Genomic DNA, 129698 nt, shown 5'->3' with positions numbered 1-129698 from the left:
AGGCTGCTTAATACAATCAATCCTAGTATTTTATACCCTTAACCAAACAAGTCTGACGTCAGGGCAAGAAATCAAAGAGAACTTCAAAGAGGAATTATTATCAGCATAGAAAGAAACAGGTTAAAAGGGAGTTCGAGCTTCAGCTCAAAATAGTTCATTAACACATTCCAACAGCGCATCCTTCTGGTCTCTCCCCACCTCGGTGAAGGCCAGTTCACTCCCTCGTGCAGACACAAGAAACTGAAATGGCTTTTTGTTATACAGAATGGCTTTTAGCTAAATATGAAATAGCTTCTACATCTTCAAGCTTGCTAGTGGTAGCAGAGCTTGGGATACCCCTCTGAAGAAGTTCCCAGGAGCCAGCATCCCACACCGGCAGCTCCTCATAGTTGTGCCATCCTCAGCTGTGGCATCTCCTGTCTGGGATCGGATATCTCTGCTTGGGAAGAGGGAGGACGTGGCTTTGGAGGTCACTGGGGGGCCTGGTGCTGTGCAGAGGCAGCAGTCGGGCCCCACACACACTCCCCACATCAGTAGGAGCCATGGGGAAGCAGAGCACAACAGAGCAAGTGCATTTGTCCAGTGCTGTCTGACTCCGCCATGGCTCCTGCCACACAGAGAATAGAGGGGGCATGACTGCTGCCTCCATGTGGTGCCAGCCCCCCAGTGATCCCCAAAGCTGCATCCTAGGGTACAAGATGCCACGCAGGGAGAGGGCGGGGTGATGGTGGGAAAGAGCAGGGCATGGGGCAGTAATGGACAGGAAGTCCCAGGCCAGATTGTGCAATTGCTCCAGCTGAGGATGGCCCATGGGCTGGGGACAGTGCTGCTGAACACGATCTGGGGGTTATCCAAGATCACAAATGGGCATATGAGTCAACAAGGTAATACAGCTGCAAAAAAGGGTTTGTCTAAACAGGGCTCTGGCTTGTCAGACCTGGGCGGTGCCTGTCCTCCTCCACCAGTCTCAGCTGACGGACTCTGTTGGGTTCTGGCTGCCACACTGTAGGGAAGATGTGGGCCAGGTGGAGCGAGTCCAGGGGAGAGTCACAAAAATGATAAAAGGTGTAAAATACCTGACCCATGAGAACGCCATAGACAGTCTTGAGAAAAGAAAAGGTAGGGAGGGCCGATAACAGGCCTTCCCGTGTGTTACGGGCTCTTCTAAAGGGGCTGATGATCACTTGTCTCTATGTCCACTGAAGTTGGACAATGTGTGAGGGACTTTACCTGCACCGAGGGAGATTTAGGGGAACTTTCTGTCCCTAAGGGCAGTTAAGCTCTGGAAGAGGCTCCCAAAGGAGGCTGTGGAATCGCTGTCGCTGGAGGCGTTTAAAAAGAGGCTGGGCAGACACCTGTGAGGAATGGTCCAGGGTGACGTGCTCCCCTCACAGCTCAGACTTGAAGATTTCAGGGGGGTTCTTGACTCCCTGCCCCTCCAGGGCTCTGTGCTTTCTGCCTCGCTGCTCTGCACGAACTCCCCGAAAACATCCATTGAGCTGCCTCATCATCCCTTCCCTCCGTAGCACTCCCCGTCTCCATGACGCCTGCAAAGCCAGGAGAACCCTGGGGCTGATGGTGTGATGAGACCACTGCCTCTCCTGGAGACGATGACTCCTTGTGCTGCCCTCCCAGGCAGTCTGGGCGCTGAACTTCTCTTCACTGATCAGGTGCCCAGCACAGGGCGGTTCTCCTCACGGCGCAGCAAACGGCTTGGCTGGGGCTGTGACAGACCGGACTGTGTCTGGGCACAGCTGAGGGCTTCCGCTCAGGGCAAATTGCTCAACTTCGGGGCTCCTTACAGTCCCCAGACTGGTTACCTCTCCAAACAGGCCACAAACCAGTCTCACAGAGTGCTTCAGCTGCCTGCCTGAAGCCTCACGAGCAAAACCCCTCCGAAACCCCAGCAATATCCGTGCCCCAGATGGCCCCGGGCCTCATACACCGGTGGGGGGGTCTTAGCACCCAATCCCACCTACCCCGAACAAGTACTGTCCGGTTCCAAGAAACCAGCCACAGATCCCTGGTCAATTTACCCTCTGGACCTTACCCACAAATCATGCTGAGCCAATCCTTTAGCATCTAACATCTAAAGGTTTATTATTACAATAAAGAAAAGCATGAGAGTAAGGTTGTTAAAGGATAGTACATTACATGCATCAAATTTCCCGGTTCTCGATGCAGCCTCTAGCAGAGATGTTACAGCTGCTGGCTTACAAGTCCTTGTTGCGCATCCTAGGGTCAGGATGGGCACACAGTTCTTCCTGGCTCTTCGATCCCTGCACTGCTGCCTCTGGGATGAAGTGCTGAGCTGAGTACCAAGATGGAGTCGACCACATGGCCTATTTATCCCTCCTTCCTGGTCTCTTCTTGGCTACAGCAGGTCACCTGGCCCATGGCTTATCCCTGTGTTCCCTGCTGGTAGCCACTAGGTATGAGTCACCACTCTTGAGGTGTGTCCTTGGCCTAAAGAGGGCTATTGTTCCAGAGCTTTACTCGTTAGCATATCCATAGGCTGAGCTGCTTTGCCCATAGTTCAACCTCATACAGAGAAACATTTGGTATCCACACAACATACATGCTTATAACTTCACATACCAACATTATACAATCACATGAATAGCATATATGGAATCAGAAGAAAGTAGGCTTCTACTGGACACCTCACGTGGCCCCCCTTTGTGCCACTTTTGGGGCCAACACCCCCACATGGGTGCAGCAGTGATCTGGCTGCTCCCCTCAACATCCAGTAACATGACTGGGGGCAGGGAGGAAAAGTTGCTTTCCTCTCCCCCACATTGTTTCCTAAAAATCCCCCCTCACTTTCTGTGTCTAGCGTCAGGAGTGAAAGCAACTTAAAATTCTTACAGGTACTGTGGTACCACACCTCCCTTTGTGGAGGTCAAGGCAAGAGCTTGAATCACAGAATCATAGAATAATAGGACTGGAAGGGACCTCAAGAGGTCATCGAGTCCAGCCTCCCGCCCTCAAGGCAGGACCAAGCTCAGTCTACACCATCCCTGACAGATGTCTATCTAACCTGTTCTTAAATAACTCCAGAGAGGGAGATTCCACCACCTCCCTTGGCAATTTATTGCAATATTTGACCACCCTGACAGTTAGGAATTTTTTCCTAATGTCCAATCTAAACCTCCCCTGCTGCACTTTAAGCCCATTATTCCTTGTCCTGTCCTCAGAAACCAAGAGGAACAAATTTTCTCCTTCCTCCTTGTGACACCCTTTTAGATATTTGAAAACCGCTATCATGTCCCCCCTTAATCTTCTTTTTTCCAAACTAAACAAGCCCAGTTCATGAAGCCTGGCTTCATAGGTCATGTTCTCTAAACCTTTAATCATTCTTGTCGCTCTTCTCTGTACCCTTTCCAATTTCTCCACCTCTTTCTTGAAATGTGGCGCCCAGAACTGGACACAGTACTCCAGCTGAGGCCTAACTAGTGCAGAGTAGAGCGGCAGAATGACTTCACGAGTTTTGCTTACAACACACCTGTTGATACAACCTAGAATCATATTTGCTTTTTTTGCAACAGCATCACACTGTTGACTCATATTCAACTTGTGGTCCACTATGACCCCTAGATCTCTTTCCACCATGCTCCTTCCTAGACAGTCGGTGCCAATGTAGACACAGCCCTGGACTACCGGCACCTTTTTTTAACAAGAAAATCAACAGGAGGGCCTTTTGCAGTAGAGTTATTCCTCTCCCAGCAGGAATAACTCTGTTTTGCGCTACAGCTCTTGCGCAAAAAGGCAAATGTGGATGCTCTGCAGGGGTTTTTGCACAAAAACTGGCCTCTAGGGAAAAACACAAGTGACCACTTGGATGCTCCATAACAGTCAATCACAACTCTCTTGTTCCTCTCCGCTTGGCCTCTCTTAAAGGTGCAGGCACCCTGCACAGCCCATTTGGCAGGAAGCCTGCCCACAGCCAGGTGCCTTGCCACATGGCTCTCTGTCAATGAAAATGGCAAAGGAAGCAGGTGTCCAAGACCCCCCTGGCCCTGCCCGGTAGCAGCCACAGGGCTCCCAGGAGCACCCCCATGGGAAGCAAAGGCTGTGCACCAGCATGGTCAGGCACAGAAATCATGACCCTCCTCCAATTGTGGTGAGAGGAGGAGTCACTTCAGGAACTGTGGACAAAAAGGAGAAATGCTGAGATCTTCACCTGCATAGCCATGTCCCTGACGGAGCGAGGTCACCCTGCCCAGACCATGGAACAGGTCTTGGCAAAGGTGAAGGAGCTCCTGTTCCATGGTCTGGGCAGGATGACCTCGCTCCATCAGGGATATGTGAGGGCGATGGAGCAGAGGGGGAGCTCAGGAGTAAGACCACACACCTGCCCCTACTACAAGGAGTTTCACCACATGTTTGGGGGGGGACCCTCTTCCTCCTCCATAGTGGTGGACTCTGGCTTGGAGCAGCTCGTACTCCAGCACCCAGAGCCTGTCCCCAACCTGGAGGAGACAGAGGGACAGGTCCAACCCTCGACAGAGGAAGGGGACAACAACCAGGACAGTGGGACTGTCACCTTGTCCCTGGACCCAGTCCCTTCCAGCCTGAACATCTCCCAGGCCTCTGAGGAGGCTTAGAAGGGATCTTCAGGTACATTGGCGCATGTACACACACACATAGACACAGAAGGAGAGGTGGGCGCATGGGGGGCAGGAGGCACACTGTCGCACAGGCTGCTAGGTCAGCACATGCTGCTGCAGTCTGGGCATGTGCAGCCATGTGCAGCAGGAAGGTACAGCATGAGGCCACAGCAGCCAGTCTCTCAACATGCCCAGGAGCCTGCTGCCAGCCTCATGCATGGCCACACGAGTCCTGCCCCCAAAGGGGAGGGCGTGCACCCAGCTGCAAGCAGGCTAGCTGCAAGGGCACAGGCACGACCCCCACACATGCCCTGGAGCACTGCACACAACACACAAGCATGCCTGCACATGAGAAGAAGCAGTTGCTCACACACACAGCAGAGTGAGCCACAGCTGTGTGCACACACCCCAGAGAGGGCCAGGCTGCTCCTGGCTCCTCAGCCACCCACGAGGGGATCCCACTGTGCCCGCACACTTCCCTTGCCTACCTGGCCATAGCTTGTGTGTGGAGATATGGAAGGGGGCACCATGGTCCTCTGGCTACATTGGGGCCCCTGTGACACAGGGAGTGCTGTGTAGGCCACACATGGCCTTGCATATGGGACATCCCCCTCCTGTGGACTGCAGACTGGTGTGGTCGCCACTCACAGAGGAGGACACGGTTTCGGGGAACATGTGTGCAGGGAGGACTGACCACCCCTTCCTCTTGAGTCTTCTCCACAGCCAGTCCAACCAGGACAGAGAGCCATGCCACACCACTGCAGCCACCTGCTACAGTACAGGAGAACCACAGACAAGCCAGGCCTAGGGAGAAGCTGATGCACCACCACATAGGGGTGATACGCGACATCCATGCCACCCTGTCGTGCCAGCTGAACGTCAACCTTGAGTGGTGGCAGCAGGCCTGGAGTGATCTCATAGCGTGCTGTGATACTATGTGCGGCATCCTGTCCTACACAGGAGAACAGCTGCTGGGAGCCTCCCTGATCTGGCACCCTCTGGACCTGACTGGTCCCAGATGAAGAATTTTTGGTCCAGGGGAGGTCATTTCAGGGCTCCTGGTTTTCCCCGCCCCCCTTCTCCCATCCCCACTAGGCTTCCTATCCCTTGCAACCCAACTGAGCTGCCCACCCCTGCTGGTTCCCTGCACCTCCCCCAAAACCATCCCCCACAATCCAAGGGAGCGCAGCACCAGTTCCCTGCAGCCCCTCACAGCCCAGCTGAGCTACCCGTCTGTTCTGTATGGCCTCCCCCATCCACCTCAGCCCAGCTGAGCCCTGCACTGGTTCCCTGCATGCCTCCCCCACAGCACAGCTGAGCCCTGTTTCCCTGCACTTCCTCCAAGCCCTGCAAAACTGCTGAGCCAAGAGCCAATTCCCTGTCCCTCCTTCCCCTTGAGTCTAGCCCCGGTTTCCAGCACCTCCTTCCTCCTGCAGCCAACTGAGCTCTGAGCTCCACATGCAGACACCCCACACTCCACTGTCCAGCCCAACCCAGCCCAGCTCCCCGGACCTCCTCACTCTGCAACCCAGCTGAGCTTAATTTTCCTGCACCTTCCCCCAAACCATGCAGACATGTGATAGAAATGTAGCCGTGTTAGTCTGGGGTAGCTGAAGCAAAATGCAGGACAATGTAGCACTTTAAAGACTAACAAGATGGTTTATTAGATGATGAGCTTTCGTGGGCCAGACCCACTTCCTCAGATCAAATAGTGGAAGAAAATAGTCACAACCATATATACCAAAGGATACAATTAAAAAAAATGAACAAATATGAAAAGGACAAATCACATTGCAGAAAAGGAGGGGGATGCAGGGGGGGGGAGGAAGGAAGGAAGGAAGGCATGCAGACATGTTGAGCCAGTGCTGATTCCTTGCCTCCGCCTTCCTCCTTCCCTTTGGCTGTGTCTACACTGGCACGATCTTGCGCCAAAGCGGCCGCTCTTGTGCAAAAATTTGCTGCCTGTCTACACTGGCTGCGTGTTCTTGTGCAAGTAAACTGTCGGTCTCCTGTATGAAATCAGGGCTTCTTGCGCAAGAACTACGATGCTCCCAGTGGATGAATTGAGCAAGGTGCACATCCAACAGTTTGTGGCCCCAGCAGCGGAGGCGATGGCTTGAATGGCACCTTTGAGCGGATGTTCTGGTGTAGCAGCAACAGTTGAGATGAGGATGGAAACCATGGCAAGTCGGAGTACCACGTCTTGCTTCAGCTTAGGGTTTCTCACAAAGTTCAGTCTATGGCTAGCAACAGCAGTCGCAAGTGTCACAGCAAGGAGTGATGTATATACAACAAGTTCATAGCAGCTTCCTGGATTCAAGTCAGCATTGGGAAGGGTCCATTCTGCTGGAGCACTGTCCGGGATCATTGCCTCAGTTTCCTGGAATAAAACATAAGGTCAGCCAGTCTTGGATACGATCCAAGCCTCAGTAATGGTTATTGGTGTTAGTTCAGCATCGGCAGTGGTCCAGACTCCTTTTCCCTTGTAGGAGTGTAGTACACGTGTTTGTGTCCCCAAGCTGGGGTGCTTGATTACCACAGTGTCTCCAGGTGCATATTTAGGATCCTTGAGTGGTACAGTGGGGCTAGGAGGGGTTCTCCCTGTAGGGAAGAATCCCTTGTGGAGTGGACTGCCCGTAGGGGTCTGCCGGTTGTTTAATATCTGCACCACAGTATCCAGTCTGTTTCCCCATTTGCCATCCGTAGGCCTCAGGTGGGATATTAACAGTCCATTCCAGCGTTCGACTATGCCATTAGACTGGGTTCGATACGGGAGGTGGAAAGTCCACTGGACTCCATTGCGGAGGGCCCACTCATTTACCAGCTTGTTTTTAAAATGTGAGCCGTTGTCGGACTGGATTTCTTGGGGCGTTGGGACAAGGGCTATTAAGCGGTTTAGTCCCATGACTGTAGATAATCCTGTTGCCACTTGAGTTGGGTAAGCAAACCCAATTCCTGAAATAACTTCTACTCCAGTTAAAACGTACTTCCACCCTTGCTTACTGGTGGGTAGTGGACCAATATAATCTACTTGCCAGGTTGCCCATAGTACCTTTCCATCTCTTAGTCTGGCAAACCATTGTCCTTCTGTTATATGTTTCCTGAGCTCAGCACACAGGGTGCAAGCTTGGACCAAATCTCTGGCTTGTTTGTGGGTGATAGACCACCCCCTGGCATGTGCCTGCCGTACTAGTTCATCGCTTCCTGTGTGTCCCAAGGTTTCATGTAGCCAAATGTACAGGCGGTTCCAATCCACCTGAACAGCAGAGATCTGTGCTACTGCATCTGCCAGGTTATTCAGCCGTGCAGTCGGGGTGTTATTCTTTTGGTGAGCTGCCACATGGCCTATGCTCAGTGCATGTTGGGTTGCATGCTGGTATATCCATTTCCAATATTCTACTCCCCAAACAGGCTTTCCTCCTATTTCCCAGTTATTATTTTTCCAGTTAGTTACCCACTGGGTGGCTCCAGCCCATACAGCATAGGAATCAGTATAGATGGTTCTAGCGCCTGCCGCACAAGCCAGTTTAATTGCTGCCAGCTCTGCAAGCTGGGCTGATCCCTCTATGTTTGTGGTCAGGGGTATAGCAGATGTGTCTGCTGATACAGCAGCGGCCTTCCCTGTCCACTTTCCTTTCACTAGTTTGGCACTGCCATCTGTGAACCATACTCCCTCGGGTTGTGACGGGTTAAATGGGGCTGCATCCTTAATAGGAGATTGCTGTGGGGACTGATGGTATTCCTCAGGCATTCCTACCCTCCACAGGGACTCCTTAATCATGGTGGGGTTTTGTGCAGTATCTGCCCCACCTACCCTGTGGTGCAAATAAAGTGCCCATCTCTGTACAGTCATTTTCTGGGCTACGCCTGGTGGCAACTCCTTTCCCTCTAGTATGGGCTTAATGATTGGAAGAGGAGTGTGTAGGGTTATGGTTTGAGCTTGGGTTAGCTCCTCTGTTTCCCTTAGGGCTGTGTAGGCTGCCAGAAGCACCTTTTCATAAGGCAAGTAATTTGACTGTGACCCCTGCCATGACTTTGAGCCAAACTGTATAGGACGACGGGGTACAGTTTCACCTTCCTGCCATAAGGCATGGGACATTCCTGTATTTCCCACGGTAAGGTACAAATGGAATGGGGCATTAGGGTGTATGGGGCCCATGGACTGATAAGTGTGTATTTCGTTTATGAGCTGTTTCATAGCTTCCTCATGGTTAGGGCCCCACTCCCACTTAGCATGTTTTCTAAGCAAATTGTACAATGGTCGAGCTATGACCGCAAAGCCAGGTACGTTTCCTCCAAAACCCCAAAATTCCTAGCAATTGTCTCAACTGTGTTTTATCCTCAGGGGATGGTGCTTGGCTAAGTTCCTGTACTGTCTCATTCGGGACCATCCTCCTGCCTCCCATCCAGACAGTGCCTAGGAATTTTACCTCATGAGAGGGGCCTTGGCATTTGTCCGGCGGTAAATCTAAACCAAGACTTTCTAATGTTGTTCTTATTTGATTCATGGCGTCTTGGACCTCATCGGAGGAATCTCCTCCTATTAAGATGTCATCTATGTACTGCAATATTTGGACACTCGGTGGCAGGGTCAGACCGTCTAGGACCCTTGCCAGTGCCCCATGGCAGATTGTTGGGGAATGTTTATAGCCTTGGGGCATACGGGTAAAAGTATATTGAACCCCTTTCCAGGTAAAAGCAAATTTTTCCCGATCTGCAGGTTGCAGGGGAACCATGAAAAACATATCCTTCACATCTAGTACAGCCAACCACTGCTTGTTCCAAGTCTGTATACTGTTTACAATGTCGACTATGCTAGGAACTGCAGCCATTAAAGGTCCCCTGCTGCTATTTAGTTTTCGATAGTCTATAGTGAGTCTCCATTTCCCATTTGGCTTCTTTACTGGCCATACTGGTGAGTTATATGGGGAGTAAGTGCGAACTAGGATTCCCCGTTTTTCCAAGTCTTTGATTAGTTCAGAGACTGGAGCTATAGCTTCGGCTGGAATACTGTACTGTTTCATTGTTGTTACTGTGGAAGGCGGGAGAGCGGGGGCTTGAGTCAGCAAACTAATCTTGTAGCGAGGGGTGTCTGTATCACCCAGGACAGTCACGTGTGACTTAAGGCCTGCTCCAAAAGCCCATCTTTCTCCATTAATCACTCAGGGTACGTCTACACTACAGCGCTAGTTCGAACTAACTTAGTTCGAATTAGTTAATTCGAACTAAGCTAATTCGAACTAACGCGTCTAGAACTAAAAACTAGTTCGAATTAGCGTTTTGCTAATTCGAACTAGCAAGTCCACATTGAGTGGACTCTGAACAGGGCTTAAGGATGGCCGGAAGCAGTGCCGGCAGGGCATAAAAGGAGGACTTAGAGCATGGAGATGCTGTCTCAGGCTAGCCGAGGGCTGCGCTTAAAGGGTCCCGACCCCCACCCCGGACACACAGTTCTAAGGGGTGCCCCGCTTGCAAAGAAGTTCTGGCTTGGAGTGCCCGGAGTACCCACACTGGGCACATCACACCACTCGGCCATCAGCCCGGCTGCACTTGCCGCAGGCTGCCATCTGGGGAGAGCGGGTAATTGGGGGGCTGCAGGAGAGCTTCCACCCCCAGAAGCCCGCAGAGCCAGTCCTCCCCATCGGGGGCTCGTACCCCATTCCTCCCTCACCTCCTTCCACTTACCCTTCCCTAGCCCCCCTTCTTATTGATGTACAAAATAAAGATAACGTTTCTTCCAACATTGACTCTGTCTTTATTGAAAAAAACTGGGGGAGACTGGGAAAAGGAGGTGGGAGAGGGGAAGAGAAAGGCTGGGAGAAGGGAGGGCAACTAACATGATCAGGGGTTGGGAACAGGTCCCAGATGAAGAAAGGCTACAGAGACTGGGACTGTTCAGCTTAGAAAAGAGGAGATGGAGGGGGGACAGGATAGAGGTCTCTAAAAGCAGGGGTTGGGTGGAGAGGGTGCATTCAGAAAAGTTCTTCCTGAGTTCCCATAAAGAAGGACTAGAGGACACCAAAGGAAAGGAATGGGTAGCAGGCTTGAAACTAGTAAGAGAAAGTTGTTGTTCTTGACAAAGCAAATAGTTAACCTGTGGAACTCCTTGCTGCAGGAGGCTGTGAAGGCTACAACTAGAACAGAGTTGAAAGGGAAGTGAGATCAAGTCATGGAGGTTGGGTCCATGGAGTAGTCTTAGCCAGGGGGTAGGAGTGGTGTCCCTGCCCAAAGTTTGTGGAAGGCTGGAGAGGGATGGCACGAGACAAATGGCTTGGTCATTGTCTTCGGTCCATCCCCTCCAGGGTCCCTAGGGTTGGCCGCTGTTGGCAGACAGGCTACTGGGCTAGATGGACCTTTGGTCTGACCCAGTACGGCCATTGTAAGCTCAGGGCTCAGTGTCGGGGGTCTCAGTGGACCCCCTTGATTTTCATGCACACCTGGTCCTGGGTGGCCAGGCTGGCAGCTCTCCTGCCCTAGACGGCCACTTTCCTGTGCCTAGTGCGGAGATCGTGGACGAGGTCCACGATGTCCGCACTAGCCCACGAAGGTGCCCGCCTCTTGCGGTCCAGGGCAAGCTCCCGGGAGCCGCCAGCCTGGTCCCGGCAAGAGGGGGTGGGCTGGGGGGCATCGGGTGGGTGGCTCTGTGCCGTGCCAGGTGCAGGGTCTGCTAGCTGGGTGCTGGCAGGCTTGCACCTGGCACAGGCACCGTAGCCAGCCCGTGCCCCTTTAAGGGGTCCGGGGCCGGGAGGGGGGCATAGAGTTTCCCTGGTGTTGGCCAGAGTGGCCACCAGGGAAACCTGGGGAGGGCTAGCCTCCCACTAGTTCGAACTAAAGGGCTACACAGCCCTTAGTTCGAACTAGCTAGTTCGAACTAGGCGTTAGTCCTCGTAAAATGAGGTTTACCTAGTTCGAACTAAGCGCTCCGCTAGTTCGATTCAAATTCGAACTAGCGGAGCGCTAGTGTAGCACCTATTAAAGTTAGTTCGAACTAACGTCCGTTAGTTCGAACTAACTTTGTAGTGTAGACATACCCTCAGCCTCTCCTCATAGGTCATATGCTTCACCCCCTAATCATTTTGGTTGCCCTCCGCTGGACCCTCTCCAATGCATCCACATCCTTTTTGTAGTGGGGGGGCCCAGAACTGGACACAATACTCTAGATATGGCCTCACCAGAGCCAAATAAAGGGGAATAATGACATCTCTGGATCTGCTGGCAATGCTCCTCTTAATGCAAGCTAATATGCCATTAGCCTTCTTGGCTACAAGGGCACACTGTTGACTCATATGCAGCTTCTCATCCACTGTAACCCCCAGGTCCTTTTCTGCAGAATTACTACTTAGCTGGTTGGTCCCCAGCCTGTAACAATGCTTGGGATTCTTCTGTCACAGTCCTCCAATTTGTCTAAGTCACTCTGGACCCTGTGTCTGTCCTCAAGCGTATCTACCTCTCCCCCAAGCTTAGTGTCATCTGAAAACTTGGGGGGAGGGAGAGAGAGAGAGAGAGAGAGAGAAAAGATAAAAGATTAAAAAAAGAAGGATAAAGATTAGCCGAGGGGGAACGACACATGCTCCCGCTTATCAACTATTAACAGCAGGGAGCTAATTATAGCCTTCAGCTGCCTCACTGGCCAAGCAGCTTCTTCTATCTCCTCAGCACGACACCTTTTAAGAAGTGTCAATAATGTAATGAGTCCATGCCTACTTCAGACAGGCATAGTTCCTATATATGCTGCCTAGGCGAGTCACACTCACCTCAGAAATATGACCACTGCTGCAGCCTATCAGCCAGAGCCAAAAAGGATCAGAAGCTGCAGCTCTGGATGATACTCTTTGAAAAGGCACTGCAGCCTTAAGAGAAAGCTCAGTCTACTCACTCTGCAGGAGATCTTGAGACAGAGGTGCCTGTTAGTCCCATTAAAAGACGGGGCAGGAAGCCTTCCCCCTCTAGGTCATTGCCTCCTACTCTGTCCCCCAGTGGGACCAGCGGAGATGTGCCAAGCACCTCTACAACTGCGGTACCAGCACCCACAATAGGCACAGTGACTGTGACCCCCAGAACAGAAGTTGGGCCAGCACGCTCGCTGTTGGTGCTGGAAAAACCGCACCACCACACATCGGCATCACCGCCAACAGCGCTTATAAGCACAATGGTGAGAAGGAGCAGGGAGCCACCTAGCAAGCAGTCCCGTAAGACTCTGGCACTGCCCGATGATAGGCCATCACCCTCACAAGGCTCTCGTGCCTCAGGATGCTGTCAAAGGGGAGGCCATCTGAGTGCCTGCACCATACTGACCTACCACCAGTAACCCAATTTACCAATATGGGAGACCAATGATGTATCTTTATGCTTCTTTCCCCCTTCGAGGGAGCCTTCCCTGGTGCCCAGTTCCCCCCATTTATGCAGAGGCTATGCCAGGTCTCCATCACCGCACAAGGGGCTTCATTATTATTTCTCTTCACAACACTCCCCCAACTGCATCTCAACAGTACTATCACTACAATGACAGACCATACCATACACCTTGGTATCCCAAATGGTACTACCCCCCTCCCCACACTACCCTTCCCGTTGAGCTCCATGGGAGCAGCGTGGGCACCCCGTAGATGTCGCGCCATAGAACTGGCAACTTCTTCAAAAGGGCTCCCTCCAGCCTCACCGTCTCACTCTATTCCCACCATGTTTGACTCTGAGGAGGAGAAAAGTCAGATCCTGGGGGATAACATTGATATGCAGGTGCCTCATCACTCTCCAGGCAACAATTCATCCTTGGCCCCAAAGGATGTTGTAATTCCAGAGGACAGGCATGTCTCCGATGATTTTAAAAATTCCAAGAACTTTCAAAAGGGTGGCCACCTCTCAGAAGGTCCAGCTCCAAGAATTACAGGAGAAGCAACATTGCCTTTTAAAAAACATACACCCAGCTGTCGAGGGGTGAATAGCATTGCCATCTGACGAAGTGATTATTTTGGTGTCTGATGACATCTGGCAGACACCAGCTTCCATCCAACCAACCTGCAAAAAGGTGGATCACAAATACTTTGTTCTCACTAAGGGTCTAGAATTTCTTTTCTCTCATCCACAACTGAACTTCCTGTCTGTGGACACAGCTAATTAACGCTCTAAAGCCCCTCAGATAAAGGGCACACTTAATGATAAAGAGCACAAGAAAGTAGACCTGTATGGCAAAAAGATCTACTCTTCAGCCACATTACAGATTTACAAAGCAAACTATTCGGTCTTGCTAGCGAACCACGATTTTGATAATTACTTCAAGCTGGCTGAGCTGATTTAACACCTGCCAGACTCCAAAAGGGCAGTGATTCAAGAGGGCCACACTACTGCAAACACAGCCTTATTATCCAACATTGATGTGGCAGACACAGCCGCTAGAGCCACAGCCATGGCTGTAGTCATGAGGAGAGCCTCCTGGTTACATGCTGCTGGGGTGCCTTGAGAGCTTCACGCTAGAGTTCAGGATCTCCTGTTTGACAAGTCAAAACTTTTTGTGGCAGATACAGATGAGATCCATCATAACAGTAAGGACTCCTAAACAACCCTTTGCACATTAGGCATGGGCATCACTCCATATCGTTGTAGATGCTACTTCCCTTACAACAAGAACAGAGACAGATTCTAGAGCCATCACCAGCATAAACCTTATGACCATCCCAGACAGAGATGTCTGACCATCCCAGACAGAGATCCCAGACTGTCCACCTCGGTCATGTTCCTCGGGTTCACAGCAATTTTGAAGCCTTGGTTGGGGGTCTGCCTGATCCCCCCTATCATCCAGTACCAACAAGCCAGAATCCTATATTCGACCACATGCCACCCTTTCTACATAGTATCTATGAACCCAGTCACTACTGTTCACACCTGTCTCCAAATATTGGGCCACATGGCTGCCATGACATATGCTGTCCAGTTTACACATCTCCATTTTCACGTCCCGCAACACTGGCTGACCTCAGTTTACAAGCCATCTCGTCACCTACTCCACGAGTCAATTACCATTCCAGGTCATATGCTCAGTTGCTAACCATTCTAGGGGTACATCCATCTCCTCCCAATGCATCTCCAAACTGATACCATCTTGTATCATCCACTGTCATGATCTTCGTAATAACCCCTTGACAACTCCACCTAGAGCACATTCCACCCGTGCCATGGCAACAACTACTGCTTTCTTGAGCAGTGTCCCTTTGAGCGACATCTATCAGGCAGCCATCTGGCCATCTGAACATAACTTCACCAGACAATATGCCATCATGCCTCAACTAGCAGGAGATACAGCAGTGGCTACAGCAGTCTTATCTTCCGCCGTTCGGCAGTAACTCCGATTACCACCATCCATAGTGGACACTGCTTTGTAGTCACCAGCAGTGGAGCACCCACAGGGACATCACTCAAAGAAGAAAAGGAAGTTACTCACTTTGTGCAGTAATCACTGTTCTTCGAGGTGTGTGTACCCATGGTGCTTCACAATCCTCTTTTCCTCCCCACTGCCTGAAGTTACGTATACTCAGGCACAATCAAGGAACTGAAGGGGAGGGGTTGGGCAGCTGTCAAATTGCCAGTGGTGCAAGATGCCTCCTGCACATGCATGGCCCGACAGTAAACTGCTAGAGAAAAGGCTCTAAACTGTGGTTCTGGGGATGACCTGTCACCAATAGTGGAGCACCCATGGGGATACACACCTCAAAGAACAGTTGTTCCTGCAGGAAGTGAGTAACTTCCTTTTTCTGTCATCTCTTACTTTTGTCTTATTTTTTTCCTACTGTGTAAAATATACAGTCAGGGAGTAACTTTTCCTCATCTAAAATTTAGATACAGGCTCAGCCCAAACTGTGGCAATGTTCCAGTGACCACCTGCAGTTCACCAGTCCTAAGTGATTTATGCAGCAATGGCTGCAGCTCAGATGGCCCCCCAAAAGTCAACAGGAAAAAAGTCCTAATAACAGCATCTCTTCAGTCACTGATTCTACGTACATGATGGATAGAAATAAACTATTTAAAAAAAACCAGATCAGACTTTTTTATTTAAATCTGATTTGATTTGTTAAAATCATTAATACAATACTACATTTCTAATTTAAAAATAAGTTACAATTAAATTTCATCATAAACATGCTACACATACACTTAGGCTACGTCTACACTGGCCCCTTTTCCGGAAGGGGCATGTAAATTTCATGAGTCGTCGTAGGGAAATCCGCGGGGGATTTAAATATCCCCCGCGGCATTTAAATAAAAATGTCCGCCGCTTTTTTCCGGCTTTTAAAAAAGCCGGAAAAGAGCGTCTACACTGGCCCCGATCCTCCGGAAAAGCGCCCTTTTCCGGAGGCTCTTATTCCTACTTGAAGTAGGAATAAGACCCTCCGGAAAAGGGCGCTTTTTCCGGAGGATCGGGGCCAGTGTAGACGCTCTTTTCCGGCTTTTTTAAAAGCCGGAAAAAAGCGGCGGACATTTTTATTTAAATGCCGCGGGGGATATTTAAATCCCCCGCGGATTTCCCTACGACGACTCATGAAATTTACATGCCCCTTCCGGAAAAGGGGCCAGTGTAGACGAGCCCTTAGTCTCATAAAAATGAATTGTTGACTCTAGTCTTTCCAGCCTAATTACCAGCTTTTGCTTCTTGAAATTCTGGGCTTTCAATTTCTGTTTCTGAGCAGACTAAAGTAACATGGTCAAAGAAGGAAACAAACTGTATAGGATTGGGTTTTTTTCTGTGCTTATGTGATGATGGGCCTTGGTTAGGCACAGTAGAGGAGTTATTTAAGACATTGTCTTAAATACAAAGAGACAATGTATAGGAAAGGATAGAGGCAGCTTAGAAAAGAACAATGGAGTGAATCGGAAAGAAAAAGGGGAGACATTATTCAGCACACACAGAATTTCCTGTTAGGGTTGCCAAGTGTCTGGTTTTGAACCGGACAGTCCAGTATTTGAGCTTTCTGTTCGGGAAACAAATTGAGAAAAAATAAATGAGAAAATGTAAATGTCTGGTATTTTCTAAATAAGATGTAATGTCTATTGTGGTGTAATGTCAAGCGTGTCCAGTATTTTTGTTGAAACCATCTAGCAACCATATTTCCTGTATTCCCATATACTTCTGCCACAGAAAATCTATTTTGGCTTCTGGGCTTGAAAGACCCTATCTGGGAATATTTTGAAGAAATGTGTTCCTTGGGTATAAAAGGAAAACATGTCAGCTGTGTCTAGACTGGCCAGTTTTTCCAGAAAATCAGCCACTTTTCCGGAAAAACTTGCCAGCTGTCTACACTGGCTGCTTGAATTTCCGCAAAAGCACTGACTTCCTAGTGTAAGAAATCAGTGCTTTTTGCGGAAATACTATGCTGCTCCCGTTCGGGCAAAAGTCCCTTTTGCGCAAAACTTTTGCGCAAAAGGGTCAGTGTAGACAGCTGAGATTTGTTTTCTGCAAAAAAGCCCCGATCGCGAAAATGGCGATCGGGGCTTTTTTGCGGAAAAGTGTGTTTAGATTGGCCACGGACGCTTTTCCGCAAAAAGTGCTTTTGCGGAAAAGCATCCGTGCCAATCTAAACGCTCTGTTCCGACAATGCTTTTAATAGAAAACTTTTCCGTTAAAAGCATTTCCGGAAAATCATGGCAGTCTAGATGTAGCCGTCAAGTGTAAGCAGTGCAAGAAGATGATGCAGGGACTAGTTGCAAGAATCAAACATCATAAGAGAGCTAGTTGTACAAGTTTTACAGACACCGTATATTTAGTATTCTGAAGACTTGGCTGTTAGAATTAATAAAATTTGAAAATAATAATAAAAACAAGACAGCCATTATCTGCAACTCAGGAAACACGAGAGGAGGGAATAGGAGTCCCCAGAGGAGGCATGCGCCCGGACATCCTTCCCCTGCGGGAGGGAGGAGGTAGAAGTTCCCTGAGAAGGTGCAAGCGGACTTCCCTCCCCTGCGGTGGGGGAGGGAGGAGGAGTCCTGGGAGGAGGCGCGTGCCAGGGACTCCCTGTTTCCTGCCCCCACCAACACTGTTCCCTGCCCCAGCACCTGCTGGCACCCTGTTCCCACCCCAGCACCCTGTCCCGGATGATGAAACACGGGTTTCATAAGATGATGAGTAGTTGCGCAGTGTGGCAAATAAACAAAATTAGATTTAAGTTTTAGTGTTTTGTTTAAGTCTTTTTTTAGTGTTTAAGTGAATAATTTACAGACTGTATTAGTGTTGAAGTGTATAATTTTTGTGTTTAAGTGAATAAAGTGCTGTATTAAGTGTTTTAAGTTACTGTATTAATAGTTTAAGTGAGTAATAGTTTAAGTGATTAGCCAGTGCTGCACACTACTGTATATAGTATCCTCTGCTTTCTGTATTCAAAGGCTTCGCAACAATAATGGTGAGTACTGTACTGTACATTTATTCTTTCATTCTATGACTAAATTTATGTATTATAGTATGTACAATAAAAAGGGTAAAAAAGGGTTAAAAAACTTAAACATTACAGTATACTGTATACAGTATGTACAATCCAAAGGGTTAAAAACACTTTATATACAAAAGCGGCAAGGAGTCCTGTGGCACCTTATAGAATACACTAACCAAAGTGTTGGAGCATAAACTTTCGTGGGCAAAGACCCACTTTGTCAGATGCATGTAGTGGAAATTTCCAGAGGCAGGTATAAATATTCAGGACAGAATCAGGCTAGAGATGATAAGGTGGATCCAGTCAGGGAGGATGAGGCCCACTTCTAGTAGCTGGAGGTGTGAATACCAAGAGAGGAGAAGCTGCTTTTGTAGTTAGCTAGCCATTCACAGTCTTTGTTTAATCCTGAGTTGATTGTGTTAAACTTGAAGATGAACTGTAGCTCAGCAGTTTCTCTTTGAAGGATGGTCCTTGTGACGGGGCAGCCCCGCTTGCGGCGGAGAGCCCCGTCCCTACCACATTGTACAGCGGGAGGCCGTGCGCTGCCCGCCGCGTTCAGCGGCAGCGCGGAGCGCGTCGGCCTTAGGCGCCCCGGGTGACGTCATCCGGGCGCCCCGGAGACCAGGCCCCCATCGCCCCGGCAACGGGAGTACGCCCCGGCGCGAGGGGCGGGACCGCCGCAGGACGCCGGGGCCGCGACCCCAGTGCCAACTTTAAAATGGCCCCGCAGCACTAAGGAAGGGGGGAGAGCGAGGGAGCCGAGCGGAGCGCCCCGCCAACGGGAGGAGCGGCCAGCGACCCAGCGGCAGCAGCACTCAGCCCGGTGAGCGGTTGGACCAGAGAGCGGGGTGTCAAGGAGCACGGGAGCTGGAGGGGAAGGAAGCAGCCCAGGGCAGAGTCAGGAGCGACTGGTGGGCTGACGAGTTAAGGGATCGCACCCCGTCAGCCGGGTTCGGGTCTACTGGACCAGAACCCTTAGGGCCCTGGGCTGGGGCCCGTGAGAGTGGGCGGGCCTGGGCCCCCCTTCCCCTCCCGCCTTGTTAGGGAGTGGGAAAATGAAGATAAATGCACGCATAGGAGAAACTGTGGACCGCGGGACTCTAGGACAGTAGTGAGCCCTCGGGACTAACGCCGCAGGGCGGCGTGGGGGCGTCACAGTCCTGAAGTTTTTTTGCTGCAGGATGGCTACATGATAGTCCGGCATATCCGATAATCCAGCACCACCTAGGTCCCAAAGGTTCTGGATTATCAGAAGTCTACTGTAATGGTAATGGACAGGTAAAAGGTTTATTAAAAGTAACTGCATTGTGCTAACAGAAGATTGCCATCCTTCTGTACTGAAGCAATGAATGACTCAACTACAGTGACAAAGGTAATCAACATGCTCATCACTGTGAAGGCTACTATATCTGGAGCAATATCAAACCGCAAGATCTTCTTTTTCTTAGAATTATATTTTACTTGTGGAGTGATGCACTAAAGGGAACATATAACAATGAAAGCTACTGACTTTTTGTGTTAGCTCTAACTGAACAGCTGTCATGTTAACTGTATGGAAAAAATGCAAATTGTAAATTTTTAGATAAACCTTTAGCACTGTAGGAATTCACTGAACACTGACATACTGACTAAACTGAATGTAAGCTGAATAAAGTTGCCTTTTTATATAAATTGCCTTCTTTCTGTCTTGTTTTTTGTGCATGTCTCATGTTCCCATGTGGTGTGGGGTAAGATTCACCCCCTGACCTCTGTGGACACCCCCAAGATACAGCTTGGCTCTCCCTGTTTTTGATGCCTATGGAGGGTGGATAGGGAATCTGAACAGCAAGCCCTCAGAGACTTTCTGAACCACTCTACACTGAACTCTATGCTGAGGGGATTCTCTCCCTGTCTGCTCTCTGTGCTGTGTCCCTGCTCTCCCCCTGCACTCACACTGAGCGGATGAAAAAAACTTTAAAAAACCCAAAAGTTCTGCAGCATCTTAAAGATTAAAAAAAAAATAGTAATGTTTCATGACCTTTTGTGAACACAATGCACTTCTTCAGATGATTGGAATAAAGGGTCCAGGATACATATAAATAGCACAGAACGGAGAGAAAAGCTGCAGAACTTGGTTTAATTTTTTAATTTACAGTTTTACACCTGTAATCAAGGTTTGAACAAAGACCTGACCTGGATGGGCCACTTTCATTCCACACCCTAATAAAAAGCTAAGCACTGGATACCTACAGGCCACTCTATTAGCTTCATTAGCACAGGCACTCTCCCTGACTATTTTTCCTTCTCTTTCCCTCCCCATCCCCTCTTTCTATTTATGTGTACCCTGGATTCCTTACTCCATTCACCTGAAGAAATGAATGATACCAGCTACATTTTGCGTTAGTCTCTCAGGCGCTGTAAAAAAATTTGTCATTTAAAATTTGTTTTCTGTTACAGGCTAACATGGCTTCCCCCTGAGTCTGAGTAGATGGCGCGAAGAGCAAGGATGAGCCTCCCTCACCGTCCTCCCGAGCGTGCCAAAGGACACGGATATGAATCCCTAGCTGCTAGCACTAGGAATGCGGACGCTGCTGAACTGAAGTGTTTCCATTACAGAACGGATTTACAGTTCAACGGCTCGCAGCGCCCCTGTAGGAGTCCCGCCCCCTGCTCCCTACCGCAAGCGTTCAGTGAGTTTTGAGCATGCGCAGTGAGGGAGACGAGGCCCAGGAACTGAGCGCGATTTGTCTCCAAGCAGTTCCCGTAGCGGATGTTTCTCTCACTCCTCCCCCACTCCTGACGATCTCTAGCTTCCTGTGAGGAGAAAATGGAAAGTGCGGCCCCCGTTACTGGGGTAAGTGGGTCCCCGCCGGGTGCCCAAGCGGGGAAGGCCGCGCTCTCCTCTGCCCAGCTTTGTCCGCAGAGCCGTGCATGCCTGGGGCTTGGCTCCGGGGCACTCGTCCCGTCCGTGGCAGGCAGCTGCGGAGTGGGGCCTTCGTCTCCGCGCTGCGCGGGAGGCCGCCTCTCGGTGGGGGTTGGGCGGGTTCATTCCCATGGCCGTTAGGAAGGGTAAAGGAAAATTCTCCCTCACCCCATGGCTCCAGTTTCCCATCTCCCCACCGAGCATCATCCTCCCACTGGGCACCGGCTGCAAGCGGAGCGTGTATGACGCGCCGCGGGGTCTGCTACAGCCTGGGCCGATCCGTGCAGGCGGGGTTTTTTTTGGGGGGGGGGGGACGCATTAAACTTGTTAACGTTAGGCGTTCGGCCACATTGCGGTTCTCTCTCCTGAAGTAATTCCTGTGATAGAAACGCCTCGCTCGTTCACTTAGTTTAGTGGGTAATCGCCCTTCCCGCATTTCAATGAGCAGGTTAAGAGTGGGGTGTGCTGCTGCTGAGATCTCATGATCAGGAGTTTATTATGCGTTTTCACTTATTTGCAGATTGCCATACATGGGTTTGCATTTGACAAAGTAATATAGCAGGTCCTTGTTCCTGGGAGTTTAGACTTAAGATAGCCAGCAACCATGTGAAGCAGTGGAAGAGCAAAGAGGAATGGCATATTGTAGATACACTGCATACAAACATGTGCATTAGAAATGAAACTGCAATTTTCTAAGTACACTAGTAAGGTCTGTCTTGCAAAATATTAGCTTTTTAAAAATTCTCTTAGTGATTTGGCCAGGCTTTGGAAAGTGTTTTTCCTGGCAGAGTACTTTGGTGAGCTTGTACTATATTAGAATGAGAAATAATTTGAAAACCCAGAACATTTTTCACTTTTAGATAATTTTGTTCAATAAATAGCATTTTTCATTAAATTAATTTGGAGTTGATTTTTGTCTTTTTAAGGCTTTGGAGTTGTGAAGGAAGGAGAAGAAGCATTAAATATCAGGTAAAATATTTTTCCAAACTTTGAGTCACTTGGGAGTAAAATATCAGCTAATTGACTAGTTGATTAACCTCATGAATTTTTATCTGTTACTCAATTATTCTATAGCACCCAGGGATGAGGCTGGCAGCCAGTGTACTCCCACCCCATTCCCGAGGAGCCCCCTGCCACTCTGTGCTTCTGCCTCTGAAGTAGCGGAAGGTACCAGGTGGGAGCTGGTCCACAAAGGGAGTAAGTTTCAAAAACCAGTTCCCCTTGTGGACCAGCTGCCTTACTCAAGTTATTATTGAAGCTTCAGAAATAAACTAAATAGATTTAGATGTTTAAAAATGGAGCCTTATGCATATTCCACAGCAAATGGAAGAGCAAAGCAATCTTTGGAACTCTTTCAGTTCAGCTTGACTGGTCAAAAGAAGAACATATCACTTGTAATACTAGACGCTGTGGGTTATTCCAGAATATCTTCGTTTACTAGAGACATGTCTAGGAGATTTAGATAGTAAAATTATTTGTCGTGTTTGTGTTTTAGGACATCTGTCTTTGAATAGTTGCATGAAGGTTATTGTTATAATCTACAACGTGTTTGTGAGCGAGTGTGTCTGTCTGTCTGTCCAAGAACTCCTCCTGAGCAGTTACAGCTAGGACCACCATATCTGATATGGAATTTCCTCTTATGATAACTTAAAGCAATAGTAAGGGTTTGGTTGGACAGGGTAGGGTATGCCCTCTGGAGTTGCAGCAGCCATTGATAGGTTCTTCTCACCTGTATGCAAGCTGCTAGGAAACCCTTTGTCCCTAATCCCACCCCAGATCAATTATTTGAATTAAGATAAACAACAATTAATTGAGTTAAGGACCTGAGCAATGCTAGGTACATCTTCTAGTTAACTATAAAGGCAGAATGTGTTCCTAATGCACATATTCTAACAGTTACAAAAAAAAATCTTTGCTAAATTTCTGTTTTTCTTTATTTCTTTAAATTTACTTTAAAATTAAAAAAAAGGTGAAAATGCACCATGGCAACGGTCCTCAGAATGCTCAGCGTCAGCTCCAGAGGTCCAGATCTTTCACAGGAAGTGAGGGAGAAGAGCAGCAAACAAACTTACCACAGTCCCCTGCAGCTTCATTTGCTCCTTCTGCAAGTCCTTCTGCACCACAGTCCCCCAGCTACCAAATACAGCAATTTATAATGAGTAGAAGTCCAGTAGCTGGGCAGAATGTGAACATCACACTGCAGAATGTTGGACCAGTAGCATCAGGAAATCAACAAATAACACTTACCCCATTGCCAATATCAAATCCAACGTCACCAAATTTTCAGTTTAGCCCTCAGCAAAGGAGGTTTGAACATGGATCTCCGTCGTATATTCAAGTTACTTCACCATTGCCCCAGCAGGTTCAGTCTCAAAGCCCTACACAACCCAGTCCTGTACCAGTCCAGTCATTACCAAATGTTCGGGCAGGCACTCCAGGCTCTGGCTTAGGTATGTGTAGCCAGAGCCCTACTAGAGGATTTGTTGATGCTAGTGTGCTTGTGCGACAGATCAGTCTGAGCCCTTCAAATGGTGGACACTTCGTATATCAAGAAGGATCTGGAATTGCACAAATTGCTCAAGGAGCTACAGCACAGGTACAACTTCCATCTTCTGGGGCACCTGCAACTATACGAGAACGCAGGCTTTCACAACCTCATTCACAGACTGGTGGCACCATTCATCATCTTGGACCTCAAAGTCCTGTGGCTAGTGGAGCAAATATACAACCTTTGACTAGCCCAGGTCATATTACAACTTCTAACTTGCCACCACAAATCAGTAATATTATTCAAGGGCAACTCATGCAGCAACAGCAGCAAGTGCTTCAAGGACAGCAATTGAACAGACCCATAGGATATGATAGGGCTTCTGGTGGATTAATAACTGGAGTTGGAGGGCCTCCTGCTTTTGGAATGACGTCGCCACCCCCTCCTACAAGCCCTTCACGAGTCAATGTACCGCAGGGCTTGTCTAATCTTCCTCTTACTCCTACAGTAAGTACAGGAGTGAAAAAACAACCTAAAAAATTGGAGGAGATTCCACCTGCTACCCAAGAAACAGCTCACATGAGAAAGCAGTGCTTGGATCATCATCACAAACAGATGGAGATTCTTAGGGAGACTTTTAAGGAATATTTAATTGAACTATTTTTCTTACAACATCTTCAAGGGAATATGATGGACTTCTTAGCTTTTAAGAAGAAACACTGTGTTCCATTACAAGCATATCTTAGGCAAAATGACTTGGACCTTGAGGAGGAAGAAGAGGAGGAACAATCTGAAGTTATCAATGATGAGGTAGGAAATCTACTATTTCATAATTTGGAGTTAAACACTGAATGAAATTGTGGCAATTGGATACCAAAGTATGAGATGCCTTAGAAATAATTTAAATTTTATTTTTGACTAAAGTAATAGAGCAGACTTTTTAATGAAGATTTTCAGAGAATTGTAATTTTGTTAATGTGAAGTTTGGAATAGAAGGCTGATTTGAGCATGCCATTGAAAGCATATATTTTAAGAATAGAGGTAATATAATAGGGAAAGAATTAGGGCTGTGAAGAATAATAGTTATCTTGTCACTGACCAAGTTCATGTCCATATTCAGGTCCCCAGTGCAAATTAGTTAAGTTCTATTCTAAACCTACCAAAGCTTGGAATTGTTGCAGGAAGGATGTTAGCTTATCAAAAATGATTTTGTATCCTAGAGTAATTTTCATTTATAAATTGTCATTATGTAATATCTATATTAGTAGGGCTCGACAAATCAGTGTATCTACTTGCCCATGGAGAGTAGATTTCAGCCAGTCGCCCAGTTCACCGGCGGCGTGCACATGCGCAATGTGGGTCCGGCGCATGCACAGTGCAAGGCTGGCGAGTGGATTTCGCTGTGGTTTGTCGAGCCCTGTATATTTGTTTTTCATGTCATTCTTTTTACTATCTTAACTTGGAACTTGTGTTTGTCCAAAGAATGTATTTGTGCATCAAAAAAACCCCAAAACATGGTGTGTCAGCTTTGAAATGTATGAGAGTCCCCATAGGGGGGCTCTTGTGTGTTTCAAAACAGCAGCGCCACATGGAGCATGGGGGTTAGCTGGGGACTCCCTAGCTAACCCCAGACTCCCTGTGCCATTTCTGCAGAACCCAGAGTCAGCTGGGCTGGGCTCTGTGCAATGCTGCCACTTTGAAATGCTGAGTGGAGCCTGGGATCAGCTGGGTAGTCCCCAGCTGATCCTGGGTTCCATGAAAATGCTGCCCAGGGTCAGCTAAGGAGTCCCCAGCTGACCGCAGGGCTGCATGCAGTGCTGCTGCTTTGAAACACTACTGTAGTGTTTCAAAGGAGTAGCTGCATGGTGCCCAGATATGGGCTGCGTGTGGCGCTGCCACTTTGAAGTATGCCTTCTTCCCCTCCCCTTTGCTGCCTCTATCTGATAGAGGCATCATGGGAAGGGAGGGAATTGACTAGTCCTTAACATCCTTAGTGTACACTATATGTTGTTCAGGTGATATGCAATTTTTCTTGAATGGTTGTATTAATTCTGTCAAGTGGTATCCTCTTTATTCCATTTTTGATGACTTAAGCAAAACCTGTCTTGAGCAGTTTGACAGTTGTGTAACAAGCAATAGTAATGTCATACTTGGCACAATGAGTGAATTGACTTCACTTGAAATGCTTAAATATCCCTTTAAAAAGTATGTATCCAAAACAGAGAAGGATATGTATTTGCCAGTTTGCAAAAAGATTCCATCAGATACTGAACATTTTGAAGAAATTTGTTTCTGTGCATAAGTCATTTAAATTGTAGTAATAATGTCTTTTTTTATTTAAAAGTTTCAGAGAGTAGCCAAGTTAGTTTGTACAGGATAAACTTTAACAACAAATGGTCTGGTAGCACTTTATAGACTAACAAAACATAATACCATCTACATGTTTTGTTAGTCTATAAAGTGCTACCAGACCATTTATTGTTTTATTTAAATCAGCAATGGGTGTCCATAAATTCATTGTTGTTTGAATTTTGTCAAAACGTGTGCCTGTCCTTGTTCTATTTATTTGGCACTAGCTGAAATGGTAAGGTATTTTGAGCTCTTTTGCTCAAATTCAGGGACAGATCTTCAGATGATAAATTGGCATAGGTTGATTGAAGTCACTAAAGCTTTGACAGTGTACACCGGCATAGGATCTGCCTCTCTGTCTTTTGGGTTTCAAGTTTGCTCACTCTGTAGCTCTAAAACACTGTTTAACTTGCACAGATAATTTTATTTATGCTGGAGCTTCAGAGGATAGCTGAATTAGTCTGTTACAGGGAAAAAAACAAATGGTCTGGGAGCACTTTATAGATTAACAAAACATGTAGATGGTATCATGAGCTTTTGTGGGCACAGCCACTTCTTCAGATGACCAGAGTTATGAGTGGGGGGATATGAAACTCTGGTCATCTGAAGAAGTGGGCTGTGCCCACGAAAGCTCATGATACCATCTACAGTAGATGTCCGATAATCCGGCACCTTTGGGACCTAGGTGGTGCTGGATTATCGGATATACCGGAGTATCGGGAGGTACTCTCCCGGGGGGGCTATGATGGGTCTGCTGGGACCCGCACTGTGTCTGGGGAGTGGGCGGGGAATGGTGCGGTGAGGGGCAAACCCTCCGCTGTTTTGCAGGAAGGCGGGGGAAGCCCCGCACTGCCACCGAGAGTTTCCGGGAGGGGAGCGGGCTCCCCACCTTCAAGACTGCAATAGTTATCGACGAGCAGAGGGGTCAGGGGCGGCACTGCGGGATCAACCCGGCAGCACCCAGCTGCTCTACTCCGCCGCTTGTCTGCCGCTTTCCCAAGTCCGCTGCTGCTGCTGCTGAAACTGATGAGCAGCGGACAAGCGGCGGAGTAGAGCAGCTGGGGTGCTGCCGGTTTGGTCCCTCAGTGCCGCCCCTCATCCCTCTGCTCGTCGATAACTACTGCAGTCTCGAGGGTGGGGAGCCCGCTTCCCTCCTGGAAACTCTTGGTGGCGGTGTGGGGCTTCTCCTGCCTTTCTGCAAAATGGTGGAGGTTTGCCCCTCACCACGCCGTTCCCCGCCAGCAGCTCCAATTGTCCGGCTGGGTGGAGCACTTCTGGGTTCCAGTTGGTGCCGGACTACCGGGAGTGCCGGACCACTGGATGCTGGACAATTGGAGTTTTACTGTACATGTATTGTTAGTCTATAAAGTGCTACCAGACCATATGTGATTTATCTAATTCCTCGTGAAAGTTGTAATCATTTTAACTGTGGTGGATTTTGCAAATTGCCAGTAAACTGGTTTGACTGTCCTAACACATTAAGGTAGCTTTTGCAAAACAAGACACCTTTTGAGTATGTTCTTTCTTTGTATTTTTGGTCTTCCTTTCTTTTATTTCCCCCCTCTTTATCACCTTTTGCTAAAGCAGTGCACCTCATCCCTTGCCTGGGAGGGCTGACCACTTGGGAAATTAATGCGGGAGAGAGAATGGTGGCTATGCTCATTGCTTAAATAAATGTTGGGGCTCTCTTGAGTTTAGACTGTCTGTCATGCTAATATTTTGTCTAACAAGGAACTGAGAATTAAATTTAACCCACACTGTTACTTAATCTGGATTTAAGACAGTATTGCAGTGGTGACAGTCTATCTTTCAGGCTGTTCTGCTATTAAAAGTGAAACAGAACTCTTAAAATAGTCTATGTTCCAACCAAACTGCACTGATGGTCATTTAATTATTATCCCCTCTTCAGTGAGGTGCCATCAGTACAGTGTAAAACAGGTGTGTTGATCAGTTTTAAAAACAAAATGATTCTCCCTTTTTTTTTTTCCCAAAATATTTTCTCTCAGGTAAAGATTGTGACAGGAAAGGATGGGCAGACTGGTACTCCTGTTGCTATAGCAACCCAGCTTCCTCCAAATGTTTCTGCTGCTTTTTCATCACAGCAGCAACCGTTTCAGGTACTTTTCAATGGTTCTAAAATGTAGTCTCATCCCAGATTTTTTTTTCTTCATTCAGATTTGGTATTTCCTAGCAGAATTCAAATTTTCCCAAGAGCCCATCCGTTCTCATTTAAAACAAACAAAAATAACTTCAGATCTTGAAACGCATGAATATTTATTGAGTGTCGAGGAAGTTAAATTTTTCTTGTCTCAAAGTCGCTGGCTTATTTCATTAACTTTCAGCTTGAATGTTTTTCACTTTGGTTTGTTTGTCATTTCCCTTATGCATTTGGTTCATTTGTGCCGTCTGCTTAGTAGCAGTTGGATTCCTCTGTCTGTGGCACTGTAACTGTGAATTTCTTTCTCAATTTCTTTTCTTTTTTCTTGGTTGATTAAGGGTTTTTGAACATGCCTGCACAAGATACTAAATTTTCTTTTCTTGCTATAATTTGTATGATGTGTTTTTCCTCCCAAAAACACCCCTTTAAAATGAGTGATCGTAAGTACTACAACTTCTATAAGAACGTACCTCACTTTCACTAGATTTATTATGGACAGGGCTCGACAAATTATAGAAAACCCTACCTGCCAGACAAAAAAGGGACTCGCCACCCCCACCATGCAGGTGCACGCTACCCGGAAAATGGGACGACCAGGATGGCATGTTTGCTTCTGTGATGGGGTGGGGCTGCTCCGCAGCGGCGAGGACGACCCACCCCGCACTTCAACGGCGCCGACCCCCATGCTGCACAGGGAGCGCAGTGTTCTGACAGCAGTCTGCGCCGCTTGTTCCCGTGCGACTGCTCTGCTGAGCGACATGCAGGGGGCCCGAGTCCTGGGACGGGAGCCAGAAGGAGGGGCTGGGCTGCACGCGGGCTTAGGGCAGGGCCAGAATGCGTGGGCATCCCGGACATTGGGGAGAGGTGCCAGCGCAAAAGAGCGCTGCATTCAAAAAGGGATCAGAGGAGAGCGGAAGAGAGGAGGGAGGCAATGAAGAGTAACGGAGGGAGAGAGGAGAACAGAGGAGTGAGCTAGAAGATGTCGGTGGGTGGAGGAGTGAAGGGTGAGAGTGGAGGGGGATGGGAGTCGGAGGAGGTCAGAGAAGGCAGGAGGGAGACGGGGAGTGGAGCAGAGTGAAGGGGCAGAGGATGTGAAAGGAGAAGTGCAGGTAGGAAGCAGTCCAGAGCAGAGACACTAAGGAGCCACATCCTGGGCTGCTTCCTACCTCTGCTTCTCCTTTCTCGTCCTCTGCCCTCATGCTCTGCTCTCTGCTCCACTCCTCATCTCCCTCCTGCCTTCTCTGACCTCCTCCATCTCCCGTTTCCCTTCCCCCTGCGCTCTAACCCTTCACTCCTCTGCCCACCGCCGTCTTCTAGCTCACTCCTCTGTTCTCCCCTCTCCCTCCATTACTTTCCTTTGTCTCCTCTCCCCTCTAACTTCTTCTGCTGCTCTCCTTTTGAATGTGGCGCTCTCTTGCGCCAGTGCCTCTTCCCCTGATGTCAGGGACACACGCGCACTCTGGCCCTGCCCTAAGCCCGCGTGTGGCCCCACCCTTGCTTCAGGCTTCCATCCAGGACTTAGCCCCCCTGCATGGCGCTCAGCTGGGTGGCTGCATGGGAGCAAGCTGCACAGACCACTGTCAGAACGCCGCGCTGACCATGAAGCACGGGGTTCGACACCATTGAAGTGCGGGGTGGGTCGCCTTCGCCACTGCGGGGCGGCTCCACCCCATCACAGCTCGCCAGTTGCCAAAATCTACTCGCTATGGGCGATCTGATTTGTCGAGCCCTGATTATGGATATTAAGCAGAAGATATATAAGTGTTACAGAGGGTCTTCTTTTGGACTGAACTTTGTTTGGGAGTATATTGGAGCATGTATTTTGAGAGGGATGACACCTATAAAGCGAACAAATTATTTGAATCAATGCAGATGCACTTTTAACACCTAGCTTGCTTGTGTGTACGTCACTGCCATTTACTGGGCATTTCAGACCTACTTCAGTGTACTTGGCTATTGCCTTATTGCTCACAAAGGATAAACTCTAAATCTGTGGTTGAAATATTCTCTTTCAATTCAGATGCTATACACCTTTATTTTGATGAAGATATTTAATAGCAAACTGTATTTGATGGGCTTTATATCCTGCCAACTTATAGCTTGTGCAACCCTTTATTCATATTGCCCTGGGACTTTAAATGGAGACGTTACTATTATTGACCATATTCACAAATATAATTAATTCTGTATACATAAATATTTTGTATAAATTTTAAATTGTTTAACGAAGTTGTGTTTCCAGTGCTTTTTAGTGTAGCCAGTAATTACATATGTTTTACAAATTTTGAAAGTCTGTCAATCCATTTAAAATATATGAAGGCCAGTGTTCCCGCTAATGTTTTCTATCTTCAGGTGGATTGAATTTTCTTTTGGGCGGATTGAAATTTCTTATGTGCAGCATCAATATTGAGGGTGTATGTGGATACGTACCACCAATACAAACAAATAAAACAGTCCATAGATGGGGATGGGCCCCAGCTGGGGACTTGGCCAGGCTTTATTTTTAAATAAAGTAAAATATTACATCCAACAAAAAAAGGTTTCAGCATGGCAGGAGTGGGGGACCTTTTTTTGGTTTGGGGGGGCCACTGAGTTTATATGAAGGAGGCAGTTATGACTCGAGGCATGGGATTGGGGTACAGGATTTTGGATTGTGACCTAGGGCAGGGGATTACAATGCAGGTGTTTTATTGTGACTTAGGGCAGGAGGGGGTTGTGACCATAGTTCCCACTAAGGTACGTACACACAAATTTTTTTGCTTGCCTACCTTGCAGAGTGTTGCTGCAGGCAGTTGCTCTGGACTGGGGGCCACTCGGGGGTCTAGTTGAGGCAGTGTGGGAGATAGATAGAGATGTAAGGGACTAGTTGACTATTAAGCATAGGATTAACAGATAATCGACTAGTCACACAACGAGTTACTTCCCCTCGTTGCTGCCTCTCTCAGTCCTGGGGGAGCCACCGAGCACTGTCTCCGCGGAAGTCAGGGGAAGCAGAGACGTCCTTATTGCTGCATCTCTCTGTTTGAAATGTACAGGAGCCTCCTGCAGCTATTGTACATTTCAAAGGGAGAAGTGCATCAGTTGGGACCTCACTTCAAAGGAGTACACTGATGGGATAGTCCATAAGGGGGAGCACTAGCTAATTGAGTAGTTGATGGAAATTTCAACTACTTGATTACTTGATTAATGGAAATTTAACATCCTGAGAGGGGTGGCTGAGGCTGCATAGCTGCTGGAGCCTGGGGTCTGGGGCCGGGGCCTGCTCTGGTGGCTGGGGCCTGTCCTGAGGTGAGCTCGGGGACAGGGGTTAGGTGCCGCGGCCTGCGGTCCACTGCGGGGTGGGGCTAGGTTGGGGAGCTGGCTCCGGTGGACAGGGGCTACTTGGGGAGGGGAAGGGAGAGGGCTGGGACCTGCACAGAGGGCCCACTTGGGAGGCTGGGGCCAGTCAGAGAGCAGCTTAGGGGGCCATGGCCACTCCGGCAGCTGGGGCTGTGTGGGCGGTGGGTTGTGGCTTCTCGACTACTCCCTGGACTGGCTTCATGGCAGCTGTTGAAAGCTGGAGCCAGGCTGTGGTTCAGCTGTTCCAGGGGCTAGGGTCCCCTACTCCTCCGTTTTGCCCATCCTGCACCTCTCTTTTGCTCCTTAGAGCCCCCTGGTGACCACCCCTCTTCCCCACCCCCAGTACCTCACTCCCTGCAAACCCTGGGTGCTGGCAGCAGCTTCCCTCTGCCCGATGTGGAGACTTACAGCCAGCCCCATGAGGAGCAGCCTGGGGCAGTCCCTGCCCTGTACACAGGCTGCCTAGGGATCAGTGCTCTGGCCGGGGCATGTCTCACCTTCTCCCCAAGAGGTTGGGAGGAGCACTACCTGGGAGTTTCTTGGGGAGCAGCACCACTGGTGGGTGCCACAGTGGCACACATGTGAACAAGAACATTGTTGGTACTCAAAGACAAAATTCATTTCGCTCATGAATGGAAAATCTTAGAGGGAACACTGGTTGTGACCTAGGGCAGGGACTGGGATGTAGGAAGGGATACAGGAGTTTGGATTGCGACCAACGGCAGGATGGGGTGTCATCTGGTTCAGAGGATTGGGATGCAGAATCTGGGATGGAGTATGAGCTCTGGAGAGAAGCAGAGGATTTGGCTTAAGTGGGATAGGAAGTGGGAGTCGGGGGTGGGGGACAGAGGGTGGGAGACAGAGGGTGGGAGGGAGAGGATGGGGTGCCAGAGGCAAGCTCTGGCTGGGAGACTTATCAGTGAGACTCCAGAGCAGCAGTGCAGCACACTTCTCAGGAGTATGCTCCACCCTCCACACAGAGCCATGTGCTTTGTGTATTAGAGCCTGAGGCAGAGCTTCACTTGCCAATGGGATTGTGCTGGGGGTGGGAGCAGCTGTGAAGCAACACTCCCCGCACCTCTTTGGGGTCACAGGTTGTGGAAAAACAAATGGCCCTACAGCCACTTTTCTAAATGGCATGCATGAATGTGGCAAGCAGGGGAATCTGCCTACAGACTCCCTGCTGTGTCTGTGGGCTGGATTTTTTTTCCAAGGCCTGATGTAGCATCAGCACAGACTCTGCTGCAGTGGGAATGGGGGGAGGGAGGAGGAGAAGGGCTAGGCTCGAGCTTCAAAAGAGCCATATCTGGCTCCTTAGTGAGCCTTATTTGGCTTGCAAGCCATAGATTGCTAAGCCCTGGTATAGTTTCTCTGGGGAATGTTTAGGATCTATGCTATACAAGAACAGAAAGAAATAGAGACATACTGAATCAGTGCTCCTAGTTTGGAACTTTCACCTTGTGTCTGTCACCAAATCAAAGAGTAGAAGCCCCAGAACAAATTAATAGGGTGTTCAGGGTATATAGGCAGATGCATGTTTTGAAGAGCTTGCAAATAAGTTTCATACTACTAGTCTCACACCTTGTACTTGCTACTTCTGACTCCATTAAGAGCCAGAATTCTATCACATAGCAAAGTTCTGGCCTTAATGCAATGCAGTATACCATTTATTAATTAGTAACGATTTTTTAAAAAATCCTGTTAAGACCAGAATTTTAGATAGTGGCAACACTCCTCTACATCTTTGTCTCTCTCTTGCACAGGCAGCAATCCCAATCTCCCCTCACCTTTGACTCCCTCTCCCCCCAGCCAATTACTCACTCCTTCCTCCGCTCCCCAAAACCCTACAACTCTTCTTGCAGCCACTTATGCCGTCCTTCCCGCCTCTTCATTTCCCCTCCTTACTAGGGATGTAATAGTATAGTCGATGGACCGATAAGCAAAAGCGAGGACTACACGCATAATTTCCCCCTCTCTCCCCTGCTGCCAGTAAATTTTTTAGGAGGCTGGCCAGCAGCTCAGCTCAGTCCTGGCTTGCACTGGGTCCTGGATCTACCCCCGCTGTAGCTCTGCATTTAAAGAGTATTAGGCACAGGGTGGGCAGGCAGCCAGGCTCAGTTCTGAGTCGGTCCAGGAGCTCAGACCCTTCTCCTCCCGACAGGGGCTTCCTGGGGACTATAGAATAGTCAACTGCCCGATAAGAATTCATGAGGCTAATTGACTATTCAGTTAACCGATATTTAACATTCTTACACCCTACCTGCTCTCTGAGCTCCTCCTTTGGAAACAGGCAGCTGGATTTCAAGCTACTCAGATGGCCCCTACCCCCACCAGTCAGCTGAGCTCCCTGCCTGAGCGGGAACTTTGAGCCTCTGAGTGGGACACATTAAAGGGCTGCGTGTGGATGCATGTATTCAATTAATGTGTTATAACATACTTTATATACAAATACAGAAATTCACAGAATGATTTAACATATCTAACTCAGACTCTATTTGTGCCAAAAGTCTGAGTAACAACTTAATTAACCCTCCTCTGCCAAAACCCACTCTAAAACCCATTTATTACCTTCTATTACTAACTGAATGTTCAAAGCTTCAGTTTCTCTATCTGTTTGTTTTAGGTATCTGGACTGGCACTTCGTATCTGAATGCCATCAACTTATTTGCATTATTTTTACTTAATTTAGAATGTAAGCTCTTGAGCTTAAGACTAGTATTTCATATTGAACATAAGCATTTCATATTAAAATAATAAAAAGTTCTGAGTACTACATGGCTACAAAGTAGGATATAATCTTAACTTACTGTATTACTATATTTAAAATTCAGTATTTTAACTGAATTGATCTAGATACCTACTGTGTTTTATAAAAAGCAATAGAGAGAAAGATGTAGGTATGTGAAATGTAACATAGTTTTTCTGCTAAATGTTTGAGAATTACCGTATTTCCCATATTACTGACAGCACTTTGTATATTTTTTATGTGTTTTCATTTTCAAGTAACAGAGTTTCTGTGGACATTAGTCTGATGTCATTAGCAGGGCTCGACAATCTATTGAATCTACTTGCCCGTGGCGAGTAGATTTCAGCCCGGTGCCCCATTTATCGGCGGCGCGCGCATGCACAATGCAGCTCTTCCGCATGTGCGGGGCTGGTGAGTGGCTTTTGCTGCGGTTCGTCAAGCCCTGGTCATAAGTATGGGCAGAACTTGCTTAATTCTCTACAAAGTACATCGTACATTTGTACTGGCTCCCTCCTTCCTCATCCCCTGTGCTGCCGCCTCTGTGGGAGGTAATGGGAAGGAACCGGCAGCTCCATGGGAGTGTACTGATTGTTTCTGTCTCTCCCATTCCCTATGCATTGCTGCCTCTAATATAGCAGTATGGGGAGGAGGGAGGGGGAAGTACTGCATGTAACTCAGAGGGTTAACCAATGAGCACAGGCTCATTGGTTAACTGTGTATTTGGGTACATGTTCACATCCCTAGTTTATACTGTACAATAGGGCACTGAAGACTTTTGGACACCTACAATTTATTTCATTATAGTTCTATATTCACTCACTTTGTTTAAATTGGTATGACTTTCTATAAAAATGGAGGAGGGAGGATTAAGGAATCCTTGAGAACGCTGGAGTTGTAAATAGACAAAATATACCAGTTGAGAAATTACCGTCTTTGATATAGATGCATCAGAGACAGCTGTGGGCGTGTGTGCAAGTGGGAGCAGGTGCTTCCGGGAAGCCACCTGACCCCTGTGCTGCTGCCTTTGATACAAAGGCAGCAGTGTAGGGGGCAGGCAGAAAGTGGGCAGGCTCCCCGGGGTATACTATGTCCTGCCTGCCTCCCACACTGCTGCCTTTGAAAATAATCTTTTACAAATAAATTGTCTTTATTATATTTTACCATATTTGCTGCTTACTGGCACTAGTAGTATATAAGGGCTATTTCTCCCAATCTAACTAATTTGCCAGTCTTATTAATTTAATTCTGTAGTGAAATAAAAATGTTCAATTTTTGACATGACTGTTTAACGAATCAACAGTGTGATGATATATGCATTTGGCTGTGACTTCCTTGCAGCATTAATCATGTGACAGGAAGAGAGCTCTTACATAAATATAAATCTTTAATAGCAAAAGGAGCCCAGAAAAATAATGGCCAAGTGTATTCCTTCTTCCACCCTATGTCCTGGTTTTAATAGCCCCCCCCTTTTTTTTTTAAATCAAAATGTGCAATACAATTGATTTCTTCTTAGTTAACATCATTATACTTGAAAGCTGAATGAACAACTCTGTTAGGGTCACTTTATTGTTACAGGAGTATTACAAATTCCCAGAAGACACTGAACAAACCTTAATTTTTAGAGTATGCAATTATTTTCAAGTGCTGATAGTACAAGAAGGCATTCTTTGGATTCACTAACTTTGTGTTGTAAGGGAAATTGAGGAGGAAGCTGAACTTTATGATTTTTGGTTTTTTAATAGCAAACACATACAGTGACACCAGTTACGGGGACTGTGAATGCCATAGAAATTGAAGCTTTTAAGAGACAGCAAGCACTTACTCCATCAGGTATGTTCTTTTTACATAATATAATTTTATTTCAAAGGAAAACAGAAGTCCCACTATTGCATAATTATTGAAATGTAGCTTTGCCTCACTTTGGCAATTGTCGGAACTTTTGTCTGAACTTTTGGCAATTGTCAGCCCTTATATATTTGTTGTGAGTGCTGTGGGGCAGTGTGTTTCGCTCACAACAAATGGGGCCTGGATTTGACAAGTGTAGAAATATTAACAAGTCTGTTATTTGGCTGAAGATAGTGAAGGTGGTCAGATTGAAATATAAAGGAGCTCTGCTCTAAGAGCAAATTCCTCATGAATGATACACGTGTAGGAGAGTTGTAGCTTTCTAAGCTGATGTTGAAATTGTATGGTAGTTTTGCTTTGTAAACTGAACCCATTCCATTGTACCATATCATAAATGGAATTTGACTATCACAGATTCGTCTAAAAGACCACGAATTGAAGTGAGCCGTCATGGGATGGTTTTTCAGCATCCAGGTGTGGCTTCAGGAGTTCCTCTACAACAACTAATGCCAACGGCACAAGGTACTATTGCCACATGCCAATAGCAAATTAAATTAACAGAAGATGTAGGTGATGGGACTAGAAACTTAGGCTCCTAATCTTCTAAGGTTCTAATTCCACCACAGACTTCTCTCTGTAAATTAATTCTTGGTATACAATGCCTGGTTTGTTTAAAGAGCTGAGTAGTGGACTCCAGTGATGCATGTGGGCATAGGAGTAAGTCACAGGTGCTGATGCAAAATGCTTAGCTTCGGTGCTCTGTATCTAAACCAAAGGTTTGTGAAAAAAGGTAGCTCCTACTTTGCAACGTATGTGACAAATGTTATTTTCACTGATAGTTATTTTTGATTTAAGTGTATTAATGTACAGCATCCTCAGTGTATAACATTCAGTGAGTTTTGACCCCTTTCTAACTCATTAATAGTTGAAACACAAATTAGGAAATCCAGCAGACAGCATAATAAAGGTAATGCTTTTTATTATAACTGATTCTTATTACAAAATTGCTAGCTGCGTTCCTTTGCATGATAGGTTGTTTATTGTAATGGTGATTTATTCTTCTCATTGTGATGTGGTATTTTCTAAGTGATCGTATCATATCACCAAGTAAGTAGTCAACACATTTTGACTTATCTGACTATGTGTTGGTTAAAATAATCAAGAACATTGACCCTTAACATTCATCTGTGCTTCATTTCCTCTTGCTTTGCAGGTGGCATGCCTCCAACTCCTCAAGCAGTACAGCTCACTGGACAGAAACAAAGCCAGCAACAGTACGACCCCTCCAAAGGTCCTCCTGTGCAGAATGCAGCAAGTTTACACACTCCTCCACCTCAGCTGCCGGGCAGGTTGCAACCTGCCAATGTTCCCATAACATCTCTCCCAGCTGCATTGCAGCTTTCACAGCAACAGCCACAAATAGTAGAGTCTTCAGCACAGCCCCAGATTCAGGTGAAGACCCCACCCCAAAGTGTACCCATCACTTCTGCTCCACATAGTCAGCTCCCGACATCACTTCAACAGCAGGTGCAGCCAGCACTCCACATACAAGGGCAGACACCAGCACAAGTGTCCCAGCCGCAAGCTGCAATTCAGCAACAGGTATATAGATAGAAATGTTTGTGTGTAAAGTTCGTCTAATGTGAAAAGCCCACTCTAAAACAACATTGTCATAATTACTGGGAGTAAGAGAGAAGTCTGTTTTTATAGATATGTGAAAGGTGTTAAATGGCTGAAATTCTGAAACACGGTGGAGTAAAACAGCAAATTCCTGCCTGGTAAAGCTTTTTAAGTGTAATACTTTTGGTGGATTAAAGTTAGCTCAGTATTTGGCCAATGTATTCTACTGTAATCAGCATTAGGTAGTATTGAATTGTAAAATTCCTTATCTCTCCATCTAACAAGTCTGTTTCCTGGGCAGACTGTGACGCTGACGCGACCATCTGCAGATGCAGCCCAGACTTCTCAGCGTCTTACAGCGAATTCATTACCACCTACATCCTCTGCTCCACCAGCAACTCTCTCAGGCTCAGCACCTCTTCCTTCGTATCCATTACAGACAAATCGAACCTCTCCAGTAACTAAATCACTGTCTCCTATTGCATCAAAACCCCCAGGCTTAGCTGTAACTACAACTCCTAAAACAGAAAGTCCAGCTCAGAATGCAGCAGTGTTACCACAGGATAGCTCTCAAGACAAGCTTGCTGAGCAAGTAAAATTGGTAAGATGTATTTTCTTTCAGAACCTAAAGACCACTAACATGCAGAAGGGTACATCGCTGAGCTGTTAATACACACAAAAGAGCTCTAATTTTTATTTCTTCCATTGTTTGGTTTTTATAATTTGTGCTCTTTCAAAGAAGCTAAAGATAAAACTGCTAACGAAGGCAGTTTCCTTTGCTAAATGTAATTTTCTTTGTATTTCTATCATATTGATCACATCTGATCACTCTAGATGTACTGCTGTGGTAAGAACATTTCCAGGTCATTTTGTGTCTTTAACAGGTTCACTGTAGACTCCTACTAGCTAAGGAACTTCTGTGGTGGAGGAGTCTTATCCTTTATTATATTTTCTTTAGTAGCTCTTATTTCAGGGGGGAAAAAAAAGATAGTTCAGTGTCTTTTCCGTATGTCCATATAAAAGCCTGGCAATCAATTTGTCTTTTTCGTTATAGAAAGCATTGAGAATAGAACTTGAAATCTATTGTTTCAATTGAATCATATTTAGTCTGTTAATTTTGCCACTTTGATACAATTTTGTTTCCTATAGTATAGCATTAGGTTTAAATTTCAAATTAGTTTATGATGGTGGGTCACAGCTGTGAGCAAACAGACATCTGTCATTGAAATGTATTTGTTCATGACATATTTATGGAGGGTTTTTTTTGTTTGTTTGTTTTTTGTTTTTTGTAGGAAAATCAAATCCATCAACGAATAGCAGAATTGAGGAAGGAAGGCTTGTGGTCTCTGAGGCGATTGCCCAAACTTCAGGAGGCCCCAAGATCCAAATCTCACTGGGATTATCTGCTAGAAGAAATGCAATGGATGGCAACTGATTTTGCTCAAGAGAGAAGGTGGAAGATGGCTACTGCTAAAAAGGTATTTTGGAAATACATTTTTGAAGAGAAATAACTGGTCTTGCGGTCAGCCATCTTTCTAACAAGGGTTTTGGCACAGGTATTTTGTCTACATATAGTAAAATCCTTATATTTTTAGATGGAAGGGAGCAACAGGAGTGCAAAGTACAAGTTGGATCTCTCTGGTCCAGCACCCTTGTGTCCCCTGCCATTGGACTCTAGGGATACTGCCTCTCCCCGTGGCTGGCTCCGCTCCAACGCCATTGCCACTGAGATCCAGCCCATAGGCTACAGGCTGGGCTCGGCATGCTGCTGCTAGCTGGCGGGAGCTCTCTGGTGCCTGAGCTCCACAGCTGTTGCTGCCCCTCTTCTGCTCTGCCTGTCTGAGGCTTCTTGGGAACAGAGCTCTGCAGCTACTCTGCTTCTGTCCCACCCAAGGCTTCCCAGAGACTAGGCTCTGTGGCTGCATCCTGCCAGGGCTCTGTGGCTGCCCCGCTGCCACCGAACTGGGATGGGGTTCCACGGGGACAGCGCTTACTGGTCCCACTACTGTCCCACCTGGACAGAGTTTCCTGAGACCAGGCTCCACAGTTTCCCCACTGCTGCTATGCCAGGATGGGGCTCTGCAGGAACGGGCCTCACTGGTCCCACTTCTGCCCTGCCTGGCCAGCGCTCTGTGGGGACGGGGCTAACTGGTCTGATGGGGCTGTCTCCACAGAACTCCCTGACTGGCTTGCATTCCTGGCTGTTGGGGCTCCCTGGTCCAGCAACATCTGTGATTATGCTGGATCACGGATGTTTCTGGACCAGAGTGTCCCAGATTTAAGAGATTCAAACTGTATTGGCATTTCCTCATAATCAGTGGTCTCCAACCTTTTTAACCTCAAGATCACTTTTTCAGTGTAAGTGCAAATATCCTTGCCCGTCTTCCTTCCCCCACCTTCTGAGAGGCCTTGCCCCTGCTCCACCTCTTCTCCAAGGCCTCACCTTGCTAAACAACATCCTGCTTACTCCCCAAATCTCATTCACCAGGCTGGGATATGGGTTGGGGTGCAGGTTCTGATCTTTAGCCAAGGGGTTTGGAGTGTGGGAGGGGACACCCTGAATGTAGGAAGGCGGGGTGGTTCTGGAGTGGCCATGGGGATAGGGCATTTGCCTGGGGAGCGTAGGGTTGGGGGCGTGAGTCCCTCTTCCCCTCTCCCACCCCCACACTCTGGGTGTGGCTGGGCAGCCAACACATGCTGCCCCAGGGCTGGAGCTGGCTCCCGCATTAGGAAAGCATGATAAGACCTGCTGAAGTTAGGGAGGTGGTGTGGGTTCTGGACTGGCCTTGGGCAGTGTTTCTCAGCTAGTGGTATGAGTACCCTCAGGGGTACCTGAGAGAAGTGTAGCGGGTACGTTAACACAGCTGAAAATTGGAGGAAACTGAATTTTTGTTTTGAGTTTTGCAATGCTTTATTATTTTTGTACTTTTTACATCCAAAAATGTCATCGCCCATCCGGCTACGCTTAAGTTGTTTGAACAATGGCAGAAAATTTTTTGTGTGTTTCTGAAAACTGTAGGTACTGGGGGCACTTATAATTTTTTTTTCTTTTTTTGAAAAAGAGACACTGTATTAAAAAAGGTTGAGAAACACTGGCCTAGGGCGAGTTTCTGACAGATCTGACAGAAACCGCTCAGGTCAGCCACTCTCACAGCCAGGCCGCTGTGAGCCACGTACGTGCTCACGGCCTGTGCCTTTCTGCTCACGGCCTGCGCCTTTCTGCTCACAGCCCCCAGTGCACTGCATCATATCCTGCAAGTGCAGGCCAGATCATACACAGCATTCCAGCCTGTACGTGCTAGCAGCTGGCTGCTAAATGCAGGCAGCAGCTCCAGGACCTGGGCATAAGAAAGCAGGGGGAGGGGGAGAGATGCCTGGCTCTGGAGAAGGGAAGGGGCACCCACCCACTCTGGGAGCAACCAGACAGCCAACACAGAATAAGGGACCCATTTAAGGTAAGAGGCTGAGGTGGGTTCTGGAGTGAATTAGTGAATAGGTCATTTGCCTGAGGAGCGCAGGGTGATGGGTTCAAGTTCCTCTGACCCTGCGAGCAGCTGGACAGCCAACACAAGCTTTGGAAAGCAGGATAAGGGACCTGCTGAAGGTAGGGAGGTGGAGTGGGAACACCAGTGAACTCAGGGATAGGGCATCAGTTTCTAGAACACAAGATAGTGATCTCGATCCCACTCACGCAGTCTCAGGGACTCCCACATTAGGAAAGCTGGATAAGGGACCCTCTGAAGGCAGGGAGTTGGGGTGGGTTCTTGAGTGGCCTACAGGATTGGGCATTTGCCTGGGGAGGGCAGGGTTGTGGATGCAAGTCCTACCCACCCTGAGTGTGACCAGACAATTGCTCTAGGGATGGAGCAGTGGAGCTAAGGCAGGCTTATTTCTGCTTTGGCCCTTCACCACTCCTGGAAGCAGCTGGCATGTACATCAATGGCTCCATGGCACCATGTGCTGCCCCATATCTACAAGCACCAGCCCCACAGCTTCCACTGGCCATTGTTCTGTATTACTGATCCATGGGAGCAGCAGGAGTGGTGTCTGCAGGCAAGGATAGCATGTGTAGACCCCCTGCTCTGCAGGGGGTGGGCTGCAGGGATATGCTGGCCGCCTCCAGGAGCACAATTACCACAGGGATAATTACTCCAGACGTGACAGGTTCAGCATTTTGGAACTCACTACTCAAATTAAATTTAAGCATAAGACTTAAAGTTATGAAGTGCACAGACCAGTCACAAACCGAAACTAACCCACTTTGCAAGCAGTAAAAGTAGTAACAACCCCCATGTACATGTTGAGGCAGGAGATGAGAAGGAAGGACAATGTGTGTTTGTGAGAATGACAGACACACATTCTGTGTGAGAGTTACTGTATATTCCGGCGTATAAGACGACCTCTGAAGTTAAAAATCATCCCCCAAAAATCGGGGGTCGTCTTGTATGCCGGATGCCCCGCCGCCGGAGCCCCTCCGCGGCTTTGAAAGCCTCGGGGGAAGCCGGCGGCGGGGCATCCCAGGCGCGCATGGGCTGCCCCCCCGCCGGAGCCCCTCCGCGGCTTTGAAAGCCTCGGGGGAAGCCGGCGGCGGGGCATCCCAGGCGCGCATGGGCTGCCCCCCCGCCGGAGCCCCTCCGCGGCTTTGAAAGCCTCGGGGGAAGCCGGCGGCGGGGCATCCCAGGCGCGCATGGGCTGCCCCCCCGCCGGAGCCCCTCCGCGGCTTTGAAAGCCTCGGGGGAAGCCGGCGGCGGGGCATCCCAGGCGCGCATGGGCTGCCCCCCCGCCGGAGCCCCTCCGCGGCTTTGAAAGCCTCGGGGGAAGCCGGCGGCGGGGCATCCCAGGCGCGCATGGGCTGCCCCCCCGCCGGAGCCCCTCCGCGGCTTTGAAATGCTTATTAAATGCTTTGAAATGCTTATTTAAGTGCATCACTAAAAATTTAGGATCAATGTTAGGCAAATTTGGAAATTGTGGCCATAATGCCAGTATCTCAGCCAATCTCTCCCGTCCAAAAATAAATACTATCACTTTTATTACAAATAGATATACATGTTTTTTTGGAGGGGTGGGCAATATTTGTTCAGTTCTGAGCAACCCAATTTAGAGAAAATATAACATAAATTGAAGTAGTTCAGAGACAGGAAATGAAAATGAGGCATGGAGAGGTCCCCATATAGAAGTTTAAAAAAAAGGGATTGTGCACTTCTGTAGAAGTTAACTTTGGATATTCTCACTTGGTTTTAAAAAATCCTGTATACAGTAAAACTCCATTAGTCCGGCATCCAATGCTCCGGGACTTCTGATGGTCCGGCACCATCAGGAACCCGGAAGTGCTGGGGCAGCCGGACAGACTTCCCCCATTCAGCTGCTGCTGAAACTGACCAGCAGCTGAATCGGGGAAGCCGGGAGCAGAACAACTGGAGTGCTGCCGGGTTGGTTTGGTAGCGCTGCCCCTCGGGGCTGCGGGACCAACCCGGCAGGACCCCAGCTGCTCTGCCCCAGGGGTAGATCAGCGGCTGATTCCAGGAAGCCTGGGGCAGAGCTGCTCTGTCCCAGGCTTCCTGGAATCAGCCGCTGATCGGTTTCAGCAGCGGCTGACTTGGGGACCCCTGGGGCAGAGCAGCTGGGGTGCTGCCAGGTTGGTCCCGCAGCACCGAGGGGCGGCACTACGAGACCAACCCGGCAGCACCCCAGATGCTTTGCCCCAGGCGTCCGGATTCAGCCGCTGCTGAAACTGACCAGCAGCGTCAGTTTCACCAGCAGGCTGAATCCAGACGCCTGGGACAGAGCAGCTGGTGTCCTGCCGGGTTGGTCCCGCAGCCCCGAGGGGCAGCGCTACGGGACCAACCGGGCAGTACCCCAGCTGCTCTGTCCCAGGCGTCCCCAAGAGCAGCTGGAGTATTGCCGGGTTGGTGCCGTAGCACCGCCCCATGGTGCTGCGGGACCAACCCGGCAGCACCCCAGCAGCTCTATTGCAGGCATCCCCGATTCAGCTGCTGCTGAAACTGACCAGCAGCTGCTGAATCAGGGACTCCTGGGGCAGAGCCTGACTATCGTAAGGGGGGGCTATGAGGGGTCTGGGGTGGCATCCTCTCCCACCCCACTCCAGACCCCTCATAGCCCCCCCTTCTGATAGTCCGGCATATCTGATAATCCGGCACCCCCTGGGTCCTAAAGGTGCCGGATTATTGGAAGTTTACTGTATTTTGTTTTTCTTTAAAAAGGACTGTACCTGTTAATGCTTTAGTACATAAGCCACTAAGGGTGCATCTACACAGCACCCTAAACTCGAAATAAGATACTCTATTTTGAAATTCAATCAAAATAAGTGCACCAAAGCTGCAGAGCAGAACAGCTGGGGTGCTGCTGGGTTGGTCCCACAGTGCCATCCCTCATCCTCCTGCTCAGGGATAACTACTGCAGCCTGGGGGGAGACCGCTGTCCTTCCCTGTCCTTCCTTGCCGGAAACTCGCGGCGGCGCAGGGCTTCCCCAGCCTTCCTGCAAAACAGTGGAGGGTTCTCCCCTCGCTGCACCATTTCCCACCCAGCCCTGGATACCATGCAGGTCCGACAGACCCGTCATAGCCCCCCACCGGAGTACCTCCCTATATTCCAGCATATCCGATAATCTGGCACCACCTAGGTCCCAAAGGTGCCGGATTATTGGAAGTCTACTGTATTTTGGGATACTTCTGGTATCCCGAAATAGCCCTGCTGTGTGTGGGACTGTTTTATTGCTTTGTAGATTTCTGGGCACAGGCTAGATCGTGAGCTTTGGGGATTCTCTCTCACACACAATTCTACACAGCACTGAAACAGCTCAAGCCTTGTGAGCCTGAGATGGTTGGTTCAGGCCAGCCACAGGTTTTTCTTTGCAATATTAGTTGAAACCTCATTGTTTGGTAATAGGAAGAAACTTCCCGTAAAGGCAAGTTGTTCCATGATTGTCCATTGTGTAAATTCTTGAGTCTTCCTTTGAAGAATCTGGTGATACTGGCCTCTGTTGGGATCAAGATAGTTAAAGACTACTGTTTTAATTCAGTATGTCATTTCCTATTCTGTGTTTGAAACTGTTATGAATTCAGACCCCTTCTCATAAGCAGTATCCTAATACAGTGCACCACTTGATACTGTGTTCAAAAATTTTCAAGTATTCTAATGTCTTTGAAATACTTATTTCATAAAGAAATTCTAAAAATTGTCTTACAAATTATACAATTCACCCGGTCAGGACTTTTGCTTTAATAAAATAGACTTGAGGTAAATAAGGGTCTGTCTACACTACCCCGCTAGTTCGAACTGAGGAAATGAGGAGTAACGGTAGTTCGAACTGGGAAGCCTACTTCGAACTACCTAGTTCGTGCCCCGTGTAGCCGCGCTGCACGGGGTTCGAACCAGTGGGGTTTTAAAAATGGCGACTCCCCGCTTATGCAAATGAAGCCCGGGAAATTCAAATCCCGGGCTTCATTTGCAAGTGCGGTATGCCTACATTACCCTCCTAGTTCGAACTAGGAGGGTAGTGTAGACATACCCTAAGATAGAAAAGTCCACAAGATACTATCTTTTTTTCTTTAATGTCAAACATATTATATAAATACTGAAGATTAATTAGATCATAAGTGCATTGAAACGATGCTACAGTTAACATCTGGGTGATGGGTAAAACATCTAATTTTAAGAAATGTGGTGATGTGTATTTTGAGGAAACTTCAAGTCAGCATATAATAATTTTTATTAGATGGTGAGAACTGTTGCTCGCCACCATGAGGAAAAGAAACTTAATGAAGAGAGAACAAGCAAAGAGGAACAAAACAAGTTAAGGCGCATTGCTGCTTCAATTGCTAGAGAAATAGAATACTTCTGGTCAAATATTGAACAGGTAAACTCTCTACTTCAAAAAAAATAAAAGTTTTTGTGATTACAAAATTGATTTCAAGTCTTTAAAATCTAAATGGTCTAATCACATTTTGGATACATTTTATATATTAGGTTGTTGAAATAAAACTGCAAATTGAATTTCAAGAGAAAAGGAAAAAAACATTGAATTTGAGAAAAAGTTCAAAAAAAGGTAATATTTCAGTTTATTAAAATTGGAGTATAAAATCAAAGCTCACTCTATTGTTTTTATTACTTGCATCCACTTTCTCAAGTATGTGGTTTCATCTTTTCGACAATAGAATCTAAATTGAGATTCATAGTATTTATTGTGTTTTACTATTAATCTTTGCATCCATGAGAAAAATCATGAAGATAAGCAATGAAATGTTAGCATAAGAAATATAGAGTTTGTTGAATGATTGTTGGATGTCTGTAATAATTTTCCAGGGAAAGATACAAGACCTGTAGAGGCTATTTCTTTGGAAAAAGAAAGTGATGTGGTAAGTCTCTTTTTTAACTTAGTCTCAGTTTTATTCTAAATTTTACTGCTTCCTATAGCATTTCATTTTTTCATCAATTTCAAACTTTAAAGCTACTTTTTTTTAGACTGATGCACAAACTGACAGTAAACAGATCTCTGGAAGTTTTTAATATTGAAGTTTTGGCCTATAAACTATTTGTCATAGTGGGGATGTGAGAAGAATATATTGTTAGGAACCATAAACTTTTGATATTGAATTTTCTGAACTTATGAGGATAATAATGGAAATACCTTCTTTTAAAAAGAGAGTTAATGTTTATCCAGGAACCTATAAGAGCTTTGGAAGGTCCATTCTAGTGTTTAAGATGAAAAAGATGTTTGGACATTTTAAAAGGGTGTATTATTTACCCAGTTGCATATATGGGCTCTGATCCTATAAAGTGATTTCTGCAGATGGACCTTTCTGCCTGCATAGAGTCCATTAATGTCAGAAGGATTTTACTCATATGGATGCTTTTGATTGTCTTTGGTTAACTTTTTGCTCTGGATAGCTAGTTTAAGGAGGAGCTGAAAGGAGATTTAGCATTCTGTGTTATCTGGTAATCAATATATTGGTTTTATATTCTGTGAATTTGAATATTTTGAATTATTTAATGCTAGGGTGCCTTGTTATCTGGAAGGAAAAGAAAGGCCAGCACATCCTTGACTGATGAAGAAGGTTAGTCACTTTTCAAAACTTTCTCTCCAATGGGTGGTGTACTTGTATTGTCATATATTTTTAAAAAATGAACACTAATTTTCAATCTGCCAATCCAGATGGCCTGTATTTTTCACAACATAATTGCCAGTCTCTTTCACTAAGATTAAATAGCAAAGTGAGGTGAGCGCTTCAATGAGGCTTTATTAATAAGATTTCACTATTGTTACATATTACAGGAAACCCTTGTCATTCATGGTAGATACATTCCTGACACTACCATGAATAACGAAATCTGCGAATACTGGGTGTGAGGGGGAAGCAGAGCAAGTACTCCATTTCCCCACAGCTCCTGCTGACTCCCACCTTGCAGCAGGACCCCTGAAGCTGCATCTTCCCCTTTAGCTGCCTCAGGTTGTGGGATCAATGCAGTTGTGGGAGGGAGTGCAGGACTATGGCAGGAAAGGGATCCACAAATATACAAAATTGCAAATAGGAGTTCCGTTAATTGCAAAAGTCTCCTGTAATTGCAAAAGTCTTCTCTTAAAGCACAAAGAAAAAGATAAATTAAAAATTTGTGGTGTTAACTTCTTCCTTCATCTCTGCTCCTTAAAAACAATCAGCTGAATTGAGCTTTAGTGTTCAGTTTTAAGAGCAAAATAGTATTGATAAAGAGACCTTTTTAGAAGCATGGATATTGATATTGCTAGAATTGAGGAATGGAAGAAAATCTTTTGTGGGTCAGTATATGTGATTATATTTGTCCCTCCTCCTCTTCCCCAACCTGCTTACTTGTTTTTTACACTTTTTCAGGGAGATTGCTATATTTGATCAGATTCGTGGTTCAGATAGTTTAGCATCCTGTTTTACAGCATAACAAGCAGCTGAAGAGGAAAAACTCCCACAGTTGGCAGTTATGGGATACTCTGTTCTCAGGGAAAGTTTTTTTTTTTTTTTTTTTTTTTATTAACACTCAATAGTTTATGGATGGCTTATGCCCTGAAACATGAAGGCTTTCATCCATTTCAAACTTCTTTTGCTAAAAAGAATGTCATTATTGTAATTCCAGATATTCCTGTTGTTCATATTAATATGTAATCCTTTTTGGAATCTTGCTACAGTTCTCAATGATATTTTGTACTAATGAGATTTAGAGATACCTAGTTAATAACTTACATAGCTTCCTGAACTGATAGGTGAGATCTTATGAACCTGTACACTTCACAAGAGCAGTGGTTTTCAAACTATGGATTGCAACCTGTACTGGGTTGCACAATGTCAGACACTGTGTCACCTTGCTGTAGAGTGACCGGGGAGACTAATGGGGGTGCTAAGGCAGGCTTCCTGCCTATCCTGACTCTGCTGCATCCTAGAAGTGGCCAGGAGCAGATCTGTCTCCTAGACCAGGGAGCCAGGGCTCTGTGTGCTGCCCCCACCCCAAGCACTGGCTCCACGCTCCTATTGGCCAATCCTTATCTAATGGGAGCTGAGGTCTGTGCCTGTGTGTGAAAGCAGTGTGCAGAGCTGCTTGTGTGCCTCCATTTAGGACCCAGACCTGGTGCTGGCTGCTTCTGGGCACAGCATGGTCCATGGTGCCAGGAGAGGCATAAAGCCTACCTTAGTATCCTCACTGCACTGCTGACCAAGAGCCACTGGAGGTAAACCCATACACCCAGACACGAGCACCGCCCTTTGCCCCAGCCCTGAAGTCCCTCCCACCCCACAGCTGCCTCCTTGCACCCCAGAACTCTTATTCCCCCCGATCTCCCTTAGAGCCCACACTCTAGTCAAAAGATATAATTATGTTGGGTTGTGAGCATCAACAGTTATGTTGGGTCATGAGAATTAAAAGTTTGAAAACCATTGCCCTATATCAGTTACAAAGGAATGGGGCTTATATGATCACTGTTCAAAATTCAGCAATGACACCAAGACAAGGCTAGCTTAATAAACCTGTCTCTTTTGCTAAACTCCACTGCGTCAGCCAATGCCTTTGACTTCGGAATAAGCTTCAAAGCAGATTTAAACTGACAGCTCTATTGTATGTACTGTCATACTCTGACATTTTTATAATTGTTTAACTTAGTTGCCTTTATAAATGTGTGTTTTGGTGTTAGCTGAAGATGAAGAGGAGACAATTGAAGAGCAAGAGGCTAAAGAAGGAAATATAAACCATCAAACTGAACTTTCTAACTTAGCCAAAGAAGGTAGGCATGTGAATTGCTTGTGGACACAGATTTGCAACATACTTGTGGGGTTTGGAGTAGTATGTGAAAATTTATATTTACACATATGGTAGCTAACAAATAAATGTTTCCTTTCCTGTTTGCATTCAACTTTCAAATCATATATAGTTTGTATTCCTGTTAGTATTGTTTTTTGATAGTGCACTAACACTTATCATTGTAGAATAGTGATAGAAATGTAGCCATGTTAGTCTGGTGTAGCTGAAACAAAAAACAGGACTATGTAGCACTTTAAAGACTAACAAGATGGTTTAATAGGTGATGAGCTTTTGTGGGTCAGACCCACTTCCTCAGATCAAATAGTGGAAGAAAATTGTCACAACCATATAATACCAAAGGATACAATTAAAAAAAATGAACACATATGAAAAGGACAAATCAAATTTCAGAACAGAACGGGGATGGGGGTGGGGGGAAGGTAAATGTTTTTGAGCTAATGATATTAGAGGTGATAATTGGGGAAGCTATCTTTGTAATGGGTAAGATAATTAGCGTCTTTATTCAAACTTGAGTGTAAAGTGTTAAATTTAAGCATGAATGACAGTTCAGAGGATTCTCTTTCAAGTGTAGTCTTAAAAGGCCTTTGCAGCAGGATGCAGGTAATCGAGTCGTTAAGACAATGTTCTTTCTGGTTGAAATGGCAAGAAACTGTTTTTTCTTTGTGATCCTGTCTGATATCTGTTTTGTGGACATTGATCTTTTTGCGAAGTGTCTGAGATGTTTGTCCAATGTACATAGGAGATGGACACTTTTGGCACATGATTGCATAAATTATATTTCTGGATGTGCAGGAATATGTGCTCTTGATCTTATAACTCACTTGGTTCAAAGCTTCAACTGCCCTTGATAGATAAGAGCCTTGAAAACACGAGAGCATTGGAGATCCAAAATAACATTGACTAAAGTGGAAGCACCTCCTACCAACTACTGTGATCACTGGTCACATAAGCAATTCTGCTTAAAACCCTCTACAGCCTTTTCCCATTAGATGGAAATCCCACCAAGCCTCATTTGCCTTGGCTCTTTGCGTGTGCCTGCTCAAACAATGATTTTGCAAAGAGGCTGAAAAGCCTGGTCTATTTCAGATTTTGACAGGCTAAGCATAAGAGGGAAAGGGGCCTTTCCAGAGAATGCTCTGCCAGTAATCTCCTTCCTTTTGTAAAACTGTTCAGAGGAAAGTATATGTGGTGCTGTGCAAAATACCCCACAGACATACTTCAGTTTTGATGTCTTAACAAGCCTGATACTTTTAGTGCTTTGATTCCTCAAAGCAGTAACTGATTGTCAGATTATATAGTGGGATTTTTATTTTATTGGGAATCTTCTGAGCTGAGCCCACTGACTTTAAAATCATTACCTTCCTTCCATCTGTTAATTCTCTTTAAAGTCAATTTCTGAATTGACTACTGTATGGATTACAACATGTATCTGGATTATTAAAATAGAGTATTATTGATAACTGCTAATTTTAGGTAGTAATATCATTGTATTTGCTCTTCAATTATCTTTAGCTGAATTGCCTTTGGATGATTTAGTAAAGATGTATGAAGGTGCCTTTTCAGAGAATTTTCAGTGGCCCCAGCCTAAGCCTGACAATAAAGAGGACACCAGTGAAGAAGGTAACTGTATTTTTATTAGAAGAAACCACTAACATTCATGTTGAAATAAATTGATAATTCACTAGGCTCACTTTATCAAGGTGGTTCATCGTGTGGGAGAACTAACAAAGTAAGTTACATCAGAAATTAATAAAAATTAACACTGCTGGCGTCTAAGGGATTGTATGAAAGGAGGAATGTGGAAAAGGGTTGGGAGCTGTGGATTATATTCCAGGCATTGCAAAATATTTTCTGTATGGCCTTCCACAAAACATTTAATCTCTTGTTTATTAGTTCCTAATGTGTAAAATAAGGATAGTATTTTTCTACCTTATAGGAGTGTTGTGAGGATAAATGCAGTAATGTTTGAGACACTCAAACTATAGTGGAGGTAGATATAGCAAAGCCTATAAATAATGTATACTGGTTAGTTTTCTTGTCGTGTTATAGATACCATTGGTCATAGAATTATTCTTTATAGGTTCAATTTTAGGAATTTGGGACATTCCAGAGGATTTCTTAGAGTGTAAAATCTTATTTCCTCTTCAGCCTACTTAACATTAGCATTTAGAACATGTTGCTGAAATTAACTAAATTGTTCATTTTAACTTAACAGAACAGAAGATAATAGAAATGGTTAAAGATTTAGTAACTTATTTCTGATGTTATATGTCTCTGTGTAAAATAATCATAAACTTACATCTTATGTAGAATCAGAAGACCGTACACGGGACCAGGAGAATCTTCAAAAAGAAGTGGTACTCATAGATTCACTTCTGAACATTGATCAGCACAAGGGTGTAGAGAGAACAAATGCTTCAAAAAAGTACTCAAAAGACATAACAGAAGTTGCTGCAGCTGCAGAAGCACTGTTACCTAAAGGGAGTGCTCGTATCTTGACAGCGGTAAAGCTTTTCATTTCCATTTCTACATGTGTTGATGCATAAAGATATTTTTAAAAGGGTAGCTTTAAAACCGGAAATACTACATAATGGAATGTCTTTTATTGTTTACCTTTTATTCAGTATAATACTGGATGCACTCTCATTACCCTAGCATAATGAGAGGAATAGGAACTGAAAGTATTGGAATTCTGTTCTTCCACTGGCAGGTTCGTGGACTTAGAAAATACACTTAATTCTTCATTACTCAGTTTCTCCATCTGGAAAAGTATATAGGTACTTCATAGAGAATATCGTGAGGCTTAATTAATTGAGTGAATATGGAATGCCTACAGTACAAAACTAATAATTTTGCTGTTCCTTCAAGAAATTTTACAGCATTTGAAATAGAATGATAGGACTGGAAGGGGGCCTCGGAAGGACATTTAATCTAGCCACTTGCATTCATGGTAGGACTAAGTATTATCTAGAGCATTCCTGACAGTTGTTTGTCTCCCCTGTTCTTAAAAGTCTCCAATGATGGAGATTCCACAACCTCCCTAGGCAATTTATTCCTGTGCTTAATCACCCTGACAGGAAGTTTTTCATGATGTCCAACCTAAACCTGACTTACTGCAATGTAAGCTCATTGACTCTTGTCCTGTCCTAAAGAGGTTAAAAACAATTTTTTCTCCCTACTCCTTGTAACAACTTTTTATGTACTTGAAAATGGTTATCTGTTTCCTCTGCTATCTTTTTTAGACTAAACAAAGCACATTTTTTCAGTTTTTCCTCATAGGTTATATTTTCTAGACTTTAATTATTTTTGTTGCTCTTCTCTGGACTTTCTCCAATTTTTCCTGAAATTTGGTGCCTAAAATTGGACATAATACTCCAGCTGAGGCCTGATCATTGCAGAGTAATGTAGAATTACTTCTCATGTCTTGGTTAAGATACTCCTTGTAATGCATCCCAAAACATTTGCCTTTTTTTGCAGCAGTGTCACACTGTTGACTGCAAATGAACTTGTGGTCCATTATGACTCCCAGATCCCTTTCCGCGATTCTCCTTCCTAGGCAGTCATTTCCCATTTTGTATGCATGCAATTAATTGTTCCTTCCTAAATGGAATATTTTGCATTTGTTCTTATTGAATTTCATTCCATTTCTTCAGACCATTTCTCCAGTTTGTCCAGATCACTTTTAATTTTTATCCGACCCTCTAAAGTGCTTGCAACACCTCCCAGCTTGGTATTGTCTGCAGACTTTATAAGTATCCTGTCTGTCGTTATCTAAAACATTGATGAAAATATTGAACAGACTCAAATCCAGAACTGATCCCAGTAGGATCCCACTTATTATACCTTTCCAGCATGACTGTGATCCATTGATGATTACTCTGTGGGAATGTAGCACCTTAAAGACTTACAAAACATGTAGATCGGGTGGCCAACCTGCAACTCATGAGCTGCATGTGGCGCTCTGATTTAAAAAAAAAAAGTGGCTCCTGCTGGTACCACTCAGGTCGTCCACACTGCGCAAGGTGCCCTAGTGCGTGCTTATGGTCGGGCTGCTCTGTGCATGCGCCCAGTGCCTGCTTACGGCTGGGCTGATCTGCACCGCATTCCAGTGTGAGCCCACAGCCCACCACTCAGTGCATGTACCCCAGCCAGCATGTGCTCAAGGCCGGCCGCTCAGTGCCCGCGCCCCAGTGCCTGGAGGGAGCCGCATGTGGCTGTAGCGGTGGTTCTGGGACCCGGGCATTAGGTTAGAGCAGTGGGGGAGGGGGTTTGGGTTAGAGCAGGGTGTGTGCCTGGGGGAGGGTAGGGGAGGAGCGAAGGGGAATTGGATTAGAGCGGGGGCGGGGGTGCGCATGGAGTCTCAAATAGCATGTCTCCAGACTGGCTGCTCAGTGCACGTGTCCTTGTGCCTAGAGGGAGGCATGGCTGTAGCAGTGGGGGCTCTGGGACCTGGGAATTAGGTTGGGGGGGAAGTGGGAAGGGGGTGCCTGGCTCTGGGGAAGTGGGATTAGGTTAGAGCAGGGGGAGAGGGGAGAGTTCCTGGATCTAGGGGAGGGGAGGGGAAGGAAGGAGGAGCCTGGCTCTGGGGGAAAAGAAGGGGATTAGGTTAGAGCCGTGGTCACCAGCCTGTCGATTGTGATCAATTGGTCGATAGTGGGGACACGACCAGCTGATCATGATGCGTTCCAGCTCCCCCTCATTTCCTCCAACCCCCAACGAGAAGCCTGCGCTGATGCTACCTCCAGCGAAAATGGAGGTAGCGCGCTGGCTTCCTGCGGCATGGGGGGAAGTCCCACAGCTATGAGCCAGGTCTTGCATCTCAGGAAGTGGGCGGGCTGCTCTTCCCTTCTTCTAAACAGCTGGCAAACTTCCTGAAATGCCGGGTCCATCGTGCTGCCGGGGACTTTTCCCCCTACTACCTGCCTGTGTGGGGAGGGAAGTGGTGGAGCAGGAGGGAGAAAGGGAGTACGGATCTCAGGACTGCATGCTAGCTCGAACTTCTCAGGAAGCATGTGGCTGTTGTGGGGAGCAGAGGAAAAGTGTGCGCTCCCTGAGAAGTTGGAACTGAGGGGGAGAACAGCACTCACGCTTCCTGAGACCTGGAATTCCCCGGTACTGGCCGAGTTATTCCTATCTCTTCGCCCCTCCCTCCCTCCCTAATCCATAATTATGGAATCATAGAAGGAAATGTTTATTTGCTTCTTTAACCTTAATCATACTCCTTTGATCAAAAGCAGCAACGTATATGTATATATTCTTTTTGTATAGGTAAAATACAATACTCCATCTTTATTGTATGGGACTCTTAGAGAGTATCAGAAGATTGGGCTGGACTGGTTAGCAAAACTGTATAAAAAGAATCTCAATGGTATTCTGGCAGATGAGGCTGGGCTTGGCAAAACTGTGCAAGTCATTGCCTTTTTTGCACATCTGGCTTGTAATGAAGGTAAGTTGATTCTGCTGTTTCATTCAACTGTGATTAAAGGTAGACTACTATTACCATTATACATCTCAGGGAAGTAGCCATGTTAGTCTATACAGAGTATCAGATAGAAGCAGCAGAGGGGAGGGTGTACTTCAAAGTGGCAGTACCGCACAGCTGTGTGGCGCTGCCATTTTGAAATTCCAAGGCAGCATTTCAAATCGGCAGCAATGGAGCCTGGGATCAGCTGGGGACTCCCCAACTGATCCTGGGCTTTGCGTTTCGCTGACCCTTTGAAGCGCCGTAGTGGCACTTCAATGTGGCAGCGCAGCATTAACACCTGCGATTAACATTTTAACAAATTTCATGTATTTATCCTGGACTGCGTTAATGGTAGCCATTAACACATGTCAATTAACAGCCCTAAAATATATAGTAACTAGGTATGTTAAATATTGGTTAATTGGATAGTTGAGTAACCTCATGAATTCTTATTGGTTACTTGACTATTCTATAGTCCCCAGGGGGCTGGGCTGGCAGCCAGTGTCCTCTGGTTTCACTCTTGAGGAGCCCCCTGCCATTCTGCACTGCTGCCTCTGTTTCAGAGGCAGCAGCGTGGAATGCTAGGCAGGAGCTGGCCTGCAAGGGGAGCCAGTTTAAAAACCAGCTCTCCTCGCAGACCTTCTGCTTGTCATGCTGTGCTGCTACTTCTGATAGAGGCAGTAGTATGGGGTGGCAGCAGCCCCTGTCTAGGGGGCTTTGAACTCCTGGACCCGGCACAAGCCAGAAATGAGCTGGTCTGCCTGTCCACCCAGCACCTACTACACTTTAGAGTAGCAGTGAGGATAGGTCCCTGACTTAGTGTGAACCAGAGACTGAGCCAGGCTGCTGGCCAGCCTGCTATAAAATTTACTTGGGAGCGGGAAGGAAAGGCATGTAATCTATAGCATTAACCTGTAAGCTTTTGCTTATCGCTTAATCAACTACACTGTTACATCCCTAATAGTAACATGAACTTTTGTGGGTATAAGACCCACTCCATCAGAAACACTTAAACTCATCTGATGAAGTGGGTGTTACTGACGAAAGCTCAAGATACGATATAGCAATAGAGATAGGGAGGGGAATTTATTGGTCTCTCAGGTACCACAGGACTACTCATTGACATTATAAATCACTCTTTTGCCTATTTACAGCTGTCCTGCAAATCTTTTGAAATTTTGCCAACGATTGTGGTGATTCCTTTTAAGAATAGTGGCAAAAAGCTGGTAGTTCTAACCACTTCTTGAATAGCTACTGTAACTTGAGTAGCTATTATAAATGCTGTGTTCAAGTACTCTTAAACTGTCTCCTTTTGGTTAAAAAATGCTCATGGTATTCAAAATAGTTATCATTATTTAATGGTAAGCCGCATCATGTTGTACTTTACTGGCTTCCTCTAAAATCTCCATGTTTTCACCATGGTTTGGAGCGGTAGTTTTTATATCCAGAAGCTGTTTAAGATTAAGTATTTATAAAGCTCCTTTGATATCTGATTAAAAGTTCAGAAAAATGTTATCTATACAATTACTTATAAACAGGGCTTGCCGAACCGCAGCAAGTCCCGCTCGCCAGCCGTGCTGTCCGGCGATCTACGCATGTGCAGATCGTTCTGTGCATGTGCAAATCGCCCGAATCTGGCTCTTCCGGGTTACAATCTACTCACCACGGGCGAGTAGATTGTATATTTTTTCGAGACCTGTTTCTAAATGAAAAAGGATATTAACTTCCCAAAAACTGCCTCCGACATATGTTAACTGCACTTCTCAGATCTACACAAATAATTTTTAATGTTGCTCCAATCTTGGATTTTTAGCTTAGCTGAGATTTTTGTTTTAAGAATTACTGATATGTCCCATTTGAGAAAAAAAAAAAAAAAAAAGTTGGGTTCATCAATTGTATATACATCTCACCTAGTGTTCTTGCAGCAAAAAGCACTATTCAAATATACTGAAGCATATGCAGATTCACCCATGATTAGATTTGTTGCGATTGCTAGGTGGGATGAGGGAGGGATAGGAGCCAGAGACTGGCAACACCAGAAGCTGACAAATGTACTCTGGAAAAAATGAGAGCGAAATAGAGATTAATTCTTCCATTATAATCTCTTTGATTTTTGTGGGTTCAAATCAGACTTGGTTAATACATGGACAAAGGATGATTTTTGCTAAATAATCATTTATATAGCTAGATGACAATCACATCTTTGTAATTGGACATCCTGCTTTATTACTTGACAGCCCCCTGCTCAGTTTTCTATCCCTGACATGGATTTTGGATGCCAAGTTTTTAAAAAATCTCCCATTTAACAGTATTAAAAGAAACTAAATAGCACAATGAACAAACGACTCTGTTCACTTCTGTGACTCAGCCGTTGATAAACAACTGCATTTGCAGAACTTCAGACTTCAATTACAGCTTTGTATTCTCTCACACTGGTTAACAGTTCTTATAATAATAGTGTATTGATATTTGTCTTGGCTCTCACATATTTTTAACAATGAATTCAGTACATGTGGTTCTTAACTTTAAGAGTAGAAGGGAGAAAATGAGCTTTTATTGTTTATCCCATATCTGTATTTTCATCTGCTATATGTTTCCTCCTGCAGGTAATTGGGGACCTCATCTTGTTGTTGTACGGAGTTGTAACATACTAAAATGGGAGCTTGAATTGAAACGTTGGTGCCCTGGATTGAAAATTCTTTTGTACTTTGGCAGCCAAAGAGAACTTAGAGCAAAGAGAGAGGTATATTTTGAAGAGTTTATTTATAGTGATGAGACTAGATCACTATTTAGGTACACATATTTATGCAGCTAGTTCTTGTTGAGATATAGCAAGAAATTAGTAATAGAATGTGGACTTTTTGCATTTCCCAAGAGCTTCTAATCCATAAATCACATTGAAAATCCAAGTGAAGCAATGGGGTGAACTCAGTATTAAGCAATAAATGCAGCACCTTACTGTCTGGACCTCAATTGTAGTTTAAAGACTAGGATTATCCACATTTTTTAATAGCTGTAAAGTGGATGGCATACAGTCTTAATCACTGGAATACAGCCATTACTTTTGTCCCCCTAGCATTAGCAATGGGAGGGAGTTTGTATGGATCATTGTTTATTTGTGTTTTTGTAGGAATGGACAGAACCCAACAGCTTTAATGCATGTATCACTTCATACAAGCAGCTGTTTAAAAGCAGCCATGCATTCATGAAAATGCGATGGAAGTATCTAGTTCTAGATGAAATGCAGCAAATTAAAAACATGTCCGAGAAACACTGGGAGGCACTCTTCAGTCTCCGAAGGTATGAAAGATGTCAGAGTTTTTCCTTGATGTTGCTTTTAGATCAGTTTTTCTGCTGTTCTGTTCTGGACCTTGATTTATTCAAGCAAAATATTTACTATGCATTTTTTTTATACTGTCAAAATGAGAAACTAGTTTGCTTTGTTTTGGATGCTTCACTTTTTTTTGCATAAAAATGCCAATGAATGTCAGAAGGCTTAAGTTAATAAAACATTTTTTAAAAACTTCTATATTAAAATACTCAAGCTTTATAGGAAACTTTATAGTTTAATGTTTAACTATAAAGGGTAACTGTCCTAAATTTTAGTATAACACCTTGTCTTAATTTTAGATTTTAATAGCTAGCATTACTTCTTAACTATTACAGCTGAGCCTTTCAGGCAGACTTATTTAATGAAGATGAAAATATTATGGAAAGCAATGTTTAGGACAAATGAGGGGGTTTATATTTGGGTTAATTTGGTTTATTGCAGGTGGGGTTACTGTTCTCTTTTTTTATTGTATTTTTAAGTATTTGTTATATACCCTTACTGTTCACATGAGAATTTCTTTATTTTATTAAAAATTGCTTAATTATTACTCATTAGTAAACCTCATTATTAAGTTTCTTTTTTTATATTGTTCACAGCCAGCGTCGTCTGCTACTGATAGACACTCCTTTGCATAACACATTGATGGAGTTGTGGACTATGGTACATTTTCTAATTCCAGGAATTTCCAGACCTTATTTGGATTTCCCAGTGAAGGCAGCCAATGAGGAGAATCAGGATTATTGCCATAAACTTGTTATAAGATTGCACAGAGTATGTCATTCAGTTATTTTCTTGTCTCTATTACTTCAATATCTGAACACGGTTGACTCAGGCATAGTGGGTTCATACAGAATTCTCTGCCTTTTCTTAATGCTTGGATCAGCTGATACAGGAACACGTCTTATAAGCATTCTGTTGTATGTTGGTCAAAGCATTGTGTTCCATGTTGAACACTGGGCCTAAATTATGGAGCTCAGGATTTATGCAGTAAGGATCTTCCTAAGTCACTTTCTCCTGGGAATCCAGTACAGTCACTAGTAAAACCTTAAAAATGCACAGGGTGCTGGGGGTTCCCTGGGAGTAGGACTAGAGTGCACAGGCTGGTGACTGTCCCTGGGACTATTGAATAGCTGTGTAACTTCTAAAATTTGATGTGGGTTACATAACTATTCAATTGCATGCTAACATCCTTAACTCAAACTTTTTGTGGGGTCTCCTAAATTTAATCTATACATGCTAGGGATAAATTATTTTAAATCAGCAAAGAATTGCTTTAAGATAAATTAGTATATACAGGTTTAAATTATGTGGGTTTTGCACTTATTTAACTAAACTAATTTAGTTAAACCAGTGCAACTGTTAAGTATATTAAGCCCAAATGTGTGCTGTTGCATTCAAGAATTTGTTATTTTATCAGACACATGAGCTATGATTAACTGAAATAATTGACAATCCTTAGCATCTCTTTGCTATGTATACAAGCAGTTCACAGTTCTCTCAGTGTTGTGGTTTCAGACTGCAAGGAGGGGGTTGATTTACTTTCATTTTTACAGCTTATAGGCTAAGTTTTGGTTTGTGTTTGGTGTATTGTCAGAATAAGAGCTAAAAGTGTCTTTAAAAAAGCCAAAACAAAACCAAATGCTTAGATTTTGGAGCACCTTACAGCAGAGATTAAAAGAACAAATGTCAATTTTAAGTCATTTTTGTAGCAGTGTAATTGCTTTATATACATATGGTTGCATAGCTGCTATTTTGTGTGTGTATTATATTTGGATAATCTGAACTTCAACTTGTCAAAGTAGTGAAGGAAAACTAATTTATTATGACATTTTTCAGATGATTCAACCATTTATTTTGCGAAGATCAAAAAGAGATGTTGAAAAGCAACTAACAAAGAAATATGAACACGTGCTAAAGTGTCGTCTATCTAGTCGGCAAAAGGCTATGTACGAAGATGTCATATTGCAGCCAGGGTAAAGAATTCAAATAGAAAAATAAAAAAAATAAAAAAAAGTTATGATTCTACTTTTTGGCTAAGGAGATTGTCCTGGTGGTTGCTTTTAAGATTTTTTCATGACCAAAGAATATAACATAACTACTCTGAAACCCCTACAAAAATTACAACCTGATCCTAGGAGGGAGGACCAAAACTCAAGCCCTATAACTTGGCGAGGGGAAGGAGGCTCCCAGGAGGGGTCTGTAACTTGAGCCTTGCCACCCAGGGCTGAAACATTTGGGCTTTGTCTTCAGTTTTGGACACCTGCAATACAAGCCAACCCCAGTGATTCTGTTACAATGAGCTCTTGAGCCATTCTGGGATCCCAACCCAGTTTGAGAATCACATTAGAGACAAATGACATGATGGATTTTGAAAAATGCAACTCTGGAAGGCTAAAATGAAGTTCTGATGATAAATTTTGGATAATTCTTATTCCCTATGGATGCGTCTCCAAACCACAAAACCACCAGAGTTCAACAAGAGTCAGTTTCTGCTCAACAGTTGTCCAGTAGTGAAACAATACGAGTAGTGATATGGGTAAAGGTGCAGTAGATTGACAAAAATTAGGAAGTGGGGAAACTTCTTTGCTTAAACTGTTTCTGACTTTAGGCAGTGTCCATGTTCCTCAGTTTCATGATAATTGCAAATTCAAATTCACATGTTTTTTGAAAAAATATTGTGTTACAATATATACTCCTGAAACATCTTTCCATTTAAAACCTAAACATGTATTAAGATTGCTATGTAACACATTACACTTCAGATTCTGGTCCTATGATGTTTCTTTCAGGCTTTATAAAAACTATGTTTACACCGAGAAATTTATTTATTTATTTATTTTTTAATTTGATAGAACCCAGGAAGCTCTTAAAAGTGGACATTTTGTCAGTGTCCTTTACGTTCTGATGCAGCTGCAAAGGATTTGTAATCACCCTGACCTGATAAATCCCAGGCTTACCAGCTCCTCATATGTAGCGGAGACATTAGAATATGGAACTGCTTCTTTGGTCGTAAATGCATTAGAACGGGGTCTTTGGGAGGTGAGTGGAAAAATAAACTATTTAAAAATTGTCCTTGCAGAATGTTGGTATTTAGAGGACACGGCATCAGTCTCTCATTCATAGGTCTGTGCTTCAAGCCCAACTGTAGCTTATAAGTGGAATTTGCTGTTCTGAGTCCTCCACTCAACTGATGGTGATCACTTGTTGCTGAATATGATCATCTTCCATGGGAGTTGTGGACCCTCAGTAGGCTGATAAGGCCAATCCTTGGACCACAAGTTCTGTTATAGTGAGGATGGATGTTTCCAGGTGCAGCAGGAGGCTGTTGACTATGACTAAAAGCCAGTCTCCCCTTAGCTTGTAAGTGGGCAATGTCAAATTTCAGGGAGACATTGCTTAGGACTTCTCTCCATTTTGAGTGATCCTGAGCAAGTGTCTCCAAGTGTCAACATCAATATTGCACTTTAAGATATTTCTTTAGCAAGTTCTTATAATACTTCCATTGTCCTCCCACATTACAGTATCCTTTTCAGTTGAGAAAACAGGACCTGTTTTAGGAGGCGATGGTCAGGCATCCGAACATCGTGACCAGTCCAGTGAAGTTGCTGATGGATGATCATTGTCTTGATACTGGTGGTCTTTTCCTCTTCCAGAACATTGATGTTAGTGCTCCTATCTTCCCATTTGATCTTCAAGATCTTGCAGAGGCAGTGTTGGTGATACCTCTTTCAAGTGATGTCTGTAGATTGTCCAGGTTTCAGACTCATAAAATATTATTGGGAAAATAATGGCGTGATAGACAAGAAGTTTGGTGTCTGTTCAGATGTCATGATCTTCAAAAACCCTGTGCTGTAAATGAGCAAAGGCTGCACTGGCATAACTCAGATGATGGATTTTTATATAAGTATCTGCCTTGGATGAAAGATAACTTCCAACGTAGAGAAAATGATCAACATTCTTTAGTGCCTTACCATTGATTTTAATAGAGGGGCATATGGTATCTCGTTTGGAGAGGGCTGATGGAGCACTTTGGTCTTGATGTTGAGTGAGATACCAAGACTTGTGTAAGCATCAGCAAACACAGTGAGGATAATATGAAGATCTTTCTTAGAGTGGGCAAAAACTGCATTGTCATCAGCATACTGAAGTTGTACTACAGAGGTGGTGGAAATCTTACTCTTAGCTTTCAGCTTGCTCATCCTAAACAGCCTTCCATCTATTCTGTAGATGATTTCAATGCCAGCTGGGAATTTCCCATCAATTAGGTAGAAAATCATGGAAATAAAGATTGCGAATGTTGTTGGGGTGATGATACAGCCCTGTTTGACTCCAGTTTGTACTTTATAAGGTTTACTCTGGAAGCCAGTGCTGCTCAGAACAGTGGCTTTCATGTTGTCTTGAAGCAACTTTAGGACATTGAAGATTGGATATCCTGATAAATAGAGCAGAAGTACAGTTCAAAGAACATGGTTATTCACTGAGTCAAAGGCTTTAGTTAGATCAATAAAAGCCATATTCAGTAGTTGATTTTGCTCCCGACACTTTTCTTGCTGGTGCTGTGCAATGAAGATCATATCTGCAGATCCGTGACATGGTCGGAAGCCACTGTGTGACTCCAGTAAAATTTCTTCTGACAGAGGCAAAAGACAGTTTGCAAGGACCCGTTCCAGGACTTTTGCCTGCAACAATGAGGGAGATTCCATGATAGTTTCCACAGTTAGCTTTATCAATTTCTAAAAGAGGGTTGCAATCAAGGCATTCCTCGTTTCACTGGCTAAGCTGCCGAATTAACTCTGGTCTGCCGTCTTTAAAGATTTTAGCAGGGATCCCATCTGGACCTGCTACCTTGTGGTTCTTCATTTGCTTGAGGTCATTATATGCCTCATGCAAATTGAGAGAGTCTTGAAGTTCATCCCTAGAAGGTCATTGGGGGATTTGCTCAAGAACTTCACCCACAACCATGGAGTTATGATTAAGAAAATCTTCATAATGTTCTTTTCAGTGAAAATTAATGGCTTTGTTGTCCTTCAGAAGTGTGGCTCTATCCTTAAAGTGAAGGGAGTTCATGCCATGACAAGTTGGCCCATAAAAAACCTTAATGGCTCTTAAAGAAATCACTTGTATTATGGGTGTCCACAAAATGTTGGAGTTCTTTTGCTTTCTCAGTCCGCCATTTGTTCTTGAGTTCTCTGGTTTTACATTGGACTTCTGTTTTTGCGTTAGCACGGCCTTCTCTCTTTGTATTGCAATTTATATCATTCTTCGAAGCACAAAATGCCATTCTCTTGTCATTGCTGAGTTGCTCGATTTCAACATCATTCTCTTCAAACCAGTTCTGATATTTTCTGGTGTGATAGCTTATGGTTTCCTCACAGGTATTGATGATTGCTTCTTTCAGCTAGCTCCAATGTTCCAATTTCTTCCAGAAACTCTGATGGAAGATTTTCTTCTAAGACTGCTTGGAAGTGATCATGCTTAATGGGGTCCTTCAGAACTTGAACCGTCAGCTTGTGCCTGCTTCTTTTGTAGCTTCCATTTGGGTGTGATCCTAATTTTCATTGTGGATTGAATGAGGCAATGATCATCAGCAACTGAATGAGGCACAGTCATCAGCAATTGTCATTGTTCTTGTAAGAAGTACATCATTGTAATCTCAAGCGCAAACTATGAGGTAGCTGAGAAGATGCCAGTGCTTTGAATGTGGGTGTCTCCAAGATTTTTTGAAGTTGTCCTTTTGTTGAAAAAGTGTTCGTGATGATATGTTCATGTTCAGCACACTTGGTTGGGAGCATCATTCCATTTGAATTGCTTTTGCCAACTCCTTCTTTCCTGATTGTTCCTTTCCACAGGTCTGAGTATCGTCCAACAGAAGAATGATCTTATCTTATTTAGAAGCTTGTTCTTTATAGCAAATCCTACTCCATACAATCAAAGTTCATCTAAAGATTTTACCTTCCAGAAAGTTGGTGTCTCCTTTCTCTTTCCTCACCTGTCCTTCATCAGCTCTTCTAGTTTTGGACAAGGCAGCAATATGATGCTAAACTGATTCAATTTGCAAGCAATGATAGCTGTATATTGCTCTGGTTGATCACTCTTTGAGTTATCCATCAGGGTACGTTATATTCCAGGTTCCAAAGTTGAGAAGTTTTCTTACATTTTCCTCTCCATGGATCATCACTTTAGTGGAGAACCTTGCGTGTTCCAGTGACATCCCAAGAGTAATGCTGCCTGTAGTCATGTACTCCCTTAGGATCACCCTTGGCAAAACAGTCAAGGGCGAGGTTTCAGACAAAGTGTGATCCAAGAAGTCCTCAATGGCAGAGCAGACTGAGGATAACTGCACAATGGAGGTGAAACTTTTGTGTATTGTTACAGCAGCTGTGAAGGTAGATAGATGATCTCTAATCATCATGTGTCCATGCCATTTGGTTTCAAGCCACTATCTGTCTAGGATAGTGTGGTGACTATTGTGTGCCAGTCTCTTCACTTTAAAAGAAGTCCCGCAACGGTATCTTTCAGCTTTTGGGAAAACGATACCTGTACAAGTCAAAAAGTCAGTGGTAATCTTCGAGTGGCAACGGGAACAGGACAGTGAGATCCAGAAGTTCCCAGTCACAGACTGACACACAGGCGACGGGTGTGTGATGCAGTCGTCTTGCTTGAGGACCAAGGCAGATCAGGCATCTTGGCAGCTGCACCTGTGACTGAGCAGTCCTCTTTAGGACCCACTCTGCTCACCCCACATGAGGAGAGAGCTAGAAAATTGACCCCAAAATAGTCTTTCCTCTTTTATTCTTGGCTAGATAGCATCTAACAGGATTACCACGACAGCAGTCCACTTAATTTATTACACGTTCACTACATTTCTCTTTCTCCCTGCAGTTTACATTGTAAGAAATGGTTGAGTAGCTGGCATTTATGTTTCAGCTATCTGAAGAAAAATAGGCTTAATTCTGCATTACTGTTATGTTTTTTGTCTTCCGGAACTGTCCTGTGCCCAAAAACACTCTGAAATTAGAAGAAAATTGGGAGAACTAGGGATTTAAGAGTGTAATTGTTTAAACGATTAACCTCCAAAATCAGCTTATTGGTTTCTGTTACAGTAACAACCCAGCTCCACTCCCAGGGAGCCCACTGCCACCCCATGCTGCGGACTCCCTATCAAAATCTGCAGCATGAGGTGGCAACTGGCTTCTTGGGAATGGGGCCAGTAACTGGGAGCTAGCGTGCATAAGCCCCGTTCTTGGTGCATATCTGCTCCAGCTGCCGGCCCTGCTCTTGGGAGCCAGCTATTGCTTTATATTGGAGTCTGCAGCATGTAACTGTGTATCTTCTAGGGATGTTAGCAAAAATTTATTTTTGTAAACATGTAACCGCTGAATTTTTCAGCGGTTTCATGTTTACGTGCTGATATTTATGAACTGCATTTGTTGCTGTCTAGCTCAACTGATATTTGAAATACCAGGAAAACTGCAACTTAGATAAAGCAAAGTCCTGATTTCCCAAACCCTATCAATCAATTGGCTTCTTCAAGCCAATTTTACACTAACAGTGGGATTGTCAACTGTAGTTATGACCAAAAAATCTGGAGTTTCAGTATTTTTAGTTTATTTTTATTACCTAAAAAAATCCCTTATTTTTTTCCTTTGAAATATATGCTGTAAATAAGGCAATCAACTAATGTTAGTTTCACTTTAAGCAGTCAATAAGTCAGAAGATTTTTTTATTATTGTTTTTATGTGCTGACTTGTAAACCTTATTTTTTCACAATAACCTTAGGATACAGACATGTGTCTTTTTGATCTGATTGGGATGGAAAATAAAATGACTCACTATGAAGCACAAGTACTGCCAAAACAAAAGGTGACCAGAAAGCTTATCGAAGAGATCTACAACTCCCCTCATCATCCAGCCAGACCCAACCCAGTAAAGCTCAAACCAAGCAGGTACACTTAACTTCATATGAAAATGTTCTTGCTTGAGCTAGAATTTTAAAAAAGGAATTCATTTCATCTTAAACTTTTCAGAAGTAATCCATCATTACTTGCATCTAATTTATAATTCATTGTACAGCCTCTTCCCCACTTACGAACCGGTTACGGACCAAGTAATTGGTTTTAATTCATTTTGTTCATAAGTCAGACCCCATTGAGTTACACACGACCGTGCTGTTCATAAGCGCAGATTGCGTTCGTAACTCAGGGTCTGCCATTTACGACAGTTTTGGTCTTAACTGCGAATGGTTGTAAGTTGACCGTTTGCAACTCGGGGACCAGCTGTATTTTAAAAATGTTAACAGTGAAACTGAATATTAGCTCTTAAGCCCCCTTCTCGTAATGTATTACATTTGTCATACCACATTATACTCCGTTGTTTATTTTGATGGTATTGTATAGTACCTTCCAGCTTGTTTGCCCTCAGAACTAGGACTTTGGTTTACTAAAGCATATTTAGGCTGTTATAAGATAATTATAGTTTAGTAGACCTGATATGCTTTCATGCCAGGCAGGTATGGAGCTGCTTTGTGAAATGCAAGACATAGGCTGTTTCACAGTGCGGACTGTGGAGGTGTAAACTGCAAAGTGCACCAAATTGTTGTGCCCTAACTATCTGGTGTGAGTGCTGCTGGCGCAACTAACAGGTACCTAGTTTGCATTTAATGTATGTTAATGTCAGATAGGTACCTTTTACTTTGAACCAGCAGCATCTATGTGAGGCAATTAGAGTGCGACATTTTAGCATGCTCCCATTGCCTTCTTTATAGTACACTGTAGCCAGCCCGGAGATCCACTTTGAGACAGTCTTTGAACTTGCTGAATATTTACTCTAGCTAGTTTGATATTATAGTTCACTCTAATATAAAAGTAAGATAGCCTTTGGTTTTAGTAAAGCAGTGTTTCTCCTAGAGCATCCAAGAGCAGTGTTTCTCAACCAGTGGTTCGAGTACCCTTAGGGATACTTGAGAGATGTCAAGTACCTGAAATCTGTACCTGAAACATAACTGAAATTTGGAGAAAACTGAATTTTTGTTTTAAGTTTTATAGCGCTTCATTATTTTTGTACTTTTGACACCCAAAAATTTCATCGCCCACTCAGCTATGATTAAGCTGTTTAAACAAAATGTGTTGCAGTGATAAAAAAAAAAAGTGTGTGTCTGAAAACTGTAGGTCTTGGGGGTACTTATAATTTTATTTTTGTTTTTAAAAGGGGTACTTTATAAAAGAAAAGGTTGAGAATCACTGTCCTAGAATACTGGAGCTTGCAGAATTAGCAAATATTTTGTGGGTTGTTCTTCAGGCATTTAGCTGTGTCTGCAGTAATGTAGGAACATATGTCAGTATACTTTAAAAGTATTTTTCATATAAGGAACCAGTGTACTGAAGAATCAGCAGGTTATAGATGTTCTGGCTTGACGGTCTTAATTACCTTCTCCTTTCTCCTGTTTTTTGCCCCAATCTTTGCAGGTCAATCATAGTAGTGTTAATTGTTCTGCATGTGCACTATACAAATATGTGGGTGGAATCTTTCACTAGGAGCTGCTGTTGAAATAAAGGTGTCAGTTCCTCCCTGTAGAGCTTAGTGTCCAGATTTTGCATAAGTTCTGCATACCTGTTGATTTTCTAGTATTTAATAACAAAACTTGCAAACTTTATCAGATATCTGGCAGACAGAGTCTGGTGTCAAATGTGATTAGATAAGAAACTCATCAATGAAGGCCGATGTGGGATGCTAGAATTTCTACCAGTGTTGAGTCCTGTTCAGGTGCTCCCTTTATAGATGTAGAATTAGCAAAATAGAAGGAACTTTCTCCCTTGTCCTCCTTCCTTCTCCTTAGCTGTGTAGAGAGGCAGAATATCTCTGTTCCTCCCCTCCCTGTAGCTTTTCCTCTCCTCATATAACTCCACATCTATGTGTTACCGATATAGCTTTCCCAAATAAGTGTCAGCAACTTCTGTTGTTTCACAAGATTTTTAAAGTAGTAGTCAGTGAAGCCAACCTGACTCTTATTCAGTGTCATGCTATTGCTCCTCTCAGAGAAGCTTTGAGCAGCAGCAGAGGCAATGGAGCTGTTGGTCTACAGATTCAAGAAATCAATATCACATCAGTTGAAACTTTAAGGAAAGCTTCAGTTTAGCAGGAATTGGTGGTCTAAGTTTTTAAGTCACCTAGGAAAGCTGAGTGGATTTTTAAAGGCTCAGTTAATTTTTTCTTAAGCTTTTATTTTGAATATACTTTGCAGGTTGTTTCAACCAGTTCAGTATGGGCAAAAGCCTGAGGGCAGGACTGTTGTTTTTCCGAGTACTCAAGTACAACGGACAGTGACCACAGCAACAGTAACTCAGCAGGGACAAGTGCGAGGGCGATCACCCATTGCTACAGTATCTGCAAATCAAGGTAAGAAAGATATTGCTATCATAGGTAGTTATGCATCAGTATATTCAGAGGTTTGTTAGTCTGTTATTAGAACTCATGTTTCTTCCAGCTTGGTGGTCTAGATTACTAATCCAGTGTAGCCTAACCCCAAGTGTACATAATGTTCTGTTGATGTTAGGGACTTACAGTGTATTTGCAGATATACTTAGTCTTTTTAAAAAATGCTTACCAATTATATAATGTTGTAAAAATAGGATGGAGTGATAGGTGCCAGTAGAAATCCCAGGCTATAAGGAAAAGCCATTCCTTTAGCCATTTTAATATCCTGTTGGAAGGTTTCTTTTTAATGCAGGTTGTTTAAAACAATGGAGTTAAAATCTCTAACAGCTTGCACAAACAAACCTTATTAATTGCAGCTGCAGCAGCACAGTTTCAGACAACTCAGGCTTCTACCAGTGCTCCAAGACACCAGCCAACAGCGACCTTCACCACAGCAACTAGCACAGCCAATCCTGTGAAACAGCGGGGTCAGACCACTGCACATGCCTCACAGCTAGGCCAGACCCAGCCACAGGCCCCCTCGCACACCATCCAACAAAGTGTGCTGCCTCAGAGGCTGGTACTGACCTCTCAGGCCCAGGCACGGTTGCCTAGTAAGTGGCCTCCCCTTTCAAGGTTTCTCCCACCTTTTTTACTGCAATGAGGTTAAGTTACTAGGCACCCTAAAATGTGTACAGAATCTTTGTTTTTTTCACTCTTCTGATTAGCCTTGCTCACTATGCTGCTTCTGACCAAGGAAAATCAAAAATTGGATAAGAAACAATAGAATTGCTGTGGACATATATTAGCGGTGTCAACTTAATCTCCTATTTCTGCATGTTTCCTCTGCTGGCAAGTCTTCCTTCAGACCAAATATTTTAGCTCTATCCTAATTATTCTTTTCATATTAAACACTAATCCATCTGCTTAAAGGTCTCTAGCAGAGACAAAAGTCACAACTGTTAGGCAGAGAAAAGCAGTGAGGCTTTGCTTTAAGGTTGTATGTGCCCTGCCTATTAGCATGGATATCGAATACTGAGCACTGATGTATTAATTTTATCTCTGGGGTAATGCACTGCCTTTACAAAAGCTAAATGTCATGCCACCATTTTGTAACTATTTATAATACTTGCTGCTTTTTGCTTGTAAGCTTTCTGCATTTAAATCAGAAAAATCTTAGCATTTTAAAGCTTTTTTCACTTGTCTAAATGCAGCTCTCTTAATATAAATCTTGCTTAAGTAGCACATTTTAATATTCAGGCTATTTAAAATGTGTGTGTTCTCATTTTATTTTGAGTGACTATTTTGTTTCTTTAAACCTCTCTTAGTGCTCTTGAAAAGGCAGTGGAGATCACTTTAATATGTATACTTATTTTATTATAAAGTGTCACATGAGTTTTCAGGTAGCTCATATACTTTTTGCTACTAAAAGTGAAAGGATAACTTTTCAACTGTTGATATTTAATTTGAAATGATCAGTTTTTTTCCAGTCTGCCCCATAAATACAGAAAGCAATACCTGCTGAACTTTTATATGACACTTTTGGAGCACTAAATATAATTATGCATGAAAGGCGCTTCAGCACCAGTCTACTAACCAACATTTAGAATTGTGGGCTGAAGGGCATTCATTAATGCGTGTTTCCCTCCTTAACAGGCGGTGAGGTAGTAAAAATAGCCCACCTGGCTTCCATAGCATCAGCACAAGGCAGAATTGCGCAGCCAGAGACGCCTGTAACACTGCAGTTTCAAGGAAATAAATTTACTTTATCACACAGCCAACTCCGCCAGCTTACAGCAGGGCAGCCTCTGCAGCTGCAAGGTACTCTTCTGTCCAGCTTTAGTCAGTAGGTTTCTTAATGTTGAGATACTAGATGATTGGAATGGGGAAGGCTTTCCTCATTGGTTTGCTTGAAGCATATTAAAAAGGAGGTATTGATCCATATATGTGAAGTGAGGGGCAATTTCTCAAGAAAAAGTGTTGACCAGTTAGAGAAATGAAATTACAGGATTTTTATAAATTTTATTTGACTATTTCAGTCACGAATATATTCGTGCAAATAGAATAAAATAATTCTTTTATCAAAAATGAAATGTATAGTCATATGGAGCAAAATTCATATAATCTTTAACCTTGTTTCTGCAGTGTAACTTTTTTCTCTCTTCATAATAAACATGTTGTCTATATTTTAACCCAGAGCCACAGGTGTTGGCTCAGAGCCCACGTCTGCAAGCAGAGCTATCATCAGCAGTAGTGAGAGTGGCAATACCATACCATAGCATCCTTACATCTGAGTTGCTTCTTTCAGAGCTGGGCAGCTGAAGAGTGGTGACTACTAACTGTGGACCCAGCTCTGCAGGCAGCAACGCAGAAGTAAGGGCAGCATAATATGATATTGACACCTTTACTTCTATGTTGCTGCTTGAGGGTGCTTGCTTTAGAGCTGTACACCCAGCTAACAACCTCTGAAAGCAGTACAGGCATAAGAGTGGTAGTACCACAACCCCCCTAAAATAATCTTGTGACCCTCCTGCAACTTCCTTTTGGCTCAGGACACCAATTTGGTTTTCCTTGTGAAATCTGTATAGTATAGGGCAGTGTTTCCCAATTGGTGCTCGGGGGAACCCTGGGGTTCCGCGAAGCAAAACTAGGGGTTCCGTGAGGAGCCTCCTCTGAAAGAGAGAGAGAGCCGGCTAGCCAGCAGAGGAATGGGCGGTGAGTTGTGTGTGCTCGTGGTGCCCATGCTCCACCAATATTTGGAGCTGGAGCAAGCCCCCCTACTCCTCCCACGCGCGCGTCATCCCACCCCGACCCAGAGCATCTCTCCCCCAGCCCTGTCCCTGGCCTGTCCCTGCTGTGTGCAACCTTCACTGAGCTCCCCCTTGCTGGCTGCTGCTGCCTTGCACAGTGTGCTCAAACCGGTGGGCGGGGAGACGGCCCAGGATTTTAAAACTGCTGGGCGCTGCGTTGCGCCGTGCAGCTGAGTTGTGGGTTCGGAGTCTGGGGACGGAGCACAGACTCCAGCCCCTCAAAGTGGAAGGCAGAAGGTAGGGGAAGGGGAAGGGCTGGGAGAGGAAGGGGCTTGTGCAGAGGGGGAGGGAAGAGAGGGGAAGGCACCAAAGGGACAGGGTAGAGGAGAGACAAATGCCAGGGTGGGGTGGGCATGAGGAAGGCCGGGATGGAGCAAGTCATGTGTGAGGGCACAGAGGGGCATGAGAGGAACGGGGGCAGAGGGTGGTGAGGGGGTGGGCATCAAGGAAAAAGAGGGCAAAGGAGGTAGGGGCAATGAGGGAAGGGGGAGGCACCAGGAGGGTGCAGGGGTAAGGGAAGGTGCAAGTGCCAGGGGATTCTGGGGGTGAAGCAGAAGAGCAGACACCTGCAGGGGCGGGACAAGCACCAGAGGAGGGTGAGGGATTGGAGGGCAGCAGGCACCAGGGGAGCTGATGGAATAAGGGGAGGAGACATGGCAGCAGAGAGAGAAGGTAAAAAGTTTTTAAAATATTTATTAATAACAAGGGTGCCACAGTGGCACACCCAAACAAGCCACATGAACTCAGTACTTGCAAGCTGTGCTTTTGCACAAGGGCATCTATGGCAGTGTGAATGCTCTCTTGCCCAAGAAAGTGTCGATGGCTATTTTAGCCATAGGGCTTTCTTGCGCAAGAAATTCACGTTGCCTGTCCACACTGGCCTCTTGCACAAGAACAGTTGCGCAAAAGGACTTATTCCTGAGCGGGAGCATCATAGTTCTTGCGCAAGAAGCCCTGATTTCATACATGAGAACGTCAGTTTACTTGCGCAAGAACACGCGGCCAGTGTAAACAGGAAGCAAGTTTTTGCGCAAGAGCAGCTACTTTGGTGCAAGATCGCACCAGTGTAGAAACAGCCAAGGAGAGGGCAGGAGGGAGGCAGAGGCAGGGAATCAGCGCTGGCTCAGCATGTCTGCATGGTTTAGGGGAAGGTGCAGGGAAATTGAGCTCAGCTGGGTTGCAGAGTGGGGAGGTGGTCCGGGAAGCTGGGCTTGGCTGCGGGGTGGGAGTGTGTGTGGGGGGAGCTCAGAGCAGCTGCAGGAGGAGGAAGGTGCTGGGAACTGGGGCTAGACTCAAGGGGAAGGAGGGGCAGGGAATGGGTGCTTGGCTCAGCAGTTTTGCAGGGCTTGGGAGAGGTGCAGGGAAACAGGGCTCAGCTGTGCTGTGTGGGAGGCATGCAGGGAAACAGTGCAGGGCTCAGCTGGGCTGAGGTAGATGTGGGAGGGCATATGGAACAGATGGGCAGCTCAGCTGGGTGTGAGGGGCTGCAGGGAACTGGTGCTGCACTCCCTTGGATTGTGGGGGATGGTTTTGGGGGAGGTGCAGGGAACCAGCAGGGGTGGGCAGCTCAGTTGGGTTGCAGGGGATAGAGGTGCAAAGAAGCCTAGTGGGGGGAAGAGGGGGGAACCAGGAGCCCTGAAATGACCTCCCCTGGTCCAAAAATCCCTCATCTGGGACCAGTGAGGTCCAGAGGGTGTCAGATCAGGGAGGTTCAACTCCTACCCAAGTCCCCTCCCTGTCCTGGCCCCAGCACCCTGCCTCACACCCCAGGACTCAGCACCGCCCTGGCTCCTGCACCCTGCCAGTCACCCTAGTGCCCAGCAGGACCATGTCCCTGACCCCAGCACCCTGCCACCTGAGCCAGCATCCTTCCACCCAGCAGCACCCTCTCCCCAGCCCCAGCACCCATTTTCACTCTGTCCCTTGCCCCTACCAGCACATTTGGGACCACGTTAGTGAGGCTTGGGGTTTTTTGGAGGGATGTTGGGTTTTTTTGCATCTCACTTGTGTGGCCCCAACTAACTCAGAACAGGTTCCTCACCCCTCTCATAAATAAAGACAATGTTAAAACCTTTTGAGTTTGACATAATCTTTTATTTAAAAATTAAGCCTGGCCAACAAGCCCCCAGTTGGGTTCAAACCCCCATCTCACTGCAGCATCATAACACTCCTGCACCACCTGACCCCAAATCTGTGCCTATTATACACTGGAACTCCCTATCCTGAGCCTCTTACATCCCCAAACTCCTGCATCCCCACATCCTCAGTCTTCTGCCACAACAGTCCTGCACCATCCACACATCACAAATCTGTGCCCAGAGCCCATCATACTCACAATCTTCTTGCCCTGAGTCCCTCACATATCCAGTCCAAACTCCTGCACCCTCACATCCACAATCCCATGGCTTGCTCAGCACCCCAACCTTCCACCTGAGCCCAACACTCCCTGGAGACCCCTTCCCGAACCAACATCCCCTTCTCTTGCATCCAAATTCCCTCCCAGAGCTTGTACTTCTCACCCCTTCCCACACCCACATCCTTCATTCTTACCCCACACCTCCTGTCTCAACCTAGTGAGAGTGTATAAGGGCTGGGAATAGCAAGTGATGGAGAGGTGGGGAACAGAGTGAATGAAGCCTCAAGGAAAGGGGGTGGGGGGGGGTCTCGGAAGGAATGTGATTTTCATGCATTGGTGGGGATTTTCCCTCTCACCCCCCCCCCTTTTTTTTTGGTTGACAAATCTAGGGGTTCCTTGAAATTCTGAAAAGCTGAAAAGGGTTCCTCGGCCAAATAAAATTGGGAAACACTGGTATAGGGTAAAAAGCACACAAAAGACCAGATTTCACGGGGAGAGACAAGATTTCATGGACCCTAATACGTTTTTCATGGCTATGGATTTGGTGTGGCCCTACATAAGTGTCTTTCTTCCTAAGTGGGGATATTTCTTTATGTAATTAATTTAGATGATTGTCCTCATAAAAGAAAATGATAAATTTTGAATCCAGTAAGTAAATTAGATGTACAGCAAAATTAAGATTCAACTACAGGCAGTCCCCGGGTTACATGGATCCGACTTACATCGGATCCCTACTTACAAACGGGGTGAGGCAACCCCACACTAGCTGCTTCCCTCCAGCAGGCCAGGGAGACGCGAAGCTAGCGCCCCCCCCCCCCCCCCCCAGCAGACTAGGGAGACGCGGAGTGGCTTTTCTCAGCAGACACCTCAGCTTGAGAATAAAGGACTGAGGGAAGTGAGGTGTGGGAGAATAAAACTGAGCTCTGGAGAAATGTTTGGCTAGAGTTTCCCCTACAATATGTACCAGTTCCGACTTGCATACAAATTCAACTTAAGAACAAACCTACAGTCCCTATCTTGTACGTAACCTGGGGACTGCCTGTATTCCATATTGGGTGGGGGGAGAATACATAAATGGGAGTAATTTACAAATCAAATAACTATACAGATGTTTAATACCTTGCTTTGCTGCCTTTTTAGTCTGGCTTGTAAAAATGAGGTAATTTTACAAACTTTCTTAAATTAATAACATGCATTAGATAAACAGTACCTTTTTAATGTTGTCACTTTGAATCAGATATTCCCAGCAGGGCATACATTATCTGTTGTGGAAATATGACTTTTTTTTCCATTTAACTCACAATTGCAGGAAGTGTTCTTCAGATTGTTTCAGCTCCAGGCCAGCAGTATTTGCGGCCTCAGGGTCCAGTTGTCATGCAGACAGTCTCTCAAGCTGGGACTGTTCAGAATGCTCTGAATGCTTTGGGAAACCAGCACCAAGCAGCTGTGCCAACTTCTACAACAGTAAGCCCACAAGGTAGGTTGCTCTGTCATGAAGCTAAGTTTCCAGTTTGTTATCTAGCTACAGGTTGGACCTCCCTAGTCTGGCACCCTCAGGACCTGACGGATCCCAAAGGAGGTCTCCTGCCATGGCCCCATAGCCTGCCGCCCCTCCCACCTGCCGGATCATTCCACCTTAGCCAGGTTGCCTGTTGGCTGCTCCGGCCCCAGCTGGACTGCTTTGGCCCCGCTGCTGGCTGGGCTGCTGTGGCCCTGACCTCACTGCTGGGCAGCAAGCAGCCCCGGCTCCTCTGCCATTCAAGAATTGGTGGTCCCTGTCCTCATTGCTGCTCAAGTGGAACAATGCCTCTGCCAAGCTGCTGCAGCCCTGACACTGCTGCTGCCTGGGCTGCTGTAATCCCAGCCCAACATCACTCAGGCAGCCCCCGACCCTGTTGCTGGATGGCATGCATCCCTGGCCCCTACTGGGCTGTCATGGCCCCAGCCGGGCTGACATTGCCCTGCATCTGTCCAGGCTACGATGGCTGTGGTCTGGCCCCCTTGCTGCCCAGGGTGCTATGGCACTAGTTTTGCTGCCAGGCAGCGACCAGGCTGGACTAGCCCTGCTATCACCAGCTTCCTCTAGGCTCTCAGTCCTGCTGGGCTCCCTGCTGCTGGCCCTCCTGCTCTCTCCTCCAGGAATATCTGTGGTCCTATGGAAGTTGACAGACCAGAGGGTCCCAGTTTAGAGATGTGCAACCTGCAGCAAAATTGCTTTTATATTTTTCAAGTTTCCTATTAATTGGTGCCAGGTAATGGGCGTTTTAATCCAGAAACATGCACTAAGTAATTGATGGAGCTATTTTGTTCTGTTAAAGTGGTGGGGAATGAGCTACTTAAACTCTCACAAGTCTTTAAACCAGCAGTTCTCAGCCAGGGATCCAAAGCTCTCAAGGGGTCACAGGAAGGTTTCAGGGGATCCACCAAGCAGGATGTATATTAGATTCACTGTGTCCCAGGGCACAAAGCTGAAGCCCCACCACTCTAAGCCTCACCACCCAACGTCATGCTGAAACCTGAGCTGCTTAACTTCGTGGTGTCCCCTGTGACATGGGGCTGCATGCAGTTGCTGTAGGCAGTTATGCTAGCCCTTGCTTTTATATGCAGAAGGACAGCCGTGACATAATTGGAGTTTTTATAGCTTGTTGGAGGAGAGGAGAGGTCAGAAAGAAAAAGGTTGAGAATCTCTTGCTTTAATCCAAAAGTAAAAATGCACGCCTCTTTTGCTTCATAGAGGTTTCAGCTGCACTACATATTCAGAATTTCTCTTTACAAGCAGCGTCTTAAGTAAAATTGCCCTGGATAGTAAAATATCAATTTTAAAATATTTACCATTTTTCAAAGTAGAATCTGGGACCTGATTATTTTTTACTACAGCAGATGCTTCCTAATAGCAATCTTGATATTAACAATTTCCAGTTGATAGCAACATTTTTCTGGGATCCAGTGCTGTCCCATTGATTTTATGGGTTTAGAGCTTGGCAGCAGGCATGCTGCTTTATTAACTTTTTGGAGAAGAAAAGCCTCGACTGCATGCAGGTTTTTGCAATGTGGAAAACAGTACTGGAATCCCAGTCCTACAGTCTAGATCCGTGGTCACCAACCCGTCGATCGCGATCAACTGGTCGATTGCGAGGCCTTGACCAGTCGATCGCGAGGCGTTCGGGCACCTTCACCCGCCACTCTCTCCCCCCCCCCCCAACCTCCGAGAAGCCCCACTACCTACCTCTAGTGTAGTGCCCGCTTCCCGCGGGGTGGACGGAAGTCCTGGGTGAAGCCCACATCACTTCCGGGAGCTCTGGAAGTGCGCAGGCTGCTCTCCTCCCACAGCTCTGTCACGTGCTGGGGGAGGGGACATCGGCTCCAGAAGAGGAGTCCAGCGGCTTCCCTGGGAGGCATGAGTTGAGCGCAGGGATCGGCCCCGGGGTTTGGCCTGAGGAGGCTCCCATGAGGATTTGTCCACGTGGCAGGAGGGGGGGTTTGGCCTTGGGGAAGGCTCCCGTGAGAGTTTGGCCCTGCCGCGTGCAAGGCGGCTCAGCTCCGGGCCAGGCACCCGCGGGGGTTGGCCGCACTGTGGGAGGGGAGGGGCGGGCGCACCACAGGAGGGCGGTTTGGCCCTGGGGCAGACGTCTGCGGGGGTTGGCCACGCTGTGGGGGGAGGGGGCTGGCTTGACCAGTCTGCGCCGCGGGAGGGGGGTTTGGCCCCAGGGCAGGGGCCCGCAGGAGTTGGTCGTGCTGCAGGAGGGGGTTGGCTGCGCTGCGCTGTGGGAGGGGGGTTTGGCCCCGGGGCAGGGGCCTGCGGCAGGCGCCCGCGGGGATTGGCCATGCTGTGGAAGGGGGTTGGCTGCACCGCGGGAGAGGGAGTTTGGCCCCGCCGCAGGGTGGGTGGGTTGGCCCCAGGGCAGGCACATGTGGGGTTTCCCTGTGCCGCGGGGGGAGTTGGGTCTGGAGGAGGAACGTGCTGGCTTCCCTCTGGGGGGCGATGGAGGAATCCTGGAAGGAGGCAGATGCAGGGGAGACTCTGCTGCCATTGGCACCCCGCCCCCTACCCCCACTCCCCAGCTACAGAACTCTGCCCCCATTCCCGTTTCCACTCCCCAAACTCTGTCCCCTGTCCCAAGCTACAGAACTCTGTCCCCTGTCTCATCCCCACTCCCCGAACTCTGACCCCATTGGCACCCTGCCCCCTGCTACAGAACCCTGTCCTCTGCTCTCCTAGTACCCTATTCCCTGCCCCCAGCCACAGAACTCTGTCCCCACAAAATGTACAATTATAAATACTTCATTTTAGATTTAAATAGCATGAATTTAAAAAAGACCATTTATTTCATAACTATAAACAGGTGATTTTTAATTTTATATATCGCATAATTTAAAAATAAACTGTTTCAGAGTGTAAGTAAGGGCTGGGGATAGCAAATGATGGACAGGAGGAGAATAGAGAGGGTGGGGCTTCAAGGAAGGGGCGGGGTGGTAGATCTTTGCCTGTTCTGAGATTCAAAAAGTGATCTATGGTGTAAAAAGGTTGGAGATCACTGGTCTAGGTGGACAGGTTGTGGGCATAGCAGCAATGAGGAAGAAAGCAGTAGTCTGGATTCCTGGAGTTGTACATCATCTTTTCCTATGCTTATGGGGTTATAACTTCCCCTGAAATTGGGGGCCTAAGCTTTGCATATATCAGCATTTCTTTTCCTTCCTGCCTTCCCATAGGATGCAGCTGTGAGAGTACATGGACCTTCATCACCTCTGAACCCCATGGAAAGTCCTTTCATTTGGGCTATAGGCTTAGCCTCCTTCCCCAGTCCATAGACTCCAGCAGGAGCCTATAGCAGTGACTTCATTATCTGATTTTTTTTCTTTCCTCGCCTTTTGTATTTAAGCTTTGGTTTTCAAGGCTTTGTTCCCTTGTACACATCAGGTATTTTGCAGCCTTCTTTATATACATAGTCAAGAGGTTAATGGGAGAAAACAGAGAACAGGATGTCTGGGATAACTTAAAGACAAAACAGAAGTTTACTAAACAACAAGAAATGCAGTTATTGAGGTCTGTCCTTTAGGAATATTGTTTTCTGTAGTCAGTTCCTGTATGAAAAAACAACAAATGGTCTGGTAGCACTTTATAGATGGTATCATGAGCTTCCCTGGGCACAGCCCACTTCTTCAGATGACTGGAGTTCTGAGTTGGGGATATGAAAACTTGAAATAAATAGGAGAGGTGAGAGAAAGAAAAAGGGAGGAGAATGAGAGACACAGCATCATTAAGTATCTGGAGAATGGATACTTAAACCTAAGCAGATGAAAATTGAAGTCAATACAGGCAGTCCCCGACTTACGTGGATCCGACTTACGTCGGATCCCTAGATACGAACGGGGTGAGGCAACTCCCGCACATGCGCAGCAGCATTCCCGGGGCTCGCTCACCTGGGTCCTAGGATCCTCCTCCTCCTCGGGCCGGCTCCGACTGGGGTCCCGCAGAGCTGCCGGGCAGAGGAAAAGTGCCTCCCCACGCCTGCTGCCCCCCCCACCCCAGTGCCAGCAACAGGCTGCCCCCTCCCCTGAGCAACAGGCTGCGGAACAGACAAAAGCAGCCTCTCTGCCCCTCCTCCCCTCTATACATGCCGGGCTCCCGGAGCGCAGCAGCGTCCCCAGGGCTCGCTCACCTGGGTCCTAGAATCCACCTCCTCCTCCTCTTCGGCCGGCTCCAACTGGCCTCTGCCTGCAGCAGCTGGCCACAGGGACAGGGATCCCGCAGAGCTGCCGGGCAGAGGAAAAGTGCCTCCCCACGCCCGCTGCCCCCCCCCCACGGCCTCGCATCCTGCACGCCTCCCCCCTCTCCCCCTGCCAGCAACAGGCTGCCCCCTCCCCTGAGCAACAGGCTGCCGAACAGCAGACAAAAGCAGCCTCTCCGCCCCTCCTCCCCCTATACATGCTGGGCTCCCTGGGCAAACAAAGACTCCACCAAAACAAACAAAGTGCTGGCCTCATTGTGTTAGCAAAAAAAGGACCCTCCTCCTAGAACCCTGGGTGGTGTGTGGAAATAAAGCTATTAGCTCAAAGCATGGTGCAGAGCTGTTTGGTATTTGATGAGTTACTCCTTTAGTCCTGAGTTTGTCACAGGGACAGAAATAGATGTGAAATCTTCTGAACAGGGGAACAGACAGCAAAACAAACATTAGAGGGGAGTTAACCTTTCCCTATGCTATCCAAAACTAAAAAAAATGTTTGGCTAGAGTTTCCCCTACAATATGTACCAGTTCCGACTTACATACAAATTCAACTTAAGAACAAACCTACAGTCCCTATCTTGAACGTAACCCGGGGACTGCCTATACCTAAAACAGGAAGGATACGACTCTGGGAGCTTTTAGCACCTTCAGTGGTTATTAAATAGGTAGAGTCCCCACCAGCCCATATCACGATTGAGTCCATTAGCTTGTGAATTGAATTTGTGGGTGAACTGGGATTCCAGGGCTTCTCTGTGTATTTGGCTTGTAGAGCTGGTTTGTGACAAGACAGCCACCTGCAAGTCTGTCAAATTGTAATTAGGGCAAGTTGAAATGCTCACCAATAGGCTTCTATATATTTTCTTTAGGTATATCCAATTTCTGTCCATTGATTCTTTCCCTCAGAGACTGTACAGTTTCTCCAATATATATAGCAGTGGGGCACTGCTGGCATTTGATGGCATAGATCAAATTACTGGATGTACGGTCAAATGACCCTTTGATTTTGTGGCTTATGTTGTTTACGCCAGTGATGAATTCGCCAGTGTAGATATATGGGCAGAGTTGGCATCTTTTTTGATTGCAGGGCTGGGTTCCTGGAGGTTTATGATGTGGTTGTGTGGCATGGTTATCAGAAAGAATACATTTCAGGTTAGTGAGTTGTCTGTAGGCAAGAATAGGTTTTTCTCCTAAGGCCTCTGAGAGTGAGGGATCATTTTCCAACATAGATTGTAGATTGTGTATAATGTCTTGGAGGGGTCTGAGTTGTGGACTGTAGGTAACAAGAGGAGTTCTGTTGTTTTCTCTTTTGGGTCTGTCTTGAAGTAGTTCATGTCTGAGTATTTTTTTGGCTTTGTCAATTTGTTTTTTCACTTATCCAGGTGGGTATTTTATGGGTGGGTATTCCCCAAGTGGCTCCTGTATGAAGGTCACCTGCAAAATAATCATTAAAAAAAGGCCCTTTGCTGATCCTTTTTTCATGCACTAAGAAATCTGTATGGTTCAAATCCTGTCTGTTTATTGTGGAACCTTTGAGGGAGAAAAGAGGTAGGGAATGTCCAGTCTTAGGTTAGAAGGTGGAGTAGCTTTTAATGATTTATTGCTTATGCATAAGTTATGCACAAGTACTTGTATCCTTAGACCAGAGGTGATCAATTATTTTTTACCAAGGGACACTTCAGAAATTTTTGAAGTGGCCCTGGGCCTCACCGGAAAGGATGGAGCCACATGCTTCCCCACCCACAAACTATGATTGGTCTGGAGATGGAGGAAGCACGTGAAGTCTTTGCTGCTCCTCCCAGAGGTTCCCCCTAGGCGCCCAGACCCCTGGTGGTAGGAAGAGACTTCACACACTCCCCCTTTTGCCCCCAGGCTAATCAGGGTTTGGGGGCAGGGAAAGTGCACAAAGTCTCCTCCCACCATCCAGGAACACGTGGCTCTTCTAAGTGCCATGCGCTCCTTGAAGGGCAGACAAAACCCCTAGGGTTGCCAGATGATTTCAACAAAAATACTGGACACACTTGACATTACATCACAATTGACATTACACCTTAGTTAGAAAATACCGGACATTTATATTTTCTCATTTATATTTTCTCAATTTGTTTCCCGAACAGAAAGCTCAAATACGGGACTGTCTGGTTCAGAACCAGACACCTAGTAACCCTATTTCCCCCACTGCTCCCGGGCCCTAATTGGTCTGGGGGGGAGGGAGTGTGGCAGGACCTCTGCAGGCCGGATCAACCTGCTTGGCAGGCCAGATCCGGCCCGTGGAGGCCCCTTTTGCCCACCCCTGCCTTAGGCTCACCATCACGTTCTGCTACATAAATCCTGCAGAAGCAATACCCTGCAGATATTAGGTGGTAAATGTACAAAAGAATTTGGCTGAATATAAAATCCTAACAGTAATACTGTACTGGCTTTTTCTTGTTGTTCTTCCTGAACAAATAAAATACATGTGGGAAAAATGCAGAGAAGATTTATCAAAACATCTTTTAAAAAAGATGTTGGAGAATACGAGACAGTCCTATTAGGTGAGACTCACCTGAATAATTTGGTACACCAAACTTATAATCACATCATAGAAGATAAATTAAAGTCCTCGTAATGGACTAAGGATAAAAATTAAGATTATTCAGTACAAACCCATTCCACTTGATTGTAAATCAGATTCTTCTCCTCCTGTATTATTTTGTAAATGTAACCTCTTTTTCCTATAGATCTGTCCCGATGACAAACAAGGGTCTCCTCACTAAAGGAAAAATAAGTGAATTAAGCAAAACAGTAGACAAAATGCAAAGCCCTTTTTCCCCACTTCAAATGGACAAAGTTCTTTCACTGTGTATACTGAACTAGAAGCATACACAGGTTTTTTCTGGCAGAATTAAGAAGAACGAAGATATAACATTTTTTTTCATCTGTGTCACTGGTCCCAATCCAACTTGGCTTGCTAGTTAGTATTTGATGGCTGTTTAGTGGTCCTTTTCTGCCTTGGGAACTTTGTTAGTTCTTTTAAGAAATTGGTATAAACATCTGTCAGCTGTTTGAATCCTAACAACATTGGTACATTGTTGGAATATTATATTACTGTAAAAACTGAGAAGTATTATACGTATACAACTACAGAAATGAGAAGTGTTAACTTGAAAAGGTCTTATTTAAAAGGAAATATAAACACTTGGTTTATCTTTAGTTTGTATTCCAGGTAGAACTGCAGTTACTAACTTAACATCAGGTGACACGGCATCAGCTTTAAAACCTGCACCTAGCCATAGTGGACAACCACAGGTATTTGCAATTATTTTCCAGTGTAAACATAATTTCTCAGAATTAATATTGTATAAATTGCAAATAGTATGGGAATAAAATTTACAAACTTAAAAAAAAATACAGTTGGAGTATAGTATTTTTTATTTATAGAATAGGCAAAACAATTTCTTTTGGTGTTTCAGATTTTGTTTAAATTTTTGAATTTAAAACAAGCTAGGAATTATTAATGAACTTATTTTGACATGTGAAGCTCCAATAGCAGTGAATGGATTGCTTGTGTATATTGATTGGTAGACAAGATATTACATCGTAAATAGATTAAGAATGCAATAATTTACAGAAAGACCTAGTATCCTCTAATTGTGGGAACAGTTATGATAACCATCAAATTCCCTGTGTGTTCCTAATATGGAGGAAGCTTGGAAATGTCTATTTTTAAAATTTGTTTTAAAGGTGAGAAATTTTTAAGAAATTTCCATAAAAATCTGGAAAGACAGCAAAATTAGGTGACTTGGAGAAGCTTTCTGCATGGTGAATAGTTAGATCATAGGAAGTTTATATCTGTTTTAGAATGTTCCATATAAGTTAACAAAACACTTTTTAAAATAAAACTATGAAAACAAAATGTAAATTAGCAAAAGCAAGGAAAATTCAAAGTTATGATGGAAGTGAGCCTTTTAACTATAGTTGAGTTTAATTGTGTTCTTCAAATTGTACATTAAGTGTAATCCTTTAACAGCTGAAACCAAGTGCAGTGGCTATACCATTTTTGCAAGCGAATGATATAAAACATAACTTATCTCTGTTTTAATGTTTAGAGTTTTGTTCTCTAGAGTAACTCAAGCTTTTGTCATCCTCATAAGCAGCACAATTTTTGTCACTTTTTCTTGGCAAAGGAATCATTTGAAGAAAAGAACAGGCTTCTGAAGGAGCGCCTGGATAGACTATATTCTGGAAATGAGCGTCGTTGTGCTAGAGCTCCAGTATATGGCAGAGACTTATTGGGAATTTGCTCTTTGATTGGTGAGAGGAAGGGGCCACAACACTGTTCCACTGGGGACAACAAATGGAGGTGGTCTGGCTTTGTGAACTGTTGTCTGTCTTTGCATACTTCCGAAGGCCCAAGTGATCCACTGCAAGCTCTGATCCTGACATCAGATCAGCAGCAGGAATCGCTAAAGCATGTTGTTAATAGGTAATTTGTCATTTTAATAATTGTGGATTTCTACTAAGATTACTGATTTCTAAGAATTATTTTCAAACACCTGTAAAACTGCTTTTTCCTGTTCATAGCTTATTCATTTTAGGTCATTTAGCATTGCAGCAGCAAGACATGCATTACAGTAACCGTTATATTTTTATTTAATGGCTGAGTTTAGAATCTTCCGTCATTTAAAATTGTCATTATTTCCCCTTCTGTGTCTCTTCAGTGTTTCAGTTGAGACTGTCTACACTGGGAAGGTTTGATAACAAAAGCGCTGTTAATATGCAAAAGTCAGTAAAAGTTGAAATCCAGCCAAATTGCCTATTCTTGTCAGTATTTCATAGCCACATTGCTAGGTCTCCTCCCAACAGATAGAGCAAAGGATTATGGGTGAGCATCCGTAGTGCAGTGTTGTGGTAAGGCAAAGCCAATTCCTGCCCTTCTTGGGATTCTTTCTGAGTTCTCCCACTGCACTCTAACTTGCTTAGAGCAGTATGAGTAGTTCTGTGAGCTCTTTGTGCTCAGGAATGTCAATGCAGCGCAGCAGTCTTTCCTCTACAGCAGCAGTTTCCTATTGCTGTGTTTCTGGCAGGGCAAAGCCAGAACATTTGAATGATTTGCTCTTTTTGTTTCCCAAATGGAGCAGGTCACTGAGCTGTCAGATGCTTTGAAAGAGTAAGGGCACATACCTGCATTGCAGCAGATATCAAAACACTGAGCACAGTCATCAGCACCGGCATTGTGGGATATTGGCGGAAGCCAGTTGTTTCAATAAAATAAACAGCAGAGTCCACACTAGTTCTTTATTGATAATAAAGGGAGAGGAAAAGACAAAAGTCTCTTGGAGGAGTGGAAGTTTTTTTGTTGCCCAAACTGGTTTTTCCCCTACAGAAGTTGTAGTGTGCACGCTCTCATTGTTATGTTGCCAAAAGGCAGTTTTGGTGATAAAACATGCCAGTGTAGATAAGACCCAAAATAGAAGAATTTCTCAACATATGCTTTCTGATTACTGTGTAGAGCAAAATGCAGTTTTCCTTGAAACCCATGACGCAAAGGGAATTCATAGTAAAGCAGTGTTTCTTACTCTGTATTCCATGGAATACTGGTGTGCCGTGTGGCAGTCGGAGGTGTGCCGTGAAGAACAGAGTTCAATATGGCCACCCTCAAAGGGGCAGGCAACCTTTTTTTTCCCCTCAATAATTCCTCCCTCTCCCCCCCCCCCCCCCACGATCCACTTTCTCTCCCCCCTCCCTCCCAAATAACTTCCCCGGCCTCCCCCCCCCCCTTTTTTTTTACCCCTTAACAAAAAATTCTTGGTGTTCCTCATAAAAAAAATTGTTTGGTGTTCCTCAGTCTTAAAAGATTTAAGAAACACTGTGGTAGAGAGAGCATCTAACACTTCTTTTGAAATGCTTACAGTAGGCTTATACAGTTGGTGCTGTTTCTTACAATCTGAGCTGCCATTCTTTGGCTTGAGGGAGGATTGATGCGTGGACTTTCAAGTCTCTTCTTTGAAGAGCAACTGACCCATTATCTCTTCCAGGAAAAATGCTAGTTTCAGTTTCCTTTGTGTGAAATCAATGCCTGTTTTTTTCTTAAGCAAATTTATTTAGCTTCCACTAACTCATCAAATATAGAGTAGAAATTAATATTTAAATTTATAGAACAGTGTTTCGTCTAAGCATGCACTTGTGTGACTTCTCAGAAAAGAGTCAAATGCCACCAAGCTGATTAGCAGAGCACCTGCAGCGAGGTGTTTCATTCCTACCAGTGAGCATATTTGCACATGTCTTGGTACACATGAAAAAATGTTTGAGGTGTAGTTGAGTTAGTCTGTAACTGGAAAAACTTAAAAAACATCAAATAGTCTAGCAGCACCTTAAAAACTAACAAAAGATGTAGATGGTATCATGAACTTCTGTGGGTACAACCCACTTCTTCAGATGATAAAAAAAAAATGTATTCCTCAGATGGATGGAAAAAATCCACACACAGATGGAAAAAAATTAGAGGGAACCTTATGATAGATCCTGATCTTGAAAATAATTTGACTACTCGTGGGAGTAAAGTTCTCTATGAAGACTCAAGGCTTTAATCCTCTTGTTTTATTGCAAAATATTGTTTTGTAGCCATCATCCCAATTGATCCACAAAAACTAACTAAAATATTTTGCTTGTTGAGATACCTATAATATTTAGTGAAAGGCACAAAGGATTATGAAGCTGTTTAGATAATCATTAAGAATAAGATTACCCTGAGGTGCTGAAAGATAAGTGCTAGTATTGATCACTTAAAAGTGCTATTTCTTTTCCTCCAGTCTGTTGAAATGTTTTGCTGCATTTTACAGGGCTCGCTGTGTGTTGCCAGCTGCAATTGCTGCTCCTCCATGTTTGTATGTAGCAAATCCTCCCCCTTCTTATAGTCATAAGATGAAAGTCTTCAAGCACAATCTTAAGCAGAAGGTAACTCCATATTTACATGAACTGCAACAGATTACGACTCCATGCTTATTACAGTTCCCTGACCTCCGACTGGTGCAGTATGATTCAGGTAAAGGAGAATCTGTATTACACAAATCTGCTTCCTATATCAGCAGTTGAATGCTGTTTATAAAGTCTTTATAATCTCTTCTTCTTTAAACATAGGAAAATTGGAAGCTCTTGCGGTTTTGCTTCAGAAGTTGAAAGCTGAGGGACGCCGTGTGCTCATTTTGTCTCAGATGATTCTAATGTTAGATATACTGGAGCTGTTCTTGAATTTCCATTTTCTCACATTTGTGAGAATTGATGAATATGCTAACCATGAACAACGTCAGGTAAGGTTACTTTATCTGTTTGCCACAGTGATAGCTAAATTTTAGGTTTGAGTACTGATACATGAAACAGGAAACCTGCTCTGTCATTTCTCTATATTTTGTTCACTTTTCATTACATTAGAGTGAGTGTGAATTTACTGTTGGGTTTATAATTCTGCTTATCAATTTTTGCCCCCCATCTAGGAACTGATGAAAAGTTTCAACAGAGACAAGCGCATTTTCTGTGCCATTCTTTCCTCTCACAGTCGTTCCACAGGTGTCAATCTTGTGGAAGCAGACACTGTTGTGTTCTATGATAATGATTTAAACCCAGTGATGGATGCAAAGGCTCAGGAATGGTGTGACAGAATTGGGAGATGCAAAGACATCCACATATACAGGTGACTGTTACACCGAGCAGCTTTTTCTATAGCATGCTTTTATTTAAATTAACACTTGGAAAAAAAAAACATTGTTTCTATGTGATTTAAAAGTCACATGAAAAAAACTTAATTTTTAAGCTAATTAAGGAAGTCAACCAAAATACTAATTTACCATTATATTTGGTGTATTGTAACTATGTTGGTTGTAGGATATAAGAGAGACAAGATAGGTGAAATAATATAATTTATTAGACCAACTTCTGCTGGTTGGAAGGTGGAAGCTTTTGAGCTTCACAGAGCTCTTTTTTTAGGTCTGAGAGAGACATATCCAGAGTGACTGACTTCAATGCACATTGGAACATGAGGTTCACATGTGCTGTAAAAGACCACTTAAAATGAAGTGCTAGCACTTCTGCGAAGCTGAAAAACTGACCCTTCCACCAGAAGAGGCTAGTTCAATATTAAAAGTCTTAGAGGGATAGCCATATTAGTCTTGTAATTTTAAAAACAACTTTTAAGAAAAACAAGTAGTGCTGAGACACCTTTTGTTAGTCTCTAAGGTGCCACAGGACTTCTTGCTTGTTGTTTTTTAAGTTGGTCCAATATTACTTCCAATACCTTTCTCTCTCTCTCTCTCTCTCTCTCTCTCTCTCTCTCTCTCTCTCTCTCTCTCTCTCTCTCTCTCAAAGAAAATTTTTCCAGCGGGATGACGGAAGTGACATCATGTGTCACTCTGCGTCCTGCTGCCCCTCCTTTCAGCCTATCTTGCTGCAACCCCATTAACTCAGAGGGTAAACACCAAGACAAACAGCTTATAGGTCTGTAGTTGCAAAAAAAAAAAAAAACACCACTGTGACTATGAGTAGGTAAACCCGGAGGGTAAATTCTGCTCTGCTCTGCTCTCTTTCTTTGGCTTTCCAGGCCACCTCCAAGGCTGCTGCAGCTGCTTGCCCTAAAAAAAAAAAAAAAAAAGAGCTCCCACATACCTGCAGTGTTGCGGTGGGGCACTACATGGGCATAGCTCACTGCAACGGGCACGGGCATGCCTGCCTCCAGGCGCAGTGCTGCCAGTGCCACATGAGGCAAGAGGGACAGGCCAGTGCTCCCTTGATGGCTGCAGAGCTCTAGCCCACCTCCCCCATGCTCTTTGCCAGTGCTGAGACCCTGTAAAAAATTGGCCATGCAGCTGGAATTTACATGGGTTCCCCCAGGGTCCTAGTGAGTGCTGGGTATTCAGAGCCAGCCCAGCTGTGAGCTATGATCTAAGGATGTTAAATTGCGGTTAATTGACTAGTCAAGTAGTCGATGAAATTTCCATCAACTAGTCAATAGGCACTTCCACATTCTTCCTTTGAAATGTAGAAGAGCCCCATGCAGGGGCAGCATTTGTATATTTCAAAGGAGGAATGTGGAACTCTGCAAGCTGCCCAGGGCCAGAGGGAAGTCCCGCTGACTCCAGGCTGCACACAGGCGTGCCTGCTTTGAAATGTACAAATGCTGCACGAGTCCGAGATCAGCTGAGGAGCTCCTCAGCCTCTCCGTGAAGGCTACATGCACCTGACAAAGTGGGTCTTTGCCCACGAAAGCTTATGCTCCAATAAATCTGTTAGTCTATAAGGTGCCACAGGACTTCTGGTTTATGCAGATTCAGACTAACATGGCTACCCCTCTGATATCTATTTAGGAATATGCATTAAAGATGTGATGGGTAACCAGTTAACTGGTGATGTTTATTGGTTAATGCTGTGTTTCTCAAACTGTGGGTCCCGACCCCCTGAGGTCACGAGCAACTTGGAGGGAGGTTGCTGCAATTTAGGGGGGGGTTGCGAGCAACTTAGAGGGGGGTCCGGTATCACAAAGTTTGAGAACCCCTGGGTTAATGGTTAAGCAGTACCGAGGAGCCGAAGGGCTGCACCAGCCCCACCGGCAGCTGGGGCTGGAGCAGCCCCTCCCCCACGCCATAATCAGTTAACTAGTCAAACACTATGTTTAACTGGTTAACCAATTAAATGGGCTTTTACATCCCTCTCTTCTGCTAGACAAATCCTTACAAATTCAGTTCTATTGTTCAAGATAGTGGTTAAAATTCTTCTTTGCTTTCTATCAACCATTGTGGTTTAACAAGTTGTCTGCCATTTTTTTCTAGGCTTGTAAGTGGTAATTCTGTAGAAGAGAAGCTTCTGAAAAATGGCACTAAGGATTTGATCCGAGAAGTAGCTGCTCAAGGAAATGACTATTCCATGGCCTTTTTAACACAGGTACTTTTTATGTTAAGATTTTTTTCCAAAAAGATTTCTCGTAATTGACGCGATATGTGGATCTTAAAGCCAGAGGTTTAGATTGGTATTTGATAATGGAATTAAACAATACGTCTAATATATGTCTAGTTAATACACTGTTCTTAAAAGTTTTTTTTCTATCACCTAGTGGCCAATAATATACTGCTGTGTGCCAGATCTGGGTTTGATTTCAGCCTGACCTTTCACCCATTGATTTAGTTTGGTGGCACTTAAAAGTATACAAATGGCAATATATAGCTTTGAAAATGGTACTATAAAGCACCAACATGGAAGATGTGAACTCTTGAGTACTCCCTTACAGATGGAAAGTACACTTGTCCTTCTCTGCAATCCTCTGGCAAGAATATACTCCATTTGACCCCAGGTTTACTATGAGTAAAACCAGAAATCGAATAATCTTGAAAAATTGAATGTACTTTTTTCTCTTTCCCTCCGTCCCTCCCTGTCCTTACCAAGCAAACTATCCAGGAGCTCTTTGAGGTTCATTCTCCTATGGATGATTCTGGTTTTAGAGTGAAAGCAGAAGAGTTTGTGGTACTTTCTCAGGAGCCCTCTCCAGCAGAAACAATCTCCCCCAAGGTTGCAAGACCTTTTATAGAGGTAATATCATAACAAGTTTGTGTTATGGGCATCAGAAGATGAGGGGAAAAAGGTATAACAATATAAGTTGAGTCTGAAATGTGTGCTTTTTTGAATTTTGAATTCCATTATTCAGCTTTTTTATACAGTTTTCTTCTGTTCAAGCAGAATTTATAAAACTTATATAGCTGAGTGTTCCATTCAAGCTATTTGGTCTTTCCACTGAATACATATGTAAATATTTATTGACTAAACATGCATCATGTGTGCAGTCTATTTTTTTAACATTCAGAATACCAACAGTGGGATTTCTCTCCCTGACTTGTGTACATGATTTGCAGTAACACTATGGGAGGTGAACACATGCATGGAGAACAGAAATATCTAACTATTCTTTTAATAGCCTTTCTGTTTCATTTTTAAAATGTCAGTGAAGTGTGTGGTATGGGGAGGGTAAATTTAATAGCTAAGTAGACAGGATGAATATTTGTATGTTTCATTCAAAATAATTGTTTAGGGTGGGGCTTGGCACCCTATTATGAAACCATATTTCCTATGTTAATTTGTGGTTTTATTTACAATCTTCAGAGCTGATTGAAGTCCATGAGAATCTTTCCATTGACTTAAGTGGGTTTTGCGTCAATCCTTTAAAGCATATTTTTGTAAAGGTATTTTTTTAAAACTTGCATTTTTTTAAAGGCTCTCAACAGCATAGAACAAGAAGATGAAGAGCCAAATAAACATGTACAAGATATAGGAGCAGAATCAAGCTTAGAACCATTAATTTCAGAACTGTGTGAGCCAAAGTACAATGATGAGCCCTCGCAGTTGCAGGAGTTAGTTGCTGTTGTGGATCAGGTACCATGATGTTCCATAAACATTTTCTTAAAACAGTTGGGAATGTTTAGTTCAACTTTTCACTCTGACCTTAAAGCAACTTTGCTTTCTAAGAGTCTGATATTGTTCCTGTTGAAATCAGTGGCAAAACTCCATCTGACTTCCACGGGCATGATTACACATTAAACAAAAGAGCCTTATTTTAAGTGAGAAGTTTTGTAATCTCTGTTTGCAATAAAGACAATGAGTAGTCCTGTGGCATCTTAGAGACTATAAGAAATAGATAGTGTTTTTGTTAGTCTCTAAGGTGCCCCACGACTGCTAGTTGCTTTTAAAGTTATAGACTAACAGGGCTACCCCCTCTGAGTCTGTTTGCATTGTACCTTTGTTATCCCCAACAATAATTGTGTTCTCCTTATTAGCTTACTCCAATTGAGAAGTATGCTTTGAATTATCTGGAGCTCTTCCATGTTTCCACTGATGAGAGTAAACCAAGAATAAGTGAGGTAAGATATTAATGAATACGCATTCTGTATTGTACATCTGCAGAACATACCAGCAAAATACATATTCTTATGTACATCTATATGAAGTGAAAACTACTCCAAAGATACTTGATTTATCTTAGGCACTTTTATGAGCCTTGACACCGTAGTATCCGAACACCACACAAACATTCTTGAATTTTTCCTCCCAAGACCTCTTAGAAGCTAGGTGCAAGTATTCTCATTTTACAAGGGACATTCATATGCCTATGGTCCTGTAAACACTCGTGCATGTGCATCACTTGAAACATAAGAACAGTCCTGTTGACCTCTTTGGGGATTACTTCTTTGAGTTATGTTGAGCACATGTATAAATTGCAGTACTGGGGCCCAGTTATCTTGCTTAAGGTCTCATAGGATGTCTGACAGAGCCAGGTAATGAGCCCCAGATCTGAGCTTATTTATTTGCAAATTAACCCAAATGCTATTTTAAACGTAATTGGAAAGCAGAACGCCCCTTTATTAAATTTTCATTAAAGATTTTAAAAAATGCAGGTTATATTATTTAAAGAGTGCTTTATCTGAAAATTAAAATAATCAAAAGAATTTGCCCATTTCCCCAAATTCAAGTTGACAATGTCCCGGTAAAGATTTTTGTCCGTGAGGTAGTATTGAATAGAGATTTGTTAAATGGAATGCATTGTTATTTAGGGGGAATTGAATGCTGCAAAAAAAGCATGGGAAACTTATCACCTGAACGAACTGAAAGAAAAGGAGGAAAAAATGCTTTGGGAAGAAGATGATGAACTACTTACCTACACTCGGGAGGATGCATACAACAAGGTAATTATTTAGCAATTCTGGTGTCACTTAAAAGCTGTTCATTCTTGGTGTTGGGCAGTCAGTTCACGGAATCCTTCAAATTGTTGTGTCTCTTTGTTTTATAGGAGTATGTATATGAAGGTCCAGATGGACAAACAGAAATAATGCCAGTAAGTCATATAGGTTTTAATCTATTTGAAGAAAAGGAATCTGCAGCTAATTAACAAATTGTGGTGACTTGTATATTGTGTTTTGTGCAGCTTTGGACTCCCCCTACCCCTCCTCAGGATGATAATGACATCTACATTGATTCTGTTATGTGTTTGATGTATGATACCACCCCAATTCCAGAGTCTAAGTTGCCCCCAGTATACGTCAGGAAGGAGCGTAAGCGTCACAAAACAGATCCATCTGGTAAATATTTGGTTTAGAAAAGTTCTGAGAAGTTATTAGGAAAAGACAAAATAAATTTTCACTTGGAAGACACTAACACCTTACCCCACATAATAACTCTCCAAAAATATCAGAATATCTGATCAAGCAGTTTTTTATGGGCAGGTTTGAAGAATCTGAAAGTTTTTTGTCTATTTAATGATCAATGTCAAAACAAGATAGTCATAAACTTTAACATACTTGTAATAGTGTTTGGTTTTTGTTATTTTGTTGGGTTTTTTTTGTTTTTTGGGGGGGTTTTTTGTTTGGTTTGTTTTTTCCGACTCAGACCTTGGGGCTTATTGTTTAAGATGTCATTTTATTTTGTCTTCATTTGTACTGAAAATACAATGTCTCCTTTCAAAACTTATTTTTCTAATGCAGTAATTAGGTTAAAGTTAATTTGTAATAGGTGTTAAAAATTTTACGTTATTTTTAATGTGAAGAATTCAAAAATCACTGGCCATGTTATATTTGGTTAAACCAGTGACACTCAGACTGAGGCTTGCAACCCCCAACTAGTTATTTGTGTCTCTTGTGGGTCTTTTCATCACATAAAACACTCCTGATTAAATTATTAAATGGCGAGGATGCTTTTATTGTGTTGCAAACAAATTAAGTTCTCAATTAGCGGTAAATTACTAATTTATTTCCTATGTTGAAATTATAATCTAATATTATAACAAATGAGACAATGAAGTCACAGGACTGTCTCTCTTTTGAGTAACATTGGTCCAGAATCCAAAACAGTGATCTCTGAGGTCTGACTATCCTGGAGTTTAACAATACCTTTCAATAGATATTTAATTGGTTTAACCCACAGCCAGTGGTTTTATCTACAGCTAGATAATTACTATTGATTTGTCTGTCATGCTTGCCTTAACAAAATGCCCTCTTTTACTGTGTTACTGAAGATGGCATCACTTTTCTAGTTGCAGGTAGAAAAAAGAAGCAGCGCCATGGAGAGACTGTTATCCCTCCTCGATCACTTTTTGACAGAGCCACTCCAGGGATGCTGAAAATGCGACGAGAAGGCAAAGAACAGAAGAAGAACATATTGTTGAAACAGCAAACACAATTTGCAAAGCCTTTGCCAACTCTTGTCAAACCGGTTGCTGAGGCTGGACAGGATAATCCTGAATGGCTGATTAGTGAAGACTGGGCACTACTTCAAGTAAAATTAACCCTTTGCTTTCCAATTTCATTATTTTGCTGTAATGTTGTTGTTAACTTTGGACATGACTATTTTCTGACTTCATCCCTGGAAATGTTATTTCTAGTTTCTAGGGGCTAAACTCACACTTGGCCTTCTGTTCCGATTGTGGGACAACATGTAGCTATACTGCTTCAGGAACAGATCAGGGATCAAAACTGTGACTGTTTTCCTTTTGCTCCACAAAGGGAGTAAGCGGTATCAGCCCTCTTCCTGGCACATCTTCCCATACACGTCAAATCAGTTGTGCTGGCTGAGGTGTTGAAGAATGCAGCCAGAGTGTGTGGGAGAGAAGCCTCAGGCAGCTTCTTTTTCTCTCCCACATTGTAGCAAATATTGTGGGAAGCTTGTGCAGGGGAATTAGATCATCTTTTATTCGATTGTTCCTCTGTGCATGCGGCTTCTCCAAAAGGATCTTTTGGGGCTAACTTCAGAATAAGGTTTCTTTATGACTAAATAAATGGCTTGGGCGACATACAAAAAAAATTTAGTTTAGAAGTTTATAGTGATTTTATGTCACCTTCAATTTTGCACCTTCTGATTTTCCAGGCAGTGAAGCAATTACTGGAACTTCCTTTAAACCTTGCTGTCATGTCACCGGCGCACACACCCAATTGGGATCTTGTTAGTGATGTTGTTAACTCATGTAGCCGAGTCTATCGCTCACCTAAACAATGCCGAAACCGATATGAAAATGTCATTATTCCAAGAGAAGAAGGAAAAGTGAGTTTAAGTTGAATGGTTCATCCTTTTGAACTTCAGTTTGTAGCATTCTTTTTTGGAACTCCGAAACATGTTTTTATTAAACAGCTCATCAGCACACCCGAATAACTTTTAAAAGTATGTAGGAGTATATTTATTAGGATTTTCACTTATTTTGTGATTGACTTTGAAAAGACAAAGCATCTGAACAAAATCTGCTACAAAAAATCTAATTTTCCTTCTTATTTTACAGTTAATGTATGAAGCTAATTCTAAAAAGAAGACAAAAAGCATTTATAAGGTGAGTATTGGAATTCTTTCTAAATTAAATACAAAGACTAGGGCTATGTCTAGACTGCAGGCTTCTTTCGAAAGAGCCTCTTTCGAAAGGGAGCGTCTAGACTGCACGGAGAAATTTCGAAAAAGCGGCTTGCTTTTTCGAAAGAAAGCATCCAGTGAGTCTGGATGCTCTCTTTCGAAGAAGCCCTATTTACATTGAAGAACGCCTTCTTTCGAAAGAGGAACTTTCAAAAGAAGGCGTTCTTCCTCGTAAATTGAGGTTTACCGCCATCGAAAGAAAAGCCGCGTTCTTTCGAATTAATTTTGAAAGAACGCGGCTTGAGTCTGGACGCAGGGGAAGTTTTTTCGAAAAAAGGCTACTTTTTTCGAAAAAACCCCTGAGTCTGGACACAGCCTAGGATACTAAGTATCGGTAGAGGTGGACAGATAATTCCTAGAACATCTATACTGAGTATTTATTGAATACTGAAACAGCAGTTAAAATTCTGATTTTTTTTTTCTTGTTGGTATAGTAGCTTGACACCAGATTTCCACACAATATAATTACATACAGTTTTGTTGTTTCAGTTTAATCACTAGTGAGTATTTGTCTACTTCATAAAAGCACCACCTTATTTATCATGATTATTATCATAGTACTTAACACTTGTAATAGTACAATTCATATTACAATCTAAATGATTTAGAATTAATGAATTAATTTGAAAACACCCATTTATGATATAGCATTATGCACATTATATAAAAGCAGAAACTGATTCACTTAGCTAAGTGACTTTCCCCAAATCATTCAGCAAGATATATAGAACTGGGAGTAGACCCAGTTCTGACTTCATCCCATTTTCAAAGTAGTAGTCAGGCCACTAGTTTCTCTCAGGAGAAGCTAGATCCTGGAACTAAAAAAGTGTTGTAGCGTAGCATGGCTTTATTAGGAAATCTATGCTGTGGTAATTTTATGGTACTTGTGTATGCTATTACAAATTGCTAATGGATTATTTTATATACTGAATTATGTTCTCAGAATCTAAACTTAAAAAAGGAGTATCTTTCAAATTAGAATTTTTCATTCTGTGTACTGAAGAAGTGGAGGTTCTGGAAGTGTAACCTTGGGAACTGTTCTTTATTCTGCCTTTTCATTATGTAATTTCCATAGAGTTGTGTGACAATGAAGATGATAAACAAGACTAGGCAGAGACCAGTCTGTAATAGATTATGTTGGGCGATATGTGTTTAAATCATTTGTATTAACTAGGTATTTGTGCGTAGACAGAAGTGTTATTTAAGGTTTTTTTTCCCCTAAATGCATAGGCTTTTTATTTTTCATTTCTAGACCAAAAATAGTCGTCCACTTCGTACCAATCAGATCTACGCCCAAGATGAGGGTGCAACCCACACGCAGCTTTATACTAATCATTTTGAGATGATGAAAATGATTGCAGGAAAGAGAAGTCCCCCAATCAAACCCCTGTAAGTTAAATACGATATTTTCTATTTCTCTGTATACTAATGGTGCTGCCAGACTTTTAAACATAGTTATATTCTTGAACATTGTCCTAGCCAAGGACTTTATTACTTTCTCATATTAGTTGTCCAAACTGTTGTAGATGCTCACATGCTTTTCTGTTTAGTTTGTTTGTCTCCCTGTTGTCCTGTGGCTGTGAGAATGGGACAGATTACTTATGTGGATAAATTTTTGGTCCTTTTTTGTGGGGAAGAAGTGACAGTGGGGTAGAGAATACGATTTAAGGAAAGTCTTCCTCATACAGCACTTCCTTTCTGTCTGTTACCAAAAAACAAACAACAACAAAAAAACCAACCCTGAAATCATAGTAATATATGATGCTTATTTGTATAGTGCCTACCAACTCCATTAACATTTTTTGTAAAAGTCTCTCTGCATTAATACATCCATTCATGTGCAACTGCTAGTGCTGTTGGGAATTCCTGAGAAATATCAGAAATGCAAAGCGTTCTCTTACAAAATATGTAAAATTAATTATTTCGTCTGAGCTTTTTCCTCTTCAGTAATGTAGTTTTGGTTAATTTCAGACTTGGCATGAATCCTTTCCAGAAGAATCCAAAGCATGCTTCTGTGCTTGCAGAAAGGTGGGTCATTGTATCTTAAAGGGCCTTAAGATTGGGATTCTCTTTTTTTAAAATGCTTGCTTCTAAATTATTTTACTGCTTTTATTTCTAGTGGAATCAACTATGATAAGCCACTTCCTCCAATTCAGGTTGCATCCCTCCGAGCTGAGCGTATTGCAAAAGAGAAAAAGGTATATCTTTCTTCTTAATTAAATGAACTTCAGTAAGAGTAATAAAATGTGATGCCCTCTGCTTTCATAGGAGCCATATGGTTGCCTCTTCCATCCTTTGCCTGCACTTACCAACATTGTGTTCTGGTTTGCTATGAGTGCATAGTTGTAATATGAGCAGGCTTTAACCCACATTACTTTATTTTATTTTATGTTTTAGATCAGTCTTTTCCTGTGTGATATCCTTCCACAGGAGTAGCCCACTAATTTCTATATTCTAAATAATACCAAAATAAAATTCCACTAGAAAATGAATAACTAATGTAATGGGACTTCTAATGAAGTTTGTTACAATAGAAGTCTGTACATGCAATGTTTCAGTCTTGTTTTTAGTTGTTTGACCATGAAAATCCGGAAGCAGGAAGTTTCCCATTGACCTACCTTAATGTAATAGTATTCAAAAGACTCTTGAGACATGCTCAAAAAATAACCTACTTCCTCCAATTTATTATTGTTCATTACATAGACCCCATTCATATTTTGTCTGGTAAGAGCTACCCTGCTTCATCAGCTTATATCAGGGGATACGATATAGAGCATCTCTGGACTGTTGATGGCTTTCTTACATGTGCTGTTCTGAGGAATTACCAAACCTGTTTCTTTGATGTTTGCCCAGGCTTTGGCTGAACAGCAGAGAGCACAGCAGCAGTCGGGCCCACAGCCTCAGCAACAACAGCAAGCTGGGCAACAGCAAACACAGCAGTCAGCTATACAGCAAGCACAAGCTCAGCCTCAACCACAGACTCAAGCACAGGTAGTTCAGCAGCCACAGGCAGTGGTACAGACTGCAGTAACCACTGTGGCCAACACGGCAGTATTGGTAAGAAAGGGAAAGCTTGCTGTTCTTGAAGCAGCGACTTCAGTTCTTGTCTGTGCACCATTTGTGCCTATGTTCTTTGAGTTGAAAGTGAGATACACAGCAGTATATTTTTAATTTCCTGGATAGGCTGTGTGTCTTGGTTTTCAGCCACTCATTATATTACTTGGAAAATTCATGTTGGAGTGAGGCAGTGGTATTCTCTGTGAAAAAGGAAATGTCATCAACAAGGACACCTGCCAATACAACCAACTTTTCCTCTGATACATCTGATACATGGTACATGGGGGAAAAAAAAGCATCCTGATAATTTGGGGATCAAATTTATCTGTAGTTTAAAAAAAAAAACAAAAAAACTCTATCTGTGGAGATGTTTTATCTGGAGGAATATGGCACAGTGCGGTTCAAGAGATGCATTTTCTTTGTGGAACTCTTGTTCTTCGAGTGATTGCTCATGTCCATTCCATGTAGGTGTGTGCGCGCAGCGTGCACGCGTCGTTGGAGATTTTTCCCTCAGCAGTACCTGTTGGGCCAGCAGGGAGCCTCCTACAGTGACGCCGGTATACTGACTGATATATACCAATGCTGGCCCCCCCACTCTCTCAGTTCCTTCTTACCGCTGTGATGGTTGTTGGAACATGCCCTAGCTCTTGCTTAAGCAAATGCTTCTAGTACTTGAGTAGTTCTTTTGTTCCTGTTATCTGTTAAGAGTTGTAAATTGAGTTAGGGTAGTTATCTGTGTTTGTTTGCCACTGCAACACGCCATGCACCTGTGGAGAGGCATGTCCAGACCACAAGGATTCAAACCTTGCAAGAAGTGCCACTGGCCCATGCCCTGCAGCGATCCACATTCATCCTCCCTGAAGTGCCTGGGAGAGGGTGCCTGCAAGATGTCATGCACGAAGCGGGAGAGAGATCGTGCCTCAAGATCATCCTCATGGAGGCAGCCCTAACACCAGCACTGGCGTCCAACCTGGTACCGACATCTCAGAGTGCACTGGCATTGGTGCAGGAGACTTCGGCACGCTCTCGCACCTCCCCGACACTGCAAAGGCCTTGGCACTGGTCGCAGTCCCCGGTGCCGCAAAAGAAGAAGAGGCCTAACAGAGGTAGATTGCCTCCGCAGGCGTGCACTCTGTGCTCCCTTCAGTGGGGCTTGTGGCACCATCAAGCGCCAAGCCCGGACCATAATGGTTGGGCAAACATTTATCCCTGCACCAGGAGCCCAACCCACTTGGGGACTTCCCAGAACCCTTCACTCCGGAGGCCTTCAGGGCAGCCAGGGACCTGATTGAGTTGTCTCCTTTGTTCCCCCAACACCAACCCCCGTCAGGGACCATGGGAACAGCTGGCACCAACCAACATCGAGGGCGTCTGACGATGTAGTCGGGGAGGCCAGAAAATACTACTCCGGCACTGATGACTGCTCCAACCCTGGCACCGGATGTGGTTTGGGATGCGGCACCAGGCCCGGCACCAACACAATGCCACCATGTGGTGCCATCCATGGCACCCAGCTCCATGGCTCCTACCTCCAGCCAGAGGTTACCAGCCCTGGGCACGGCCAAGCTATCCCCGTACCCCCACTACTGCGGCAAACCTGAGTCAATGGCCAGACACACTCTGGAGTCAGCAGCGATCCCAACATGGTTGGTTTCGGAGTACTCGACCGACTCAGAGGCAGAGTCAACTTGGTCGTCGAGGGGCTCCAGAGCCTGCTCCTGGCACCAGTCCCACTCGCGGCACCAATCGCGGCACTGCAGCTCCTCTGCTCACCACCACCAATAGCACTGGGCACAGCCAGTTCCAGTGCCGGTGATGCAACAAACCTGGGCCCTGCACCACCGAGTCAGTGGCCATTCTGGACACCCTGGGCCTACCACCAGAGCCAGGATGTGGATCCTTCGAGGTCAGGGTCGGTCATCTCGGGCTTCTAGCTCCTCCATCAGTGACTCCTCTGAATCAATCTCCGACCCAGCGCAGTCGCTGCCTCCCAGTCAGGCATTCCTGAGACCATTGGGAAGCAGGGCTCCACCAACCCAGCCACCACCGGCATCTGTGTCTGGGACCTCACAGGAACCTTCGCAAACAGTGGCTTCTGTGGAGATGGCCCCAAAGGAGTCATCGTCATCCTCCCCAGACGAGGCCTTAGGGGATACCCTTCCATCCATGCCCTCTGTGGACGCTAGGGCCCACCAAGACGTCCTTCACCAACTGGCACAGAGCATGGGGGCCCAAGCTGAGAAGGTGTGCAAGGATTCCGACCCCACAGTGGATATCCTCCAGCCTGACACCCTCACCAGAGTGGCTCTACTGATTAATAAAATGGTGACCAAGATCTCCAAGGCCCTCTGGCAAACCCCGGTCTCCATACCACCAACAGACGAGGGCCGAGTGGCGTTATTTTGTGCTTCTGGAGGGCAACAAGTACCTGTTCTCTCACCCACCCCTGGGATTGCTGGTGATGCAGGCTGTGAACCAAAGGGAGAGAGGAGCAACCAGCTGCCCCCTACACAACTGGGGGCATCCAGCTCCGTATTGCTAACCAACAGGTACTGTTGTCAAGGTACGCGTACAGCACCTGGGCCTCCATGGACAAGTTCACAGACTTGCTCGCAAGAGACTAATGACCTGACTTCAAGACCCTCCATGAGAAGGAAAGGGTGATCTACAAGGCAGCACTCCAAGCAGCCCTTGATTGGGCCAATGCTGCTGTCCACGCCATGGCCACAGGAATAGTTCTACACCGCAGCTTCTGGTTGCATGGGTCCCAGGTGCCCCCCGAACTCCAAAACACCATTCAGGACCTTCTTTTCGAAGGATTCTCGCTGTTCTCAGAACAGACGGACCAGTGCCTCCATGGCCTGAAGGACACCCATGCAGTGCTTAAATTCCTGGGCATGCACATGCCAACCAACCAGAAGCGTTCGTTCTTGGGCAGGAACACTGTCAGACTGCCCCAACAGGCCCCGCGATGATACATGCATGCATGCCATAAATGGCATGCAGTCAATTTTCTGTGGTGCACGGGGTGGGAGCTCAGTCCTCCCTCCCCCACACGCAGCAGCCAAGCAGCAGCTTGAGCCTCAGGATTGTTGTGCAGCTCTGGTTTCCTGCTGTGGGGGGATGGTGGGAGAGGCGCACGTACAGCATAGCATAGGGGCCAGGGCTGCCCAGCAAGACCCTATGCTGAGCTCCACGTCCCTGGGACTGTCCCTACTTGGCCTGGGTGATCAGCTGGCAGGAGCAGGGAGGGTTGGGTTAATGTCACTCCTTGCTTTACAGGCTCAGCCTCCTGCTCCAGGAGAGGGTAGGGAGGGAGCTGCTCCGCAAATCAGGGCTGGGTGGCCAGTCACATGCAAGTCCTCCTTGCATCTTATCTTTCTGTGGGTATGTCTACACAGCAGTTATTTTGAAATAACAGTCCTTATTTTGAAATAACTTTCCTAGCATCTACGCAGCCAAACCGCTATTTTGAAATAAATTCGAAATACTGGAGCGCTTACTTCGAATTTGGTAAATCTCATTCCACAAGGAATAACGCCAAATTCTAAATATCTATTTTGAAATAAGTGCTGTGTAGACACTTATTTCGAAATAGGGGGCTTCCAGCCTTCCCAGGGTGCCCTGGTGGCCCCTTCAGCCTCAACCAAGAACACTTCTCTCCCTCCCACCCCACCAGAGCCTTTAAAGGGGTAGACTCTGGCCACAGTGCCTGTGCCAGCTCCAAGCCTGCCAGCCCAGAGCCAGCAGTCACTGTCCTTGAACCAGTGGCCCCAGAACATGAGCTAGCAAGCCACTGGCAGCCATCTCCCCAGGAGCAGCCTGCCAGGGCCCGGAGGAGGCAGGCACCTTCCTGGTCCAGAGTGAAGATCATGGACCTTATTCAGGTTTAGTGGGGATGCCCCCAGCATCCATGATCTCTGCACTAGACAGAGGAACACGGCTGTCTATGGCAGGATAGCTGCCAGCCTGGCCATCAAAGGTCACATGCGAACCCAGGAGCTGGTTTGCATGACAATCAAGTTGGTCCAACAAGACCCCCAAACCCGAGCTCACCCTCCCCCTTCTTCCCCTTGCTTCCCCCTTCCAGCTCCCTCCTCCCAGGTTTCCCCCTCCTTCTCCCACCCTCTCTTCTCTCCTTTCCCGCCTCCTTTCCCCAGTCTCACCAGAGTTTTATTCCCTCCTCACCAGTTTTGTTAAATAGAGAGTTTGTGTTAATGAAAATATGTGTATTTTATTTTACATCAGGAAGGAGGATTAGGGAGGGGTAAATGGAAGGATGTGAGGGAGGAATGAGGCACAAGACCCCAGTGGGGCACACCAGGGAGACTGTTAGTGCTCCTCAGGGTGGAAGCTCTCCCACAGGGCCTCCTGGATACTGACAGCCCCCTGATGGACCTCCCGGATAGCAGCCTGCAGAAAGTGCAGCCAGGCTCGCAGCAATGCGTCCAAGAGAAGCACCAGAATGCCCAGGGGTAGCTCTGGCTCCATGTTGCAGAGTGCTGTGGTGTCCCAAGTGAGGGCAACCAGAGCATGCAGAGACACAATGCTTTTCTGTCCCTCATTGGGGTAGACAAGCAAGCAGGGAAACTTTAGAACTGGCTGTCTGGGGGGAGGGGGAGTCCCTTTAAGCACAGACCTCAGATAGCCTCAGGCAGCAGTCACACACAGTAAGTCCTGACCTGGTGCCCTGCCGGAACTGGTTCTCAACAGCCTTAAATGCAATTCAGAGTCCACTCAGTGTGGACGTGCTATTTTGAAATAGCAAAATGCTATTTCGAAATGTATTTTGGGAATAGACACGTTATTTCAAAATCTATTTCAAAATAACTATTTCGAAATAACACTAGTGTAGACATACCCTGTGTGAATGAGAATTTCAGCCCATTTGCAGGCACTGCCAGAAAGCCAATAGGTCTGTACATTGTTCAGTAATATGCTCCCAGCATTAGACCTAGGACATTTGCTTCTCTCCGTGTCTCCAGCAGAATAGCTGCTTCTAATGCCAGTGGATATTTCTGCTAGCAGCTCAGACCATCATTCATTATTTCCCCCCAAGTTCCGAGCTATGTCTGTCTGGGGCTTGTTGCTTTTCTATGGATCAGTCTTTGCCAGCCCCTGTTCTGACCCCCTCAGTTACTGACAGTAAAACATAAAAACATAAGACTGGCCATACTGGATCAGACCAAAGGTCCATCTAGCCAAATATTCTGTCTTCCAACAATGGCCAATACCAGATGCCCCAGAGGGAGGGAACACAACAGGTAATCCTTTTGTGATCCCTCTCCTGTCACCCACCTCCAGAGAAACAGAGGTTAGGGACACCATTCCTACCCATCCTGGCTAATAGCCATTGATTGTCCTAGCCTCCTTGAATCTATCTAGCTCTTCTTGGAACCCTGTTGAAGTCTTACATCCTCTGGCAGGGAGTTCCAGAGGCTGACTGTGTGCTGAGTGATGAAAAACTTCCTTATGTTTGCTTTAAACCGGCTTTAATTTCATTTGGTGACTGCTAGTTCTTATATTGTGGGAATAAGTAAATAACTTTTCCTTATTCACTTTTTCTACAACAGTCATATCCCCCTCTTAGTCTCCTCTTTTCTAAGCTGAAAAGTCCCAAGTATTTTTAATCTCTCGTCATATGGGACCTGTTCCAAACCCCTAATCATTTTTGTTGCCCTTTTCTGAATCTTTTCCAATGCCAATATATCTTTCTTGAGATGAGGTAATCACATCTGTATGCAGTATTCAAGATGTGGGAATACAATGATTTTAAATAGAGGCATTCAGATTTCCTCAGCCCAGCAGATTTTCTGGCAGACTTCTTCCCTCCATGATACTGCATACTTGTTGGCTTTGGATTTTTAAGCTAAATAGCTGCTTCAACATCTGCATATAAAAGTAAATCTATGTTCTTTTTCGAGTGGTTGCTCATGTCCATTCGAAGTAGGTGTGCGCACTGCGTGCACTGTGTCTTCCGGAGCGTTTTCCCTAGTGGTACCCGTAGTGCCGGCAGGGTGCCCCCTGGAGTGGCGCCGCCATGGCGGGGCATAAGTACCCCTGCCGGCGCTGCCCCACCTCAGTTCCTTCTTACCGCCGTGACGGTCGTTGGAGCGTCTCTGTCTCTCTTAGTCAGTCAGTTAGTTAATGGTTCCCGTTCTTCTACCTTGATTGTAAATAGTTCTCTTAGTTAGATAGTTAGGTTCTTTGTTTTCTCTCCCCCCTCGGGGGTGAGGAATGCCAGGGCCTCAGGGCTTTAAGGCGTGCACTGCCTGCGGGAAGTTTATGCCCACAGGCGACTCACACAACAGTTGTCTGGGTGAGGGCCATCTCGCAGTCGCCTGTAAGATCTGCAAGTCTTTTAAGAAAGGGAGAGAGTTTCCCGCCTAAAACTTCTCCTCATGGAGACGGCGTTACAGCCGCTGCCGTCGGAGCATCCGACGGTACGCGGCGCACCAGCATCTACATGCGATGTTCCTCGGCACCGTGCATCCACGTCGAGATCCCAGCACCGGTCTCACTCTCCGGCGTCCAAGAGGGTGAAGAAGTCCCACGGAAGATCCCCTTTAAAAAAGACCACGTTGGTCGGGTACCGCGGTGCCGGCTCACCGGTGCATACATCGACTGCGGTGCGCCACAGTCGGCGAGAAGGTCTCGATAGTCCAGGGCGCCTGCCTTCTCACTGCCCATCCACGCCAGACACATTCGAAGTGGTGCAGGACCTTATTAGCCTCACTACCTCCCCCCCATCTTCAGTTGAGGTGGAAGGGTTGAGGTCACCCTTGCCAAAGGCTGATTTGCTTATGGCTTCGCCTCCGCATGACCCTGGCCGGCATGCTCGGGCGCCTTATGCGTCGGGACCATCCCATGTGGGACCAGTACCGATCGCCTCAACAGTGACACAACTTTCGACACCGGGTCGCCAGTCTCGCTCAACTTCGGGCCGTGCCCGACCCTCAGTGACGCTGGTCTCTCTCCCAGCTCCTCGTTTGGCGGCACCGGTACCGTACTCTCTCAGCCATGTGGCGTCCATTGTGGCACCACTGTCTTCCATGGCACCTAGCCCCCTGGAACCTGTGTCCGTCTCCGCACCGTCGCAAGCACCTGCATCAACCACGTGGACCTTGCCGGTGCCCCAGTTGACAGTTGCATCAGGACACTCGGCACCGAGCCTGAGTGGTTCAGCGGCTCTCCCAACGCCGTGTCCGGTACCGGGCCTGGGTCCCCCAGTACCATGCGAAAACTCTTCCAGCACCGGGTCTGGGCACCCCGGTTCCGCAACTGCTGGCGGCAACTCTCCCGGCACCGGGCCTGAGCACCCCGGTGCCGCAACTGCCGGTGGCAACTCTCCTGGCACCGGGCCTAAGCACCCCGGTGCCGCAATCGGCGGCAAGTTTCCCGGCACCGGGCATGGGACCCCTGGTGCCACAACACGTTCACCCCCACCGTATCCATGCCGGCAAGCTGGAATCCATGGCCAGGTTTGCCCCGCACCCTTCGTCGGCTCGCCCGTGCCGGAGTCCGACTACTCATCAGATTCGGACGCCACTTCCATCCGTTCGGGGTCCTCGGGAGCATCCTTGACCCATAGATCCCGTTCTCGACATTGGCGGGACCATTCGCTGATGCAGCAAACCTGGCCCCCGCATCCGCAGTGGCCTTTTTGGACTCCTTGGGCTTATCATCAATGGCAGGGACCAGTGCCTCCTTCTCTGGTGTCGGAGGCTTCGGGTCGCCGATTGCAGCCCTCGGTGTCACTGTCTCGACCTCCCCCCTTCCCACACGGGGCACCGCAGCCCGACCTAGCGGCAGAGGTCCCAGTGCTGGAGCCGGGCCCGGAGGTGGCGCAATATGTTCCACCAGCATTGCACTCTGCACCGTCCATAAACCCGGCACCGATGCAGGAGTTGTCCTCATCGTCGTCTCCTGATGAGGCCCTGGCAGACCCAGCACCGAATCTGCCTACTATGGATGCCTGTACGCATCAAGAGTTGCTTCGTCGCCTGGCATCCAATCTGGGCATCCCGGTGGAACCTGTCATAGAGGATACAGATCCAGTGGCGGACATCCTGGCCGATGATGCACCCGCACGTTTGGCTTTGCCGCTGAACAAAACGGTGGCCAAGATTACTAATGCCCTGTGGCAGACGCCGGCGACCTTGACCCGTACCTTGAAAGGGGCTATTATGTTCCACAGATGGGGCATGAACATCTGTATTCGCAGCCCATCCCGGGATCCCTGGTCGTGCAGGCTGCGGCTCAAAAAGAAAGGCTGCCCCAGCCGGGACCCTCTCCAAAGGCGAAAGAGCCTAAGCACCTGGATTTGATGGGTCGTAAAGTTTACGCCACAGGTGCGGTGCAACTTCGCATCACAAACCAACAGGCAATGTTGAGCCGGGACGCCTTCAACACTTGGCAGGCTGTGGAGAAATTCAGGGACAGGCTTCTGGCTGAGGACCGCCAGGAGTTCGCGGCCATCGCTTCAGAGGGGAAGCTTATTGTCCAGACGGCTCTCCAGGTGTCCCTGGACACAGTTGACTCGGCAGCCCGTGCTAAGGCATCTGGGGTTGTCATGCACCATGGTGCCTGACTGCAAGTCTCTGGGATTCCCCCCGATGTCCAGAATACTATCCAGGACTTACCCTTTGATAGCAAAACTTTGTTCTCGGAGCATACCGACTCTAGGCTCCATACGCTAAAGGACACAAGGTCTACCCTTAAGTTCTTGGGCATTCACACGCCTGCCCCTCAGCGTCGCCAGCTGCCCTATAGGCAACAGGGGAGGGCGCAGCCCCAGGTCCCCCGTGGGGATTACTGGAGGCGCTGCTCCCGGGCCTCCGGTGGAGGTTCCGGAGCGGCTGCGCACCCCCCAGGCGCTAGGAGTTGCCGTCTCCCCAGGGCAGACAGCCAGCGGGGAGGACCCCACAGCTCTTCCCGTCGGCCAAGCCCCAATTTTGATGTGCTGATAGAGAGTTGCGCACCAGTCTCCTACCCTGGCCCCCCGTTTGGGGCCAGGCTATCCCATTTTGCCCATGCTTGGGCACTAATCACAACAGACGCCTGGGTATTAACAATAGTAAATGGAGGCTATGCCGTTCCCTTCTTGGGCCGGCCACCTTCCAACCCCCCTTTCCCGTCCCTCTTCAGGGACACCCCTCTTGAACACATCATGTGTCAGGAGGTGTCCGTGCTCCTCACGAAAGGGAGCAGTAGAGGAGGTCCCTCCACACCTGTGGGGACGGGGATTCTATTCCCGATACTTTGTTGTCTTCAAACCAAAAGGAGGAGTCCGTCCCATCTTGGACCAAAGATATCTGAACAAGGCGTTCATAAAACACAAATTCAGAATGATAACCTTAGCCTCAGTCATTCCAGTGCTACAGTTAGGAGACTGGTACGCAACTCTCGACTTCAAGGACGCGTACTTCCATGTGGCGATCAAAACCAGCCACAGGAGGTTTCTCAGGTTTACTGTTGGCCAGCACCATTTTCAGTTTATGGTGCTCCCTTTTGGCCTGTCAACGGCACCCAGAGTGTTCACCAAGTGCATGGCAGTGGTTGCGGCGTTTCTCCACAAGCAGGGGTACCTCGACGATTGGCTAATCCGAGGTCGCTCTTACGAGCAGGTAAAGGCTCACGTGTCACTCACGAAGGCCCTCTTCCTAAAGCTTGGGCTCATGCTGAACAAGGAAAAGTCATCCCTGACCCCCTCTCAGCATCTCGAATTCGTGGGTGCCCTCCTCGTTGCAAGGGTAGCAAGAGCTTTCCTCCCCAGGAGCAGGTTCCTCTCCATAGTGGAGCTGATTTCTGGGTTAACGCGGTCCCCTGTCATGACCCCTCAGATCTGCTCAAGGCTCCTGGGCCATATGGCTGCATGCACATACACGGTATGCTATGCCAGAATGAGAATGAGACCTCTGCAGGCTTGGTTGGCAAAGGCCTTCAGTCAGTCTTTGGGACTCGATCCTCACAGTGCCCCCGGAGATGCTAGCCTCCCTACAGTGGTGGACCCAGGAGGCTGTGGTGTGCAGTGGGGTTCCTTTCAGCACCCCTTCCACCTCCCTTACACTAGTCACAGATGCCTCCAACCTGGGCTGGGGAGCACACCTCGGGCAGCACAGGACTCAGGGTCTGTGGTCCCCTATAGAACGGACCCTCCATATAAACGTCCGGGAGTTGCTTTAGCTGGGAGTTAGGACAGGACAGACTGCTGATGCCTGCTAGTTTGAGATGCAGGATTTTATCCCAGCCCCCACCTGGGCTTGGGAGGAGCAGATTGTACAGGTAGGTAGGTGGGGGAAAGAGGGTGTGGGTGGGTGTTATCATCTGTGCAGTGAGGTGGAAGCAGGAGACAGTTTATTTGGGGTATCTGACTCATTTATTGCAATCCAGATTGCAGTCCTCTCTGACTGGGTTGGAGCGGGGTAGGAAAACAGACTGCATGGGGGGTGCTAGGAGGACATTTGCATGATTACATTTCAAGCAAAGATTATGTATGTGTTAATGGTTTACAGTAAGAAAGAGGAAAAAATATTATTTTAACAGAATTTTTTTGGAGTGTTGCAGATATCTAAAACTCTGATCTTACTGTTTTAGTACCACAGGATTTAAAAAAAATTAAGACTGCATCTTAATTTATTTATTAATGAAACTCCTGTAAGTAATGCTGTTGCTGTATTATTAACTTGAAAAACTATCAATGGCATGCAGGCCCATAAATAGAAGTGATTAAATTAAATCTCAGCACACCACTTCTGACCCGTGCTAACCTGTAGATACTGTAGGCCAGATTAATTCCCAGTGATGTAAGAAGTTTTCACAAAATTACTCCTTGGTGTCTAGATTCTGTTAAGCAGATGAAAACCTAAAAGCTCTGTGAAACAACATACACTCTTTGGTGGGAGGCAGTGATTGTGGAGGGGAGAGAAGAACTGTTTATACCACTTTACAACTCTGATCCTGCAATTGGATCCATGAAATCAGGCCCATGAAATGCCTTCTAACTTCAGTGTGGCTCTGAACAAGCCCAGAGTCAGTGCTGTTGGAGCTGATTACAGAATTCAGGCTGCTGTTTCTAAGGCTGCAGAGTGTGTGTGTTATATTATGCATATAGTGCTGATTTAATTTTGTTAGAGAAGAATCCAAGTACCACAGCTCTGGGAGACTGTACATGTGCATAGCTGTACAAGTGCAATGTGATGAACTTATACATACATAACTGTGTGCTTTATTGGAAAATTTTTATAAATGTCGTTAATTCTTATTCTCACAATAGGGCAGTTATATTATGTTAAATAGAAAAGTCATTTTAAAGATCTGTGCTAAGTTGTTTTCTGATTTTTCTCAGAACTATTATTCAAATTTTATTCTAAACAGGCTGGTGCAATCAAAACAGCGGTCACTGGAACAAGTATACAGACTGGTAAGATGTTTTAGGAAAGCACTTGGGGTATAGGTTAAAAAAAAAAGCTACTTTGTTTTTGTAGTCTCATATTTTTCTTGGTTTTACTTTCAGCTACTGTAAGTGGGAATGTTATAGTGAATACAGTTGCTGGAGTCCCTGCTGCTACCTTTCAGCCTATCAATAAACGTCTCGCTTCACCTGTTATACCTGGGACACTGACGGTGAGTGAATGGCAGTAGTTGTACTGTAATTTAATTATTTTTAGTTGTAGACTGTAGCAGCTAGTGAAAATGTGGTATTATTCTAAATGAGACCTGGATACTCGGAATAAGAGAAATTAGAGGAGAAGACTTTTTACATCATTTAGCCTTTAGGTCTGCCAGTCTATGTCTTATCAGTGATTTTTTTTTAAATATGTGAAAATATAGACCTCTAAAAATGATGAATGCAAATGGAAGAAAATTCACACTTCAGTATTATAGTTAAGAGCAGTGTTCCCTGGCAGCTGAGTGCTTGGGAGTCTTCCCAGGAGAAATTCAAAGGCCATCTAGCTGATTAGCACAGCAACCACCAGCAGCAGCATGTATTTCTTCTGGTGGTACACATTCTCACTTGCCTTGGTGTATATAACAAAATTTGTTCTGCACATGGATAGAAAAAATTAGAGCGAGTATTGGCTTCCAGTTCAGAATGCTGAGAATGTTGTGACTGGCCATTCATTAGATATCTTGAAGTATTTTAGACAGACTAGAGAGGTATGTACATACTTGCTTTTATTTATGACATTTGTACCTAACAATATGTTCTTTGTTTCCAGAAGGTTCTGTGATTTTAAATGCAAGTTGAAAGTAGTGAAGAATAATGGTTTTCTTCTTCTTAGACCTCAGGAGGTGGTACTTCTGCTCAGGTTGTGCATACTCAGCAACGAACAGCAGCAGCACCAGAATTGGTGACCATAGCCTCTACCCAAGGTGTTCGAGCAGTAACATCTGTGACAGCATCAGCCGTGGTAACTACCAACCTAACTCCAGTACAGACCCAGGCAAGATCCTTAGTGACTCAGGTTACACCAGGTAAACACTGCATGGGGTTTCTTTCTTAGTGTACTTTTAAGTGCTTAAACTTCCTGTAGCTTACTTGATTATCTCAGCCTCAGAATACTGGAGTCAGAATTTATCAACAGTACAATTGTTAAATGCTGCTGAAAACTTTTAAAACCAGTTATCCTTAGTACCATAAGTTATATTTTCCTCCATTAAGTTTTACAATGTGCAAAATAGAGAAAATATTCTGATTGGTTCCTAGGCACTACTGTAATTAACATTCATTATAATTATATGTAACTGCAGCAAATACAGTTTTACTGACTATTCGTGACCTTTCCCCATTTTCAAGAAACAAAAGTATTTATTTGTTCTGTTTATGCAATCAAGAAAAACTATTTGCAGTCTACGTTCATTTACTCTTAGTTTGAGCTGGACTTTGTTTTATGCCACTTTTAATAAACAGCATAAGTTTACAAAGCAGAGAAAATTGGGTCTCCTTTCTATAGTTTTCAGTATAAAATAAATGCATATGTTCACTTACATGCTCTTTTAGTACACCCCAGAGTTTATAATAAATTGTATTAAACAATGTTGTGGCACATTATCTTCTCTGAGATTCTACATACTATTTATTCAGACACTACATTAAGACAGGGTAAGGCTTGTTAGAGGAAATCTAATGTAGTGATTAGAATAGAGAACTCATTCTGGGACTCTTGAGTTCCAGTAAACCTCTTCTGTACTGTTCTGTTCTGATCTCTAATTGTGATATATTCTGTATTTGGTTTGTACATCCATGAAATGAAGATACCTCACAGGAAAAGGAATGGCTGTTGTATGCTTAAGTGAAGTATATAAAACTCTTGAGATCTTAAAATTAAAGGTGTTATGGGAAAAGTTCTACAGATTGAACCTCTCTAGTCCGGCACCTAGAATCTGACTGTGTCCAAACAGAGAATTTGCTGAATCATAGGAGGTTAGTATGTCGCCAGACCAGAGAGTGCTGGACTAGCAAGGTTCAACCTGCATGTATTGTAACATACATAAGTAAATGTTTGATTTTTCTCAATTAATTCTGGAGCCATGTAACTATGAACTGCTCAAGAGGATTTTAACATAATCTTTTGTCAGCAGGAGCTGGGATTAGTTTTCACTTAACTGCTAATACCTGAGCATTAGCAGCCAACACTGTGCTGACATTAACTACTGACACAGAAATAAGGTGGTGTGTAAAGCAATAAATTGGTGTAATCTTGTGGATGTGAGTCTGAGTTTTCTAAATGGTTTGTTGAGCAATAGAGCCATATAGATTAGTTATCTTTTTTGTTCTGCTAAGAATGATTCTGTTGCATTCCTGCCAATATAGTTCATTTGGACCTTTCTATCCAGTCTCTTTCCTTTAATCTAATCCTGAATCTCTCCTCGGAATTAGTGTAGCAGAAAATAACAGGTTTAATTGTTGCATTAAAACTTTAAGTGAAGTTGATTAAATTAATCACATTGTAATTTTCACTTTAGAACCTTTTTGCTTTATTTACAGCTACGCCAACAGTTCAACTCTCTGGCAAAGCAATCACACCGGCTCAATTCCAGCTTCTCAGGCAGCAGCAGCAGCAGCAGGCTGCTCAGGTGCAGGTCCCACAGATTCAGACCCAGGCGCAAGCCCAGTCTCCAGCCCAAATAAAAACTGTAGGGAAGTTATCACAGGTGAGGGAAACATTCCTAAGATAACAAGAATGCTGTTCATACCTTTCTTTAAACATTTACCAGTGATTATGTCTGTGGTGACTTATGTTCTCATACTAGACAGAAAACATGAGTTCTCTGTCAAATTCACTGCTGCTCAGACTAAAATGTCATGGCAATACAGAGCGCAATAATGTAGGTTCCCTGTAAGCTATGTGGCTGAGCAACTGCACAGCTGTTTTCTGAGCTCTACTCAGAAGTCCAAAACTCCTGTGCAGGCAGGGAGCTCAGCTGAGCAGCAGAGGACGGGGCATCATCTCACTAAGCAAGCAGCTAAATGGAGCTGTTTCCATGCTTAAAACAGCTCCCAGAGCATGTAAAGAAGGAAGATAAAAGAATAAGTGACTGGGGGAAGGAGGGAGGCAGTAATTGGCTGACAGTGGGTCAGAGGGGAGAGGAGTTTGGAGAGTTCTGTTTCTGCATAGGAAGAGAGGGGCAGAAATTTAGCACTCTCAAGCCTCCTGAAAAAGGGCAGCTAAGGGTAAGTGGGGGAAGGGAGGGTGGGTGGATGCTGGCATTGAGGTGCAGTGCAGATGGGGAAGTGGGGGGAAGAGTTTATGTTGTGAGGTGGAGGAGGTATGGATAATTTGTTTGTGCTTTTTCTGGGAGTTAGGACAGGGCAGACTGCTGCTAGTTTGAGAAGCAGGGTTTTATCCCAGCCCCTGGTTGGGCTGAGGGGACAGATTGCACAGGAGTAGGTGAGGGAAGGAGAGTGGGTGGGTGCTGGCATCTGTATAGTAAGATGGAGGTGTGAAGGGAGTTTGGGATATGACTCACTTTCTCTTGTTTGGGATGTGACCCTCTTCTCTGTCTGACTGAGTTGCCTGGGTTGCCGGGGGGACAAAAGGGGAGGCTGTATGGGATGGATGTGTGCCAGGACATTTGAATGATTACATTTTAAACAAAGTTTACATTGGTGTTAATGGCTTAAGGTAAGAAAGACAAAGAATTTTAATAGAATTTTTTTTTGAGCATTGAAGATATCTAAAACTCTGATCTTAATGATTTTTTAAAATCTGTGTTACTAATTAATACATAATATTTCATTAAGGCCAGATCTTTGTTATGTGGTAGAGTTCTGGATCTTATAAGTCAGAAGTAGCAAGTACTAGGTATGAAGCTAGTTGTTTTGTAGGATGAAACCTTATTTGTAAGCTCTTTAAAACATTTGTCTACAAACCCTGAAGCCATGTGTTAATTTGTTCTGGGGCTTCTACTATTTCAGTTTTGTTAGTCTCTAAAGTGCTGCAGGACCATTCATTGTTTTTTTTCCAGTTACAGACTAACATAGCTACCCTTTTGAGTTGGTGACACACACAAGATGAAAGTTTCAAACCAAGAGAACTTTGATCTGTTTTTATAGCATGGATCCTAAACACTTTCCAGAGAAACTGTATAAGCCTTAGTGAATGCCTTTTACTCTCCTTTCCAGTGTCAGTAAATATTGTATTAGTCATGCTATTTGTAGTTGACCCGTAGATTTGTTAGCATGTTAAAGCTGAAGTCTGTGGATAATATGTATGTTGGTGTGTTTACTAGCTTGAGTTGTTAGGATGATGATACATGTATTCCAAAGATATTGTTAATTATCTTTTTTTATTTGATTTCATATTAAATATCGTAAGCATTGCTCCATGTTATTTATCCCTTGTTTTAATATTGTGTGTGTGTGTGTGTGTGTGTGTGTGTGTTTTGGTTTGGTTTTTGGTTTGGTTTGTTGGCAGTACACATCCACACACTACCTCAATTGGTGTTTCACATAAGAAATTTCAACCTGCCCAAAAGAAAATTCAACTCAAACAAGGATAGAAAATGTTAGAGGGAACACTGATGCGAACTAGTTTAAGTTTATTCAGTATTCCCAGTAAAACAGTAGACAAGCACTAGGTATCTGTTCTTTAACAGAGCCACATTCTTTGTTTCATTGCTCATTGGACTGAACTGGGAGAACAACCGTAACTTGTAGATACAGGAGATGTATCCTCCATGCCTAAAACCAATAATGAAATTGAAAACCATAAAAATGTTTGTACTTTCAGGAGCAGCTGATCAAATTGCAGAAACAGAAACTGCAGCTTCCTCAACAGCAAGCAGCACAACAACAGACACAACCAGGGACACAACAACAGACAACACAAGTACAAGTGCAACAGCAGCAACAAACTCAACAACTTACTGCTGTCACGGCACCCCGACCTGGAGCAGTACTTACGGGCACAACTGTGACAAACCTGCAGGTTGCTCGTCTTGTAAGTTGCAGTACACTCCGTTAAAATGCACTTAAACAGCTAGTTCTGCACTCGTTAAAATGAATGAGATGTTGTATGTAACTCTAGCATCTGATTCTCATGTACACTGAAGCCCCCCTTGCACTGCTCTGACATAAAGTGAGTGTAAATGTAATTTAAACCCACTTTAAGAACAATGTAAAGGATCTTTAGCATAAATGATAATCAGGCCCATAGTTTTTAACATACAATTATCTTGCAATGACACCAAATATTCTCTGTCTGTACAATAATCCTAATTCCTTGCTGCTTAGACTCGTGTTCCTGCTTCCCAGCTTCAAGCACAAGGACAGATCCAGGCCCAAACACCTCAGGCAGCGCAGGTTACTTTGGCAAAGCCTCCAGTGGTGTCAGTTCCAGCTGCTGTCGTGTCATCTGCAGGAGTAACCACTCTCCCTGTTACGGTTGCTGGGATTAGTGTGGCGATTGGACAGCCACAGAAAGCCGCAGGTACTTCAATATATTGGGAGTACAGTATAATTTCACAATATGCTTTTGTAAAGTTCTGTGACACTTCAGTTTTGTACTAGATGCTTTCTCCCTCTCATTTCAAGATTTGAAAAATACAGTTTGAAATTCAGTCAACTTTAAAAATGAGTTGAAAGTGTTTCACATATACTACCTAATTTTCAGGAGGACAGACAGTAGTGGCACAACCTCTGCATGTTCAACAGCTGCTAAAACTGAAGCATCATCCAACAGGACAGCAACAGAAAGCCATCCAGCCCCAAGTCGCACAAGGCCAAGCTACTGTACAGCAAAAGGTATTTCCTTCATTTGTTCTTTTTATGCATTGTTGTGACAGCATCTGTGACCAAAGTCTTCACTAGATTATTCATAGACTTTTAGCAGTTCAGATTGTGATGAATGGGTCTGAAGGATCTATGTATTCCCAGAAGACTTACTTAGGAAACTACAATTCTGGTAGAGAAAGCACTTCTATTATAAGCATCTATCTTTGGGCATTTAATAATTTTCTGAAAAAAATCACACTTTGGTTGATTTTTCATGCCCAAAACTGTTTTAAAATAAACAAAATTTTGGACTTTAAATATACCCAAATATGGAAAAGTGCTGAATTTTCATCAAGTAAATTTTCTACGTGCCTTTTGCACAATATCATAAAAACAACTTATCCGTGAAACTTCAAATTTATCACGGACCTTGCTCTCAGTGAGGAAAATGTCAAATTGACTTTGCTACAAGTTAAAGTTTATAAGTTTGTGTAAAGTTCTGAAAGTTCATTGTGTTCAGAAATGTTTTTTCTTCTGTGTGCATTGGTTTTTCACCAACACTTATTTGTTGAATATTAACTCTGAAATAATCTAGTAAATTTGATTACTGAAGCATAGTGATTAGCAATGTATCTTTTCAGAAGTGTGCTGTACTCACTGATTTCTATTTTTCTGCGCCAGATAAACGCTCAACAAGTTGCTGTCCAATCCCAACAGCAGACTTCACAACAACAGAAAGTTACCTATAGTGCACAGCCAGCCATTAAAACCCAATTCCTGACAACTCCAATTCCTCAGGCCCAAAAACCCGGTGGAACCCAGCAAGTGCAGGCACAGATACAGGTACAGGGGCACAATTTCTTCCCTTGAAGTTTATATTGTGTGACTAGTAATTAGCAAAGACCACAGTTTTACTGCTCTTCGGGCAGGTTGGAGTTTAAGTGCTGGCCTCAATACGGGTTATATGTTCTTACGTTCTTAAAAACAGATTGTGGTTGTAAAACTCGCTGGGTACAATTGCAGCCTTGTAGACTGCTGTGGGTTCTCTCTAGTACCCAGGAGCAGATAAGAGAATGAGTGGTAACTTGGAGAGCCATGATTCTTCCCCCGCACCCTTCTTTCTTTTGAGGAGTAAGTTAAGCCCTTTTCATCCAACAGCTTATTCCTCACTACTCACCCCTCAACAGTTCTGAGTAGTGATTGGGAAAGGGGGAATAGAGTCCTGGCTTTATTCCCGTTTGCCACCACTTCCTTACAAAACTGTTTGCAATGTGGAGACAAGGTGCATGAAGTGACATCTTTTTTTGAACCAACTTCTGTTTGCGAGACAATCTTTTGAGCTCTTCTAAGAAGTTGGTCTAATAAAATGTATTACCTTTCCCATCTCTGCTAATATTCTGGGATCAACATGGATACATCAACACTACATACAATGGGAAGTAGCAGACTGGTGGTTCCTGCTCGTTTCTGCTTAACTAGCTCACTATCTAACTGGGCAAGCAAGGAGATTAAAGAAATGAAACCTTATTCCCCTCCATAATCAAGTAAAGGCTGTGACAGTCCAACCCTTTAGAATTACTAAGCTTGTTCTAGTTTAACTGCTTAGCAACAATGTCTCTAACATACAAGGTGTGGATTGACCCAAAAGATTTATTTAGTGCAATAAACTTAAAGCTTTTAATGAAAATAAAACACTGCCCAAGTGCAGAATTCCTCACTACACTGTCCAGTTCCTCTGGGGGGAATTTCCAAAGGATAGTTTGCTCTTTCAGAAAATGCTGTGGCTTGGTAATCGCCGGAATAGACCAAACCGGTCATAAACCGTTTTACAAAGTGTATTGAAAAAATAACTGTCATTTTTCTTTTAACAAGAATCTTCTCTATTTTATGCATCTAAAGGTTGCCAAGCTTCCACAAGTGGTCCAGCAACAAACGACTGTTGCCAATATTCAGCAGATGGTTTCGGTTTCCCAGCAGGTAAAGTGACACAATAGAAGATACACAATGTAACACAATAGAAGATATACAGTCTGTTTCAGTCTATCTTATTCAGATAAATGTAATTTTCTTTTTCGTGTACAGTATGCACTATTTGTTAAATACTTAATATTTTGGGGGGGTTTCCCTAAAAATTAGAAATGCAGTCATTGGGCATAGGATCAAATGCTGTATATTTCTATTTATTATTACTCTTGATGATCCTAAACAAGCTTGTCTTATTTCATCTGGAGCTGAAGAGAGCATCTAATAGTTGTGCCTCATCATCAAGATGTGTGATTTAAAGATAAGGATAAACACGAAGAGAATTAAACTAATGGCAGCTAACTCTGTGATTTGTTCTATTTAAAGCATGGGGGAAATAGTTACAAGTTTGTTTGTTATTTTGTCATGGCCAACATGTGCTAGATGCTTCACAGAAAATAAATATTCAATGCAACAGAATCAGGGTGGGGCAAGCAAGGATGAGGGGAATGAAGATGAAACTAAAAACTAAGTAGCTGATAGTCAACTTTAAACTGTTTGAAATAATGGCTTTCAGAACATTAGCCATAAACATGTTAGGTCTTACTTTTTTTCAACAAAAATAAATATTGAGGGCAGGATATTCAAATGATCAGTGTTGACCAAGTCTGCTTTCACTTAATAACACATAGCTTTTATATAGCACTGTACATAAATAGATCTGAAAGCCCCTCGCAAAGGAGGTATGTATCCTTTTTCCCATTTTACAGCTGTGTGAGTTTTACATTGACTTCAGTGAAAGCACAGTTAGTTACTATCTTGAATGTTCAGAATTTTTCTGTGCCCTTAATGCACCACTTCACAAGGGATGTGTTTCCTCTTTGATTGACAGAGCACTTGCTGTCCTAAAGCTTCACTTCTCTCTTCCTTGTTCTGCCTCTGATGCAGGCAGTGGCCATTGAAGTTGCTCCTCTATTTGTATTCCTGTGATCTCAAAATAGATAAGCTGGAAAACTTTGAGAACCTCCATGCAGCCCCTCTCTGTGGCCACGGCTGGTCAAATTAGGTGCAGGACTAGGCTATCTTACTCAACAGAAGTATGCCAGCTATAGCCCCATCCCTCCCTTCTCCACCTTCTGTAAAGATGGGGTAAGGGACTCCAATGCCTTTATTTACAGTGGCTGATGATCTTCCATTGATCTCTTCCAACCCTCCTGCTCTCCTCCCTGCTTTCCTTCTCTTGAAGAATACAGCTGTATTGGAATCTAATGCCCATATCCTCCCCACCTCTGTTCAGGCTCTCTGGCCCACTACAAGGAGGGTGGGTAACAGTTCTATTCACTTTTGGATCTGGTGTACGGTGCTAGAGGTGCTATCTCTCTTTCTTACTGTAAACTAGCAGAATTATCCAGCATTGCCTGGATCCTTCAGTGCAGGAGGCTGGTGGTGTAGCGGGGTGCAGGAGTCAAGGCACAGGCTTGTGGGGGGCAGTGCAGGAGGTTGGGGAAATAAAAGTGATGATTGGGGGATGAGGAGGGGCTCAGGGCATGGGTCCCATCCAGCACAGATCTTTTTTTTCTCCCTCCAGTCTTCCCTAGTTACACAGGGGTGCTTTCTCCCCTCTGCCCCGGTCCCTCCCCCCATCCCAGCCACCAGGGGCCTTCTCACTCCCTCTCCCCATGGCACTGGGGGTGGGGAGGAGGGAAGGGTTTGGGGCAGGAGAGTCTACTTATCCTGTCTGGTGGCAGGCAAGATGCAGAGCCCTAGCCATGCTGGCCACTCCCTTGGTGGTTCCGCTGTCCCCAGTGGACACTCTGCAGGATAGCTCTTCCCTGCAGGCTCTCTGCCCTCCAGTGGCCACTCTCAGTTTTGCATTCCTCCAAACACCCGCTCCTCCCTTTGCATGTTATGGAAAACAGTCCCTTTCTGGGACTACTTCAAGTGGTTGCTCATGTCCATTTGAATCAGGTGCACGCACCACATCTTCCAGAGCGTTTTCCCTAGCAGTATCCGTAGCGCCAGCAGGGCGCCCTCTGGAGTGGCGCCACTATGGTGGAGCATAAGCTCCCCCTCCTCAGTTGCTTCTTACCGCCCATGACGGTCGTTGGAGCGTGTCTCTCTGTTAGAGTACTTAATGGTTCCCATTTCTCTTAGTGTTATAGATAGTTGTAAATAGTTCAAATTACAGTAAAACTCCATTAGTCCTGCATCTAATGCTCCGGGACTCCTGATGGTCCGGCACCATCAGGAACCCGGAAGTGCTGGGGCAGCCGGACAGGCTTCCCCCATTCAGCTGCTGCTGAAACTGACCAGCAGCTGAATCGGGGAAGCCGGGAGCAGAGCAGCTGGGGTGCTGCCGGGTTGGTCCCGTAGCGCTGCCCCTCGGGGCTTCAGGACCAACCCGGCAGCACCGCAGCTGCTCTTGAGGATGCCTGGGGCAGAGCCGGACTATCATAAGGGGGGGCTATGAGGGGTCCAGGGTGGCATCCCCTCCCACCCCACTCCAGACCCCTCATAGCCCCCCCTTCTGATAGTCCAGCACCCCCTGGGTCCTAAATGTGCCGGATTATCGGAAGTTTACTGTAGTTAGATGCTTAGCAGTTCTTTGTGTTTCTCCTTCTCCCCCTTCGGGCGTGAGGAATGCCTGGGCCGCAAGGCTTTAAGGCTTGCGCTGTATGCGCTTAATTCATGCCCAAGGGAGACCCTCACAATAGCTGTTTGAAGTGTTTGGGTGAGGGTCACCTAGCAGATGCCTGTAAGATCTGCAGGTCGTTCAAGCTGCACACGAAGAGGGAGCGGGACTCGCATTTGAAGCTTCTCCTCATGGAGGTGGCTTTACAGCCGGAACCGACCAGACATTCCACGGTGCGCAGTGCACCAGCGTCAACGTGCAACGCTTCATCCCATGCACGGACTTCGGTACTGAGGCCTCGGCATTGTTCTCACTCACTGTTCTCACTCACGCCAAAGAAGTTAAGGTCTTCGTGGGATAGGTCTCTGAGCCAGAAGTCCAGGTTCGGCCTGCACTGTCGCCTTGAATCCCCGGTGCGGCATAAGAGAGCTGTACGACCATCAAGTCCAGGTCAGCTACCCTCACATCGTCCTTCGATGCTGGACACTTTTGAAGCAGCGCAGGACCTGATTATTAGCCTCACTGCCTCCCCTCCGTTGTCGGTTGAGGCGGAGAGGTCGAGGTTTTCGATGCCGGGAGCCATGTTGGCACCGGCTTCTCCTCCACACCGGTTGGATTGGTCGGCACCGGTCACATATGCAGCGGGACCGTCCCCTGTGGGACCAGTACCGCTTGCCCCTACCTCGGTGCCAACCTCGACGCAGGCTGCCAGGCCTCACGCGGTGCCCAACTAGCCTCGACCCTCATCAGTGCTGGGACCTCTCCCGGAACTGGTCTTGGCTGCTCCTTTGCCGTATTTCTCAGGCCTTGTGTCACCATCAATGGCACCGTATTACTCAAGCCTTGTGGCACCGTCAATGGCACCAGCACTGATCCTGACCCTCTTGGCCAGGGTGCCGCTTCAGTCTTTGGCACCAGGCTCTTCGGCACAAATATGAGCACAGGCGCCGGGCTCTTCAGCACTGATGCAGGTACCGGCATCGGCCCCATGGGCCATGCGGGTACCACCGACGCCGATCTCTTCAATGGCGACCTCTACGGCTTCAGCGCTTTCCATCCTGCCTGCTGTGGTGTCCACGGATGCATCCTTCCATGTGGCAGTAAGACCCAGCCACAGGAGGTTCCTCCACTTTATTGTATCCTGCTGTCACTTGCAGTTTACGGTGCTCCCGTTTGGTGTCTCAACAGCACCCAGGGTCTTCACAAAATGCATGTCGGTCGTAGTGGCTTTCCTCCGCAAAAAAAGGGGTACACGTTTTTCCGTACCTAGACGACTGGCTGATTCGTGGTCGATCCTACCAACAAGTAGAGGCTTATGTTTCCCTTACAAGAACTCTCTTCGTAAGACTGGGCCTCATGCTCAACGAGAAAAAGTCACTGTTGACTCCCTCTCAGCGCCTCAAATTCGTGGGGGCTCTCTTGGACACCAGGGTGGTGACAGCATTCCTCCCCAGGGACAGATTTCTGGCCATAGTGGAGCTGATCTCCAAGTTAACCCGGTTCCCCATTACGACTGCTGGGCCACATGGTGGCATGCACATATGTGGTACGCTATGCTCAAATGAGGCTCAGACCCCTGCAAGCCTTGTTAGCAAAGTCATTCGACCAGTCCAGGGTCTCTGGGACATGGTTCTCACAGTGCTTCCAGAGGTAATCGCCACCTTACAGTGGTGGACTCAGGAGGCTGTGGTGTGTAGCAGAGTTCCGTTTACTGTGCCTCCCCCCTCAATCACACCGGTGACAGATGCCACGAACCTGGGTTGGGGAGCGCACCTGGGGCGTCACAGGACCCAGGGCTTGTGGTCTCCTGCAAAGTGAGCCCTGCACATAAATGTCTGGGAGCTCAGGGTGGTCAGGAGAGCCTATGAGACGTTCCTGTCGAAGTTGTCCCGTCCAGGGGAGATGCCATGACCATACCGTGGCCAGCAGGCATCCTCTATGCATTCCCTCCATTCCCCTTAATTCCCAGGGTTCTGACCAGGGTCCCCTTCAGGTCCACGGTCATCCTGATAGCCCCTCGGTGGCCCAGTCAGTTCTGGTTCCCAATCCTGGTAGACATGCTCACCGAGGAGCCTATAACACTCCCACTGGTTCAGGATCTCCTCACCCAACCTTGTGACTGGGGGCTCATGGTTCACCTGAATCTCAACTCTTTCCACCTGACGGCCTGGTTTATCCGTGGCTGACCCAATCAGAAATGGAATGTTCCCAGGAGGTGCAGATGGTGTTCCTAGGTAGCAGGAAGCCGTCCACCAGGCGGTCCTATGCAGCCAAGTGGCGGCGGTTCTTGTCTTGAGTGTCCAGAAAGGGGGGTACACCCGTCCTGTGCTCCTGTCCCATCCATTCTGGACTACCTTTTTGAGCTTAGGTCAGGTGGTCTCTTTACCTCTTCTGTCAAAATCCATGTGGCATCACTCTCCGCCTTCCATGTTGGATCAGCAGGAGTCTCTCTGTTCTCTGAACCTGTCGTCAAAAGGTTCCTTAAGGGTTTGGATGAGTCATATCCCTTGGTTAGACCCCCTCTCCCCGCTTGGGACCTTAACCTTGTGTTGTCTAGACTTGTGTTGCCCCCCCTTTGAGCCGCTGGCTACGTGTTCTTTGAAGCACCTCTTTATGAAGTTTGCGTTCATTGTAGCCATTACGTCGGCTCACAGGGTCTCCGAGCTGAGGGCGCTAACTGTAAACCCCCTCTACCTAGTGTTCTCAGAGAATAATGTGAGGCTTCACCCTCACCCGGCCTTTCTCCCCAAGGTGGTGTCACCGTTCCATCTGTCCCAAGAAATTTACCTCCCGGTTTTCTTTCCAAAGCCCCAATGCCTCTCCTAGGGAGCAAGTACTCTACTCCCTAGACGCTAGGCGGGCATTAGCCTTTTATGTTGACGGAACGAAACCCTTTCACAAGTCCATGCGACTGTTCATGGTTTTCCCGGACAGAATGAAAGGGCTCCCTATTTCGATCCAGAGGTTGTCCAAGGAGTCTTATGTCCTGGCTGGGAAGGTCCCGCCCCGGGTTACAGCACATTCCATCAGGGCGCAGGTGTCCTCTGTAGCTTTTGGGGCGCAGGTTCCCATTACAGAAATCTGCAGGGCAGCCACATGGTCGTCAGTGTGTACCTTTACGGCGCACTATGTGCTGACACAGCAGGCCAGGAAGGACGCAGGGTTGGGCTCTGCGGTCCTCAGCTCTGTGTTGTAAATATGTTTATTTTTTCTCCGTACCACATTGCACTTTAGTTAACAGTTTCCTGTGTTATATTACTGGAATAAATATGTTCTGGATTGTTCAGCTTTCATGGACTTCTCTTTCTTGGTGCTCCGACCCCTCCTCCGTAAATGGGAAGTCACCTGATTCGAATGGACATGAGCAACCACTCGAAGAAGAAAAGAACAGTTACTTACCTGTAACTTGTTCTTCAAAATGTGTTGCTCAGGTCCATTCGATTTCCCCCCCTGCCTCTCCTTTGTCGGAGAGTCTGGCAAGAAGGAACTGAGGAGGGAGAAGGCCGGTAGGGGTACTTATGCTCCGCCATAGGGTGCCACTCCAGGGGCGCCCTCCTGGCACTACGGGTACCACTAGGGAAAACGCTCCGGCAGACGCGGTGCATGTGGTGCACGCACCTGATTCGAATGGACATGAGAAACACATCTCAAAGAACAACAGTTACAGGTAAGTAACTATTCTTTTCTCCTGGCTCAACCAAATTCTGACCTTGCTTTAAGTTAGGAGAAGAAGAAGCCGCCTACCAAATTTGGTGGCCCTATCTCTTACTATTAGGAGGAGTTCTCAAACAAATGGACTCTCAAACACACTTAGATAGGTGCATTCTTAGATAGATAAATAGATAGAGGGGGCACACACTTCACTAGCTTTATCTATCTATCTAATCTACTATGATTGGTTCACCTGCCTGTCAGTCAGAAGTAAGACCGTACAAGTGAACTGTTACACTGTGATGTTTTAGGCATATTTTAGGCATGTTCGTACTAGTGACGAACTCTGTATTTAATGTTGAACCATATTTTTATTTTCTGTCATTTATAATATTTTTAGGTTCAGGCTCAGCCCCAAACTGTGACACTGTCTCAGACTACTGCTGGTCAACAGCAAGTCCAAGTGATTCCAGCAACAACTGCTACAGCTCAAGTGGTCCAGCAGAAACTGATACAGCAGCAAGTTGTTACAACAGCATCTCCCCAAATTCAAGCCCCGGGTGTACAGAATACAGCCCAGGCACCAGTACCATCTGAAGCCCAAAATCAGCAAGCAAAAGTACAAATGAGGACACCTACTGTCAGATTGAAGGCACCCACCAAACCTAGTTGAATTAATGATTAAATTGCAATAAGCATGGAAATACTACATTTTGTGTTTTCTAAGCCATGACAACATGGTCAGGTTCTCTGCAGTTCCTCATTCAAATGAAGATAAACCCCTTTCATTTTCTAACAGAAGGATTTTTGGCAGTGTACATGTATCATAGAAACTCCCAAAAAGCTTCAGAAAATGCTCGTAAAGTTCATACGTGGCACATTCTGCCCCAGCAAAAAGCATTATCTGTGCTTGCTCAAAACATACAATGCAAATATTTCCATTTAATTTCTGCCCAGCTTCACAAAAAATAAAATAGTGATATCCCTTAAATAATTTCATCCATATAATATATTGTATAACTGCCAGTAAGAATATGCAGTCTTCTGCTATAATGTGTATGAGCCTTTAATATCTATTGCAAACACATACCAAGAAGTAAGTATAACTAGTGAAGCAGAGTGCTTTCTACCCATCTGAAAGCTGCATGTGGTTCTCAGTCGAGGTGATCATACCTCAGAGAAACCAATTATATCTGAAGTTATTCCTGTAGAGGTTAGCCAGTAAATGTGAAAATCTGTAAGTATCTGTAATTAAAAAGAAAAGAACCATGTTTCATCCATTTTTGTAAGGCTTTTAAAATGTTTGTTAGTAGTTTTGTGTACAGTTTATTGAAGCACCCATCTTGTACGCGCTCTCATATTTCACTTTAAGATAATGGATATTTTAGGCATGTGTGCTGAATACTGTATTGATAGTAGATGTGTATTAAAGTGTACCCCATTTTTTGGTAAAAAAATTGTTTAATTGGTATTTCTAACAGCCCTTAGTTGTTTCTTATGAGACTTCCAAATCAGACTATCACAAGCAGATGAAATTTAACTCTATTCTTGTGATGTTTAAATTTCAGTACTTTCTACTCATCTATCAACTTGGGGGAGTGGGAAATAGAAAATTTAAATCTAAGACTAATTCTTCAATTGTGTAATGAATAAGATCTAACTTTTATACTATTCTTTTACTAAAGCTAAAGGTGAATGTATCTTCAGGAGGGTATTTTGGATGCTAATAGAGCCTGGCCTCTTCCTTTGCATCAGTTTACCTTATTGTTATACCACAAAATGAGCAAAAAGCTGCATAGAACTGGGGTGGGAGACCTGCTAACTATTTGCGGACTATTTTTAAGAGAGGGTTCAAAAAGCTCTTGGTGGATGAATAGATTTGTTTTATTTTGGCCACAAAATTGCATGATGCAGAAATAAAAGTCAATAATAATGGAAACATTCAGTTCTGAAAATCACCAACTTTTCCCTATTCTTGCAGTCTTTTCAATATTTTAGGTGGGGAAGCTAATTAAAAGAAAGAAATAGTTCATTTGTTTATCTTTTATTCTTATGTCTGTATAGTCAAACAGTAAGTAATGGCTCAAGAGAAATACATAAGCAGCTCCTCTATTCTAAATAGGAAATGTCTCATTCAGTGAAGATCCAGAATGTAAACAATAGGGTCAGGCAGAGTTCCTGATTACTTTTTTTAATCTCATTGCCTCTTTTCTCCTGCATTTTACTATTTTTCTTGGTTCTCAGGTTGTTGGCTTTTTTAACTAAATTTGTACTTGAGTAAACTAGCTATGAGTTTTTAGATTCCCCTGATTTTATCTGAGCCAGGGACATTAGCTAATCTTTATTAGCAGCTCTGGAACACAAACTAATAAAGTTGGCAGGGGAATAGTTACAATGTAATTACAGCAGGATAACTGACATCATGTATGGTATATTATTTCTTATCCAAAAGTATTACCTAGTAAGCCCCAATTTTATTTTCAAATGTTCAGCTTTTATGAATTTGAAAGTTGGGGGAGACAGAACACTTGCAACAGTGGGGGAAAAAAACCTGCTGATTACATCAATGTGTTGGTCTGATTCAGTCTAAAGAAGCATTTTTAGTTTTTTGTTAAGGTCAGTTAATGAAGATAAAAATAATTTTTTTCATTGCTGCCCTCCCAAGATGTTAGAAAGTCAACCTATTTGTAAATACCTTATTGAACATAAATATTTGTACTTGAGAAGTAGGATTGTAAGGAACAGTGATGTACCCTACCTGACGATGTAATAAAGTGTACATTTTTATAACACATCTGTCATTTCAGTATTGTGTAGGGAAATATTTTATTACATTAGATTGTTTTGAAAATGCAAGCAGATATTAATATAATTACATCTCTGAAGAAATTGTGTTCATCACCCAGAAAACCCCATCTCAGCTCATCCCCTCCAATGCTATAATATTTATTTTATGTTACTTAAATTCCTTCCTCTGAATCTATCACTTCACTTTTTAAATGAGTAGAGCATTAGATTTTACTGACTGCTAGTAATGTGCTCTTGTGAGGGGAAAGACATTTTTGTCCATGGGTTTAATCTATTTTTTAAATGTTAATTTGGATTGGTCAAATCAGTGCAGATAAAATAATCTTTATAAACCTAGTCAAGGTGTTTAAATGCATGGAGAGGACTGTTGTTAATGCTGGGTTTTCTGTCATTGTGATCTAAGGAGAGTTTACTGCTGAGCTGCTTGACCAGAGATTGTTTCTGGTTCTCCCACTGCTGCTTGCTTTAAAACGGTCAATTTGCCCACCTCACTCTCCCTTTGCTCTTTTTCTCCTGCGTGTATCTACACTTCTCGCATTCTCTTAGGTCCCCTCCAAGCTACCACTGACTCTTCACAAACCTGTTTGTTTTTTGAAGGGAACACGGAATGAGGTCCCATACTCCTATTGTTTGGGGGAAACCTTAAGGGAAATCTAGGCTCAAGTCAATGCTTTTTACAAAAGCACTAAATCTATAGTGCTACTAGGCTCTATATAAAGTACATTTGACTATATAAATCAACAAGTAAATATTTCGCATTATATGTCACTGCAGCTGTACAAAATGTGGTACTGCTATGCCTAGCAACTAATGAACTAAGTTGTTTGGCTGCTCAGATGCTGCCCAACCAAGAGAAATGGTGTCCCAGGTTATGAGTTCTTGTCATCAGCAAGTTGGAAGGGGGTTATGGCCAGCCTATCTGCCTCCAGGGGCCTTACCATTCCCCCTATAACTGGCAGATGTGAATTGCGGGGGAGGGCTGCAAATCCACAGATATCTGCTATTTATATCTATGGATATTCGCATCCATAGCTCATGTTTGCAGATAAAAATGATGTATCCACACAGGACTCTGGAATAGCTGAACAGATTAACATCTTGTTGCATTTTGTGACAGCACCCAGCTGCATGTGGCATTATAAACAACATACAAAGGGGGAGCAAATAAGTGAGTACTTCCAAAAGGAGCTGAGTGCACTTGTGGAGAAAATATTCATGTCTTACGGGTGAATGAACAGCATTGTCAGGGGAGATGTTTGAATCTCTAGCAGACTCTTATGTGTCAGGGAGCACTCCTTTATTCCTCTGTGTTTACCTCTGCAAGGGGTGGGATGTTCAGGATAGTTGCTGATTTCTTTCTGAAGAGACTTGCACATGACACCCACTAGAGCAAATATAGTGTCCATTTATAAAAAGGGAAATAAGAACAACCCAGGAAACTACAGACCAGTTAGTTTAACTTCTGTGCCAGGGAAGATAATGGAGCAAGTAATTAAGGAAATCATCTGTAAACACTTGGAAGGTGGCGTGGTGATAGGGAACAGCCAGTATGGATTTGTAAAGAATAAATCATGTCAAACCAATCTGATAGCTTTCTTTGATAGGATAACGAGTCTTGTGGATAAGGGAGAAGCAGTGAATGTGGTATACCTAAACTTTAGTAGGGCATTTGATACGGTCTCACGTGATATTCTTATCAATAAACTACGCAAATACAGCTTAGATGGGGCTACTGTAAGGTGGGTGCATAACTGGCTGGATAACTGTACTCAGAGAGTAGTTATTAACGGTTCACAATCCTGCTGGAAAGATATAACAAGTGGGGTTCCGCAGGAGTCTGTTATGGGACCGGCTCTGTTCAATATCTTCATCAATGATTTAGATATTGGCATAAAAATTACACTTATTAAGTTTGCAGATGATACCAAGCTGGGAGGGGTTGTGACTGTTCTGGAGGATAGGATCATAATTCAAAATGGTCTGAGGTAAACAGGATGAAGTTTAATAAAGACAAATGTAAAGTGCTCCACTTAGGAAGGAACAATCAGTTTCACACATACAGAATGGGAAGCAACTGTCTAGGAAGGAGTATGGAAGAAAGGGATCTAAGAGTTATAGTAGACCAGAAGCTGAATATGAGTCAGCAGTGTGATGCTGTTGCAAAAAAAGCAAACATGATTCTGGGATGCATTAACAGGTAGGTGTGTTGTGAGCAAGACACAAGAAGTCATTCTTCCACTCTACTCTGCACTGGTTAGGCCTTAGTTGGAGTATTGCAAAAGCGGGGAGGAGTCCTGTGGCACCTTATAGACTAACTGAAGTGTAGGAGCATAAGCTTTCGTGGGCAAAGACCCACTTCGTCAGATGCATGTAGTGGAGTATTGTGTCCAGTTCTGGGCACCGCATTTCAAGAAAGATGTAGAGAAATTGGAGAGGGTCCAAAGAAGAGCAACAAGAATGATTAAAGGTCTAGAGAACATGACCTATGAAGGAAGGCTGAAAGAAATGGGTTTGTTTAGTTTAGAAAAGAGAAGACTGAGGGGCGGACATGATAGCCATTTTCAGGTATCTAAAAGGGTGTCATGAGGAGGAGGGAGAAAACTTGTTCATCTTGGCCTCTAAGGATAGAACAAGAAGCAATGGGCTTAAACTGCAGCAAGGGAGGTTTAGGTTGGACATTAGGAAAAAGTTCCTAACTGTCAGGGTGGTCAAACACTGGAATAAATTGCCCAGGGAGGTTGTGGAAACCCCATCTGTGGAGATATTTAAGAGTAGGCTAGATAAATGTCTATCAGGGATGGTTTAGACAGTATTTGGTCCTGCCATGGGGGCAGGGGACTGGACTTGATGCCCTCTTGAGGTGCCTTCCAGTCCTAGTATTCTATGATTCCTCAGAGGAGGAGGAGTAGGCCCATAGAGGGCATATGTTGGTGTTTCATGATAAAGTTTGCTGTCTAAGTACTAAACCCATGGAGCAAGCAAATCAGTCCATCCATGGTTATCAGCTCACACAGGGTAACTGTTGTGTGGCTGAAGAGATGTGCAGGAGTTAAAAATGGAGCTAGATGCTTGATGCTGGGGAGGCTTTTGCACGTGCGTGGCAGTGGTGTTGCCCACAAAAGCTCATGATCTGATATAGTTTTTTTGTTAGTCTCTAAGGTGATACAGGACCACTTTTTCATTTTTATTTTATTTTTTTTAAGTTACAGACTAACATGGTTACCCCTCTAAGTACAAATAATGGCAGGAATAGGCCAGCAGGTCTGGTGGCATCAGAGAGCAACAGAGACAGGGTTATTTGGTTTTTAGATGACTGTTGCATGCAGCAACCTGAGTGTGGAGAAGGCCAGGTTTGGTCAGAGTCCCCCAGCTCTGATAGAAAGTGACACAGAGGGTAAGGGGAGTATGCTGGAGCCAATATTCAGGGGAAGCCAGCTTTCAAGCAGGTTCCCCGTGCATGCCAGTTCTGTGGACCCTTGTGACACCTCCCTCCCCCTTTCTGCTTCCTACAGAGGGAGTGGGCGGAGGGGATCCAGTGCTGGGGGGGAGGGTCCGGAAACTGGCTTAAAAGCCAGTTTCCCTGCAGCACCAGCTCCCCAGTGGTGCTTGTCCCCTCCAATCAGAGGCAGCAGTTGGTTTGGGGCATTGGAGGCTGCTACAAAGCAGCCTCTGTCCCCAGAATGCCCAGGCTCCTGCTGCCTCTGATAGATAGGCAAGAGTGCAAGATGGCAGGGGGCTAACTGGGAGTACACTGGCTGTTGTGTGGGGGAGTTCATATAGTTACACAACTATTCAATTACATAATAAAATCCCTACTCTGGAACCAGGCCTGGCCTTGTTCTGTGAGCTACAACTGTACTGGTTAAAAATGGTCAAAAATAAAATGTAAACACAAGTTAGTGTTCTTCAAGTGCTTGCTTATGTCCATTCCACTTAGGTGTGTGCATGTTGCATGCACACGTTCTGGAAGCTCTTTACCCTTTGCAGTACCCGTTATGCCAGCCAGGGAGCCCCGTAGAGTGGCGCCAGTATAACCACACATATATTCTCCTCCTGGCCTCCCAGCTCCTCAGTTCCTTCTTACTGTTTGTGATGGCTGTTGGA

At 45.1% G+C, this 129698-nt stretch overlaps 1 protein-coding gene across 8 annotated transcripts; it reads left to right on the top strand.

Annotated features, from left to right (window-relative positions):
* The first annotated feature begins 20718 nt into the window (after positions 1-20718).
* Positions 20719-125578, top strand: EP400 (E1A binding protein p400). Of its 8 annotated transcripts, XM_075898396.1 has the most exons (57): positions 20719-20858; positions 21854-21896; positions 22897-24225; positions 27771-27881; positions 35750-35837; positions 36267-36374; positions 37066-37454; positions 37774-38073; positions 38765-38950; positions 45208-45348; positions 45459-45537; positions 45795-45847; positions 46489-46546; positions 48643-48732; positions 50283-50390; positions 51081-51274; positions 54039-54216; positions 56841-56977; positions 57365-57534; positions 58162-58336; positions 59402-59538; positions 60418-60604; positions 65345-65511; positions 67806-67960; positions 68356-68592; positions 69635-69799; positions 74454-74621; positions 82061-82155; positions 83034-83160; positions 83257-83332; positions 85689-85891; positions 85987-86156; positions 86340-86536; positions 88665-88776; positions 89275-89418; positions 90097-90255; positions 90657-90740; positions 91431-91562; positions 91667-91711; positions 91802-91955; positions 92906-93147; positions 93736-93909; positions 94142-94189; positions 95519-95655; positions 96238-96294; positions 96386-96464; positions 97120-97323; positions 108700-108745; positions 108839-108948; positions 109608-109800; positions 111314-111480; positions 113559-113768; positions 114062-114257; positions 114441-114571; positions 115223-115384; positions 116441-116518; positions 123187-125578. In XM_075898396.1, exons 3-57 carry the CDS (start codon positions 22903-22905, stop codon positions 123457-123459), a joined length of 9309 nt encoding a protein of 3102 aa, XP_075754511.1. In that variant the 5' UTR covers positions 20719-20858; positions 21854-21896; positions 22897-22902; the 3' UTR covers positions 123460-125578. The 8 variants fall into 8 exon arrangements, with proteins under 8 accessions (XP_075754511.1, XP_075754510.1, XP_075754509.1 ...); XM_075898395.1 differs by having other exon boundaries at positions 83034-83332; positions 97120-97257; XM_075898394.1 differs by having other exon boundaries at positions 83034-83332; positions 114083-114257.
* Positions 125579-129698: the final 4120 nt, after the last annotated feature.

Source organism: Pelodiscus sinensis, chromosome 15 (assembly GCF_049634645.1).
Source record: "Pelodiscus sinensis isolate JC-2024 chromosome 15, ASM4963464v1, whole genome shotgun sequence".
Classification (NCBI taxonomy): Eukaryota; Metazoa; Chordata; order Testudines; family Trionychidae; genus Pelodiscus; species Pelodiscus sinensis.
This window is presented reverse-complemented; position numbering and strand designations above follow the sequence as displayed.

Coding starts and splice junctions, on each gene's coding strand:
- EP400 (XM_075898391.1), top strand. CDS start 22,903: ATGCACCATGGCAACGGTCCTCAGAATGCTCAGCGTCAGCTCCAGAGG. Junction 96,465..97,119: donor GTATTGCAAAAGAGAAAAAG/GTATATCTTTCT, acceptor ATGTTTGCCCAG/GCTTTGGCTGAACAGCAGAG. Junction 115,385..116,440: donor AAGTGCAGGCACAGATACAG/GTACAGGGGCAC, acceptor ATGCATCTAAAG/GTTGCCAAGCTTCCACAAGT.